Raw genomic sequence first — 143,155 nt, forward strand, 5'->3', positions numbered from 1 at the left:
TGGTTTGGAGACTCTTGCCTGGAGTATGTATAATTTTTGAATGTTAAAAGCTAATCACAAAATGACTGCCTTATAACTCAGTTACATATTTTAGGGAGTTCCATGTGGTCTATTTTTACCATAATCTTGAAATGCTGCTTTCAAGTGTCTCCAATGACAACAGAAAGGTATATCACAGGAGATCAAAAGCCACCCATAGAGAAAATCTATCAAGTTTTCATCTGGGAACAGGAGTTCTTGTTTCTCTACTGTCTGTACCAGCTTGGGTGCTAACCCAGGAGAGATGCTGGTTTGTTGCAGCAGCACACAATCACTGCTTGTTCCCAGGCTGACTCACTCCTCACCCATACACTGCAAAACACTATTTCACTGTCCCATTGCACACAGGAAAGTCCCTTGACCCAGGAAAAAATATTTTTGCCATAATGATGCCTAGAGATTACGGACTTAACTGTCACAGTGGTGAGCTTTGAATGAATATAAGTAGGCAGCTCAGGATTCTGAACAATAGTTTGCAGCAGATAAAAGAGCACTCAAGTTAAGGAGTTACTAATTTCCAGTGCCTCCTCTCTAGGACCTCCAAGCTCAGGGGTTCCTTAAAGGAAAGTGTCATTATGGGTGTCAGGAATTTCACATCTACCATCTGAACGTGTTCTGAAACACTTCCCATGAGATTCCTACAAAGAGAAACCCTTCCACATTACAAAAAAGGCTTATGCCGAATGGCTCACTGCCAGAACTCCATGAACTTCGTTCCCTCCAATCCATTAACGTATTCCTTCTGTCAGGAAAAGATGATATTTTCAAGTGTCATTCATACAATCTTGCATTTTTGTTCAGTGTCAGTCATGTCATCAATAATGTGCATGAGTCACTTCACCTCTCTGCTATGACGTTCTACACAGCAGGCTGGCTTCTGCACTGCTTTGCAGATCCAGGGGGCAGTGAGAGCTGAGTGGAACAGGCACAAAAAGCTGCTTTCTTGGTCCACATTCCCTCTGCATAGCAGATGATGTTTGTCTCATATGGAAAGCAGCACAGAAACATTCACTAATTTCACTTGGAAACTCAGCCAGAAGACTAACCAAGTTAGTTTTGAAGCTTGCTTGGTAACTGTCTGATCCAGCAAGTGTTTCATCTCCAGAACTGATCACACCCAGCTGCAAAACTAAGGTGATTATAACACACTGTTGAACTGCTAGCTTTAGGCAGACAGCAGGAGCGGTGGCTACCATGTGCCTCCACGAGGACAATTTCTGACTACAGGAAAAGGAAGCCACCTTGGTTAGGCGCTCTGGTTACATTTTTCTCTGAATTTTCTCAGCACTCAGTCCTTATCACACGTGTCATCAGAACAATGAGGAACTTCTAAAGGTTAGATATTCACAAGGGGAAGGAACTTTTCAAACAGACTGACGATAACCTTGGGAAAAATCCAGGGGAAAAGGGCACTGGATAAGTGATACAGTTTTCATATTGGCAGCTGACTTCCATATACACAGCCAGCTACTTTTTAAAATGTTTTTTTTTGTCTCTCTGTTACTATGAATCACTAATTATCTAGACCCTTTTTTATCGCCTATAGAATGTTTGACTCATAATTATAAACAAATACTTTTCATTTGCTATGACAGTTACACCAATTTAACTCTCACTTCTGAATGAAGCTTCTGCAAGGGGAGAGGAGACCACAGATCCTTTTCTGTTTCTAACCTGAGGTGCCACAATGTGAGTTTGAACAGTTTCCAACTCCTGAATGGCATTTGACTCATTGAGCTCTGCTTCCTCTGCTGGGTAATAATAAGAAAAGGTTTCTAGGAAAGACTTGTCACTTTCTAAACAAAACCTCTTTAGCCAATCAGCTTTTTACAGCACTGACCCAACAGCTGCTTGAAACTCTTGCTCCCCACAACCCACAAACCCCTCACCAACTTCCTTGTCAGATGATACAGTCCAGATTCCAGCCCTTCAGCTGTAGTATTGTACAAGACAAGATGAAAATCATAAAACACTATTTTAAAATATATATATATATATAAAGGCCAAACCCAAGCAGATTCCAAGAGATGTTCTTGTGATAAAGATAGGTGATCTGCCTGATTTTCCCCATGCTTACTGCACTATCTTGGCCCCTGCAATTCAGCCTCATTGTACACAGGGCACAAGCACCGAAAAACAGATTTATGCCCTCACCTTTCCCCCTGCTTCTCCAAGTGTGAATTCTGTCTCCATCATAAAGCCGTGATTACATACATATGCAGCTGGAGAGCTTTGCATACAATTCACCAATCAGTTCCCTCTAGCACAACCAGTTTTGAGGTGAGAAAGTGATCCACAGCATCAACTGCAGAATTTTGCAGAGCCCTGTATTCAGACGAGCACAGAACATTACATGACAAGATATACAGATACGTCTCTCCTAAAGGATAGAGATATAGCCAGAAAATCCAGCACTTGAGAAGTAATTGGGCATGTGAAAGAGAAGAGCATTCACTACTTCTCCTTAAGTGCTCAGGAAAGTTGGTCTTGAGATAAAGACTGGAGAATTGCAGTAAAGTTATTTGGTATCAGGGTCTGCATTTTCCATATGCCTCTTGCACAGCTTTGGACTGATGAGCAGGATGATCCTGCTCTGACTCCAAGAGATACGATAAAGGGCAATTCTTAAGATGAACAAACACAGAGGCTATAGTGAAGGGGCAACAGAAGCAGATCAGTCTTGTTTCTTACTCTGCAGGTTTAGTGCAGTTGAACAATTGCCCACAAGAGAGGGAGATAAAAATAAGGCAGAGCTTCCTGAGGTGAAAGGAAGACAACTGCAAATGCCCTGTCCGAGGAAGGTAAAAGAGGCTGGAGAGGGAGTAACAGCGCACAACTGACTTGAGTTTCAGTAGGAAGGTCACCAACAACTGATTTTCCAATTAGCAGTTTAATCAATGATAGTTTGAAACTGAGTGTGCTGTGCCTTGCTCCATTCTCTAAAATACTTTCTAACCCCCCCCTGATTTTTTCTAGACACTGAGTCCTAGGGTGGTATGGGGCAAGGATGCAAGCCCTGTAAGTTTGTCATACTGAAAAGCAAACTTGTGCAGGAATTTGAGGGAAAATGGTGCTCAGAGTCAGAGGTGACATGGTAGGGGAAACCAATATTGCTAATTTTGTCTTGAAATCATGAGTAACAAAGTCTTTTCTTGCCAAGCACTGGAGAAATTAAGGCCTTCAGAACTGGAATTTCATAGCCCTGCTTAGCCCCATGAGTTCAGGACTAAAGTCAGAAGGAAGCTGTTGTGCTACAGAAAAAAGGAAGTTTAACTATTTTGGCTTGAAGACATGAGGGATAGGATCTGCATGTTTTCCTTTTGACAACTGCAGATCAAGATTACCAACCCTGCTTAGAAAAATAGTAATCTCACCATTGGGATTCAAGTTTAGCTCCGGTAGGTTGGTGGTTGTTTTTTTTTCCTTCTATGTCTCTCACTTGTCAAAGTTTGCAAGCTGTTACATATTTTTATTAAAGCTAAGTATCTTACAGTCAGAACGAGGCCTATATGTAGATATTGGCTGTACATCACAGATGCATTAAACTTAGTGCCTACAAATATCAGCAAAGGCACCATCCAAGGGCTGTCAGTTACCAAGGACACAACACTGCTGGAGTATTGCTGATTCCCTCTGATCCTGTCACTGCAGCATGTCAAAAGCAGGTTTCACTGCACTTCTTCTAACTGCTCTCCAAGAGCATTGGAGCATGCTTATAACTGTGTTCTATATTTCTGCCAGACGTCTCAGGACATTGATTAGCAGCAGCATGATTCCAGGACTTTTGATGCCACCTCAAGCGCTTCCTTCCCTGAAGACTTCCAAAATCTGTCGAGATGAGGCCCTGATCATGCTGATCTATCTTTGAATTTGTCTCTGCTTAGGCAGGAGGGATACAGTAGAGACCTCCAGAGTCCTTTTCAGTCTGGATTGCTCTATGATTCTGTGATGTCCACATGAAGACAACGGCATTTTGGCATTTGCTAACATGCAAAGCAAGAGCCCTTTGCCTCTCCTGCAGAGTACTTCCAGTGCTTTTGCACTAACCTGTAAAAAACCCTAGGTTCTGGTTAGCTTTGTTAGTTATCCCAAATTTAAGGGCCACAGTGCTCTGGTTTGGCTGGACAGAGTTGCTCTCTCGTTATCTCTGTCCAAACACCAGCAAATATTGAAGATCTCCTCTCCCCTCCCTCCCTAGTGACACACCATATTCCTGGTCCCCTTGCACCTTGCAGGCCTCCTGTGTAGGAAACTCTCTCTGCTACCTGAAACCTATGGCTGTCTATAGGGAATTGTCCTGGAGTACCTACACCTGCCATAGCAGGTGCCTTCCAGCCTGAACTATTCTGTGATTCCATGATTCTATGACAGGGAGTATAGAGGTCATACCAAGGGCCCACCTCACCCTCCTATTTCCTACCATAGTACATCTTTGCGGTATCCAAATCCCACAACAGCTCCCCAGACGAACCGACCCTAGGTGTGCACACAGAGTACTGTAGGTTGCCTTTCAGGACATTAGTACTCCAGCCACCAACATGCGATCCAGTAGTCTTCTGATACCTTCCCCCCACCCCCCTGTTTTCGCTCCGTGCCGATCCCGCAGCCAGGTACAGGCACAGCCGCCAGCTCAGCCGGGCACCGCCCAGCCCCTTTGCGCCTTGCGAGCGGCGGACGGACGGCAGCGCCACCGCGCGGCCACCCCTCAGCACTGCCCGAGCCGGGCTAACGCCGCCACCGCAGCACCCCGCCTCGCCACCGCCACCGTTAGCGGCGCCCTCCTGCCCCGCGCATGCGCAGCGCGTTCCGCGCGTTGCCTGGAGACGGTTGCCTGGGCGCGTTACAGCCTCGCGGCTGTGGGAGTCGGAGCCCTCTGCGCCCACAGCCATGCTGCCCTCTCCGCGCCCGCCGGAGGCATCCGCCGTGCTCTATACTTACTGCAGCCCTCCCCGCGCCCTGCCCGCCCGCCCCAAGTATCGAGCGCCGCTGGCGGCCGACGAGCCGTGAGTTCTCCCTTCCGCGCTGCCCTTCCCGGGGAGGGGGGAGCCCCGGGACTTGGGGCTTTCGGGGCTGTAGCTTGAGGTTGTGCCGCCCTCACCGCAGCCTTGGTGTTGCAGGGAGAAGGAGCCCGCTCGCTGGGCCAACCTGATGTACGACAGGAGGGTGGTGCGCGGCAACACGTATGCCCGCCAGGCCATACCGACGGTAGGTTCTCGTTGGGCATCATACCACGGCTTCGTTGGGAAGTAGCGCCTGGGGAGGGAAGGCTGCTTCTGGTTATTAACTATTGACATTGCAGTCTAACTTAAATATTCCGTCCAGTCGCGGGCTTGTCATTAAAATTAGCATACAACAGCTTTTTTCGTAGAGGACTTAGTTTCTCATGCCAGGGAAGGTTCTGGCTGGGTAGTAGGGAATGTTTCTTCTCAAAAAGAGCATTGATGCATTGGGACGGGCTGCCCGGAGAGGTGGTGGGGTCACCGTCCCTGGAGGTGCGCAAGAACTGTGTAGATGTGGCGCTGAGGGACGTGGTCAGTGGGCATGGTGGGGAAGGGCTGGTGGTTGAACTAGGTGATCTTAGAGATCTTTTCCAGCCTTAAGGATTCAATGATTTTTAGAGATTTTTTCTACATGGATGCTTTGTTTTTGTAGGAGTTTAAGGCAGTCTTTTTAAAAGCAATTGCGTGGAAATAGCTTTGTGTTGTTTGTTAGTTGTTTCAAACAGCTAATTTCACGTGTTCTGTTTATGATGTTCAAAAGGTATTTTCCTTCCAGCCCATAAAGCACTGAATTTAGTAGTATGGATGTCTTCTGCTTCAACAGCAATAAAGTTTCTATATTTTTAAATCTAACAGTTCTGTTGGTATTGCAATAACTGGACTTAAGTCATAGAATCATAGAATGGCTTGGTTTGGAAGGAACTTCAAGGATCATCAGGTTCCAACTTCCCTAGCACAGGCAGGGTTGCCAGCCTCTTGATCAAGTGCTGGATCAGATTGCCTAGGGCCCCATCCAACCTGGCCTTGAACACCTCCAGGGATGGGGCATCCACAACCTCTCTGGGCAGCCCATTCCAGCACCTCGCCACACTCAGTAAAAAACTTCCCCCTGACATCAAATCTAAATCTCCCTTCCTTTAGTTCAAAACCATTCCTCCTTGTCCTGTCACTATCTACGCATGTAAAAAGTTGATTTCCCTCATGTTTATAAACTCCCTTTAAACATTGGAAGGTCACAATGAGGTCTCCCTGCAGCCTCCTCTTTTCCAGGCTGAACAAGCCCAGTTCCTTCAGCCCATCTTTGTACAGGAGGTGCTCCAGCCCTCTGATCATCTTCACAGCCCTCCTCTGGGCCCTCTCCAAAAGCTCCACATCTTTCCTGTGTTGGGGAAGTCCATTTCACTTTCTTAAAGCTTCACCTGACGGCTTATTATCTTGCTTTATCTTAGTGTGAGATGCCATTAAAGTATGCCTGTCGGTAGTCAGGAGATCTTATTGGTTTCATGCCCTAGTCCTTAAGGAAATAAGTTTAAACTGAATAAGTTTAAACTGAAAAGTAAATCTGAAATACTAGATTTGTCATGTTAAGAACAAACAACAGCCTTCATTTACAAGAGAAATTAGTAGTATTGCCAAGTACCAAGTGTATGGTGGTGTATTTCTTTATTTATTTTGTTGTTCACCCCTGTCCAGTGTATCCATCGTCCTAACGCATTTGAGATTCAAAGGCAGAGAGAAGCACGGAGAAAAGCATTGGCTAGAAAGAGAGCAAAAGAGCAAATACAGCTAAGAACACCAGAGCCTGTGGAAGGCAGAGAGCATGTTCATGTGCAGACAGGTAAAAGGATGATGTAAAAAAAAAAAATCATCTGAAAACAAAAACTTGCTATTCTAAATTTGGTTAATAAATTGATGATGCAATTGGCAGAATCACTTAGGGTTTACATTCTCTAACCCCTTCCACTATAAACCCCTTATTTTTAGTTCTGTTTAATTATTAATAAACGTGGCTAATTAGAGTGACTTTTTTTTTTACAGAATCTGTTTTTCTGTTCTCAGTGTAAATTCTTGAACACTAGTCAAGACAGCTTTATTTATTCTTTCCTTTTCCAGTATCATCAGAGATATTTGATGTATGCCTCAAATGGAGGTGTGTTCTTTTAGTAAGACTAGTATTAAAAATTACTGGGGGGAAGGGAAAGAAGAATGGGCAGTGGCCCTAATTTAGAATAGGAAACCACCCTATTTGTAAGCAAACTATTTGTAGCAAGTCCAATGTTTGGCAGTGGGTAATCATGGGGTGAGTGTAATGTATTGCTGTGCCCTTCTGAAAAGCATTTTAGATTGTCTTATAAACTGGGAAAACAGCTATGGTACATGCTAATCAGATGTGGGCCTTGGTTTTGTGGACGTTCCCTGCGCCACAGTGCAACTGAACACTCCTCCAATGTACAGCGACTTTTCACGACTGAAATTCTGTTGGACACAGAAGGAGGCAGTCTAGTGCGGTTATCGTGGTCTCTTATTCTTCCCATCTTTTAGTGCTGCTAATCTAAAGTATTCCCCAGACCTTCTTTTCTGTGGTAAACTGTAAATCTCTACAGTGGGAAACAGACAGATATAATTCAAGTCAAGCACATGGTGCTATAGATGTGTGGTTACCTCAAAGCTACTTCCAGTTGGCCCAGAAGGAGAGTGTCATTTTTTAAAACACCGACAGATCCAGTGTTCTGGAGATCCAGACTTCTCTATGCAATGAAGAAAAATGTATGTCTTTATTACTATTAATGGTTAGTAGATATATAATCATTGTCCATTTTTGAAATTGCCATATCCCATTACCTCTACCAAGAATAGTTTATTCTGCAAGGTGGACTGAAAATGGCCTAGACTCTCTTTAGAAACCAGGTGAATGGGTTTAGGAGTAATTTCCAAGAACTGTACCAGATGTTGCAGAAAGCGTGGCATCAAATGGCTTATGTAACAAACTGTTTTGAGGGCTCTTTTGGTTTAATTTGCATTTGGTTTTGGTTTCTTGGTAGCTTTATAGAAACAATTTTATATCATTCTTTGTATATAATTCACCCTGTACAGTAATCAGGAATAGTCAAGAATTAAAATAAAAAAGAATCCAATGTAGAGCATTACTTCTGTTTTATTTCTAGAGCTGTATTTGGAAGAGATAAGTGACCGGATAATAGAGGTTGATGTGGAGTGTCAAACAGATGCATTTTTGGACAGACCTCCCACTCCTTTCTTCGTGCCAGCCAAAACGGGAAGAGATGTGGCCACACAAATAGAAGAAGGAGAGGTATGAAGCAAAGTCACATCCACAAGTAGTGGTAAAGCATGTTTTCTATATCGAACAAATCTGAGACGAAACGAGAATGGAACTTCTCATAGAACATGCAAAAGAAACCACGCAAAACGGAAGAATGTACACAGGTTCTGCTGCATTCAGCTAAGAACCACAGTACTGAAAAATGCTCTCCTCTGTAGAAATAGTATCCAGCCTGAGAGGAGCTGGAAACACAGAAGGGAGCAGCAGTAAGATCCAGGTGAGTGCTCTGCTTCTCCCTGGCGGTGCCCTAAGTGGCTGCAGCTGAGTACCTGGCGTCTTATTCCATCTCACTCTTCACTTAGACCCTGGCAGCATTCATGCTTCCTGCCTTAGATGATACTGGATCCCTACCTCCACTTCTCATCACCTCCTTCTGCACAGGTGTTTTGATCATTTTTTTTCTCCTTGCCAAGATGTTGAGAAGTATTGTTGTAAGGGATCATTTATTTCTGTTTCACCGACTCTCGTCCCCAGCTCTTTGACTTTGACGTTGAAGTCAAGCCAATCCTGGAAGTGCTGGTTGGGAAAACCATTGAGCAAGCTTTACTGGAAGTCATGGAGGAAGAAGAGCTGGCCGATTTGTGGGCACATCAGCACGCCTATGCAGAACTGCGCAATGCAGAGCTGGCTGAGGTCCAGCGACTTGAAGAGCAGGACAGGCGATACAGAGAGGAGAAGGTAAGTCTTATTAGGAGTAAAACAGGCCTGTGTGAGTGCTCACCATGTCCAGTACTGAAAGATGAGCTCTGAAATGCTCTGGATGGGTGCAAAAGGGTATTGTCAAGTTTGATGTTCCTGAAAATGTTTTGGTGCCATACAGCTCCGCTCAGATACTTGCTCTCATGTGCCTGCTCTGTACTGTTCTGTTCCATTAGAGCAGTCATAGTCAAGTGACCTGGTGAACTCAGGCACCTGATCAGGAGGCCAAACCTGACAGTATTGTGCTGCTGTTACTCAAGCTTGTTCATTATGATAACACCTAAATGAGTAGTCAGAGTGCTTGAAAGTAGGAAGCACCTCATATTCTTTCACACTGAATGTGTGTGCTATTGTATATCATAATCATAGAATCATAGAATGGCTTGGGTTGAAAAGGACCTCAAAGATCATCGAGTCTCAACCCCCCTGCCAAGTGCAGGGTCGCCAACCACTAGACCAGGCCGCCCAGAGCCACGTCCAGTCTGGCCTTCAATGCCTCCAGGGACGGGGCATCCACAACCTCCCTGGGCAACCTGTTCCAGTGCGTCACCACCCTCTGTGTGAAAAACTTCCTCCTAATATCTAACCTAAATCTCCCCTGTCTCAGCTTAAAACCATTCCCCCTTGTCCTATCACTATCCACCCTCACAAACAATCGATCCCCCTCCTGTTTATACGCTCCCTTCAAGTATTGGAAGACCACAATGAGGTCTCCCCGGAGCCTTCTCTTCTCCAAACTGAACTAGCCCAGTTCCCTCAACCTTTCCTCATAGGAGAGGTGCTCCAGCCCTCTGATCATCTTGTGCGCATACCTCTCAAGATCTCCAAGTACAAAACTATGTTAGTAGTATCTAGCAAGTAGAAATAAATAGAAATGGCATGTCTTAATTTCTGTTTATTTGGGTTAATAATGTTAATGTTATTATTGTTTTCCTGGATCAATCTTTTAATTTTTTCTTATGTCAAATAGTATATAAAATTGGAAAGGTGAAAAGTTGAGAAAATTTTCACCCAACCTCAGCTTATTCCAAGGACAACAATCAGCTCTATCTGCAATAATCAAGCAGTTAAGATATCAATGCATGATAAGTATTGGAGAAGGATTTCATTTAGCCAGCCACAAGACCCTTATTTTACAGACTTCCCAAAATTAAAAAAAAGCTATACCAAAGGATTCCTCTAGTCCTTGTTGTACTCCATAGATTCAGGAAAGGCTTGCTTTCAAGGACTCTTTTACAAGGAGTTTTTGTGGAAGTTAGAGGCCACAAATGCTGGCATCTAGCTCAGAAGTCTTATGTATTGGTACTCTGATTATCTCTGCTATTCATGAGTTTCACACTGATGATTTTTCAAAATCTAGATCAAAAGAATAACAGCTAAGGGGCTGAACATTTAAGTGCAATATTGTTTTGACAGGAACGCTGCAAACAGCAGCAGATGCAAATGCTGCAGAAAGAGAAAGAGACCATAGAGAAAATTGCAGCTCAGGCATTTGCTAAGCGTTACTTGGCTGATCTCATTCCCTCAGTCTTCAACAATCTTCATGAGAGTGGGTTTTTCTACGATCCTATAGAAAGAGGTTTGTATTTTATTTTTTTTTTAATATGCAGAGTAATATAAAAGTCAAAACAGCCATAAACACACTTTATAGTCCTATTATTTAGAATAATGTAAAAAGACTTTATTCACTTACATTTCTGGTTGCACGGGTAGTTTTCAAACTCACATTTTTAATACGGACATTGGTCACCTGCACCAAGTATTCAAAAATATGTAAGAGCTGACAGTTTTATTTATAATGAGAAGAACTGCTTTTGAGTTGGCAAAAGCAAATGGCTGGTTAGGACTGGTAGAGAAAGAAAGAGAGAGGGATCCGAACTGTTTTAAGTGTATTTTGATAGGACAAGAAATATGAATGGCGAAGAAATATGTATGTCACTCTGAATCTTTGTTAATGATTGCCAGAGCAAAGGAAAAAATGGTTAGTAAGAATTAGGCTCTGCAAATAATTTTAGAGTTGTACATCAGCAACTTTCAAGCTTTCAGAGTCAGCAGCGTTTCTTATAGGCAACCTTGCTGCACCCCACTTATCCAGTTCCTGTACAGGTGCCCAGACTCCAATTTGGGAATGGGTACGCTCTCTCCAGAATGAGTCAGAAGGCAAATGCAGAAACTGAGTGTATTTTGCAAACTGAGCAGGGTTTGGGACTACTGCATGCAAAAAGCATGACTGGAGTAAGCAAGAGCTCTTTAGTCAGAGAGAACAAACGTTTTCAGCAGACCAGAAGCCAGATGTACTTGGAAAGCAGAGCAGGAAATGTTATTCTTCTGACTTGCTCAGGATAGTTATTTTCATCTAACTAGAACATTACTGTGCATCTCATGTGTGCTTGCCCTTTGGGGGTGCCAAGCCCCTTTGAAAATCAATGAAGTTGAGGGGACTCTGGTTCAGGTCCATAATGATGAGGAATCTCAGTAAAAGAGGCAGGAGACAAGATACCTAACAACTCCTGAGAGATTTGATCTGGCTCTTGCAAAGCAAGTATCTTCTGGCAAAGTTGTTCATCCCTTAATCATCACAGCAAATGAAAAACAGCCCAGAGATTCCATTGCTCATCCTTAATAAACAGATGCTTTTTCTTGCTTTCTTTCTGCCAAATTCCTACAGACATCGAGACGGAATTCCTGCCATGGCTGATGACAGAAGTGGAAGAAACACTGGAAAAGAAGACTCTGGGAAGGGTGATGCTTGACTGTAAGCTATCAGTTAATCTGGGCTTCTTGTTTGTAATTGTTTTTTCCCCAGACAGAACAAATGTAATGTTTGTATGGTCATTGTGAACTAAGGGAGCAGGTATCATTTTAACAAGAAGTCTGAGTGTCTGTGGTTTTGTACGTTTGCTTTTTGGTTTTGCATTTATTTGTTTATTTTTACATTTAAAAATGTTTTTAAAGTTGGGGAAATCACTACTGCAGCTGCTAAATGATTGGTTCTTACCTGAAGTACTAGAACTGTCAAAAATGCTGCACTACTTTCTCTCTCTGCTGATTTTATATTGTTTGATATGTTTTGCTGCTGGGAGATGCAGTACTTTTGGCATGACAGAAAGGTCAGGTGACCAGCACTTTTCATCAGAACAACAGCTTACTACTTCAGCAGTCAATAATCAAGTCTTGCTTTTGAAGCAGATTAAAATACCACCCTCTGCTTTCTTTTGGGCTGATTCGGGCTAAGCATGTCGGTTCTTTTATTGGTCAGTCTTCAGGGGCGGCACTGAAATACCTGGCCAATCTAAAACACTGTCTTTTGTAGAAGGACAAAATTATGATGAATGTGTGTCCACCAGGCCAAGCTCATTCTTATGCTTGCATTACATATTCATTCTTGCAGTTTTACCTCAAGCAGCGATTGTGGATTTGAGTTACAGTTGTGTTTGTTTCTTTTGGGTTAATTTTCTGCTTAACCAGGACCCAATATTTCCTTTGATGAGGTCCAATTCAGGTAACTACAGCTGTGCTGTTAGTATTTTTATCCTATGATGTATGTGTTGGTGTGTACTCTCAAGAACCACTTCCTAAAGGACTTCTTGAGGGAAGGAATTTTCTCTCCTTTTAAGTGGTGTTGTATGTGGCCACTGATTAAACAGCCCAAGGAAGACGTTGCTGTAGGATATACCATAGATGAGATCATCCATCCATTATATTCTTGTTAAATCTTTAATTTTTACTGCCAGATACCAGGGTTTTGCACCAATTTGTAGATGCACAGAATAACTGGAGCAGGCTAATAAGTAATATTGGCAGCCCTTATTTGTGCTATTTTACCCTCTGTGTATCCTGGCTTATAGCCAATCATATACTGTTGAATAAACCATTATCTCTGCAAAAGGAACTGTGGATTGCCTTCTCCAACAAGTTTTGTAAAGGCAGGCACAACCTCAGCTGAGGTTCTGGCTTCTTCTCCCACTTACGCAAAAGCATAGGAGAAATCTCTAAGGATATACTTTTAAACTATTTGAATATAAAAGCTATGTAAATGGCTAATTTTGTCACTATCCAATAAAAAAAAACTGTGAACTGCAAGGGAAGCATCCGCAGTCTAAGGTGGCTATGTTTGTCCTACCAAGAGATGCAAAACTCAACCCCAAAATTAGCAAGGAATCTTCTTTTGATATCTGTCCCATTTTCTACATTAAAGCCCTCTTCCTTCATTGTTGGCCTTTTTATTTACCATATTTAAATGATGTATTTCAAAGTGAGTGTTGAATTATTGTTGTTTTCATTGGTTTGGAAGAGGTACAATGTTTAGAAATACTTACAAAAGCAAAACAACAAAAATAATAAAGAACAGATGTTTTACAGCTGCTTTTCAGAAATAGAAAGTCTTTTTCATGACTCCCACAGTTCCGGTATTACCCTCTGCCAAAAACATCACACGATATGCAACCTGGCAAGTTCACTTTGTTGGGTGACCTGTTCCAAAAGCGACCAGATGACAATGAAGAGATGAACAAGGCAATCCATTTGAACCCCTTCAAATTACTGCTTTCTGTGCAAACTTCTGGTTGTAATTAGGATACAACAGCAGGGATGATTTTTCTTATTCACACATTCTTTCACTGTTACTATTATTTCCTTTTTTTTCCTCTGCCCAAGAATTCACAGGTCAGCAGTGTCTAAATCATTTCAAATTACAGGTTTTTTTTACTCTGTTAATGATAATTTTCTCTATTTCAGCGTTGATTCGTACAGTGACTGAAAAACGCCTAGATGTATTTAGCCAAAAGCCTCTGCCTGTTCAGATAGAGGCACCAGCTGAGGAGCCCAGGCCAATAGACAACGCACCGCAGGTGGCTGCTGGGACAGAAGATGCTGATCAACCAGTCAGAGCAGATAAAGAGACTGACCAACCTGCTGCTGAGGAACAGCCTTCACGTCACATTACTTTTCAGATAGAGGAAGCTGATCAAGAAACGGATGTCTCAGAAGCTGACTAGCAAGCAGGCAAGTCATCATCCTGTCTATTTACAGGTATTGTGCTGTAGGCATGCTGAAGGATGAATCTAGTCAACAGTACAGCATTAAAGCATGTTTTCCAAATATTGATGTTGCTGATCTCAGGTTGAAAGAGTCGAGAGTTTACTAGTGTCATGAATGGCAGTGAAATTCTATTCTCTTCTAGATAATTCAACTCATCAAAAACCAGAAATGTTTACAAGTGAAAAGTAATGCTGTCCCACATCCCATTCTAGAACTACATGAGAAAGTTACTGAAAGCATCCTGGTAACCTTTGCAAGTGCTTTGATCATGTTTTAAGAACAGAGATGTTCTTGCTTTGCTTATTTTGAAAGGTAACTGCTACAGCATTTAAATTTCTTTCCGTTCATGTTATTTGCTCCTCCCCTGATAGACTTGGATGGGCATCTCAGCAGGCAGTAGAGTAAAGGCTGTTGTTCCTGACACTCTTCAAGTTCTAAAGAGTTATCTGGGAACATCTGCTCATGCAAAATTCTCCTTAGCCTCCTGGTATGGGGCTAAGCCCAGCCTCAGTTTTCTTTCTCATCACTCTTCTTTGGTGCTTCACTGCACTGGTACCAGACATGACCTACAAAATGCACCTGCACTGCCTTCCTGGTTGTTCCTAGGCCAGCTCCTCAAGTGGGGCATTCTTACTTGTAAAACTGCATTGCTGCTCCATTGCAGCAATACCATTTCCTTGCTAGTTGTACTGGTGGAACCAGTCCCGGCTGCCTTATGTTACATCCTCTCTGCAGTACAGAGGAGATGTCTGCTAACCCAGCAGGCCAGAACCAAGTCTAAGAGAGATTTCAGGAATGACACCTGCAGAGATAAGTACCTGCTTCACATCTCATACTCTAAGGAGGGATGTTCAGACTTTTCTCTGAACCACTCACGCTTGTGGCTTCAAAGGCATACCCTGCCTGTCTTCCAGCCTGAGCTCTGACATCCAGAGCCAACTGTGCTGTACATGGAAGATTTCACTTGTCTCATGTATTTGCCTGTCACTGTAGATAGTTGAAAATTTGAAACAGTGAGGTATAACCAGCAACAAATCCACTAAGTGGTTTGAGGATCAGCAGATACGCCTGTGTTAAACTGTTTGTAATCATATAGTATAGATTGTAGATAGACCCACAGATGCTTTCTGAAGCTGGAATATTCCTTTCTTTGCTAAGTTGTCGGTATTTCAACATAGCGTGCTTGGCTTTTCATGTATCACTGATTCCTCTAACCATCCAGCAAAATGTGTTTTGTATGAAATTAAGGTAGTCATTACTCACTCTTTAAATATCTGAGAATAATTTGCTTTTATGACACGTGACTGGAATTGAAGGCTTGAAATGAAAATCTGGTTTAGGCATTGAAGTCAGTGGAAGGTTTACTTCAGTTTCAATAGGAACTATATTTTGCACTGATTTTGTTCCCATGATGTTGGAGATTTTTGTCATGACTTCTTCAAGGTAATTTTTTCTAGGTAATTAACTATAAAGTCTGTGTGACTCGCTGCATGAGAACTGTAAACGAAAATTTACTTAAGTGTTTAATTATTCTGTTTAAATAGATTATGGTACTGTTATATATTCTTAAATTATTGCAAAAGTTGTATGCCTTGCTTTTTTACTTCATTTGAATTTACGGTTACTATTCAAGGCTGTAAATTATTTTATAGTTTGATTACTGTATTTCTGGAAAAAAGGTTTTAAAATAGTTTTAATACAGTCCTTGTCTACCAGCTATGATCTGCTGTGCTTCATCCTAATCTCACACAATGACTAGGGACAAAAAGAAGGCCTTCATGCTGTACGTGGTCTTTGATGGGAACTCTACAGTCTTCAGGATCAGGGACCTGAGCTGAGGGGCAGGTATGAAAGGGCTGGCCTTCATGTTCCTGAAACCATTCTTCAGTGGCAACATGCTTTAAATTAGGGAGAGGAGGAAGAATAAGAGAATGAATGTGTTAAACTTTGTTATACATCTTCCTTCTCTGATGATAGCCACTGAAAAAGGAACTTAATATCCATGTGTTCTGTGTTGATAGCCAGGCCTGCAGCAGTAGGAATGAAGGAAAAAATTCTAATAAATGACACTTGCCAATACAAATTTGTATGGCTTCCCAGGGGTTTGGGAGTTGACTTCAGACAGTTCTTTATTTTTCAATACAAATAGCAGTTTCAAAAACAGCTGTTAAAAAAAAGTGATAGAAAAGAAACTCTTAGCATCCTACAACCACGAACATTTCAGTTATGCAAACCAAACTGCACAGAATCATAGCATCATAGAATGGCCTGGACTGAAAAGGACCTCAAAGATCATCGAGTTTCAACCCCGCTGCTGTGTGCAGGGTCGCCAACCACTAGACCAGGCTGCCCAGAGCCACGTCCAGCCTGGCCTTGAATGCCTCCAGGGATGGGGCATCCACAGCCTCCTTGGGCAACCTGTTCCAGTGTGTCACCACCCTCTGGGTGAAAAAATTCCTCCTAATATCTAACCTAAATCTCCTCTGTCTCAGTTTAAAACTATTCCCCCTTGTCCTATCACTATCCACCCTTGTGAACGATCGTTCCCCCTCCTTTTTATGTGCTCCCTTCAAGTATTGGAATGCCACAGTGAGGTCTCCCTGGAGCCTTCTCTTCTCCAAGCTAAACAAGCCCAGTTCCCTCAACCTTTCCTCATAGGAGAGGTGCTCCAGCCCTCTGATCATCTTGGTGGCCCTCCTCTGAACTCGTTCCAAGAGCTCTGCATCTTTCATGTGCTGGGGGCCCCAGGCCTGGATGCAGTAGTCCAGGTGAAGCCTTGCAGGAGCTGAGTAGAGGGGGACAATCACCTCCCTCTCCCTGCTGACCACTCCTCTTTTAATGCAGCCCAGAACATAGTTGGCCTTCCGGGCTGCCAGCGCACACTGCTGGCTCATGTCCAGCTTCTCGTCCACCAGGACCCCTGAGTCCTTCTCTGCAGGGCAAACTGCAGCGGTGTCCTCTGTATTGGGGCCAAAGACTGGTCCCTGATTTCCTGAGAAAGCTGTATACTCTCCCCTGCTATATGGCTAGATTGATTGCCCACTGTCCGTTTCTGTCCTGGGTCAGAAGGCAGGTCAGAAGCCTTCACACTCCCATTATTTGTTTTTCTGGGGGTTCTCTTCAGCATTTCTTTCCCCAAACCAAAGACTTGAAAGTTGCATCTCAAAGCACCAGAGAGGTGATGGGAGGAGAAACGCAGGCTGATGAAACTCTTCTGGTGAATGGGAAGATTTAAGATTTTGTGCTTTTGATTAAAACTACAAAGAGGGAGAGCCTCCCAATCTGTCCATTCTGCTGTCTTAGACTTTTTCTGACACCCCCAGTGGGAATGTGCCAGGAGGAGGCACCAGCTCCTGAAAGCCGTTGTGCCTAATTTCTGTGTGCTACAAGTGGTCCATTAGACATGACTGAATGCTAGAATGAGCTTTGTGCCTGGTTTCTGATGGGGCTGGAAGATTGCCCAGAAGCACCTTCCCTTCTGGGGAAAGCAGCTCTAATTTTACAGTGACGATTGTCATCTTTGTCCATGTTCAGGCTCCTGCACCCTCCTGGTGCTGTGGTTGGGGCTGAACATGCATGCTGAGGGCATGCAGCAACTGTGCGCTGCAAGCAGAGCTGGGGTTTGGGCTATCTGGGTCCCCCTGCAGCACTGCAGTTCCACAGCCACCATGGGGTGAGGGATTATATCAGAGGGATGGGAATTGTGGTCAGCTGGTCCCTTGGCAGGGGCCCTAAAGACAGATGATGAGATACTTTTCAGAGAGTAAGTTGTCATTAATGAAGTGTACTGTATTCTTTTCTTTTAAACATTCACTTTGCCTACAGAGAAATGCCATTTCTTGAGAAGAACTAACAGTCTGGCAGAATGGAGGAGCTTTGTTCACCAGCCTTTATTCTTGGATATCAACACCTGCTTTAAGTCTTCCCTTTTTGTCTTTTATTAGAAAGCAGTGCCTTTCATGTTAGGTATCTGTATCCATAAATATTTGCACTTACCCAGAATTCAGAAGTGAATGAGAACTGTAACACAGATATTACCATCTCCACAACTAACAGGTCTCTTGTCTCACCTGTCCCTTCCTTCATTCCTGAACAACCTTGCTTCACTGATCTTCCATGGCTACCTTGATTCTATCTACCAAAAGGCTATAAGTGCTTTTTGGGCTAAGGGAGGTGAGAAAAAGAGGAGAGCTGGCTATGTGAATACATGAGCCTTCTAGCTGTCATACACATTTCTTTATCAAACCCCAGGAGCTGGATCGTGCACAAATTCTTGAGCAAGATGCTCAGGATTGTTTCCTCTCAATCCCATTCTGGTAGTAGGGTTGCTGTAGAGGCTCCACCCATCCTTCTGTTGTAATTGTGGAGACCTAGTTCAGACATAAGTGTTTTTTGCCAGTATATTCTCATCTTATATTCTGCCTTTTTTCTGTTGTTCCGAGTTCCCTCTTCTAACAGTTTTTCAGAATTACTGTAGTATGCTCAATGTGCATGTCTTAAACCGAGTTCTGATTTTAATGTATAGTTACAATAGTTCTGTATCGTAGGCATGCTATTCTGGAGAGGAAATTGATAGTGCTAAGGACTTGGTGATGAATTCTACCTTGAATTACAAAGGGCGGAAGAGAACTTTGGGGTGCTGAGAACTTAAAAACCCTTACACAAGGTGGATGTAAAGTGGATGGGACTGATAGCAACCCTAGTCAGACTGATGATGGCTACTGGAAGGTGGGAAGAAGCTCAAGTTCTGGGATGGAGCTTCTCTTTTGGTGTTTACATTAAAAACAAACAGAGCAGGTATAATCACAGCTCTCAGGTAAGCTTCAAGCTGGTTTCCATAGGAATAGGAAGGTATCCAAATGTGATCAGGGAGAATCATGGTTAAGCCTGCTGCAATAGGTTATGTTTTTTACAGAACCATAAAGCCACAAAGCAGAAATTTCATAACACTTCTCCTGATGCTTCCCTTCCACATCCCTTCTCTCTTGATTGATGTACCCAGGAGCAGCTGTTGCAGCAGGTGAGGTGGCTAGCTCCGTATCAGGCAGCTTGGGGCCATTCCCAAGGTCTACAATCCCTCTCCTCACTCAAAACTCCAGCAGCACAATGCCAGGGGTGTGTGAGGGAGCCAGAAGGGGACAGAAGGGACAGCACTGCAGGCACTAGAAGGCAGGACAGGCTCCAGGATGTGTGGAAAGGCACCACTCTTACCTGCTCCAGGTTGTTGGTTGAACTATATTGACACCCACCTGGACTTCCCTCTGCACTAAACCCCAAAAGTGACAGCCTTTGCGAACGTTATCACTTGTATTTACAGTATGAGGAGCTAGCAGTTGAGGTCACCCAACAGAGTCCTCAGGGTGATGGTGGGATTCTGGGCTTTCTAATTGATAAGCAGCAAATCTGTGTGCTGGAGCCAGCATGGGAGCTTTCCCTAGGAACCATCAAGAACAGGACACAAAGTCCATTTGGGCTTTGAACTTTGTCCAAAGGAACATCTGTAGCTCAGAGGAGCTGAGCACAGTTGCTTTTGAGTGCTGGTTCCTCTTCTGGCTGTGCCCAGGCTGGGCACTTGTCAGAAAAAGCCCCAACCAGTAGTGTTCATGCCCAGAGAGGCTGTTCATTTTTGTGTGTTTTTACCAAAAGCTGCTGGTCCCAATAAGTCTGTATCCACGTGGTTTCCATCTACTGATTTCTCTGCAAAGAGCCAAAACATTGCTCCAACAACCAGCTCAGCAGTTTAGCTTCATGTTTACTTCAGCAACTGCTTGAGAAGTGGGAAAGATACGGAGTGTCCATTTGGAATTCCCCTTGAAATCCTCTTGATGCGGATGGACCAAACTAGACTACATTTCTCCTCTGCACAGTGACAGATTGGGAGCAGTCTGTTGAAACTAAAATTCACAGCTGTTTTGCTGCTGACAGAAATCACAGGTTTCAAAGAGCTGGGGAGAGAACAGATAAAAAATACAGCTGTGAAAGTGTTTGCTCGCTTGCTTATATGCACATGCTAAGCATGAACCTTACCTTACCCATCTTAAATGGCTGCAGCCTTGGGAGCCTGCTGAAGCTGTATTGCTTTAACAGCAGCAGGAAACAGCAATGTATAGCAATGGCTGTGTGGTGTTTACAAAGCTGTGATCTCTGTCCTGCCCCCCTGCAGCAGACACCTTTATGCTTGTGTGACAGTATCTGTTGCAGGGAAGTACTGAAACCATCCCAGTTCAGCTTCTCACGGCCAGGGCAGCTCTACTATTCTCTGAAATGCAATGCGCTGAGTCAAAGGGGAAGAGTGGAAGAGATTTCTGGAGATAGCCCCTGGTCCAGTCTTCTGTAGAAGCAAGGCGTTGGGTTAGGCTGGGCTCTGACTGCTTAGAGCAGCACTGCTGAAACATTCTGGAGGTGCTGGTGGCTCACATGCTGAATGCAGGCAATAAGGAAGGCAGGCCGTGTGCCAGGCTGCACCAGCAAAAGCATAGGCAATTAGATTGAGGGATACCACTATTCCCCTCTACTTGGCACATAGACCCGTAGAATCATTAAGGTTGGAAAAGGTCTTTATAATCATCTAGTCCAACTGTTGACCCATCACCACCATGCCGACTAAACCATGTTTCTCAGTGCCAGATCTCCATGTTTCATGAATACCTCCAGGGATGGTGACTCCACCACATCCCTGGGCAGCCTGTTCCAATGCATCACCTCTCCTGAGAAGAAATTTCTCCTAATATCCAACTTGAACCTATCCTGACGCAACTTGAGGCCATTACTGGGCTACAGAGGGAATCAAGTTTGGAGAACTTGCTGTGTGAAGTAAGGCTGAAGGATTTGGATGTGTTCAACCTGGAGAAGGCTCAGGTGGGTCTAATTGTGGTTTCCCGGTGCAGAATGGTGGTTATGGAACAGCAGGGAAAGCACTGCCCCAAGAAAGATGCCCTGTGACAGGGCCAGAAGCCAGGGCCACAAGTTGCACTGGGGGAAGTGCTCCCTGAACATGTACATGCACATGCTCTCTGCTCACTGAGTATTGTGCTCAACACCTCGGTTTGCTAAGGTGCAAGCCAGAAGCAGAGACCCAAGGTAACGGTACAAAATGGGAAATTTTAATGCCACGAAGTGCCTTCCTTTAAAGCAATAAACTATGACCAGTGAAAGTGGGGACATTTCTGAGGCTCCTGTGAAGTACTGACAACTCTTTACAGTCACAACAACAGTTTCTAAGGTTTAAAGCTGCGAGTTAGCAGACCGCACAGCGGCAAAACTAACACCCCCAGCCCAGCCCAGAGCCGCACCCGTCCCCCACCACTCCGTACCCCCTCCCTGGGGCGGCCGCGGCTGCCGGCGGGGCCGCAGGAGGCGGAGAGGGGAAGGAGGGAGGCGCGGCGGCCCGCCCGCCCCCGGCCCTGCGCGGCCCGGCCTCTCCCGCCCCGCAGCCAGGCGTCTCCCCGGGGCCGGGCACCGCCGCGGGGAAGGGAGCAGCTTTTGCCGCCGCCGCTGCGCTCCCCGGCCCGGCGCTGGGGCAGCGGCAGCGCGCACCGAGCCGAGCCATGAGGTGAGCAGGGCCGGGCCTCGGAGGGGCGGGCGGGGGAACCGTGCTGCCTGGGCGGCGGCTGGGGGCTCGGGGACGGGCGCGGCGGGGGGCACCTGCCGGGACGGGCGGGCGGCCCGCGGGAAGGCAGATGCGCCGCTGTGTGCGCCGTCGGAGGGAGAGTGGGGTTTTTCCCCTTTTTATTTTTTTATTTTTTTAAATTTAATTCTTTCTCTCCACTCCCCAACTTCTCACGAGCCGCAGCCTCCGCCCCCGCCCCCTCCCCCCCCCCGCAGCGCGAGCCCCCCGCCCGCCAGCTCGTCCCACTCGTCCGTCCGCCGCGCCTCTCGCAGAGTGCTCGGGATGGGCGCTTGGGCCCGGTCCAACCCGCTCTGACTTTGCGAACAAAAAGCCCTCAGAGCTGTGTGCGGGGCGGGGGGGGGACGCATCCCTCGGCCGTCGGTGTTGTGCCGCGCGGCGGCCGTGGGACCGCGGCTCAGCGCGGAACTGCTCGGGGAGCTGGTTTCCGTCTGGGGAACAGCTGCGGGCTCGCATCTGTGCCCGCCGCCCCGCGCTCAGCGCTAGCTCCTGCTGGCGTCCGCACCGCAGCGCCGTTCCCGTCGGTTTCTCACCCATCTCCAGCGGGACGGCAGTGCGCTGCGGTCAGCCGTTGGCTCCTGAGCGGACGTGCTTTCTTTTTTTCTGGGGGAGGAGGCATTTACCGGTACGACTTATTTTTTTTAAGTACCTGAGTCGGTTAAATTTTAACTTTCAGTTTTGTTTTCTTTTTTTTTTCTTTTTCTTTTTCTTTTTTTTTTTTCTTTTCTTTTGTCTTATTCTGTTGAAAGTCTGCATCTCACAACGAAATGGCACCTAGTGTTTCTGGAAGAGTGCATTTTGAACAGCCAAACTCTTCCCAAGGGCTGTTGCTTTCCGTGTGTGACATGGACACAAGCGTGGAGCTCCTTGCAAAAGGCGTTTGGAGAAGATATTTAAGTTATTTTGTGAAGGGAGCGGTGTAGTATCTGTCTTTACAACAGGAGTTCAAACTGAATATTCCATCCTCAGCTGATATTCTAAATCTCATAAAGGACTTTGTACGACAAAGTACAAGCTATGTTTTGAATACATCTTATATATATCATGCATCTTCATTATATTTACGTGTATATGTTTATCTCACCTTGGTGATAAGTGTCTTCAATAGGAAACACAAATAGCACACACATCCTCCTTCCAGGAAGTGGCAGGAAAGGATGTGTGTGGTATCACTGCCAGATGAGCAAATCCCGCTCTGACAGAATGAGGAAGGAAGAGGCGCCAGACGTGTATGGCCCCCAGGCCCTCAGTCCGTCAGCGCTGAGGCCATAGGATTGCCGCCAGCACGTGGGGCCTGGTGCTCAGTTCTACCAGCGGCTGACAGAGCACGTGTTCCAGGCCCCAGATGCCTAGTCATGTGTGGTGGCACCAAGTGTCAAGTGGTGCCTTGGTGACTTGGCAGCCACTCCTGCATGTTTGTGCTGAAAGCCCTGGGTGAGGTGGTGCTGATTTGGAACTGGTAGCATGGCATGGCACTGCAAAGCCTTTTGAATGAGAGGCCAGTAGGGCTTCAAAGAGGAGGTCTTGCCTTCTCCCTCACCTGCCCAGTCTTCAGTTGATCTCTTTGAGTGGCCGACCACTGGCCTGGGGGCAGGCTGCAGGCTGCAGCACTAGGGTGGAGGAAGAACATCTGTAGTGTTCGCTGAACGCAGGCCAACAGTGTGCCAGGTGGCCAAAAAGGCCAAGGGCATCCTGCCTTGTATCAGAAAGAGTGTCGCCAGCAGGAGCAGGGATGTGATCATCCCTGGGTACTTGGCACTGGTGAGGCTGCACCCGTGAGCATGGTGTTCAGTTTTGGGCCCATCACTACAAGAAAGTCATTGAGGTCATTGAGGCTCTGGTACATGTCCAGAGAAGGGCAACAATGCCGGTGAAGAATAGAGAGCACAAGTCTTGTGGGAAGTGGCTGAGGGAACTGAGGTCGCTTAGTCTGGAGAAGAGGAGGCTCGGTGGAGACCTGATCGCTATCTGTAACTACCAGAAAGGAGGTTGTAGTAAGTTTGGAGTCAGCCTCTTCTCGCAGGTAACAGCAATAGGATGAGAGGGAATGGCCTCACATTGTGCCAGGAGAGGTTCAAGTTGGATATTAGGAAGAATTCTTATCAGAGAGAGTGCTGAGGTATTGGCACAGGCTGCCCTGGGGGGTGATGGAGTTACCATCCTTGGAGGTGCTCAAGAGCTGTGTGGATGTGGCACTGAGGGACATGGTTAGTGGGCATGGTGGGGGAGGGTTGTCGGTTGGACTAGATGATCTTAGAGGTCTTTTCCAACCTTAATGATTCTGTGATTCTGTAATTTCTATGGTCTGTGGCCTGGAGGAGCTGAATGCTGCTCCTCCTTGCTGCCTGCACAGCGCTATGAATACACAGTGGGCTGCGCCAGGCCTGTAGCTGTGTATGGGATGAGAGTATGGTACAGTGACAGGGTCAGTGACAAATGGTGTAATTATTATTTGATATTGTGCGCACTTGCTGCCGAGGTGCAGCTATGCATTAGGTGTATTTTCCACCATTAGTGTGCACTTAATTGTCCTGCACTGTAAGTCAAAGCAGTCAAAGTCTCATTTGCAAACCTAATGGGAACTAGTACAGATCCTGGAGTAGTATGACTGCGTAAGAGACTGATTGCCGCGGTGTTCTCATTTTTACATGGTCTCAGTAAACATCTCTGAAGTTTGAACAGAAGCCGGTCATTCAGAATTTATGGCAAATACTGCACGTTGAGAAAATGGGACTATTTGTGTAAGAAGTAGAGGATGAGTTAAATGGGAATAAAAGCTAGAAGCAATGTGAGAACTGCCAGTTTCTGTGGAGCTACACATCATACTGAGACTGGCAGTGGGAGGCTTGGGGAGCTGTGCGCAGGAAAGCATCTAAGTGCAACAAGAATTACCTCTTAAGGCAGAAAGGGCTGTGGAATCAAGTGCTTACACCTCCAGGCTGAAGCCTTAGGTGGGCTTCTTCAAGATATATTAACATTGCTCTGCTTTTAAAATGAAATGAGTTAAAGAGCTTTGAGTCCATTGCTTCCAGGTAGGCTTTTTGTTTTTTAATGTGGTCACTTGTCTGCAAAATGAACGCTAAACACGTAAGCCAGTGGGTCACAGATTTATGCTCCCTAACTAAAGATGGTAACTTCTCTTTCCTTCCTGTTTGGTGTCTGCCCAGTAGAGAATCCCCTCCTTGTGAAGATCTGCTAGCACCCATTTCTTTCTCCCTTGGCTGCCGTGCCAGGGCTGTGTGGGAGGGAGCAGCGTAAGGTAATTCTCCCAGCTGCTGTGACATGGTTATTCCGCAGCGTGTTGCAGGAGACAGGACCTGGGCCTCTACCCTCCCTATTCTTTCCCTCGAGCACTTTGTGACTGATGATTAAAACCTGAAACTATCAGCCCTCACCCCGCCCATAAGAGAATGCACACTTTGCACTATGGGCAGACTGTGCTGATGTTGTTTTTTATGTTTCATTTGTTCAAGCACTTGACGTTACACCTGACTTTGTGGGCATAAATAATCCTCTTCATTAAAGGTAATCTTGCTCACAAGATGTTTGCAGAACTGGAGCGTATTTAAAGCATGCATTGCCAGCGAGTTCCCTCCTGGCTCCATTGAGGTTTTATTTTAAGATGTTCCTGCTTTCTAAGATAAGCGTGAATCAAACGAGACAGCTCCAAATGCTAAGGGAACAGTGGCCACATACTTCTGCTTAAGCATGTGCCGCCATACAACTGGCCACACCATTTAATTGTCACTAAACCCAGAAAAAAAACTCTTCTTCTTTTGCGTGTGTGTGTGGAAGCAGGTAGGAAATCTCTTTAGCTTGATGCCAAGGATACTGCTATTTTATGGTAACTAGCAGGAAATAACAAGAATTACAACAGAAAGAAGGTCAGTCTCCTTGAATTCTGCTTGGGAAAACCCTGCAAGTTGACCATAACATTTAACTCTGCACATCCCGAGGATAATCAGATATTTTGCTTTTGTTGTCCTTTGCACCGACTTCTATCTTTCTTCAGTGCGTCCTTTTAAATATGGGATATTTGGAATTTGTGTTGAAAGCATGTTTTGGTTTGCAGATATCTCCAACAGGAAAATCTAAAAGGGACAGTTCTTTCCATATGTCTTTATCTGCGTGCTTCTGCTATTTGCTCTTTTCGCTTGATTTTTCTGCCTGCCCTGTGCAGATTGATCCCTCTCTGTAAAATAGCAAGAGTTGCAGTGCTAAATCAAGATCGAGAATGCCGTGGTAAACCAATTCTGTCTTGGAGGACAGAGTAGATGTGCTTTTATCTTTCTCCTTCCTGTGCCTGGAACACTACTTAGGAGAAGCTGTTTCACAAACAGTGTGAGAGGTGGAAATGTATACTTCCCAAATACCATTACCTGCTTGTAATTCCAAACTGAAGTTATGATACCATACAGAGTGTATTTAAAGATGTTGATTCATAGTTCTATTGAGTTGGAAAGAGCACTTGATCACACAGATTACCTTGCAGTCTTTTCTCCCACTCAGAATCCATGACTTTCAAAGGGCATCCCTGGATCCGCTGACACCGTATTCTCTTGCTTAAACCTGTTAAAAACTCTGGTGAGAATGAAATAAATTTCCAGTCCTTGCTGTGGGTTGTAAAAGGGTTTGAAATAAGTTCAATCATGCTGGGCTGGTAACTCAAACTTTTTTGTTTTTGCCATTTTTTCCTCTGGAGAACCTCAATTTTCATGTATAAGAAGAAGATCTGGATCTTTGAGGTGATAATATAAACAAATATAAATGAAAACTGTAGTTCTTTTCTGTGTCAGTGAAGAGGCTGAAAGATTGCCCATGAAGAGGAGGATCTGTGTACATTTCCTCTTGTTCATCTTAACTTAAGGGCTGCAACTGGAGTCTAAAGGAGGGTGTAGGGATGACTCAACAGACCATGGTGGTAATCCTGCTAGCACCAGCACCTGGTCCTGATTCTCCAATGATTAAGTGCTGGAGAAGGCCTCCCAGCTCTGCCTGACCCACAGGGTCAGAGAGCAAGTGCTGACATGCAGCCCAGCCGGACTGCTGGGACTCAGTCCTCCTGTTGCAGTCATTTTCTCCTCCTTCCATTCTTTGAGGAAGCTGGGACTGGGTCTGTCCTAGGAAGACCTTTCTTCACTGCCTGTTAGATGTGTATATTCTGAGGAGCAGCAAAGTTGTCTCTTGTGTATATTGAGATATGGTAGGAGAGTGACCATCTGTTACAATACCTCAGTCTTGTCTAGGTTGGCACTGTTCTTTTTGCCTTAAGTGGGGCAGTGGGGCTCCTTCTGGGAAAACTTGTGCGCAGTTCAGCTGGTGTCTCTCCAGACAGCACATAGAGCTGTTTTAGTGCTAAATGTCAAATCCGTGTGCTGAGAGGTGTTGTGGCTGCCTGACCCATCCTATCGCAAGCACTGCCTACGATGTGGCTCACAGTGTTCACTGCACAGCTGGCACCGTGCATTATCTCTTTAGTGATGCCAACCGTGTTGGGGAAGGCTATATGCTGCTGATGTGGGAGCACTAACGATTCCTGAATAGCCAGGTTCATCCATGGATTAATAACTGGTCTGACTTCATCCTGTTGGGAAGCACTGTCCCATCCTACAGTGCTCTCAATCAACCATCTGAAGAACTGTGTCACCAGCATGGTCAGTCACGTGCTTTGGGCTTAAAAGTCACAAACATTGTACAGGTAGGCTAGAGGCTTGTGTAGGCACACAGGATATAGCAATGCCCGTGATGCCCCTGGGCAGTGTACAGAATACCTAGAACAAAGGCAGTACACAAAATCTCCTCCAACTGTTGTGACACAGTGCAGATAACGAAGTCAGTATGGATGTGCTTTGTTTTTCTTCAGTGAATGTGAGAGAATTGCACTTAGGAAAAAGAGTAGTGGTGTCTAATGTGGCATACCATATACAGTAGCGAGCAAATGGAGTGCATGGAGGAATAGTATTCTTTGCTTCTCTGCTCTGTCTCTTGTTTCCTGGTTCCTGTTGCTATGAATGGTGCTGAGGGACTGTTGAGGAATGGGCAAGGATGTCCTATGCAAGTGCATTGTGGACATGCTTCAGAGAGAATTGCAACAGCATAAGTCCCACATGCGTTTCTGGTTCATTAGCTGTCACAGCAACTGTGTTGGCTTAGTTTAGCCAGAGTGTTATTTCTATCTCTGCAGCTGTATGTGATCTACAGCACTTGTTTGTCCTGTCCAGTCCTATCCTACAGAAATAAGTAACTTCAGAACCAGTAGAGCTTTTTTAAAGATTAAAACGTGCTTTAAGGCTTAGCAATTAGCAAACGATTTATAAAGCACTAAAATTGTGTTTTGCCAGTGCCTTGATGGATTGACACCCAAGAAGGACATCAAGTATCTAAGCACTTTGTCCTGGAATACTAAACAATTGAAGGACCAGTGCAGTACACATTAAAAACATAGCTAAGTTAGTCTATAGTTTTGTCTTCCAAGAGGTGACTGTGTGTTCAGTGTCAGGTGGAATCATCTCCAGAGCCATCTCTGCACCTTTCTTGTGCTGAGTCTGTGTGCAGTCAGAGGGCAGTGATGCTGAACAAAGGTTTGGAAACAGACAGTAGGCAAAGGACAGAGAGTGACATACTGGAAAGTATTAGGTAAAAGAGTTTCTAAAAACATAACTGAAATTAGACTGAGGAAACAAAAAAGAAACTCTTAGACGGAAGAACGGATTTGGTTTTTTTGGTGAAAGAAGTTCGAATAGAGCTTAGTTTTCAGTAAGTTTTAGCTATCAGCTCAGCTTTCTGTGCCAAGAGGTCTCTGGAGACCTTTTTAATATTATGAACTCTGCACGGGCAGTGCAGGATGCTTTCTGCCCTTCGATGTTTTCCCTCTGTTTTTGTGGGAATCATGGCTCACCTGTGTTGTTGAGTAAAGAGAATGCATTGAACCCCTTCCAAGACTACTAACATTTCTAAGCAATTAAGTCGAGGAGCTGAGAAGAACCAACATAGCTCTTTTCTGCATCAACTGCTCTTACAAATATCAGCAATCACCCATACTAATTAAACAGGTGACTTAATACCTCTCACAGTGAAGCAGCAGCAGGTGATTTGCCCATTGAAACACTACCTCTTTGTATGCCCAGTGCTCATCCGGGAAAAGCCCAGTGTTGCAGGCCAGCATGAATCCAAGTGCACTCGAATAAAACCACTCCTCCCCATCGTTCTTTCAGAATGCTTTCCATGGAGGAGAAATTTTACAGTTGGTACACGATGTATCCAGACTGAATGCATCACTTGCTTCTTGCAGACCTGGCAGTCAGGACGGGCCTTCTCATTCTGGTGGTGCCAAGCGCTGACAAGAGATCGCTGTTTTCCCGCAGCCCTCGGGGTGGGTGCAATGGAGCTAGGAAAAACAGTGTCAGGTGAGGATTTCCAGTCGCTGAGGGCTGTCGTCTCCCAAGTGAAGGACAATGAGGCTAAGAATTTCGGCACAACATGACACAGCCTGTAGTGCTAGTTCACACAGTCAGTAGAACTGATACATTTCTGCAAAATGTTTTGGTTTCAGCAATGGAGCACGTTCGGGCAAAAATGAGTTTTACTGGAAATATTCTGTCTGGTTCGTGACTCATTTGTTTTTACAAACCTGTCACTCTTCACAACGCAAGTAAATAAGCGGGCAAAGCTAGCATGCCTTTACTATAAAATCTGTAGTTCTTAATCTTCTGTAGCTCTAAAGAGTGTTCTCTGCTTTCACCTCCGTCAGCTCAGTTCGGGGTGCGACGATGGTGAAATGCTTTCTACCGCTATAGTGGCACTCCTGTTTTGGAAACTCTTTGCTTTGGACTTTAAATTTTGTTTAGAACAAAAGATTGCAGAGGAATTTTCAGTATTTTGGAGGTTACAGATGGATCTTAATGATATTCTTATCACTGTTTGTGCCCAGCCAGACTTCTGGACCTCATTACTTCTCGCACAACAGCTGCCAGTGACAAGAATAATTTTCACGCTTGGAAATCATCTTTACTTGACCTGTGAACATTTACATGCTGTTCTTCACTCTGAAATATTCCTAGCCTGAGTGATAGAATCATCTCTCTTTTTAATGCATGAGTTTGCTCTACAGATTTTTCTACTAAGTCTGCTACCGTATGTGGAGCTTTTTGGTTAATAAAAATGTAGCCTAATTATAATGTGTTTATTGTCAAAAATGAAGAGAGGCTGCCCTAACCAAACCAGAGATACAGACAGGGAAGAAAAGAAGGATAAACAAGAGAATAAATTGATTTCCACTCTTTGTCTTATTCTCCAGTAAAAGAGAAGACTAACTCATTTTTCTTCTGTAAGTTGAGCTTAGAGCTTCTGTGATTTGTTAGCATTAAAGCCTGAATCGCAGAACACTGTGGTCTCTGCAGGCCTCAGCACCCATCCAGACAGATATTTACATAACATCATTTATTTCCATTTAAAATCAATTATATTTAATTAAAAATCTAAGGAATTTTAAAGTAGGACATTACAAAAATGACTATTGACTTCCTAAAATAAAATGGAGTGTAAAAATGAAGTTATTTCAAATATTTTGTGCTCGTCAATAAAGCAGGTCCCAAAATATTTGATGACAGTGCAGAGTGCATTTTTTATCTGCAAAAATATAAGCGGGATATATTACTTCGAAACTTTCTTTCTTGTCAGTTCTTGGGCTATGTAAGTTTCTGAATTGTCTTTATGGTCAGTCATTTGCACTGATTATTCCACTAATCTAATTTGATTTTTAAAATTATAACCTGACGATGGGTTTTTCTAAATTCCAAGCTGTTAGCAAAAAATGCTGTGGATCTGTTTAGGTTCTAAGGTTGCTGTCTTACTTCTAATCGCATATTTGGGTTTCAGAATCTGAAATTTTCAAATCATTTAGTTTGACAAGGATGATCTTAAAAATTTGAATCCATGGAGTTTACAGATAATGTAATCTGGATCGTTGTGAAGAATGTCAACTGGGCTTTCAGTTTGTTTCAGCAGAGCAATGACTCTTGAATCATAGTGATTCTCCCAGTGTTTTGTTTTCTTTAACGCTGTAGTGAAGTTGGAGATTGCAATGTCATGATGCAGTGAGTAAAGTACATTTCAAAGCTATCTAAGCATTGGATAGTGGGCACTTTTGGATAGCCCTAAGTTCTTCCACCTGCAGACCTTACATCCCGCATGAACATCTTGCAGGATATGTTCATACAGATTTTATAAACCACTGAAATGATCTTTTGATAACTTGAGGTGCAGATGTCAAGTGGATTTGGGTTTTTGTTAACTCACTGGACCATACTGAATAAATGTTTTAGATGTCAAAGTTGGAGTTGAAGAGGTCATGCAACTGAGTGAAGAAATAACAGCAAGTGACCCGTTGGTGAACTTTGAATGAAAGGTTAGAGATCACAGGATTTTTTCTAGATCATTGTTACAAGCTTTTTTATATCAGGATAACTTGTAACTGAGGAAATATTGTGTTCCTATACGTAGTATTTATCCATGGTGCACCAAATTTCATGTAGCTAATTTAGTAATGATATGGGAGTTGATGGTCACTTATTTTTAAGTGTTTTCTTTGTTCAGTGGAGATAGTGGCTGTGAAATTGTCCTTTACCAGCCTCTACAGGGCTCTTCAGCATTGGCCTTGTTGTTCTCATTTCCTAGTTCCTCTTGTATTCTCCAGCACTGAAAAAATAAGCTTGTATAGAAGAGAGCCAGTTGCCTTTCATTTATTTAAGTTTCATTTATTGCCAGAGAAAAGATCAAGACTACGTTACTGTACAGGATGAAGCCACAAGGCTTAAATTTTAAACAAGCACGAGTACTATGCATTTAATGCCACTTTATTTTTTTTGGACTACTTGAATGAAATGCAAGAAGTGGTGCAGGACCCCAAGGGGTTTTGTGTACTGTACAGTTTCTAAGAAAGCTTCCAATCCAGGCCTCTGAAAGAAGAAATCTAATTATAACTCTGTGCTACATGCTATCAGTCTGGGAAAACAAGAGCTTCAACTCATCTTTAGCTGACACTGGGGACCAGCTTTTTCTCTGTACTGTACCTGAGCAATAGGTTATTATGCTGAATATGAACGGTAATTAATTGTATTGAATTTGAATCTGTACCTACCTTTATTCAGTGGTGATCTCTGAGTCACAGATTGCTGATTTTTGGAATTGTCATATGGTTTCATAATCAAAGGAAAAAGGAAGGAAACAGGTAAAAAATATTTGGGGACATACAACTTTCATTAGTCAATTATGTATTCAGTCTTTGGAAGATTTGGACTTCCTTATAGTTCTGCTCCACAGGCGTTCCAAGTGTACTATGAAAATAGAATCTCTAAAGTTAATGTGCTCTTACCAATTAAAAAAAATACCAATATTCTCTACCTGGATTCCTTTTTCAAGTGAAAACTTTTGGTGGTCTCTGAATTAAATGATGCTTTCCTGGCGCTGAAATTTAAAGCTATTTAAAACTAAGAGCAAGACTCTGAAAGTGATATTTAACCAAGTAAGCTGAACATTAGTATTTACATAATTTGGCATCAATGCTGTACTGAAACAGAGGACACATCTGGATGATGATGAGGATATGTACAAAGTTTGTGAGTTTCTGAAACTAGGAGTTTTTAAATCACCGTAATCTAGTCAAGATGTGTAAGGTGTTGGCCTCCAGATAACAAATCCATTTTTATGTTTTCCTGAAGTTTACTACATACGTATCCGCCCTTTCACGTCACAGATGTGATTGTGGCAGTAGGTGGGAACATGTGGGCCTGCTGACTTGTTGGTCTGCTGGTAGGTTTCCTTCTTCATTTTTGGAAAGCTGGCAGCTTCTGATATATTTGTAGTGAGCTTATGAAAGACGATAGTGTTAAAGCCAAAACTTTCGTAAAACCTTTTTTAATTTGCAGGAATTGACTCTTTGAGGTAGGCTCCCCAAAGAGAATGCAGACAAGGAAATCTCCCTATCAGTCTGCCTGTCCGTCAGTGGCTGCCCTGCCCAAAAATGAGTGCCTATTCCTAAAGAGAAGATTGGAATTTGAGTTGAAAATGATGAGAGTAGTTTAGCCAGTGTGTAGAGAATGAAAGTCTCACAGGAAAAGTGCTTTTTCACATGACTTCATACAAGTGGGTTTTGTGTTTGTTTTGTGCCAGCTCAGTCCTGAGTTTCAGCTAGTAGATCAGAATCCTCTTCAGACTCATTGAAATGGAAATGTTTCTGCCCTCTGCTGTGGAATGCAAATTATTTTAGGAATGTTCCTGGGTCTTGAGGCTTTTTAAAACTCACACTTTAAAAACTTTTTTTAGCTTTTTAAAACTGATTCTCAGAAACAAAACAAGCATCCAGAAAGATAATTGGTTCCTTGATCTTGACCCAGCAAAATACAGAAGCAGAAGTGTAGGTTTATCTTCCCATGTACAAACAGTTCCCTGTAAGTCAGCGGCGGTTAGACATGGGAAATGCAAAAATCCTTTTCTGGATCATGGTCAAAAAGCTGAGGACTTTGCAAAGCCAAATGACACAGAAGCCCTCAGTATGGAAGACTAGCACAAGATACCATTTGGTATAATGTGTTGGCACCTTTTGTTGCTATGTCTGTTTAAAAACACTATCAAAGACCCGTACTTGCTTCGTTGTCTGCTGTGTATCTTTTGCTGACCAAAGTAGACCAGTATCAAGTGATAGAAGGTTAGGAAAATGATGAGAGACAGTGCCATATTTCAGAACAGGAAAAACTTGCTAAGGAACAAGGAGTGGAATTTTTTGATCTTTGTGTTTCTGGTTTCAGGACACAGGATATAAAGTGGGTTTGCTTTTAATGAAAATTCTGATTTTTTTCTTTTTTTTTAAACTGAAAATGGACTTGAGTAAGTTAGGCTCATATGTCGAACATATTTGATGGTGCTACATCTCAATGTCATCATAACCAGGTTGGAATATCAATTGGTTGGTGCAAGGAGTGGAAAGGTGGGACTTTTTTAATGTATTCTGTTGACATTTAACACTTGGTGTAACTTTTGCAAATAATAGCCAACTGATGAAAAAGTTATCAAAGTCAATAGCATGTTTCATTGCTCAGTCTCATGAAGTCACTGGATGCTGACAGTGCTCTTGGTTGCTTTTCATTAAAGAAACCATATCCTTGAGTGTGTTATTCTTTGCCCACTGTCTTCTTAAGATTTTGCTCACCGTTCTTTTACCTCTGCTTAGTCCTTTGTAAAAGACAGATGCTCCATATAGAGCTCCTGATTTTCATTATTTTTTACATTCACAAATAAGACTTCCATATGAAGTACTTCTGCAGTACCCATGAGCCAGATTTCTAGAGCTGGGACGCAAGTGTTTGTGTGTTGCTCAAGCGCTTAATCAGGAGAGGGTCAGTATCCTGTAGAACAAAGAAAAATATAGTAATATTGTAATGGTAGAAGAGTTATACTGCTTTTTAATTATAAAATAATTCCATGATTTGAAAAAAAATTTTTTTTGGTAAAATAAATATACAAGTATATGCTGTTTTACTTGATTATTATAAAGTGATTATAATTTCATGTTTAATGTTTTCTACAGTAAAGGATTCTGTATGTAGTAGATATGAAATGCACAGAATTTTACTGTGGGGTTTGTTTGAGTTGTAATTATCGTGAGCCAAATCCTGATTTTGAATACACGTCTGGGACTAATACTGACTTTGTCCCTGTGTATTATTTTCTCCCCTGTTAATACTCTGTTAATTCATTTTTGTATTGTTGTAATTTTCCTTCCTGTTCATGAGTTCAACAGAAAAGATATCAGCAGAAATGCCCAGCACTAGAGCTAGCGATAGCCAAAAGAGAACAAGTAGGAAGCACTAATGGGATTCTAATGCAGTGTAGCATGAGGTGTTTTCTTCTCATGAATACAACGTGAGGTATAAGGTATGCTGAAAGTTAAGCCTGGGCAACCAGTTTCTATTGGAGGGGAAGAAAGAGTCCTTCCCGATTTAATCTTGATATAAGTAGGTTAAGTGTGGTTTTCCTGTCACGTCTGTGCTTGTTTATTTTAGAGATATCTACAACTGTGTTACTTAGCTTAGATGTCTTGAAAAAATGCTTTTACTTGCATTTTACATTTACTCAGTTATAATGTGATAAAAGCTGGATAAGAATAAGGCGTTTATCTTGAGGCTGTTGTGGATCTATAACAGGCTGTACAGCACGTTCTTCAGAGTATCTGAATTGCAGCAGCATCTCCTTTTCATCTGCATGAGGAAGTGGACAGATGACTTAACAGCATCAGGAGAAGAGCCTTACAGCAACTGATGAACTAATGGCATGCGGCATGATGCTGAGGTGCGTTTTTGAGCCATATGATGTCAAATCATTATTTCTGATCATAGTTCAAAAGTTATCATCCAAGTCTTTGTCTGTGCATGACATGGTTGTCTCTTGCAGACAGCATGTTCTCTTGTCATCAGCAGATGACGCAAAGTCATGATGCAAACATACAGGTATCACCCACAGCATGTGTTAATATGACAGCTGTTCCCGTTGCAGCGGCTCCTACCTGGCTCATACACAAACGTACTCTGCAATGTATTCTTCTCCTCCATAGGCAGTGCAGAACACATCCTCATTTATTTTACCAGTGCATAAACCCTGCTTGCCACCACAAGGCATTGAACTCCTTTTCATCCAGTGTGCCTGTAACCCATGCTTTGCCCTCTGTAAACACTGTTAACTATCTATCATACCTTCAAGTCCTGCTTAGGATAAGCGCATAAGCCAGTTTCCTGATAATGAAAGAACGCAAGAACCTCAGAAGACTTTGCCTCAAATTAATTGTAAGGGCTGCAGTTTCCTTGTATGGGAAACATTCCCCACTCTGTTCCTCCTCCTTTTCTGCCCATCCACTGATGAAACACGACAGTATCTAAAAGCAGCCACAAACAACTTTTGGCTTTGTGATCAGCATGGCAAGTTTGGCTGATATACCTGAAACACTTTGTGTAAAGGCTGATGTGGTTTACAAGTAGTAAAACCACAGAAGATTGGCCAACAGGCATGTTAAACTATGGCCAGAGGCCAGCCACCTAAGTTTAGGTTGAGAAGTGGCCAACGTGGCCAGAAACCACCAGGCACTGTGCCTAGCTGGCACAGCAGAAGTGGCTGCTGTGACTCTACATGTGCCATTCTGTGTGTGTTGCAGTCCCCTTGGATGAGGGGCAGTACAGTGTGCAAGAGGTGCCCTCCTACACCTGAGGGCTGACCTTGAAGCAGAAGAGGTGGTGGTTTTCAGCAACTAGAAGGAGGAAAAGTTGTGAGTCTATGTTGAGGGTAAGTACAGGAAAGTTCTGGCACAGCTTGTGAAGGTGCTTTTAGTTCTGCTTACACTCACTCGCCTCTGCAAATACTCCTTGCTGCACTTATCTTCACCCCATCAGAGATACCACGACTGACTGCTGGAAGAGGAGCAGTTCCTTGTGTTGGTACACCCACTGCTCTGTTGCTCTGCGAGTGGCTTGTGTTGCTGCAACTGGGATGCCCTCAAGGAGGTGTTTGCTCTTGGTCTGCAAACTGTGTGCTCACCGAGTGCTGGGCTTGGGCACTCAGAGTTTGCTGCCACTAATACTTCGTCACAGGACTGTGCGGGGGAAAAAGGAGAAAGTTTCTCAAGTTTTGAGGGCTTATGGAGAAACGTACTCTGGTAATTTATGGTTATCTTCTTCATAGCACCCTCACTATCTGGGCTGAATCTTCTGCAGCAGTCTTGTACATTTGAGCTTATCCTGTGAGGGCTTTTAGGAGTAGAGTACAAAGTGACTTGTCTGTCCTGGTAAGCATCTTCAATATTGTGAGGGACAGCAGGTTGATAGCAACATCGTCATCCTTCGAGTCACAGACTGATTCCTTCCTGGTCGTCTGCAGGAGTAGGCAGCCCTGTCAGCAAGGGCAAAAGGGGTGGGAGAGTACGGTCTCATGTGGATGCCATTAAAGTCTACTGTTCCCGCTGCAAAGCCTGCATTCGTGGAAGTTAATACCATAGACAAGTGCCTCACCCTTAGCCAGAATGGAGTCCAACTACAAAGTTACTTGCAGAATTCAAGTATTTTATGGTTAGTAGAAATCAGGAAACTTGCTGCTTAGAAGCCCTATTCTCAGCATGACTGTTTTTATCTGGGAAAGAGGACTTGTTCATATCTCTTTAGCATCCAGGTCTCTTTACTGCTTCTGTCTCACATCTTTTGTCTTAGAGTAGGGCTGGATGTAGACAGGTCATACTAAACTATGTATTCACCAGAGACAGCTGTTTTGGCAGAAAACAGAGGTTACAGAGAAAAAGTTGATGTGCTGGCACTTCTGTTTCATGCCATGTCCTCAGTTCTCTTGATCTCAGACAGAAAGGATGCAGTGGCAGCCTGACTGCCAGTTCTCTACCTGGTTTCTTGTAAAATGAGAAATGGCAGTACTCTAGGACTTGATTCATTTGCTTAAACATAAGCTTCTAGTGCTATCTGAGATGCCCTGGGTAATCCTGCCCTCCTGCCTGTCCAGGAAGGGCTCGTTTTCCTGTGTATCCATCATTATGTCTACCAGCCTCATGTGGGTGCCTCAGATATCCTAGGGATCTCAGAGAGCTCAATGGGGATGCCTGTACGTGAACAACTGAATCATCTTCCCTTGTATTCCCTGCTAAAGGGAATGAACTGCTCCCTATCAGTATTATCTCCTCAATGTTAGGGAATATATGCATCCCAAAAGTGGGAGGAATCTCCTTGGTTTACGTTGAAAATTAGAACTTTTGAGAATAAAGACTCAGTATACCCATCAGCTACCCTTCACCCCTGTCCCCTTTAAAGAGCAATGCATGTCTTTGTCATCTATTTTGTGAAGGCAGCATAGGCTTGAAAGATGTGCCTAAGTATGTGGGAAGCAAAGACCAGGCAGCTCTGTATATTTCAAAGTTAGAACTCTTCCAGTTTCAGTGTGGAGCATCTAAAAGCTATATTTTCCTAGGCGTTACCTTTTACGCTAGAATTGACAATTTAAATCCATGGGAGTTTGATTATGTTGTGATGAGATGCATGGTAAGATAGCAACTCTGACTCACTTTGTTGTGAACTTAGGACCAGGTCTATAATCACTTACAAATGAGAATATGTACATTTACCAGTTGTTAATTTGATAATGTCATCAGCATAATTATTCTGTTGCTCAGTAACCATGATCTGCGCATACATTGTTGAGTAAATGATGGGGGGAATGCTCATTGTGGCTTCTTGTCTATCCAGGGACAAGTGGTCAAGGTCGGGTGGCAACTTAGATGCTTATAGCTGCTCATCAGAAAGGATTTCTATCTTCCCAGGCTTGAAAATATTACTACAGCGTGCTCCTAAATTGCAGCAGATAATTGGATAGCAGCTTCCTCATCCTGCTGACGGATACACCGGGCAAAGTCACGGCTTCTTTCTCAGCATGTTTTCCTTAGTGGGCCACTAGCTCCTCTCTTTCTCATTGTGCTGTGCATTTTTCCTATGTTACCTACCATTTCTGTATTCCACTTGAGCCTGTTTCCTCCTCAGTTCTCATTCTTTGTAGTCTGTTTTTCCTCTATTGTCTTTCTCCAGGCTCCTCTTCTCTGAGTTCTCCCATCCAGTTCCAATTAATTTGAAACTATCTGACTAGCGATCATTGTATCTTTGAGCCATTCCAGTCAGCAACAAAGTACCATTGTCTTCACCGGGGGGAAGTTTTCACCCTAAATCATACCTTTACCTTCAGTCCCTACCCAAAATTTGCATAAGGCAAAATGGCAAATACTGATGGGATTCTTACTGTTACTTGTGTTCCCCCTTTTTATTGCCTGCCTTATTATTTATGTTGCTTCAAGCAGCTTTATCCACACATTGAGAGCCCACAATGGTAGACGTTGCTGAGACAGCTACTAAAAAGGCAGGCTCTGCTCTTACTATAAACTCGCTGATTATAGCAAGATTTCAAGAAAAAAAACAGTAAACGAATGGGAAGGGAACAAGATGAGCAAAGTTCAGCAGGAAACTATAAGTCTGAAGAAGTCTTTCAAGAGTGCAAACAAATTGCCTTATCCTGTGTGTAGTTAATACTTGCTTTGACTTTGCTGCGAGGATACTTAAGATGAATACCAGAAACAGCAGGCTTTAACACAAAATGGCATGCAGTGGGGTAAAATACACAGTGCTTCAAAATTCTGCTTTTATAATAAATATTAATGAAGAAATTGGATATAGTGAATTGTTCCACCTTAATTAACGTGCATTACTTTAATGTTGTCAGTTCACATTGTTTATGAAATGAACTCATGTATTAAAGAGTTAATAATTGATGGATTTACTCTTTTTCTTTGCTAACTGAAATTTTTCCTTTTTAGATTTCCCTAGATATGTTCTCCCTGTTTCCTAGAGAATGAGAAAAGAGATGTGCATGGTAACTAGCATGAATTTTAAACAGGAACAGTGCTACTTCAGAAAACTGATCTTTCTTTTTCATTTTACTTTATGTAGGTTTCCTTTGCCTGATCTGTAAACATGTCCGCAGACCTGCTATGTAAGTACATTTCTGTCATCTCGCAGGGATTTTTTTGTACCATATGTTTTTATCAAATTCCCAGATGTGCTCATGATTGATGTCTTTTATCTTAAGTATAAAGTCTGCTTTTACATTCGTGTTTCTTCTGAGACATCTGTGGAACAATATTACCATTATAATCAATGGGATTATTCTTGGAGTAAGGCATGACTTAATATGAGTAAAATTGTAAAAATTTGGCCCTTGCATAAGAGCAGACTGATTCACTGAGACTTTAAAAATCACAATTCTGTTTAAAATGTTTCATCTCTCTTTGGCACAAATACCATCCCAGATTACTACCAAGTGATATGCTTGGGGTGTTTAATCTCTTTGTCATCTTAACTCTTGCATTTCAAAGACATCATTATCCAAGTCACATCCAAATCTCAGTCCTTATCTCTACTATCCATCATACTTTTCCAACAGCAAAGAATAAGCAAGTGGCGTATTCTTATATTTTGCTGTTATAACTACTGCAAAAAGATACCTCTTGGGTCTGCCTGATACTCATGCTTCTGTCACTGCAGCCTCTGCTATCTGCAGCATTAAGTGTATTTTCTATGCCTATTGCTCTGATTTAAAAACTTGATTCTGGAATCCTTCCAGTGCCTCCGCTGCCATTTTGGGAACCCATTTTGTCAGTCCCCAATCCCTCCTAATAAAGAGCAAGGAAAAAATATATTTTTATCAATAGCTGTAATCAGTTAATAAATATAAAAGCCGTGGCAGCTGACTGGCAAATAATAGTTATTTGTGGAGGTGATATATTTACTTCAAACTATTTCAGAAAGTGATATTTTTGAACTTTATCTGCCAGCTGGCAATTCTGCATCACGCTTGAGTCCTGTTTAGATACAGAAAGAACTCTAAAAGATTCATGAGGAATGTAGTATGGGTGACTGTTATACGACAGGCAGAACTGCTGTCAAGAGTGCAGTGTTAAAGAAAGGAGAGGGTGGGCTGACTGCACAGTAGTTCTAGTGTGAATCACATAAGACTCCTTGACTCTGCTCAGTCATTTAAGCTGGTTCATCCATTTTAGCTAATCTATACTCTAGCAGTTTCCTTTTTCTCCCTTCAGCTCAGTCTCAGCATCTCTCATGCTTTCCCTAATGATCACTGGGTTAAGGAACTTGCCATGTGAGGGGAGGTTGAAGGAGTTGGTTGTGCTTAACCTGGAGAAGATAAGGCTCAGGAGGAGCTGATCATTCCCTTCCAGTACAAAAATCATGGTTCTGAAGAAGAAAGTGGAAGCACTCTCTCCACAAGGATGCATCATGATGGTCGTGTGGACCACATGCCAAGTGGTCTCAGCACCAGGAAGCAGTCTGTGGTACTGCTGGTAGCAGTAGCCATGAGGCCTTAACACCCCAACCCTAAGCTTAACTACAGCGTCATCTGTCATTAATGCTTGGTTCAATAGAAGGTCAAAGCCTAGGATTAGCAATCTTGTTCCAGGTCACATTAGCAAAGAGTACATATGTAGTTAAAATACAAAATCTAACCAAATCAGAACAAACCCCCGTAGATTCCTAGGAAAAAAAATGCTGCAGTCTGGGGCAAATTACACAAAGAAAATGTCATGGCTACACAATGCAAGGGCTTCTGAGGCCAGACCTCAAATTCCGGTAGCTACGTCTTCAAGCCTGTGGAAATAATCCAAAAAAGTCAACATCCCAGTGAAGTTTCATTATGATGAATTGGAGATAGCAGTGTTTCTCTGTTTTAGATGGAGAAGCTAAGGGCAAAAAAGAGGAGAGTTTATAAAATGGCTGCAGCTATTGAGGCTCAACCAGTCAGGGAAGCAACGGACTTCCCTTGGAGCTTGTTTTCCTTTTTATCCTTGGATGAACTACCGTGCAGTACATTATGCTGCCTGAATGTAGGGGTTTGTCACGGTTGGCACTGGGGCTGTCCTGGGAGTGTAAGAAGGCGATGAGTGTGAATGAAGCACGCGGTGGTCGCTGGGGCTCCAGCCCCGTCTTCAGGAAACCTGTCGCTGCTCCTCTGAGAGCCATGCAGGAAAGGAGGTGGGTCTTTGATCCCTTTGTTGTAGCTGCTCCCTGGGAATTTGCTGAAATCAATGCCCTGTTTTCCTGAAAAAATGAATGGCTATGCCTAACTAGCTTTGTGAAGCTCTGGGGAATTCACTCCCTCTGTTTATTGACAGCTGAAAAGGAGCACATGGTGCTGAATGGGTCCTCTTGTGAAAACAAAACAGAGCAGAGCTAGACTTAGTTGAACGCAGGGGCATTTGGAAAACTCTGCTGGAGGAAGATGGCATGTTTACTGCCACCTTGCACTGGTACAGTGTGACTTCTTAATAAAAGTGCAATTTAAAATAAGGTAAGGTTTGTTTTGAATTCCTGCACATAGTACGATTATGAAATGTTTGCATTTGTATTCTTGAGTGCAAAAACAATGTTTGCATTGTATTGTGCCATGGGAAACACCTTAGCCTTGTGCTGTTTTTAGCTTCTGTGTATGTTCACTTATTCTTTGATTAATGATGATTAATGAATATGAATAGTATTAGGAAATAACTTGGCATCTGATTCTTGCCATCAGGCTCTTCGCATCAGTTTTTTATGTAGGCTATTATATACCACGCTTTATGTCTTTGAGAGTCAGATGAAATGCGTTAGATGATTTCTTGACCAGTACAGATCACTGTGTTAATGCTTTTGCGCATGGCAACTGAGTAATCGGTGGCTCTGTCTGGCCGAAAATCTGGGAGCCTTAAATCTCTTGAAATCTAAGTGTTTATTCCCAAACCTCTGTTTCTGTGAGTAAACTCAAAGACAAGAAATTGATCTATCTTTGTGCTTGCTGATTTTAGAGGTAGAGTTTTTTGTCTATGACAACAAAGGATAGCAAGAGGAGGATAACAAGGAAGCGGTGTTTTCTTCATGCAAGTACAGAAGTTTATCGGACCAAAGGAATTTGGTGTGTAATTCATATGTAAATTTCCTACTGAAAACAGGAGAACAGATCACCAGAGTTTGTATATTAGTTTCTGCAGTGACTGAAAAGTTTCTGAGCTCATGTAGCTACAGCTTTCAGGTGAGGGCAAGTTCTGAATGCAGGGAAACAGTTAAGTAATGTCATCTCGTCGTTTGTCTGCTCAAGTGTAAGGGCAAGCTCCCAGTGGAATAGTAGCTATTGTGCTGTCTTGTTCTTGCAGAGGAGTAGAAATTCCTTTTTGTGTGTGTGTGTCGCAGACCTGATCCAAAGTATTTCTGTTTGCGCAGTTGTATGAAAACTTTTGAGTAATCCCATAATTTCAGTAGAAGTGCTTGGGTGGTTTTGTGTTTATCAGAGTAGTTTGTGTTCCTCAGTCTGGCATTTTTTCTTTGACTGACTTTGAGCTAGCAGTCTTACAGGTTTTGTCTCATTTTGCTCTTCTCTGCAGCACATAACTTATCTGTTTTTCTTGGAAGCATTGAAGCTCCATATACAAACATACTTTCTTTAGAATAAATACTTTGTGATCCTGAAGATAAAAACATGTAGCCTAACTGTAGAAAATCAGTATTTTTTGCTTGTGGGTTCTGCCTTTAGATTTCCAAGTTTTTCCAAGGGAAAAGCAAAAAAAAAAAAAAAAAAAAAAAAAAAGCAAACGTATTTATGATTTTAAACAGGATATAAAAAACACTGATTAAGCAGGCTGATATTTGTTTGTGAGGTGTATTGTTGTTATACAAATGTAGCAGGAGGTTTTTTTTACATTTAAGTTTATTTATACATGATAGGCATTGGGAGGCACTAAAATTTGGAGCTAAAGCTGATTTAAAGTTAGCATTTAAGTTGGAAAGAAGGCATATCGAAGGTTCCTTTATTAACATGACCTAGATGTGTTATGAAAACATTGACCAGTGAGGGTTTTGATTTCTGGGTAATTGTAATGTTGTAAATAAAAAACAATCATGTCTTGGAAAGCTCAGTTGATCACAGCTTTTTCAGTGAGTATAAAGGAAGGGAAGTAGATGATTGACATGTGACACGGCAAGGTAGTATTTGTTTTCTGCTGATTGGATGATAAGGCAACGGAGAATCTCTTATATTTAACATACTGGACTAGAAAGTGTTTAGCCAGAGATGTGTAGGGAACTGAAAGAGGATGTTTTGGCAAGACAGCTGTACCTTTGCCTCATCTAAAACCAGGGATCTTTATGGAAAATAAATATTGTTGTGATCTGTTGGTGATGTTGAAGCACAGAGTGCATAAAATAATTGAATTCCAACCAACAGAAGAAAGTTTACAAAATACATTGTGGAGTATGTGACCATATACAGCCCCAGGTAAATATGGATGTTAAATATTAGGGTTATACAAATACATATCTGAGGAATGGTGCATTTCCCCTGAGACCATTAACACCTGTTGATCTTGCTATTTGAGCTAGGAAAGTATGAAAGCAAATTGCTGGCAATTTTGCCTTTTAAGGTTGCTTCTTAGATTATAGTATTAGAATTCTATAAGAATTAGATTGTAGTAGACTGTTGCTTAGATTCTAGTAGACTATTGCTTTTATTTTTCTGACTTCTGGAAATAGTTTAAAGAAACTAGGAATTCATTAGAAATAACTGCAGGTAGAATCTTTGGGTTTTCTTTAATCTCAAACTAAGGTGGCTGTCAACAGGAGGATAAATAGGGCTTTTTGGATATGCATTGTAATCTGAGTTTGGAGTACTTCCTCTGCAGAAAAAAATCTGTAGTCTTTTCTAAGCCCACAAATTTTTGCAACACTTCAATGTAGTTCTCCAACAACATTGTAGTCATGTGCAGTGTAATTCTGTATTTCGAAGAAGTAGGCTCAAGTCTGTCATTACGCCTATGGAGAATAGTTATTGTAAGAGAAATGTACTATACTGCTTCTCAATCTATTGACACTAATATTTTTTAATCCTTGCTTTGTCAGCATGTTAAAGAAGCACAGGTGGATATAATTTCTTTAGTACAGTCTCAGTCAAGACATTAGAAATTATCCTTTGGTTCCCATTGAAAGTCTTTAAGGTAGAAAAAATAAGTATCTATTATCTCAGGAAAAAGATAAATAGTGCAGCTAGGACACTTGTGAGTGTGAATATTCTTTTCACAGAAATACAGTTTTGTGTCTGTTGAGAAGAGCTTCCCAGTATCTGTTCTTCTTAAAGAAATCACACCATGCCTTAGAAGAGGAAAATAATGTAATGAGATCATAAGAGCTAAGGACGAGAATCTCCTGTTTTATTCCCAGAGAAGCTGGGGTCGAAGCATCCTGTGCATTCTGGAAATCAGGCAAGCAAGACACTTCTTGCTGTAGCAGAAATTGTTCTCCATGTCCTCTCTTCTTCAGGTGATGCAGAGTAAGTGTTAAAGCAGTTCTGATAAGCTATTAATGACCCTCTATTTAGTAAAACAATGCTTCTAAAAGAAGATACCTGTATTCCTCTGTTCTAAATATACATGGATTTTAGGATTCGTGAGCTCAAAGCAAAATTAATGATTTTGTTCTTTTCGGTGAATTGGAATGCCCATAGGCGGTTTGGAATGAGAAAGTTAACTGATTTCTCAGTTTTATTCACACATAGTTTCCCTAAAATATAGTGCAGATTGTGAGTATTCTTTCAGGTTTGGCCGTACAAGGTCACAACAGAACAGATGGTCCTAAGTATCCATATATTCACTTCCTTTATTCCTAATGTGGCTACTCATACATCAGAAGAGCTGAGTGTATGGACTCTTTTCTACAGAACTGAGTCCCATCCTTTTATTCCCAGTAGCAGTGATTTGCTTGATTTACTGAAAATTGCCCCTAAGACTCCTGCCTCTGCAGCTGCAGGATGAGTACAGCTTTTCTGTCATGCCAAGCTGCTTCTCTGTGTCCTGCAGTAAGCTCATATTTCCTTCTCCAAGGCATGTCTACCTGGAGTAAGCAGCTGGAAATGCGTTCCAGTTTCTGGCATCTTTGCTGGGAAAGTTCCTGGAAGTCCACATTGAAGGTTGTGTGACAAAAGTGACAGCAGTTATCGGTTTGGGATGGTTTCCTGGGGAGAGCCAGTTTTGTGACCATCTGTCAGTCTCCTCTGTGTGATATCTGAACTTGGCGGCCAGTAGCAACTAAGTTCAATGAAAAGTTTACTGACAACGTGTTCTGCACTAAGGAGAGACCTAGTCTAAGGTTCCCTTTTAAGGGAGTGTTGCAAGTGTTGGAAATATTTCAACTGATTAAGATGAAGCATTAGTCATTAGAATCTCTATACTTCATTTATCAGAACCGAAACCTTGGTGTTGACCAGCCATGAATAAAACTGTCAGCCGCATTAGCACTCTTGATATGGATCCGTGTGTTTATATGCACATACATTCAGGTGGACGTGTATTTACACAGATGTGCGTTCAGGAAAACAGGCCTAAGTTACAACAGTAGCATTAGCATTAGCTGCTAAAAGATCTGATACTAAAATAAATCAACCTGTCTGCCAAAATCTGCACCAAAGAGACATGCTTGAGTCCAATTAGAGCTGCTTCTGCTGTGGACAGTAAAACATCTGCTGGGGGGAGCACAGAGTAGGGGCCCAGAATGTGGCCCAGGAGCCATAGGGTGCTCACAAGCAGTTTGGCTATGGCTCTCTTGGTTGTTGCCTGAGTCTGTGTGGGTGATGGGGTTTTCCTTCTGCTGTCTGCAGTACTGAAGCAGTTTGAGCAGTGGTAGCAAGGACTGCTCTGCGTCAGCATGGCTGTGGCTGGCTGGTACAGGGAGACAGGCAGGCTGCAGCAGGAGCATTGGCTCTCAGGGAGCCTTTGCTGGGCATTTGGAAGGAGCAGACTGTGCTGACTGGGGCTGTTTCTTGTTTAAAAAAAAAAAAAAAAAAAGGAGTTTTTTCTGTGAATTTGCTGTTAACCTCCATCCCTGTTTCTGGATCTAATTTTGTATGTCTTTATGCCAAGCCAGTAGAGGGAGGAGAGAAGGAAAAAAAAAAACAACTGAAAAATCAAACTGCATTTTTCAATTTGATTTGAAATGCGTTTGAAATGCGTTCAGCTTTCAGCAGTGAGAAGAAGTCTCTTTGTTTGCACTGATTAGGAGCTATTACATGTAAGCTACAGGAAGTGACTTCATTTGAACCATACATTATGTGTATGGATTTTGATAGCAATGAAAACTCCGTGTGGTGTACCAGAGATGTGACATGTACATCTTAGCCTCAAGAGTAACCAGAAAAAAAATTGTTTTGTTTTTTTTTAACTTAGCTTTCAATCAGTGCTTTGATCTGAAGTCATTTTCAGATGAACGAACCTATCAAGAACTTTGATGAACTTGTTGTTCATCTGCAGCATGAAGTTACACTTGATAAACACACCTGCATGCTTTCCTTGCTGATTGTTTTTTTTTCTGTAAGTTTGCAGGAAAGTCCTATAAGATGCTGCCCTTTCAGGCATTCAGACAGTGAAGGTACTTTTTCACTTCTCCTCGCTGGGAAGGCTGTAAGGTGCAACAGTGCAGAGGTATCCTGCTGCACAGCGTTCTTGAGACCCTGCAGAAGCTGCTGTATACAGCCCCTTCTCTGAATTGCACAGCCCACCTGGCCTCCTTGTGTCACTCCAGTTATTTTGCTCCTAAGATTTGCTGGATGGAAGGAGCATGATAGAAAGCCTTGCAGGGTTGGTGGGAGGATGGCATTCTCTGGGGCTCTTTAAGTTCTTCCTGACAGTGCCAATGGTAGTCACCAGACAGAAACCTTACTACTCCTGCTAGTACTTGACTGTCATCACGATTACTCCCTTTTAGGAACTAATAATGTATCATAGTCACTGTTATCATTTATATGTTTGTGTAAGAAATAGTTTTGGAGTTCTGAAGAGTTTACATGCTTGAGCTCCTGTCAGCTGGGAAAATATGTGTGTGCTTTGCATTACAGTCAGATGGGAGGTAAGCCTTTCTGGGTCCCTTGTCAAGGCATACTTTTGCCACAACAGCTTTGTGGGACAGGATCATACCTGGGTGAGGCAGGAGGGGATGCCTGGGCTGGTTACCGCTGCTGGGGTACTCTGGGGCACTCCATACAAGCCAGTTTCCTTCTCATGGGTGATAGAAGTGATGTGATGAGAATGTTCCTCTGAACACGTGTTCGCACTTAAGAGCTGGGCTTACATGCACTGCTGGTCCTGGTTACAGGGAACTGACCTGACCTGCCAGCCTGACCGAACGTATGGGATGGCAATAAGGCATGGTACTGTTTTATTTCTATTTCCAAGTATAGTAACTCAGTTTTTAGGTTTTACATCGTAGTAGAATGAGGTCATGTTACTATAAATGTGCTTAATGCTAAGGATGATTGCCAGGATGTCTGCAAGCCACCCACCCATCGTTCTCTTCCCAGAGGAGCAGGGGCCCCAAATGGACACTCACGCTCCCAGTGCTGCTCATCCCTGCCAAGATCAGGACTACTCCTCCTCTGATTTTGCCAAATAATACAAATTAACGTGTGGGTGAATATGTAAGTTCACGGTCTTTGCTCAGGTGAGCACTTAGGATTACAAAGTCAGCCCTTAACTTTCCCCTCTCCTCCCCCTCTCTTTTTTTTGTGCGTAGCTGAGCAGTCATAGCTGTCTTTTAATAGAAGGTGTTCTTGTACAAGATAGAAGAGACAGAAACAAGAGAAAATGAAGTTCAGCTACTTTCACGCTGGCCTAAGGAGCAGTTATTACAGCTAAAGACTGTCAGCCAGTAGAAAATGTAGCATGACAAAATATCAGAAGTTAAAGAGATGAGAATAATTTTTTTTTATATTCTGAATTCTGGTAACTGTAACTGGAGTTCTATTTTAATATAAATTGGATGAACTATTAATCAGTTGTGAGCTTCAGCTCCTTTGTAAATGAATGCACTTTACGCATCAAACTTAGGACATGTAAGACTTCTTTCATAAACATTTTTTCCAGAGGAGATGTGTGGCAGTGGCCCACAATAATGGGAAAAGGACTTGAGATTGTTTGCTAATTGAGTACTTTGAATTTTTGCCAAATAAATAATATTGTGGAACAAGCTTTTCAAGCTTTTCCAGCAGTGGATGCTTCAGAACAAACCACAGAGCAGAAAAGCCTCGCATACTTTTATATCAGAAGGGAAAAACTCAAATACTGCAAATGCAACATATGCTAAGGGAGAAAATTTCAGTTATTTATGTGATGTCCATGTACATGAAAGTGGAGCAAGGGTAATGGAGCAGCAGAATTTTACTTTGGGGTAAATTACTGTTGTTTGCTATGCAAATCTTATGATTGTAATTAGACTTGGATTTGGAGTACTGTGTACACTGATCTTTGTTCCCTCTGTGCACGGGAGCTAATTCTAATGCTGCAAAACCGTGCAGCAAATTTTGAGCGCTGCTCAGCAGAACAGTCATTTCTTGCAGTGCATCTTTGCAAGAAATGGGCGTTGTGAAAGGAAGGAGCTACCTCTGTGCTCACAGTGCATGCAAGAAGTGCTGCAGACGTCTTCAGAGACACTGAATGAGGATTCAGGTACCGTAATGTCACTTAAGAGCAGAGATTGGGGAAGGTGCAGTAAGACTGTCTGATAGGGATCTGATTGTTAGCAAATGATTTTTTAAAAGTTGTGCTCTTCAGCTGATTGGCCAAGGAGCTGGTGGTATGTTGAGGCTCTTGTGGCAGTGATTGCGTTCCTGGTATAGCTATGTATAGCTCTGTTATCTCCACAACCGGACTTTGTGTAACCGCAGCCCGTGGCGCCGTGCCCACGCTAATGAGCTCTCCCCTGAGGCCGGGCTTGTGTCTGTGGGGGTGGCACTGCCCGGCGATCGGGCCACTGCTTTGGAAACCCGTGTTTGCTAATGTGCTGGAGTCCTGCCTGGCTGCCGCTACCTGCAGGAGCACTGCCCCGTGCAGGGCTGATGGCCCTGCGGTTGCCCTGGGGGAAAGGAGAGCGGGCCAGGCTGTAGACTGCAGCGTTGGCCAAGGAGAGCTGTCACCTGGACCAAGGGAAGCACCTCTGCACTGAGAATGGCTCAGGTATGGCAATCGGCCTGCTGCGGTCGGCCGGTGGGTGGAAGTGCGTCCTGTGGGCACTGTGGCTTCTGGCAGTGCCTCCTAACAGCCGGGCAGAAGCCAGCTATGCTGCACGCGGTAGAATAAAGCCATGCTGGTTACAGGATCTGCTAGCTTGTGCGGTTTTATCTGCAAGTAGATAAAGTGTTGCTTGGAACTCTGTAAGATTCTTTACAAAGATTGAACAAATACCCTGTAGGGGACCCTGTAGCATTGTTACTGTGAAGATAGAGTAATGGACATGATCTCCTTTTCACAGCTTGTAGTTCCCATGAATGTTTAATTTATTTTTGTTGCCTATAGATTAAAGGAGCAATTAAGCAGAGGTATGGAGGCAGTTTTATTATTTCCTTGTATGCTTGTGCATTATCACATATTTTTGTAAACTTGACGTGGAATCCGTTAATCTTGTTTGTGTAAATGTAAGTTAAGGGAGCAGGGAGACTGTAAAAGCATCAGGCAATATACTAATGTTCCTAAGAAAAGGCAGAAAAATTCTATTTCTTTCCTGCTGCTAATGCTTCCAAGTGTGTGTGATGCCCTTAATAGGATGCTCCTTATTTCAGAACACCTTAGAGTGTGTGAAAAAATATTACATTTTACTTAAGCAGCCAAGTTAAAATGGAGCCTGAAATACGTTTGAGTGTTGCAAACCGGTGCCACAGTGAAGTTCTAATGACATAGGCATTTCTTGCCCTGTAATTTAGCACTGAAGTACAAAGGATCGTGAGTTGGTCTGAAATTATCTCTGAAGAAGAATGTAATGTGACAATTTTGTGCTGTTATTTTTGGGGGAAGAAATCACAAAGACCCCTGCTTCCCAGGGGATTACCTAAGGCTATGGATACTCTCAGCAGTTACCATATTTACAGTGGCCCAATCTTGTGTTTCTGGTACACTCAGCCATTTTCGACATGCAATATATGTTCAGAGTCAGGGTACCAGGTGCATCAGTATGACATCAGAAATACTGTGAAGTAAATGTAATTCAAGGACTGGAAGTACAATTAAACTGCTAGATCAGCTAGCATTCTTCATATCCCACATCAGAAAATGCAGATGATCCTAGAGTAAACATTGGGTAGGTCTGGGTGTTTCATGGTGCTGCACAGGGACACCAGGCTGGAGTCCCCAGCGAGGTGCTTAATGAGCATATGAATCAAGAGGTACCAAGCTGCCAGAGTGCTGGCTGAAGTGGATGGGAAAGCCAGTTAGCTTAGAGCAGTGTCCTAATTTAGAGAGCTGCTTCCAGCTCTGGAGGCTGTTTTGTCACATTCTCCATGGCAGCACCCCAGTCTTCGCCAGGCACCTTTCTATCAGCTATTTATTTGTGCTAGCATTATTTTCGGTTTCAGGGAGCATCCTCCATGTACGTGTTCTGAAGTTCGATTTGAAAGTGTTATATTTCTGTTATTTTGAAACCTAATCCTCCTCCAGTGTGAATGGAGGCCCACTGGGAGGTTACTGCTGAGTTAGCGAGGGCACCTGCAGGTGGTAGCAAGCTCCCAAGTCAGGAGCAGGGATGTCACCATCAGTCACTGGGGCTGTACCAGCCGGCTGTCACAAGTAACAGCCAAAATGCCTTCGATGAGCTCATTTTGTGGTCACACTGTGGTCTCTGTGAGTATCTGATGGCAGGCCTTTCCAGTCAGGTCATCTTGCTTGGAAACTTCAAGCCAAATCAGCTGCTTTTGCTGCAGTGGGGTTTAACTGACAGAACAGTAGTGCTGATGTTGGAGGCCGGTTCATTTTCCCTGCTTTCTGCTCCTGGCCTGTCCGCTCCCTGCCCCAGGTCCTCTGCAGCAGCACTACCCCAGGAGGGCTGCAAGGTTTGCTCAGGAGCTGGGCTGCGATGAATCACAGAGGCATGGCATGGAGTGATAAGGTCGTGTACTTTACGATTAGATACATCCTCCCTCTAACAGCAGCTCTTTGTCTCCCTTTTGCTTTTGGTAATGTTTTTCAGCTGTTTGCGTAGAACAACTCTCCAAGCAGGAGCTGCGCAACTTGAAACAAAGTCGCTATTATTCTAGGTAAGCCCAGGAAGCCGGTAGAGGACCCCTAATAATTTGGTTGCCCTCAGAAGACATAGATTGTTAGTAATCTATTTAAAAGCCTATTAAGTTAAACCACCATGAAAAAATTTCTTTTCTTGCAGCCTAGCTGTAAAGGACCTTCAGATACGTAAAACAGTGTGTAACAAGAAAAATCTGTCCTGCAGCTGAATTTAGTTTTTTTTATGGTATGCATTTTCATTGATGCCTTTAGAGTGGCATGTTCTTCATCTGTAGCTCTAGCAGAAAAAAAAAAATCATGGATTTTCAGGTATTTGTAGTGGAGGCATGCAGTCTGGAAGCCATGACAAAAAAACTATTACGTGATCCCCAAAATACTGAAGAATATGGACTACTGCTGTGTCTTTAGCTTGACAAATACAGAATCATAGAATCATAGAATGGCCTAGGTTGAAAAGGACCTCAGACATCATCGAGTTTCAACCCCCCTGCTGAGTGCAGAGTCGCCAACCGCTAGACCAGGCTCCCCAGAGCCACATCCAGCCTGGCTTTGAACACCTCCAGGGACGGGGCATCCACAACCTCCCTGGGCAGTGCGTCCCTGTTCCAGTGCGTCACCACCCTCTGGGTGAAAAACTTCCTCCTAATATCTAACCTAAACCTCCCCTGTCTCAGTTTAAAACCATTCCCCCTTGTCCTGTTGCTATCCACCCTTGTGAACAATCGTTCCCCCTCTTGTTTATATGCTCCCTTCAAGTATTGGAAGGCCACAGTGAGGTCTCCCCGGAGCCTTCTCTTCTCCAAGCTAAACAAGCCCAGTTCCCTCAACCTTTCCTCATAGGAGAGGTGCTCCAGCCCTCTGATCATCTTGGTGGCCCTCCTCTGAACTCGTTCCAAGAGCTCTGCGTCTTTCATGTGCTGGGGTCTACCTCCTCATATACAGCTCTACCTTCTCATTTTCAGCTGATGGAAAGCCCGGAAAACTCAGTAGGAACACTTTGGAGTTATCTGGGGAGATTTGGACTAGACTCGTAAGGCATGTAATTCCATCTAGTGCCTACTTTAGTTAACAAATGGAAACCTTTCAGAGCTATGCTGAATATTGCATTTATGACACTAGTATCCTTTCTCAAGGATCATCCCTGATGCCTCTCCAGATGTTGTCTCCTGAGCCCTTATGCTTCTCTCTTTGTCTTCTGGCCCTAGCCTGTCGTGAAGACTCATCTCACCTGCCCCAGTCTTTGTTACAGCTTCCCCTAGCTCCCTCAAACTCTCTTGGCTGTTCTGGCTTCACTCTTCCATTGCTTACTGTCACTTACTTGAATAGACTTGCTCAACAGAATTTTCAGAAGTAAAACAAAGCAAGGTAGTCATGGATGATTTGTTGGTTCACTAGTTTGGTTTCTACTGTCTACAAAAAGGTTTTGTGCTATGTTTTTTCCGTCACTCTGTGTAACTCTAGTGCTTGGATGACTTCTGTTGAAGGGGATCATTGCCATGTTTTGTCGCTGTTCAGTACGAGTTTCCCTGGCAACCAGCCTGAGCTATGCTGAACCAAAAATACCTTAATGTGCTGGGAGAACGTCAGTATTTGCAGACGTGTCTTTCTCATTAGTGACTTCTCTGGATGGTTCATGTATTCTGCAAATGTGATTACTGTGAAACTATGCCTGGGAAATATGGCGTGCCTCTTGGCTTTCCATAGACAACACAATCTAGGAATGCTGCCTTTAGTGGTTGTCAACTGAGTTGTGGCTATAACACCTATTATACTAATTTTTCATGATACGCAAAGTGTCTCATCCTTTACTCAACAGGGCCTGTGCAAGATCACAAAGTCACAGTGATCTTTCTTGTACTCCTTGGATCTCTGCAAGTTCCCTTGTTCATTACTAGCAACCTTGCCATTCTCATCCATATATAAATGCATATACCTTGATTTAAAGGTGCACGTACTGTGAGCTCCAGTTTTGCTGCCATCCTAGTCTCCACAGTCACTGCTGACAACATATCCCAGTGAGCTGTGTATAAATCTTTGGAGGATGGGATCCGCCACTGTACAAAGAAGGGAACGCACAAACTGGAGGTCTTATTTCAAACCTTCCTATTTCAGTTTTGGCTTTCAGGTAGTCTTCTCTCTACTTCTACAGTAGAAAAGTGCTATAAATAAAAACATTGATAATGCAAGATGTGTTCTCAAGCAAGAAAATTAGTAGAGTAAATCGGAGAGAAATACAGCATTTTTAGTAATGAGTTCTCTTTTCTGGATTTGTAGGGTGTGAGGACTGCGGTAAAAGCCTAATAGGAGAATGCAAACTCCATGGACCACTCATCAGAGCTAAAGACAGGGTTATTCCTAGCCGAGCCCGTCTCACCCTACCTCATTACCTTACTTTGCGAGTGTTGGAGCTGCGAGCTGGAAACCAGCAGAGTAAGTATTGTAGCTCTTTTTCCCACATTTCTTAAAGAGAAGGCCTGTAGTACTAACACTAGCCTTTTTTCATGGATTACTTAAGACATAATCCTTGGGTATTATCTGCATGAAGCTAAGTGTAACTGAACCTCAGATTCAGCTACTGTTATTTATGACTGATTTCTAGTACCCTCAATGCATAGGCTGATGTTTGGATATCAGCTGGAGCTGGTGTGGCATTTAATAGTAAGCTATCTGTTAGCTCTGTTGAGTTGATACAAGTGTAATGAATGTTGAATTTGTAATGGTAAAAGCCATACACTATTGCATATCTTTTTCCCAAGCCATGCAAAAAACAAGAAAGAGTATTCAATAAAAGCCAAAAACAAAATGGTAAGTAACATCCCTTATCCGCCATGCAAACTCAAAAGAACATAGGGTGTTAAATCACTTTTTGTAGCATCTTCAACTCACATTATAGAAAGTTCGAATGCTCAGGCTTGAGCAAGTGAACTACATGCTCAGTGTGCTGTGTAGAATTAGTTCTGCCTAGATGACATTTCAGAAAGGGAATAGCAAGATGCCTGTTACACTGCACCATTGGTTATAGGTAGGAGGTAACAAGAATGAGTAAGACAGCTAGTTTTGTGTTTTTATGTATCCTCTTCTCTAATACTGGGAGATGACAACTTGAGAATATGATAACATCTTGTACATTGAAGACAGTCAGCACATTTGAGCATTGCATGTTAGTGTCCTGTTGTGGATTTTAAGCACTTTTGTCGATTGTATTCAATGTAAGTACAGTTTTTACAAAGCCTCTTAAAAGACTTGGATCCTTTTCAGACTCTTAATGCTTTGAATGGTTTACCTGGTTTATTTATCTTGAAGAAGAATTAATGCGTTTAGCACTATTGTGTTTAAATCCATTTTCATAACTGTACCTATACAAGAAATAGCTCATTATGTCTGTATTAATATTAGTCTGGTCTTTTTTATTTACAGTCCTTGGAGTATTTGCAAAGAAAGTAATACAGAAGAGAACACAGTTTGGTCCTTATGTTGGTCAACTGTCTACGAGATTGACCTGCTACGATGAGAGTAGGCTAGTTCTGCAGGTAAAAACCCTGTGCCTTAACATGAAGTGCAGATGTGTCTTTTAACATTTCACATGGGCAACTTGCCTTCTAATCTAGTTAATTAATTGTATTTCTGATCTCTGTGTATGAATTTAAGTCATACTATTGGATTGCACAGCGTAGCCTGAAGTAACAAGATGTTCCTGTATGCCAAGTTTACTTTCCTGCTTTCTTGTTTTATCATTTCTGGGGTGATTTATCTGTTGACCTAACTGTTCTTGATAAACTTTTTGTGGAGTTTGGCTACTGAAAGTATCCAAAGATAGTCCTGTCTTTCCAAGTAGGGCTGTATTCACTTAGTTTGTTCAGCCCAGAGCTGAAGAGGCTGAGGCAAGGCTTCATGGTGGCCTGCAGCTCCTCACAGGGAGAGGGGAAGGGACAGCGCTGAGCTCTGTTCTCTGGTGACAGTGACAGGACCCGAGGGAACAGCATGGAGCTGCGTCAGGGGAGGGTCAGGTTGGATGTGAGGAAAAGGTTCTTTAACAGAGGGTGATGGGCATGGAACAGACTCCCCAAGGCCATAGACACAGCCCCCAGCTGCTGGAGTTCAAGAAGCCTTTGGACAATGGTAGGGTATGAATTTTGGGTGGTTCTGTGTGGAGCCAGGAGTTGATCCTTGTGGGTCCATTCCAACAAGGGATAATGTGTGATTCTGTGAAATAAAACCAAGAGAATTTGGACTTTACACCTTTTCATTGGGAGGGTCATGTGTGTGTGCTGGCTTAGCAATAGTGGCAGAAATGTGCACTAAGACACCTGCTTAGTAGGAGGGAACAGTACAAGAATAAGGAAGCATTCCTTAATTATGTGACTGTATATAAACCTTGACAGGCAATGTAATAATTCAATTTATTCAGTCAAGTTTTTATTTTTGGGGTTGTTACTATCCTTTGCTGCATAAGCATGTGCTGTTCATCCCAGCTGGACCATTTACACCGTTGTTTGTACTTTTTCCACACATATAATGGCCTCAGTCAAGACCAGCCTAGCTTAGATATATCTGCATGCACATTTTTTCCCACATCAACTCCTTTGGAGCGATGGTTGATCATAGTCCTCTTATCCCAGGTTTCTGCATTTTGCTGCATGGGGTCACACCTGCACAGGTGTCTCTATCATACAGCACATCTGTGTTCCAGCCACAGCCTCTGTCAGGACTCCCTGACAAGTCTTGGTTCTTCCAAAGCCTGCATTTAACATCAGGCCCTCTCACCCTCCTAGAGGCCAGCAGTAGCTGTCCCATTATATGCTGTATGTCTTCATTTGAGTTTTCTTCCCCAGAAGCTTGGGACTGGAAAACAGACTGCTGTGGAGAAACGCATAGATACAGATACTCCTGCAGTTTCATTTGAGAATGAAAATAATAGCTCCAGTAATTGCTGTAGACTTCATTTGCTCGTTGAAGTCACATGAATGGTCTGCCAGGAAGGTAACACTGTCCTTCTGTGGCATTTTTGTGGCAGAGCATCAGAGTTCTTCCACTGAATTAGACTTCTTCTGTCCTTACGCAACACTTCAATTCTTACAAATGCAGAAAAGGTAAGGTACATATCTAGCAAGTTTGCAAGCATGGATGAGCTAAGCACCCAGTTCCTTCCTCTCCACCAAGCCATTGTAAACCGCACCCTATCCTCTATCAGTGGGCCCAGTTTGCTTCAAAGTGTACTGTGATAAGCACAGCTCTGATTGATGAAAGGACTATTTCTTCACAAGAAGAAAGTGGACTCTCATTTCATACACAACAACAGTAGTTGGTTGCCTTGGCATTTCTCTAGCAGCATTCTGAATGTGATCAAACTGGGACTTGTCCAGTAGGCAAGTGTTTCCATTGGAAAAGTGACAAAGTTGGGTAAAATAGTCCACAGAAGCAGTGGAAGTGAAACTTATTTTGCAATTAATTGATAGCTGAGGTGGTTATTAGAACTGATAGATGCAGTGCTGGCATATATGCAGCTTCAAATGTCCACATTCCAGAGTGTGTGGCAGAAAAGCAACTGTCCTGTATGAGGTTGGAAGTGTTTACTCGTAGAGGCATTCTCTTGAAAAGGAATCTAGGAAGAATGAAGTAAAGCAAAAAGAATGAGGTCTTTCTGGCACGATTGTTCATTTGTATTTAATTTTATATTGTTAAAAAGAGATGACGGTTAAAAAGTCTCTTTGGAATCATTACACAACTTGTATGATTGTTCCGTGCAAAACATAGCATTAATGCAGCACTGAAGTTTGAGATTATCAGCTACTCAGGAAGTACATTAAGGCACAAAGCTTATCTTCCTACCTCCTTGCACTTAGTTCTTGTTCTTATAATACTATCTTTATATAACATAAAAAATGAGAAATATAAACTGGAAATACATACAAAGGCCTTACAGCTATGTTACTAGTTGGGTGCCTCGGAGGGTATTCATTCTTCACTTGCTTTCGCATTTGGTGTTCTCTAAGAGTGATCTGTTTCGAAACAAACATGATTTCAAAGAATTTATCACCACAAGAAGGTAAATAACTGGTAGCCCCGATTCCAAGTCAAAGAAAATTAATGCGTCTCTGTGCAGGACTTAGTTTTTACTGTGTTATGTCTCCCATCCTCCCCCTTTATTTCAGGTGCTGAAAGATGGAGGGAAGTACTTTCTGGACACTCCCAATGAAGACTGTGGAAACTGGATGATGTTTGTTCGGCTAGCCCGGAACCAAGAAGAACAGACCCTTGTGGCTTATCAGCACTGTGGAGAAGTCTACTTTACAACTGTTAAGGTAGTTAAACCCACACTGCTTCACCTGTCGTTCAAATGGCAATTTATCGACAAAGATTCTGAAAGACCAACCCTTTTACAGATGAAAGATTGATTATATTCATGCAACTGGCACTTTCTTACATACCACCTTTTATATCACTTAATCCATAGTAAAGCAGGTAGTGTATGGGGTTTTCCAGTAAAAGGTAATGTGTACATATGCTGTGGGTATTGAAGAAACTGAGCAGAGAAATAAAGAAATATTGTTCGTGGTGGCAGTGTTCAAACAAGATCACTGTGAAGTGTTACCATTCCAGTTCGAAATAGGCATGTGGTGAGATTATCCCGCACCATTACTTTTGACAATATTTCTTCATGGAAATAAGTACTTTTCTTTATTGCACTTTTGGACACAGTGTTCTGAGCACATTAGAGGATACTGAGTGGCTTCTTTAAATATTATTTTCTAGTTTGATTAGATTTGAAGACTTAATTGCAGAACTTACAATACTATAATGTTGCCATGAAATGGACAATTTTTGCTAGGGATTTTGGACTGTGTCTGTGTTTTAGAAGAGAAAATACAGATCTCTGTATTTGTAAATTACATGGGAATATACGGTCTTGGTTTTTGTTGTTTTGGCTGCTTTGTCAGAGTTTTTTTCTTTAATCAGAACTTAACTCTTACGCGTCTAGGAAGCTATAGTCTTCATGCTGAACATTCCTTGTTTTCTCTTCTTTTATTCTTAAGTAAATGCCTGCATAGCATTGTGAGTAACATAAGAATGAGAAAATACTAGTCATATTGACCACACAGTGATGGTGTGAGAATAAGTTAATGGTGATAACACTTTGCATCTTCAACGTCTTTTATAACAATATTTGTCTTTGGATTAATAGTAAAGCAATTTAAAAATCAGTATATAACAGTATATACCAATCTGTGACTATGTTTAGGCTGTGTTTGGAATTCTGATTCAGTCAATTTAAATATATGTTATATGTGTAGAACTGACAGGATTAATAATGCTCTATTTGGGAAGCATGAACAAATGTTTTTCTAAGAAGTTGTAGTTGCAAAACTGATAACTTGAAATTTCTGATAGAATTTAAATACTGTATTGAGACAGCTCACTGCTGCTTTCAGCAGAACTGCTCATGAGCATTAATGGAGAGCTGCATCCTTCTCATCATTAAAATGAAGTGTATCTTGGGATGAGTAGTGGAACCCTTACTATGCACTGTGGGGAGTTAACCTGCTTTTCTCACTCCTAAGTCCTGGTATCATTCATGGTACTGTGGCATTCTGCAGATTGTGTCCAGGTCAGTAAGGTAACAGGCTTTTGCTACACCGAGGCACACCCTGCTGGTCACCTTGTGAGGCTGCCTTAGGGCTGGTTATGAAAATGTTTTCTCAAGAGAGTTTGAATGATTTGTGTTAAGTTGGGAGCGGAAGTATTGGCTCCACTGTTTTTACAGAGAGGTGGGATATCAGTTTAGAATAAAGGCAGAAAAATTTTAGTGACTTGAAATTACAGGTACATAAACATATGTGTATGGATACATGTGTACTTTTCTCCATCTAGAGTACATGCAGGAGTTCAGTGTGTGGCTGGTCTACTAGATGGCGTTTCTGCCTCTCATCCTTTGTTAAGTGGAAAGTTCACTGCATGCCATTTCTGTTTAGGCCAGGTGTTATCAGAACATACAGCTAACCCATGCTAGTTGTACTAAGCAAGCAGGCTTGTGATTCAGAAGTTCAGTTTTTGGACATTATACACACAATTATCTGTCACTTTTCAGCGTTCTCAGTCTAAATTATCTTTCACCTACCATGCTTATGCAGCACTGATGTTGTAAGTGCGTTTTAAGATGTGATGTTTTGTGGAACAAGTCACAGCTCCTGTCTTTCCAGGCTAGTTTGTTCTTTCTAGTGGCATAAACTTAGTTTAGTTGAAACAAAACTACAGGTACAATGCAGTTTGGCTGTGCATCTATTGAAAGAATGTTAGTTTTGGTTATACATGAATAAAATGGCTTACAGGGCCAGGAAGTCATATAAATAAAGACCCCAAAGTTACTTTCCTTCTTTCCTTCTAAATACGTAATAAATATTCAGCATCTATTAAATAAAACTAAAATATTCAGAATCTAATCTATTAAGTAAAACTAAATATTCAGAATCTAATCACTCATCTTTCTTTTTCTGTCTGCTGCCATATTGACTGAAAATACTTGTATGATGAGGTGATAGTTCAGTCCAAGATGTGTTGTCCTCATGACTGGATGGGAGACCGCAGATTATGGACTCCCTTAATCCTGTACAGGAAGGCTTCAGTGAAAGGGCAGGAGGTACAGTATAGCATGTGCATTGAATCATTGAATCGTTAAGGTTGGAAAAGACCTCTGAGATCATCCAGTCCAGCCATCAGCCCATCACCACCATTCATAATGAGCCTCACCCATTAGAGCCAGTGCAAGGAAATGTGCAAGTTTGATTTGAAGTCCACGTATTGATCAACTCTGTATCTATGCATCCAAGAGGTGTTCAAGCTGTTACATATTCATCATGCAATTTTCTTTTGCCTATACCCTGTGGTTAAGTGTCATGTCCAGTGGGATTCAAGAACATCAAGGATATTGCTTGGAGAGACTGCTGGACATCTGGACATCATAGACAAATAAATCTCACTGAACAAAGTTGTGAGGGCTGAGGCATGTGTCCTACTACCATCCCCCAAAATCTCTGTTCATACAGGTCTGCTTTTAGAAACTCTTGAAAGTTTCAGACCTTTCAGAGTGGATAGTAATGCTCAGTGTTTGAATCTTGAAACTAAGTTACCAATAATCTAAATAGATTCAAAGAATGCGACATGGGTAATGATAACAAATTGCATCCCCCTCCCGCCAGTCTTCAACATAATATTGTTTGATGTAGCTTAACTGGCATAAGTAAATGTGAACTGTTTTCTTCCTTTCACAGCCAATTGAGCCCCACACGGAATTGAAAGTATGGTATGCTGCAGATTATGCCAAATTTATGGAAACTTCTGCAGTCTTCATTAAAGAAGAATCTGATGTCAGTCCTTTGCCTGTAGTAGCAGTAAGTACCCCTAATCTACATTCAAGCTGTCAGCATGTAGTAAATTACAGCTATTTACATGCTTTGTGTGGTAATGCTAGAGCAAGTCATAGAATCGTTGGCTAACACAAAACCAGGAACAATTTTAAAGAAACAACTATCCACAGAGAGGCTGCTCTTTATATCCTGTGTTTGTAATCTAATGGAGACATCACATGTATCCAGAAGTAGTGATTCCAGTGGGATGTGTTGGAATGACTTAAGTTTGTTATTGCTTTTTACGTAGCCAAGCTGTCCAACCTTAGATGTGTCTCCACAATTCCCATTTGTTACGCTTTGACCCGTTGGTCAGATAATGCACTGATTGCTTCAGTCTTTCCTGTGTAATAACCCTTCTCTTTGCCTTTCCCTTTGTATGATAGTTAGAATCCTTAAAAAGACAGGAAAGGTTTCTAAATATTGAAAATGTAACTGTGAAGATTGATACCTAAGCTAGAAGGAAATGTTAATCAGAGAATACAATTGAACTCGGAATTCAAAGGTGCTCCAGGTGCTCCCCATTGCTTCACTTGCACAGAGGATTTTAGAGTATAGTCCAGAAAGAGGGCACAGGAGGGCCATAGCATAAGACACAGAATGGGGGGAGTAGGGCTCTCTGTCTCTGAATAAAGACAGAGTGGACATAGCTTCACCATGTTCTCCAAAGCAGGCTAACCTAAGAACAAGGGAAAATAAAGTCACTTAGTGAGAAGTAATACACAGGCAGCTAAGGAAATACAGGGTTGTACATCTGGAAATGTATTTTGTCAGGAACTGTTCTTTGTTTTGGACTTCGGTTTTTTTGCAACATTGTTTTTCATTTGAATGTTTTGAATCTCAGTATTTAAAGTATGTTCAAATAAATCCAGTAGAGTTTTATTTTCACAGAAATAATAATTCCAAATAATACAATGCTTGCAAAAAAAATAAAAAAGCTTTAATGTCTTTAAGAATAGGTTTGATATCCCCAAAACTAAGTTGTTTCGTTTTGAATTTAATAAAGTCTAATGTCTGGCGCGAAGCTAAGTGCAAAAGTCTCTCCTGGAGGCATTGACTACTGCCTTCTGGTATAGAGGCATGGAGTCAGCCAAGAACAGAAGGAAATCCTGTGTAGCATTTATGTGCAGAAGCCTACCCAATTAGACGGCCCCCAGTTCTGGGATTTTTGTACAGTTGCAGTAGCAGATAAATGATGTCAGTCCAAGGTTAAAGTACAATTCTCAACTGCTTTTATAAGTAATTCCATAATAAGAACAAATAGACTTTGAAACTCAGTACACAGAGATGAGCAAAGGTGAAGGACTCAGTCCTGCTACAGTAAATGCTAAACACAAATGTGGAAATGGGTATTTAGTCAGTCATTTTTTTTTTCCTTTTTGGTTTGTAGACTCCTAGAGAGAATCCATTTCCCACTGAAGTATTGTAGTATTGTAGTACACTGCTGTAAATACCACCAAGGACAACAGGTCTTGGGAAAACCCAGAGACGATGTAGTGTCAGTGAGAAGAATATGACCTTTCCTTAGAATGCCTAATAAGAAAGACCTGCTTCTGTTCTCGTTGCAGAAAGAGCCTGTAGACCCTTGGATATGCTCCAGCTGTAGAAGTACTTTTGCAACTTTTGCTCTGCTGGAATCTCACCAGTGCATCAATAAAGACCGAGTCCTTACCACCAGGCTCAGACCACCAAATAAATTAGGATCCTTAAAAGCAAAAAGCAAATTCAAAGGGAAACTGAGAGGATCGGCATTAGGCAAAAGCATTGCTCAGTGCTATGGGACCATTTCCTGTTCCTCTGCTGCGAAGCTTAGCTGTGCCAGCTCAGGAAACACTTGTGATGCTCTTGTGAGGTTTATACCTAAATGGAGAAATGGCCGGTCTTCACTGTTGAAGGGAAGAGAAGTGAAGCAGCCAGACAGTTACCCTTGCCGACTCTGTGGGAAGATATTTGATTCCATTGAAAAGCTCACAGTCCACACTTATGTGCACAAAGCGGAGCGCCCCTACAAGTGTTCGCAGCACGGATGCACAAAAGCCTTCATTTCCAAATATAAACTGCTCAGGTACAGCTCTGAAGGCACTCCTTTTCTTATGTGGGAAAAACAAGGACATGTTTTGCTTCTTGAGTGTCCCAGTGACAGTTAATCCCCAAGTTCAGTTTTCGTATTCCTGTGTTTGGAAGAATTGAGAAAAGTAGTCTCCCTCAATTGCTATTCAGGAAGACTGTGTTGAGCAATTTGAACCTACTCTATGCTTCATGATTAACAACCTCCTCTAAAAAAAAAAAAGTTAGGCTTTTACTAATAGTCTGAGAACTTGTGAAAATGCCTTCCTTCAAGAGGGCCAGTGTTTTCAGGTCTTGAAGCTGCATTGTGTACTAGAGTAAATGTAAATGCTGATTATGCTTTCTTTTTTGTTTTAGGCACTCAGCTACTCACTCTCCACAGAAATCTCACCAGTGTGGCTATTGTGAAAAGACGTTTCATCGGAAAGACCATCTAAAGAATCACCTTCAGACTCATGACCCAAACAAGATGGCCTTCAAGTGTGAAGAGTGTGGCAAAAAGTACAACACCAAGCTAGGTTATAAGAGACACTTGGCTCTTCATTCAGCCACCAGTGGGGACCTTACCTGTAGGGTATGTGCTCAGGAGTTCGGTGGTACTGAAGCTTTGTTGGAACACCTCAAAAGTCATGCAGGGAAACCAACTGGCAATACCAAGGAAAAGAAACATAAGTGTGACCATTGTGAGCGTCACTTCTATACCCGTAAAGATGTGCGGCGTCACATGGTGGTTCACACAGGTTGCAAAGACTTTCTATGCCAGTTCTGTGCCCAAAGGTTTGGGCGGAAGGACCACTTGACTCGTCATACAAGGAAGACTCATCCACAAGAACTGCTCAAGAGCAGGTTGCAGAATGGTGACTCAGTAGGTCTCCTTGACCAGCTTTTTCCATTCAGACTGAAGGAAGATGCTGGCGTATTGTCCCCTTTTCCTGAAAGGGTCTCGGTGCAGAATGGAATTTTGAATAATTCAGAACCAAAGGAATACAACTGTTCACACCTTCATCCCCAGCCAAGCCTACAAACTGCTCTGCCTATTGAACCTCCTCCTCTTTTGCAAAGAATGGGCTGTGCAGATAGCCTTACAGGTGTCCATCCCACACCGTGCTCAACAGCCATCCCTGCCAACCTGAACCTTCATCAGTCTAATAAATATGACCTTAGCTCTACCTCATTTGCAGCAGGCTCCCTCAAGAATCTTCCGATCAAAGTGGATGTTAAAGGTTACAATGTCCATCTTCTAGAGGACCTGCCATTACCAGAACCTCAGTCTCTCCACAAAATCTGTCTGGAAGAAGCTTCCTCAGGGCCCGTAGGTGATACTAACAAGTACCCAGTGCACAAGGAGTCAGAGACAGCAGCTGAAACTACCAGCATGCCTTTCATGGATCTCACTCATGTGATGAGTTTCTGGCAACTCCCACCAGGTGACAACCAGAACACTGCTGGGGATATCACAATGGCATTTGGTCCAGAGGAGCCATCACAGAGGCTGAATGGCCTCAGCCAACAGCAAGGTCTACAGCTTGCAACTGGTGGCATGGCCATAAACCAGCTGCATCATCTTCCTCGCTCCTTTCCATCCACTACAAATTCTGTAACATTGCCTCATTTTCATCATGCCTTCAAATAACTATGATTTTTGTTAAAAAACAAAACAAAACAAAAAAAAACTGTGCTTCTTACTTAAATCTGTTAGGAAGGGTATTTTTTGTTTTTCTTCTTTTCTGTTTCAAGAAAAACTGTCCCAATTTTTTTTTTAAGCATGTTATGGACATGGTAGCTCAATTCAAAATGTTAATAAACAAGAAGCTCTATTTTTCATACTATTAATAATTTTTAGCATATGACAGTAGTAGGACTAACATATTTCCCTCAATACCCTTGATATTTTTGTTTCTTATCTTTTAAACAAACAGCTGAATTAATGTCTTCAACAATACTAAAGCCTCGTAATAGGCACAATGAAACTATGTTTGCCACAGCAGGAGAAATAGGGTTAGGGTGAATGGGAAGAAGGGGGAAAAAACAGAAATATAATTTTAATGAGCCATAAATCACAGGAGACGTATACACATGGCAAACTTAAGGTGAACAATCTATCAGTGTGATACAGATTTCTTCTAAGCATTTACTTAATCACCAAATTTTATGAATCTTTAAATCAAAATAATTCCAAGAATAAATCTTATCTTCTTGTTTCACTCTTTTAAAACAAAGAAAATCACTGTTGTGATTACATCTAAGTAGACTTTCTTTTCTTCTGAAGTGCACTTCGGCTGTGTGCATCTCCTGCATTATTCCAAAGGCTGGAAATAACTGCCGCTGCTTCACGACTACACCAAAGCAGATGTCTTCTATGGGTACAGTTTTCAGAATGGGAAGTGAATTGTCTCAAAGATTGGAGTAGAATGTTAATTTTTGCCTAGAACATGATAATGGCATCCTGGCTTTTATTAGGAATGGTGTGGTGAGCAGGACTAGGGACTGCCCCTGTACTCGGCATTGGTGAAGCCTCACCTTGAGTACTGTGTTCACTTTTGGGCACCTCAGTACAAAAAGGACATGGAGGTGCTGGAGCAGGTCCAAAGAAGGGCAACAAGGCTGGTGAAGGGCTTGGAGAATATGCCCTACGAGGAGCGACTAAAGAAACTGGAGCTGTTTAGTCTGGGGAAGAGGAGACTGAGGGAAGACCTCATTGCTCTCTTCAAATACCTGAAAGGTGATTGCAGTGAGAGCGGGGCTGGTCTCTTCTCACTGGTGACAGGACAGGGGGAAATGGCCTCAAGTTGCGCCAGGGGAGGTTTAGGTTGGATATCAGGAAAAACTTATTTACAGAAAGGGTTGTTAAGCACTGGAACAGGCTCCCGAGGGAGGTGGTTTAGTCACCATCCCTGAATGTGTTTAAAAACCATTTGGATGTGGTGCTCGGGGGCATGATTTAGCGGTGGGTTGTTAGAGTTAGAGCAGTATGGTTAAGTTGTGGTTGGACTTGATCTTGAAGGTCCCTTCCAACCTGAGCAGTTCTGTGATTCTGTGCAGGAACCTGGTCTTGCTCTAGTAAAGCACTTAAGAGTCTGCTTAAATTTAAGCACATGTGATCTCATTGGGTCAGCAGCTTGTGTGATTTAACACCCAATAAAAAATAGTGCTTCTTACCTAAGGGGCCTTTATTCAACTTCTGTTGATTAAAAAAATGGCTTTTGTTTTGTCTGGGAAATGATTCTTAATTATAGCCATCTGAGACATGAGCAGCTTGCCCAGGGGAGCCTCCAGCCTTTGTTGAAGCTGTGGTAGGTCCCTATGCAGAAGGGCTTGTGGTGGTTACCTCAGGATGGGCCCTCTTCAAAACCACGGGTTGTGAACCTGCCTCAAAAGCGTCGTATGAAATTAGCAAGTATGGTAATGGTCAGATGATCTTAATCCTGTGGGTTTTGCTCAATGGTATTGTGGTAGTTTCTCCCAACCCAGAATCACAGGGACTTACTTTTGCTTCCTACATTAAGTTGTTGCATGTTTCCAGCTGATGTAGGTGTTACAGCCCTGTCCCCTACAACTAGCAGAAATTGCAAAAAATCACATCTCGCAGTAGATAACATTTAAACAAACAAACGACTTCCGAATTTACTTGCTGCCTTGCATAACCCATACTTAAATAAAAACAAAACACCATTTTAGTGTATGATGCCATTACTAGTGGGTTCTGTTGCAGCTGAAACAGATGCAGAATTTCTGAATCAGAATACGCAATCTCTTCTATTAAATTCACTTAGAGTTAATAGTACCTAATGATGATTACAGATATACCATGAAGCAAGCTTGTTCTCTTCTCCCCCATTAATCACACAACTATTTCCAGGCAACTTCAAATAAAAAACAATATTTGTAAATCATTGATTGCTGTTTTGCTGTTGATGAACTGTAATTATGTATGAATATTTTTACAAGTTTATCATTATTTTGATTAAGGAAAGGTGGGATTATTGCGGTTTGTGCAGGAATATGTTATTTCAGATACACTATAGAAATTTTAAAAATAAGAAAAATTTTGGCATAGGGCAAAACAAATTTTAAGATCATCATAACAAGAATAGGAGTAGGAAGAGTGGGCAGCTGCACATTCACGTCCAGTGAGTGGTTATTCAAATTATAGGTTAGTGAACAGTGAAAAGGCTGGAAACAATGGTCCATGCACGTTTTACAATTCATCTCATAATTCTGTTCAGACTTGGAGAGAGATGTATATATTTGTTTACTCTGTTGTTTTCCTTGTTCATGCAAATTGTATTCACTTGGCTTCCTTCAAGCTTATGTACTTGTAAAAACAAAAACAACACATTCTCCTACATGACTGTTCATATATTATTAGTAGGCTCTTTGGGTTGTGCTTTTCTAAGAGGTTTAATAAGTTATAAAATACTTGTCTTTGAATTAAATTATGATGTTAAGAAGGAAACACGATGCAACATTGCACTAGCCTGACACGCTCACTCTGAGCTGCTCGTTGCAATGGGAGCAGAGCTCTGGGCTGCCAAGAGACACAGTGGGCCCTGGTCACAATCTCTTATGAAATGTAGTATCTCATTAAGGCAGCGTTAGTGAGAGATGCTCATCATACTGAACTGCAAATTAAAGGCCAAGTCTTAATCAAGTAAAAGGTCATAGAATGTCTTGGGTCGGAAGGGACCTCAGAGATCATCTACTTCCAACTGCTCTGCCATGGGCAAGGCTGCCACCCCCTAAATCAGGGACTAGATCAGGCTGCCCAGGAGAGAACAACCACTTTAGCATTAAAACTTGTACGAGGCACGCTGCAACGTCTACATGTAGAACACAGCACACTGTAGTGGTAACCTGCAAGTACAACACAGAAGTAGACCTTAAATAGGTGCTGCTGCTGCTCTAACTCTTCAGTCTATTCAAAATTGTTTTTCTAGATTCTTGACATTGTAAATACAGACAGGGCTAGCCGCACTCCATATATAGTATGTAGTAGAAATACCCTAGTACACAGCAAATGAAAATAAAGAACTATTTTTGCCTGCAGATTAGCTGTCACCACTTCACTGTAAGATCTTATTTATGCCTTACAAAATGATAAGTCTGCTTTAGCACACGGCTTCTATGCTGACATGAAAATGCGCATAGCCAAACTGCAGAAGTCAAACATATCTGTGCTTAATTTTGCACAACCGTAGCTCTGAGTACATATAATATGCTATTCATACACCTCTTCCCTAAACCAGGATAACCATCTTACATCCCAGCACCATCACTGTCATCTTGTGTTTGCCTGCAGCGCTGCATGCTCCACACATGGGTGTGCTCATACTGAGCTCAGCAAAGTTGTGTGGCTGAAGCCAACAGAATACGGCCATCTGCTCCGGCTCACATGCAAGGCACAGAGCATATAGTATCTTGGTCTTATTTCTCTCCTGGAAAAGCATTACTGACTTGAAATGAGCTCTTAAAAACCACCACATTCTGTGCACAGTTTTGGAAGAAAAAGAGGGACACGTGGCCACTGATGGACAGAGCAGGGAGACCCAATCCAGGTCAGGCACTGACACTCCATGATACCTCAGGCTTTTACCTCACATCATATTAGACATAAGAACAGCCTGCCTATCTATCTGCTTGGACACATTCGCAGCTAAACAACAGAATTACTTTAATCAAGAGAGGCTGTGAAATTGAGAAACTCAGTGAACATCTGCTCTCATACAGAAAAAGCACTCATTTGAAAAAGAGAAGACGGAAGCCCTGTAAATGTGCTGAGATAACATTGGATAATAAGCTTTAGAGTTGGTGGAAAAAAAGGATCTTCAACCTATGTGTACGCACAACTGTTTCTAGTGTTCATTTCCCAACCCACCACTGGGGAACACATTCATTGCTTTTTAACTTCATTTCTTAGTTGGTCCTGTTCAGACTCTCCCTTTTCTTAACCAGTGGGTTGCTGTTAAGCATTTATTTTTTTTCTATTTTTACAGACAGTCCAAAATGGAAGTTTCATATACTGATGATTGGGCGACACATTTGCTGCTAGCGGAATTTCTAAGTGTTGTTCTTCATTACAACATTCTTGCCCCTGTAGTTCGGTTTTCTGTAAGATGCTGGAAAGCAATCTGTGGAATCAACACCAAAAAGTTCTAAACATATGCACAGGAGAAAATGAAGAGAGACTAAAAAGGGCAAAGAAGCACTGCTTTAATACACCTGGGCTAACTTCATGCCTGTTGTGTGTGTCTTAAGACCGTCTAGCTAAGGAAGTTGCACTTGTTTCAGCGTCACCCTTTTTATAGTTACCTATCATATTAGCTAGAGTGTAAGGTCTCATATTTATTACTGCTGTGTCCAACTGCTTTTCATCTTCCTTTATAAACACCTAATAAACAAGAAAACTCCTCATGATTTTAACTGAAAGCCTTTTTGGGAATTGGGCTGAAAAAAACCCCAACAACACTAAGCGAGGTGGTTTAAGGCTCCTAATGAATAAGTTGGTCAAAATACGTGCCCCCACCATCTTTCTGACTTAGTAATCAACTTCTATTAGCAACTGAACTTTATAAAGTGTCAAATTTTTCATTTTGTTCTATGTATCAAAGCAAGGTAATACAGAAATAATCACATGACACAGGATCTTCCTACATTTTGGTGGAACCATCACAGAACCGTAGGGGTTCAAAGGGTCATCTCCAGAGGTCCAAGTCCCACCTTCTGCTAAAGCAGGTTCCCTAGAGCACGTTACACAGCAGAGCATCCAGCTGGGTCTTGAGTATCTCCAGAGGAGGAGACTCCACAGCCTCTGTAGGCAGAGGTGCTCTGTCGCCCTCACAGGAAAGAAGTTCTTTCTCATTGAATGGACCACCCCCTTTCAGGTGATGATATAATTAAATTTTGGCAATTGGTACGGGTAATCTCATAGCTTTAAAAATGAGAACCTAATAAGCTTTGTGGCCTATGGAAAAATAAAGGAGGACAATGAACTTCCTTTTTTATTTTTTTTAATGGGAGGTGGTACCTGTTGTGTTATTACCACTGCATCACAGCATACTGAGCTGCCGCATGTGAAGTGGAAGAGGTGCTGGAGGGTCGCACTGTTAAGGCCCATAGTGTTTCTGCAAAACACCTTAACACGTCCCTGGCAGGCAGCTGCTCTATCTTCTGGTCTGTGACTGCTGTCTGAAAGCAGCAACAAGCCACATACTGGTTACTTACAGTGAAACACCTAACTCCCTTTTAGCTAAGATGATTAAACCAAAGCAATAACATATAAAAAGCCTCACTTTTGAATATTACCTTGGATGGCTAATCTCTTTCAATATCTTTTGTAAACATTTGGCATTTAACCTTTTAAGAATAACCCTACATTTCTCTCTCTAGAGGTTTTCTTGCCCCTTCTCAGGTGTTTGCTGCACATTTTCCTTCCAAACCACCACACAGAGATTAAATTCATAATGTTTTTAAGTGAGTGAAGTCAACTTTAGGAAATGGAATTTTTCAGTTAGCTCAAGGACGGTCTGCAAGTGTCACACAGGTCAAGGAACTGCTTGCTTTTGTCATTACCTTTCAAATTAAATCATTCTTAGAGAGATTTGCAGCACCCTCAGCCATTCTTCTGATGCCTGCTTCCTCAGCACTGAAAACACGCTCAGGATCTGCCACCTGTCAGCAAGGAGCACTTCCTAACCTCTGTTTTGCTGATTAATCCATCCACCTCCTGTTCTGTCTAGTCTGTGCATAGGCTGCACCGTCTGCAGTGCAGATGGTGCCTGGACTCAGCCGTGCCGCTACAAAAAGATGCCTTCTCCCCAGGCCTTCCCGCCCAGAGGGTCAGGGCTAAACCCTGAGAATGGTGGTGGAATCAATAGATCTCCGCCGATGGCCTGTGAGCCCTGCATGGTAACCCTAAGGATTCATACACTGCTCATAGAGGAACTTTATGTTGAGCACAAGAGAGCGTGAGACTTGCTAAAGAAATCTGTTGAAATAAAAAAAGAAGATTCCTTACCCAAATTCTCCTGAAGATTTTTTTCCGGGAGACGCACCCAAAGGTTTTTTGGTTTTTTGCAGTGTTCCATGAGGGGTCTCTGCAGATAATAATTTAAAATTTTTATCGGGTGTAAAAAATTCTAACATACATGAACATAAATTCCAGAAATGCAAGGATAGAAGATATACAAATATATTGAATTGCACTGATATACAAAAAGCAATCTCACAGAATCCTTAAGACTGGAGAAGACCTCTAAGACCACTGAGTCCAATAGCCAACCCACACCCACCATGCCCATGGACCACACCCCTCAGTGCCACATCCACACGGCTCTTGAGCACCTCCAGGAGCGGTGACTCCAACACCTCCCTGGGCAGCCCGTGCCAATGCATCGCCGCCACTCTCTCTGAAAAGAAACCTTTCCTAATAACCAACCTGAACCTCCTCTGGAGCAACTTGAAGCCATTACCTCTCGTACTACTGCTGTTACCTGGGAGAAGAGGCTGACCCCCACCTCACCACAACCTCCTTCAGGACAGTTGTAGAGAGCAGTAAGGTCTCCCCTGAGCTTCCTGTACATATGATCACTCACAGATGACACCACAATAACTTTATAAAGCATCTTTTAAACAGACTGAATGTTGGTTATGATTGCTGTTAGCAGTGAATGCTAGCAAGCATATTTTACTGAATCCTGGTTAGAGGGAACCATTTTAGGGATGTGGCGGTGTAATTTTTAAGGCTCAATCAGCAAGTGAGAGTCATATCAAATGAACAACATGCAAAGCCTGATGCTTCATCTAAATTGACCTAAAAGGTAAAGAATGTGATATTATGGAATTATTTATGGGAAAGAGGGAACTTGTCCCCCAGACAGCGCATTTTGTGTTTACGTAGAAGCTCAGGGACATGATTTAGCAGTGGGTTGTTAGAGTTAAGGTGGTATGGTTAGGTTGCGGTTGGACTTGATGATCTTTAAGGTCTTTTCCAACCTGAGCAATTCTGTGATTCTATGATTCTGTTCTAGAACGTCTAACTGAAAAGTCCAAGTCCCTTCTTAGAACCTACTTGAAAACCTCTGTGCATACAACCGGCGCAATGGATCAGGATAATGATTTGTATTGCCATTTGATATCAGCAACATCCATTTGGAGCTGGTAGAGTCTGTTATAAGGCAAACATAAATATGGCTGACTGAACTCCTTACTCAGAGTAGGTTCTTCTGCATTATCAGCTGTTTGTACGCTCTTCTGAAGAGAAGTTGAGACAGTTGGCTTTTTTCTCTGAGTCACCGGTTGCTTGCCCTGGAGTAAGAGTATAAGATGCACAATGTACGCCCAACTCTAGCAAGAAGTTCACAGAGCCCTGCAACAATTCTCCAAATTGCTGAAGCAGTGCTAGAAAGGAACAAGAAAAAGCGCACTTGCTCCCATTGGGATGCTGCTTTTAAGTCTAAAATAGACAACAACATTTACAGCAATCTTTTTAAAAAAAATCACTACCCTCACAAAAGAGTTGTTTGCATTGTTATTCTTTTTAATAAAATAAAAGATGAGCTCACTTCAAGACACTGCCAATTAGCTCTGCTTTTGTTTCCCCAAAGGTGCTCAGACATTTGGCCTTGTATCTTTCATTCAGGAAGCTTTCCAACTTCCCTGGAACCTTAAGTTAAATATTAATACAGGTTTTACTCAACGTAAAGTATAATTTGGCAAATCTGTCTCAAGAACAACACAAGTGTGAACATGTTTGCTTACCATAGGTTGTTTGGTGGCCTTGGCAGCAAAGGCACGGCGAGTAGCTTGTTCTTCACAAAACTTGATGTGCTTCACTGCTGCAGCCTCGTTGAATCTTCTCAAGCAGAATGGACACTGAACATAGTCTGATCAAAGGAAAGGAACAGCTACTGTCACAGCTGCTATAGCACAAGAAAGGAATTGCCCTACTTTGCTGGAGTACCCAAGATGGCTCCATCAGCTGATGATCACAATGAGCTCCCATCAGCTCTTCATGTTTCAAAAAACCCAAATTAGAAAGTTAGGAGAATTACAAGAAAAGCACTTGGGATCCTAAAACACGTGCTTATGGTATTAACACAGCAAATTGCTATCAGAAGGAAATCCTTGGGCATTAACAAAAGCAAATTAAAATATCTTTGACATAGACCCTCTGTCTCAAAATCTCACATTAAAAATATCTGCAGTTTAAGCAATCTTTAGAAATTACTTGAAGAGTCAAAAAATATTTCAAGACTAATTTGTAACCGTGGCCTTCAACATTTTTATTTATTTTGGTGAAATGCATTTCCTTTGGACACTGCTTAAAATACTGCTTAAGAGGCTGTCCCAGTCAGCTAAGGGACACCAAAGAGCCAGGTTTCTAGGTGTGAAGTAGTACTGTAAAGAACACACAGCAGTGTATATAAGACAGCTTCTGTTGGTGTTATAGCTCTGATTCCCCAGAAAGCTGTTCAGCTGCATTTATCGCTGGTGCAGCCCTACTCCTTTCAAAGAATGGTTGGTGCTCAGGGTCAGCGTTCTTTCAACTCAACACAGTCACGCTCTGCACTAGCACACCACTTGTCAATCTCAGACTCTTCCTTCCTGTCCAACACCTTTTACAAAAGCATCCCAGGTGTTCTTATCTTGATCTTCCAGGCACAGCGTCTTTACAATTGGCTCCTCTATCAAACAGCCCACCAAAGGTGGTCCAAGCAGCCACATCAAAAGCCAGCTCCGGATCAGCAGTGTAAGCAAAATGCTCCTGGAAACGGAGGAGGGATAGTGCGGCTGTGTGACTTGAGGGGTTCCAGCAGTGGGTACCAGCACAACAGGGTTTGGGATCTATCGGGAGGAGGAAGAGAGGGAATGGGAACCTCTCTCCTCTTCCCAGTATGCGCTCTTTCTCTTCAGCCCTGAGCTACTGGGTATACATCCCCTCCATGCCCCTCAGCAATTTGCCTTTCCTAAAAAGCAGCTCCCTAGTTCCTTTCTCCACAACTCCCTCAGCTCTTGCACAACTCTAGTTACCCAAAGAGAGAGAAGGAAAAGAAGGGGTTCACTCTTCAAGTTGGTGGAGTCAGACAAGAAATAACAGTAATTAAGTTATTAAACGGTGGAAGTTCAGAGAGGAGCTTGACCCCAATCAGGGAGGGAAAACGTGTCCTGCTGCTTATACTGCATTGCTGACATCTAGAAGAGGAGGAAGACTGGAATCCTCACAGCTGGTTTTGGTATCAGTCACGAACTCCTACTCTGTAGGGGAGCTGAGAGAGCCCTCCCTCTTCCTTTATGGCTCAGGAGGGACTCCACAGAGACCCTTTCCAAGATTGCTCCCACATTTCATTAACCATTTATCATGAGGAATATTGGCTGTATGTTTCTGGATTTGTAACTTCTAACACAGTGAGCTCTGTGTAGAGACCACACCTACAGTGTGGTAAAAAGGAGTAAAAGCAATCACATTTTCTAAATGAATTCCCCTAATGGCACAGCCGGGGTGGGGAAGTGGATAGTGGAAAAGCTATCAGATGGCAGCAGGAAGCCTGTGCGCACTACATTCGGTCTGAGTGGTGAGGAGACACGTTTCACACTTTGTCACACAGCGGTACCATTTGCGCTACACAGGCATCCCAGCTCTCTTCCCAAAGCACTAACACCAGGATCCAAACTTGCCACCTTTACAAGCCTAGAAGGGACAATTATCTTTCTCTTCCTCCCCGCTCCCTCTTCACTGCACTCCTCCTCAAGCCAAGAAACATGGCTAAAAAAAAAAAAAAAGAGAGGATGGAAGGAATCAGTGTTCACATGGTGTTGTGCAGAGAGGTGCAAAGCTGAAGTCCAGCTGTGGACTCACAGCTCACTGCTTTGCTAGAAATCAGTACAAGATGAAGAATAGGATAAACTGAGCCACAAACCTGGATTGATGCTCGGTGGGGGAGGAGGGGGAAGAGGACGGCCTTCTTGCATAGCTTTTGTGACTTCTTTGGCTGATTGAATGGCATTTATAAAATCCTCATGGTGCTGTCTCCAGTTAGATTTCTTCACTGGCTGATTCTGTAAAGGAAATTAAGGAAGACACCAACTATATTTACGTCCTGTGAAGGATAGAGAAATGTCTTAAAGTGAGGGTTCTCCTTTTCCAAGAGAAAGGATGAAATGTTACCAGCGAAATAAACTTTTTTTTTTTTTTTTGAAAGGCACAGAAAAGCTGAAGTAGCCCTTTGACACCTATTAACAGCAGCAGCAGATGAATGAAAGAACAAAACACTCCAACAAAAAACACTCTGGTCCTGGCAGACCAAAGGGTGCGTAAGAGGGAATAGAAAAGATTCTATGATCAACGTCATCTGCAGTGATTTGGTACATCTGGGTAAAACTATATACGTATGCATGTCTTCCCCTCCTCCTCACCGTCATTACATGAAGAAAACCTTCAAAAGGAGGCTGTCAGACGGTCCTTAAAATACATAAAGGGACATTTCCTAGAAAAGCAGAGGCACTTGGTGCCCAGAGCAGTCATGGTGCCTGCTGGTTTGGCATCCAGACTGAGAAATATTCCCCAACACCAGCAGCACAGAGAAGGGGAGGAAAGAATTTGGCACTGTGTCAAGAACATACGTGAGAGTCAACCACAACATCCAGGCTTTGTCCTGGGAGGAAACAATCGCCTTACCAAATGAAAGGCTTCATATGGAGATAACACGTGCTTCAACGTTAACCGTACCTTTTGTGGGGGCTGCCTCTTCACAGTTCCGATATCTGTTCCCTGCAGTCTCTGTTTAAACGAATTGAAGGGCTTGCGCTTCTTGTTGAAGACTTTCTTGCAAATGGGCTCATGTCTCATCTGGGATGCAAAGAAAAATCATCATTTGTGGGCTAAGTCATTTTTGTTAATGATGCTTCTTTACTCTGTAGCATTCTTTGTATTCAGGCTTTAATATCACTTGTAATCAGGAGTAGGGAGTAAAGCAGTACTTTTTTCCAGGTTTTTCCTCCTGAAGGAGTTCATCAGAACTTTAAAAAACTGAGTACAGCTGCAGTTTCACATGCTCAGAGACATGCTGGGGGACAGCCGGAAAAAACACTCGCAGAGAATCACAGGTTGGGACTGCTCACAGTCCCAGACTCATACTGGACTCCCTCCCTGGCCCCGCCACATTCAGTTTTCTTTCTTTCTTGGTTTAGAGGGAGAACAGACTGCTCCTGTTCAAAGGGCTGATGTTTACATTATTAGTCCACTGAGTGTAGATAAGTAGTCCAGACTCAGTGCTCCTCTGGCAAACAACAGCCCTGTTCATCCCATCGGCGCTGCCAGAGCAGTGAAAGGGAGCAGCTGTGGAACAGCACGCAGCAACCTGACAGCTCGGAGCGGAGAGCATCATATGCGGCTGAACGCACACGGAGCTCCTAAGCAGAGACATCCAGGGCTCAGTGCACGGGAGAGTTGCACCACACAACAGAGGAGGATTTAAGATTCAGAAGTGGCACTGCTTTTTAGTAACAACCTCACCCATCTGCAGCAGCATGTCCAATTTTCTCTCTTTCTGAGGAATACAGTGAGAGTGAGGACACAACTACATCCTTACTGCAGTGCTGTGGATTACACCCATTTGAGCCATCTGCAGCTAGCCCATTAAGGACCCCATTCCTACCTTCCTTTAAGACTCTCCTTTCCCAGCTCTCAGTTATTCTTCCTGATCATCTCACTAATTTCCCTACACTGTCCTCTCACCCATTTTTCCCTCTGTTGAGTTATGCCACTGTCTGACCAGGGTGTGTCAGTACCAGCTCTGGTGGGCCAGGAGTTGCCTCTTTTTTACCCTAATGCAGCTTTCTACATTCTCATTTCCCGTTGAATCTTTCTACTCACCTGCTTCAAGTCCTTCTCTTCTGTTTCTAGCAATGTTTGTCAGCAAACCCAAGAGAAGCAATCCTCTGCAGGGCACACGGGATGGCAGATACACGGGCCTTGCTCACTGATGAGCAAACACCATCCCAAATCACCAAGGATCGAGAGGCACTGCAGGGCTTGTACCACACGCTAGACCTAGTGATGAGAAACCTCCTCCCTTCCCAACCCCAAAACAGAGATAGTTGTCTCATCAAAAAAATTTCACAGAACCCCAGAACTGTAGGGGTTGGAAGAGACATCTGAAGATCAAGTCCAACAAAGCAGGTTCCCTAGACCATCACGTTGGTCACACATCTGATCTAAGATACCAAATGTTGAACCGCCGATCCCACGTTTGTCTCAGCACTCACAATTGCTCCATTTTGCCATTTCCCACCCCCCTCTTTTTTTTTTTTCCCCTTTTGCTAGATCAGTTTTCAGTTATATCACAGTGTTGGACTGAGAGGAGGAGGGCTGCAGGCAGGGCCAGCCCTTTCAGAAAAACCCTGTGGTTGTGTTGTTTTAGGCCAAGGGCGAAGCCACCCCTTTAGTCTGTAACCCAGGGATCAGTGGGAATGTTCTTGTTCACTTCAGCGGGCTTTAGAACTGAGCCTGCTGCCTGCATTAGGTTGTCAAAGGGAGCGCTTAGCGGATGGTTTATCGGTCTGTTTCTTCCAGGAAGCCTGAAATAACTAATCCTGTCTTGAAACCTGGAGCACGAAGGAGGCGTCAGGTTGCAGGATGTGACACAGGTCAGTGATTTATATCTCAGCAAGAGAGAATACATTATTTCAAGCATGACATAGAGCAAGAATCGGCTTTTGGAGAAGTAGATAAATTAACGTAATCCGTAATCTTGTGCTAAGTCATAGTATTTTTATGAGCATTCACTTATTCTCTAATCAGGTTTACTAAGGAAAGCAGTTATTCGATCACTTGCTCTGTTAAACACATCTTCAACTCATCTCTCCTCCTTCCCCAGTGCCCCCCCTCTTGGCTAAATGCGCTGACATTCCCATTTAAAAGAAAAGCATAGTTTTACCAGAACATCTTGTGCAAAGTGTCTTCCACAGGTTCCACAAGGAACGAGATCTTGACTCCCGGAAGCTGTATAAAAATTCAAACCAACAGTCTCAGTTACATGGTGCAGGAGCGCTGGACTACGCTACAGCCAACGGTGAGAGTGAGCCCTTCATCTGCTGAAACCCATTATTTCATTGTCAGGAAAGGACCTCTGCTGTCATGAGCCTTCTCGCAGAACCACTTTATTTCTCCCGCTCCCACAAAGCACAAGTTTCCCTTTACTCCAAGCGACACTTTTTGTTCTCCACATGCCTGCTAATAAGGCAGCTCCTTTCATGATCACATCGCAAGTGGAAGAGGGGATGAAGGGAAAGCACTCATTAACTCACCACTGCACGAATTCTGGGAGGAACATCAAGCGCAGGTGATTTGCACCCGGCTTCTTTCTTTCATTTTCTAAATCACCAAGTAATAGCAGCATAAGGTTTCTCCATTCCAGAAGCCAGAAGGCATCACACTGAGTGTAACACCGCCTTCCTGCTTAAGACAGAATGTTTCCACGAGGCGCTTAGCAGCGCTCCAAGATGATCTCACTTTGGAGACGCAGATTGCTAGGGGGTTTTGCTTTCAAGTCAGTCACTTTCTCTCCAAAATAAATAAATAAATAAATAATCCAAGTTACACGGAAGACAGTCCTATGACCCAGTACTACTTAACATACTCTCATTTCAGTGCAGGGATGTTTCTCGCATTAAGCAAAAACAGCTTTCAGAAATATCTGAACACAACAAAGAGCCCTTTTCTCAAGACTCGTAATCTACAGAGGAAAAGACTTCTGCATGTAAGCATTCCTTACCTGCTTTGGCTGAAACAAAAGGAATCTTTGTATTACTGAGCAGGAACAGATGTGTAACTGCTTTTGTTACCTCTTCATTCAGATATTAGCATGCTCCAAGGCACAGAGAAAGGTTGCTACAGTATTTCACTGATTAGAGAGGAACAAAAGCAACTCTCTAATTTCTGACCCTTATTCTATTGACTGTTTAAATTACACTCCACTTGTTTCCAAGAAACTCCTTCCCGTGTGTCTGTGCTTCCTCTAGACTACACTCTTTCAAGTGTCATTCTCTTCCTGTCCCATCTCTCTTATGGTTTGCCTCCCCTCAAATTCTGGTAATCTTTGAGAGAAGTTGTATCAGTCATTCAATCGGCAGTGAAAAGTCAGGACAGATGACAGCGTACTACGCAGGACTGGTGGCTTTAGACATATACAGTGACAGGTAAGGACTAGTAAAGAACACAAGCGCTGCCTTCAGTAATTATTTATAGTACATCATAAAATTGCATTCCACTCAAACCACTGTAGCACCCGTTACTCACTTGTTCCATTTAGCTCCTGTGCCGGTATCTGACTCATCTTAATATGATGGTTTCTCAAATTTACTCTTCAGGAGTCATGAGCACTAGGTGGTCAGCCTTCATCACTCAGAAGGCCCAAGTTTACAGCAGCACAAGTTACCATGCATCACAGTTAACAATTATGACACAAGCAGACCCCGCTTAAGCACGTGAAACACATGAAAAACAGTCCAGACACAAGCTAAACTAAAACCTCAACATCTTTTCTAACGTGTCCGCTGATTTCTACTTGTTTAACATAAAACTTGAGCACAACTATAACATGTTTAATCTTGATGTGAATACTGTATTCACACTTCAGCTTTCTAAGCAGCGATGAAGAAACTTGTGGACATATCTGTTCATTCAGTTATCCAAAACCCCATTACTTTATCAACTAAAATACAATGCAAAAGCTTTTCCTCCAAATATAAGCAAGTATTAAGCCCTCCTGTTATCTTGTCTCCACCTAGTGTTCATATAAAAGAGGAATATTCCAGATACTGTGAATTTCGTAGCAGTGGTCAGTCTGCTCTACTGCTTTGGTTCCTGTTCCTTGCCAGTAAAACAGGTCACCTTCTTACCCAAAGGCAAACGCTCAGCTCTAAAAATCTGGGCTGACGTATTCACATGAGTATAGGAAGTTTCAGAAGGACTGACCGCAGATCACTTGTACAGACTGGTCACCAGAATGATTCCTATGTAGAGTACAGTAACTTAAGATCATGCTAAGTCTGCAATAAAGGCTTCCTGCTCACCATCAGAAAGTCTTTGCAACAGCTGTGTTGGGCCGTAAGTCTGTATTTTCGTGAAACCAAACTCAATGCAAGACAAAGAATAATATTTCAGGAAAAAAATCAAGACAATGGCTATCTGCAACATCGTTTTCTGAACATCTGTCCTTTGTTACACACTGACTGCCGTGCTACTTTGACTGCTTGCGGCAAAACTGCTTTAAACAGCAACAATAAGAGTCACTGACTACTTTCATTGCAATACTTGTTGCAACAAGTTTTATTTGCCAAACGTGTAAAACTCATCTTAGGTATCAGGGATGTTCAGCTACACGATAGCTTTTTAGACACCTCTGCTTACAAAAAGTTATTTTAGATCTTTCATAATATTTATCCAAACAATAAATAACCAACCCATGAAAGAACTAAGGAGTGGGTGAAAACTCATGAATATTTCCAACATTGAGCTATATCAAGGCACTATATTTAATGGCCAACGTAAGAGAGAGGTAAGTAGATACATTGCTCTGTACAAACTCAAATAATTTAATAGAAGAATCAGATCAAATTTGCATGATTCTGCTGAAGTGCTGAATGAATTCAACACATATGACACCTTCTGCTCAATGACAATTTATATGAAAAATATACTTTAAAATTTTAATACATTTCTAAGGTAACATACGTTTGCAACAGTTGCCATGACGGTCATGACAAAAGAGACATGAATTCATTATTCAAGGTATATCTTCCGAAGGAATGACAAGTCAGTGGGACTTGGTACAGTAAGATCTGAATGCACGACTGGCAAGTCTGATCAGTTAGCAGATCCCTTCTCAGTACAGATGAAATCCATGTTTCCACAATGAAAGTCCCTGAATTTCAAGACAGCTTCAGTCCTTGCATGTTCTGTTTCAGATTGAGCAGCTCTTTTTCTTGCCTTGTTTTCTCCAATTTGAAGGCTAACTTGTTTGCTTTCTTCTCCATTCTGCGCTCCTGTGCATATGAATAATTACAAATGTATGAAATAGAAACCATTGTAACTAGTGGTTATGGGTCATGAAAAAAAGAATTCATAATCATCTTGCTTACAGTATTAATTCTTGTACTAATTAATACTCAAACAAATCTGATTTCCTCCAGCATTATTATCTTTAATTAGCTGAAGCTTCTAACATGCTGACAATTTCTGGTGCTAGAGGAAACCACTAAATAATGCTAAATAAAAGCGTGGCCAATTAACTTTTCCATGTTTATTCTGGAGACTTCTTACCTTGTATAATTTGAAATACCGTTGTATAATTTGAAATACCGTTACTGTTGGTTTTTTTTTTTTTTTTTTTTTTTTTTTGCTTCCCTACATAACACTGAAATACAAAGGCTCCTTCAAGTTACCCATGTGACAGTGCCCACAATAACACCCAGAATTTCCATACAGGAAATCAGGAATGCAGAATCATAATGCTAACTATTTTTTATTATTATTATTATTTTTTTAAGTAATAATAATTATTCCTTTCAGATGAGAAAGCTTTGCCCATTAGTTTCTAGCCCCCACATTAAAAGGGTTTTAAAAACGTTCATACGATAGATAATAGAATTCAGAGGGTAGAAAGTTTTTGCAGGGCTTTATTTCAAATGAGGCATACCACACCTTTCGCTCCTCTTTTATTGCCTGCTTCCTGGCTTTGCGGTCCTCTTTGCTCTCATGTTTGGAACGGGGCTGTGTCGATGCTCTTGGCAGGTCACTGTCATTAATCATTTGCATGCGTTCAATCTGCTTAGCAGTAAGGCCTTTCTGAGGCAAGACGTGCAGAGGAATTCCAGTCTTCGAGGAAATTTTTATTGGTTTTGGCTAAAACAGACAGCGCATATGTATTAATGGTCCCTAGCTTCCTCTCCAGGAAGTGCAGATTGCAGTGCCTTATCTGCACAGAATAAAAATGGTAGATTCAGATTAGACAGTAATAAACACCCTTATATATTCTTCCCTCAGAAAATGCACGTTAATCTCAATGTAAAATCAAACACCTGTAAGCAGAATACGTCCCCTGCAACAACAACAATGTTTTCTCTCCCTTTATTTAATATTACTGAAAAATGGACTTAAGCAGGCTCCTAATATTGCCTTCGTAAGGCTTCAAGAAAAAGGTTTCCTTTAAAAACCACGTGTGCCTGGCACATCGAGCCCTGCTCTACTTCTCATGAGGAACGTCTAGAAGGCCAAAGAACTACTACCTCGCCTCAAACTGCAAAATGTGAATATAAATCTATTTCCAAGAAAAATCTCTAGTATGAGGTTACAAGACATAGACTACTAAAGCTGTATCAAGAGAAGAGAGCAAGGAATTTATTTTCTTGTTAAGTTTCTGCTTAGCTAGTATAGAAATTCTGAGCATCTAGTGATTTAATCAATCAGGTCTTACTCAATTTCCCTTCTAATACGAATACACACATTTTTATTTATGTTTTATAAATATCTCTATCTATATACCCCAACCCTTCTCTGGCGAATTTGTAGTACTGGAGGCTAATACCCTTCCCAACTCTTTTTTTCTGCTCACATCTACGTTTAAATAGTCATCCACTGAGAAAATAATCACTTCTCTCTCAAGTTCTAAGTCACATTGTTACTTTGAATAACATTAATGATTTTACCTTTGATGGCTCCTCAATAAGCTTTGGGTGATTATATAAGTTTGAATATGTACCTAGGTCACACAGATAAGAAAAATAGTGAAGAAAAGTTTGCAAATAAAAATTAGATACATTCATTATGAATTGTAGTACTAGTCTTTGAATATAGAAAATTGCCAAAAATTAAGTAATCTACACAAAGGCAGTAGTTTAATCTTGCAGTAATTCCTGCTGTTATGCTTCAGAAGCATAAGCTTAGAAGTACTGTTAGAAAAGTGCCAAAATCACCTCTCATTTACTTTGAAATCCTAGGAATGAGTAAGAGAACCCCAAACACTTACTCAAAATGGATTCGCAATCCCACTTTTCTTTTGGCTCCTCAATCACTAGAGCTACCATTTCTTCTTTTTCTTCATCACTGTCTTCATTCGCAGGAGCGTCTTCAAACGGTTCAAGAGTATCCAACTTCACACAACTTTGAAGAAAAAAATAAGGTTCATCTTTGCTTGGAAATGCTTGATTACGTAAATCAAGTCTCCCCTCACTAAAATCCTAAACGAGAAGAAAGCTGCTCCCATTACAACCTGCAACAAGCATTGCCACTATAAACTAAAGCATGAGTCCCAGAGATAGATGACAAAGTAATTATTTCTGTGTCTCAAAAGCATGTGGCACATAATATTTGTGACTGAAGGGCAGGAAGAGAATATAGCCTGTAAGCACTAGAGGTGATTATACATTCTCCTACCGACCATTCATACTTCACTACAAGGGACACATTACCATATCTTTCAACCAGGAACCAAAAGGCTGATGTGTGGGCATCCAGACACTTAACTTTGAGATAATATCACTTGTTTTAAGAGGAAGAGAATACACTCTATAAATTCGGTACATTGGCGTGGGGGTGCTTCCTAAGCTCTGATTTTGGCCATGCTCCAGTTGCACAGTGGCAACAGTTGCCTTTGAGTTTATAATCAGGTAACTAGGTATACAGTGTTTCACTGCTGGTACACAGCTGATTCCAATTTCCTTGGCTCCAGAATCTGTTAAAAACAAATTTAAATTACACAGAGAAATTTAAGTTGCACTAAAAAGGGAAACGAAGAACACCTCTGGGCATTACTTACACTAGATGTAGTAAAATTATTAAAAAAAAGCATAATATAATATAAAGCAGCAAAATCCCTCCACTTAATTTTAATCATGTCCTAACTCAAGGCTGACTGTCAGTCACACAAAGAAGGGATATAATACTTGAATCAAACCCTTCTTATTGTGAGATGTAATCTTCAAGTCCATGAACTGAAAATAACATACTCAAACTTCTGGCATAAAGGCATGGTGTCATAACTATGGATGTGTAACAGCGTATCTGAGAGTACGTACTTCTTTGCTTTCTCTTTGTAGTAATCACTCAAGACTTCTTCCAAGCGAGTGTTGTCTGTATTAATATACCCTTCTAATTCCGCATTATCCAAGGCTCCAATTTCATCTTCATCAAACTGTTCAAAAAACTAAATGAAGAAGTGGATATCTTAATTAGATCACATTTGTTGTGAAACTCCGTGACAGCTTAAAGCTTTACACATCTCTTTCTATTCACCCCTCTTTCCTCTCCCTTCTCATTCGCTGAAGAAGTGCAAAGCACACCTGTGGTAGGATTTCCTCCTTACTGACAATATACTTTCACCACAGGAGTACCAAAGTTACTGCAAGATAATACATATTACTGAAAGATAATATGTAAAAACCAGATTTTTGCAGAAGCTGGTTTTTTTTTTTTTTTTTTTTTAATATTGAATCCCAATTTCAATCGGTACATTAAAAAGCTTGTCACTGCTCAGGACAAAAGTTCCACCACGTTTCCACTGCTCTGACGGAGTTTTGTCCACGTATACTTGGCACAGTGTGGAGAAAGGGTGAAAGGATCAAGCCTGTATAAGAAAGCTTTACATGATTTACTGCGTAGAACAGAGCTTCTCAGAGAAAAGCGTAACACCAACTGTGAATGTTCATTATAGTCACTGGAATAATTTAACCGTATCAACGTTAGAACTTTCCATGATCAGTTAACACTGCAGCCTATGTAATACAACATGCTTAGTGCACACAACACCAAATGCTGAGTGTGTGCAGGTAACAGCTGTTTGGTGCCCTAACCACCAAAGGCAAGAAGCATTTGCACAGACATACAGGACACCACCTCATGAGATGAACCAAAGGACAAAGAAGCATTTGGCACCCTTCTGTGGGAGGGTCACATTCTTGAGCTGCCTTACCTTCTCAAATCTGTCATCCAAGAGGGTTAACTGCTCGTTCCTTCTCATTACTGAAGATGTCATAGAATACTCTGTGAAACGACTCCTGGTTTCTTCCTGCATAAAAAGAAATTCTTTTCCCTGGCCATTAACCCCATCATCTGACAAAGGGCCTTCTGAATCATAATCTTCATCGTTACTACAACTATCCTTTCCATCACTATCATCGTCCACATCTTCCCATTCATCTTCATCCTCAGCATCCGATCCCCTAAACAGAATTACAAAACAGTTTAGAACAACGCACGGATACTTCCACAGCTCTGCTCAATGCCACATTCTCTTCTGACACAACAGCCTAAAAGCTGAAAACGATCCTGATAACCGTTAGATCACATATCTGTACGCTGACAGCAAGGTTACGCTTACATTCAGCTGTATTTGTCAAAGTGGAAAAAACACCAGACTCTTAAACACTAAACATGGTAAAATTTATCACTGCTTGTTATCACTGCTTGTTATCCCTCCTATCATTTTAGGAAATAGAAATAAATAATATGCAGTGTGGAAACATGCATTTCCAAGACCTGTAGAAATGCTTCACAAGTAGTGACACCAATCACCACTAAGCTGTAGGCTCAAGGTAACGAATGAAACCCATCTCTTGTCTTGGATAATCCAGGAAATCTGGATTTTTTTTAAGCTACCACCCACATAACACATGGTGATACTTACTTCCTTTGACATAAATGTATTTAATTTGAAACGTGAAACCACTCTTGCTTCCTACAACAACATATGAAATAACAAACAGAAACATTACTATTCATTTGTGACATAAGCAGTTCCACAAAGCTTTATGTACCCTTCCTTTGGTTCGTTTGCTTGTAGAACAAAATCATCTTCCAGAATGTTTTCTGGATTGTCAAAGTCAAAATCATCATCAAGAGCTGCAACGATATCGGGGTCAAAGTCTAGCCGTGGTCCTAAAGGGTGGAAAAGAAAAAACTTAAGTATGTAGGTTGCTTCAGGACATCCTGAAGCTCCCTTCCTTGATAAAAAGCAATTCAAATTGACTATTAAATTGCACTAGCAAAAGATTAAGAGTCACAAGTTCCCTCCAATATGTTTGATACAAACTGATCAGTAAGTCATCAGCCTCTTGTCCATTTTCCTCATACAGAAAAGAACATTCCTGAGATGTCTTAAGCATCCAAAAATGTATTTTAATCTGTTTTAACATGTTACTTAGAACACTATAGAATAGAAATGATCCAAGTTACAGTACTGTATGACCAACTACAAACCCTAGCTCCCAGTCCTGAAATCTTCCACATCACCAAAATGCTTCCCTGCTGTAATTAGCAGAAGTGTCTCTAACACCCTGCTGTCAGGACACAGAACTGCCAACATTAATTACTATTACAAAAAAAAAAAAAAAAAAAAACCCAAACCACTAAGACGGCTTGAAAGTGAATGTTCAGTACAAACACAGGTACATAAAAAGCAAACTTCAAGTCTGTAACACTGAAATTAAACTGATGAAGGAAAGTAAACATATTTCAGTATCTGAAAGGAGAAATTTTGAGAGTGAAAATCCAGTTACACATTTGCATTCAAACTGATGGAGTCATAAATCAATAGCATTATCTACAGAATATTGTTAGTACTGCAAGACAGCTTTTCCCTATTATTTGTTCATATTTGGTAGATAATAGTAGTAACTCATGGCCTTTCACCCCCCTCCCCATGCAATGCTTAAAAGCAATTATTACTGACTGATAGAAGCAGGTCTCAAATGGAAACACAGGTCTGGTATAGATCATCCTTTATATTTGCTGTTGAGCCTGTTCTAAAAACAAAACTGCTCTGATTACAGTGTCAGTAGTTACTGAGTACTACCTACATGGCAACTCCTGTTACAGAAAGGTACAAGACTTTATGATACCTGAAACAGGAGCTGCTTTATTTAGCAGGCCCACATCCTCTTCAAATTCAGTGGCAAATACTGAGGAAGGCAACTTAATAGATGGAGCCTAAAACAAACAAACACAAAGACAAAATGTTAGAAGTGACTGACAGGTGACTGCATATTTTATTGCTTGAAGCTACTCAATGATTTTCCATCGCAACATGATCGAGAGTCATGAAATTCCACAAGTTATGCGAGCAACTAGAAACATCTGTATCTCTGTACTAGCAAAAATACTACTTACTGCAATTCGTTGAATTTCATCCTCTATGTGACCCTCACTGGTGATGACAATTCTGCTTTGCTGTCCACGGACAGAAGGGACAAGCTCAGAGGGGCCAGATGCTTCTTTCAAATGCTGCAAATAGTCATAGTCATCATCAAAGAAGACCCCATATTTCCGCTGCTCTTCCCTCCTCTGCTCCTCGTGACCCTTGGAATTGTAAGAAAAAATACAAGTAGTTATTCAAGTCCATTTAAAAGTTAGCAAAAATAAAAGTAACATATCCATTGACAATACCCAAACTCATAAAAACAAGCAAACAAAAAACCCCAACCGCCTGCTATCCCCCTGCTGAAAACAGCTTTCGGAAAAAAATATATTAAGAGGGAGTAATAAAATTAGGCTTAATGTACGGATGAATGCATACTGAGAAAGAAACCCTTAAGAAAACACTAGTTCACTTAGATTAAAAAAAAATAATAATAATAGGAGCAACAACTAGTACTTTAATTAACTGGACCACTAACAAAGCCCTCCACATTTTGCAATGGGTTTTTAAAATTCTCAACATTAAACAGAAGCGTACACAATCAGAAGCAATACTCTTCTTTAGTGTGGATCAGATTACACCAACTCTACAGCAAATCCTACAGTCTTCTCCCCACTCATTATTCTAAGGCACTGCAAACTACAACGTTGTAACCATTAGGTTGCTTTCTGAGTAGGAACTTAAAGACCTTTTTCCATGAACAGCAAAACTAACAAAGCCTGTTTTTTTCTCAGGATGGCTCACAGAATGGCTTAAATTTGAAGAGATCTTAAAGATCATCCAGTTCCAAGCCCCTGCTGTGGGCAGGGCTGCCTCCCACCAGCTCAGGCTGCCTAGGGCCCATCCAACCTGGCCTTGGGCACCTCCAGGGATGAGGCACCCATATCTATTCTGGGCAGCCTGTGCCAGCACCTCACCACCCTGTGAGTACAGAATTTCCTAATGCCTAAGCTAAATCTCTCCTCTTTTAAACTATTCTCCTTTGCCTTATCACTACTGACATGTGCAAAAACTCAGTCCCTCTCCTGTTTACAAGTTGCCTTCAAGTACTGGAAGTTCACAATGAGGTCTCCCCAGAGCCTTCTCTCCTCCAAGCTCAAGAAACCCAGCACCCTTAGCCTTTGTTCATAAGAGGTGCTCTGGTCCTCTGGCAGATCTTGTGGCCCTCCCCTGGCTCCACTCCAACAGCCCCACATCTTTCTTGTGCTGGGTGCCCCAGGCCTGGACACAGTAGTCCCGATGGTGCCTCACAAGACCACAGCAGAGGAGGCAAAATGTAGGTCAGTCTCTGTTTTCCTTCTTTTTAAAGTTTATTTGTACCCACACGCCCATCTAGTCATCCTCAACTCATCAAGCAGTAACTCACAGCTACCGAGTCCCCTACAATACCTCTGTCTTTTAAATAACTGTGCCTAAACGCAATCTTTCCTCAGGTTCTATTCTGGAATTGTCCAGTTGTGTGCCACTTTTCTCCCCGCAGCTTCCCTCATCTGCACGGACCCCGTGTTACAAGCGGCGCTTACTCTCTGGGCAGGCAGCAGGACCCTCTGCGGTGCGGTGTCATCAGCAGCCAGGGGATCCCTCTGACTTCTGTGCACCAAGTGAAACGTTACCGCCTTCTTCTTCTCTATGAAGGGCTTCTTCTTCTTGTGAGGCTGCAAGAGGACAATTGGCGAATCATTAAAAAGAAACGAAAGATTAAACGCATCTGGAAAGACCCTTTTCCCCGGGCTCTGCTGCCGTACCCCGCGCACCCGCCCCACACGGCCGCTGCCGCACGCCCGAGCCTCCCCCAGCCCATATGGGACGGACGCTACGGAGCCGCCGCCTCCCGCCCCACGGCGACCACCGCTCACCATGGCGCAAACACGGCCCCCAAACCTCCGCCTCCACGCACGCTCACGCGGCCTAGCCCTGCACGGGAGAGCAGCGGCGTGCGTGCGGGGAGCAACCACTGGCCGCAGGGGAACACCAAGGAGCCATCGCTCCAAAGGGTTCTTTTATCCTTCAGCAACAATAACGACGAGCTTTCCCGCCGAACGACAGCAGTGAAATCGAGAGGCGGGTTCTATGAACTCATGTAGGGTATTTCCCCGCCACCCCGCGGGACACATCTTCCTCTTCGTCCCCCACACAGCGGAGAATGGTCCCTCCCGCCGGCAATGGCGGAGAGCGGCGGGGCGGCCACAGTTCGCGGCGCACGCGCAGTGGCGGGCTGCCCTGGCCGGACGGGACGGGACGGGGCGTGGAGAGGTGCTCCGCGGGCTGGGTTAGCGCTTGTGTTTGCGTTAGAAACAAACGGGAAAGCCGTTATTGGAAATTGAGACAGAATTGTTTTTAAAACAACCGTTTCACCTAGCATGTGTGCGACTGCATGCGTTTAAATATGTCTGTGTATACCTGACAACCGCCTCGGCTCCCGTTGGTGCGCGGCTCCCCGCACGTCGCTAGGTGTCCCCAGCGCCCCGCGCCCTGCTTGCCCGGCCCCGGGAAAAGGAGCCGGGTCGCGGAGCGCTTACCTTGTGCTTATGGCAGAAGCGTTGCCCGTGTTGGCATCGGCTCGCTGTAGAGGTGGCTGCCTGAAAAACACAGTGCCTGAAGCATGTGCTTCTGTAACGCAGTCAGCAATTCTTCTTCCCTGTCAGGATATCCGTGCTACCAACTTTTGTCTTAGCTCTTGCAAAGCACGTGTGTTTGAAAGACACAGCAGAACGCCCCGCAGGCGCTCAGGGCCGGGTTGGATGGGCCCTGGGCAGCTTGAACTGGTGGGGCAGCCCTGCCCACGGTGGCGGGGTTGGAGCTGGGTGGGCTTTGAGGTCCCTTCCAACCCCATCCTTTCTGTGATTAAATGACTCAATTTGAAGGAAGGTTCCAGAAACTTTCCTTCATTTCATTCTCATTCAACCTCTGTAGACTGCTTTCCAACAAGAAATTGCTCTCTTAACTCCACTACACACGCCCATTTACTTGCTAGGGAGTCAAGAACAGAATATTATCTGTAAAGATTTTCTGAACGGTTTTATTGAGGTTATTTCCTTCATTTTGTATTTAAATATATTTATATATACATTCACATATATCTGTAGTGGAAAGAGCTAAACATTTGTCTAAGGCACTTGGAACTGTGCACAGCAGAATATCCTACAGTACTGTACAACTAAGCAGCACACTTTTTTTTTTTTTTTGCTTGTTAAGTAAAAACACCATAAAATAAGCATAATATATGACCTGTGTGGAAAAAAACAAAACAAAACAAAACAAAACAACATAATACCTGTTCTGTTTTTTCAGATGACAATGTTAGAATAAATTTGTGTGAGTGTACAGGTATATGCTACAGTACAGAAGCTGTAATTAATTCATAGCTCTTCCAGTTATTTGCAATCGCAGATATCCATACACCTGTGCAAAATCAGACATTTCTAGCCATGTCTTTATAGTTATCACATTCGATCACTCTAAGTCACACTGCTAAATTACAAGAAAACACATTTGTTTTTTAATTATGTAAAATACTCACTGCGTAAGCGAAAAAGTTATGGGCATCGATTCCCCATATCCTGAGATCTTTTGCAAGCATTGAACATGTGAAAAGTACGTTTCAAACTGCCAGTAGTTCTAATCTGACAACATTTCGGTTTTATTTTCTTATAGTTATGAATTAACTATCCAGCATGATGGGCAGTGGGGAATCAAGTCATGAATTTCGTTTGCTCTGTTTTACTTGTAAATGAAACACCTACTCAAAATCAACCAAGTTACTTTGAGCACAGTTTTTAAAATCTATTTTTAATCAAATTAATGAAAACACTGAAGTCTAAGGACTGGCTTGGTGCCTGTTCATAGGTGACACTCTCCATTACATGCTGCAAAAGTTTAGTTCCAATGAATTCTCATAAGAAGGCAGTAATAATAAAATTTAATTTTAGGCAATTGTAGCCACAATACTGCTCACGGTCAGTGTGTAAGAACCTGCTGGCTTTGCTGGACCCTACTAAGACCCTGCTGGAGCTCAACTCCCCTTACCACCAGCACCTGCAGTGGAAGGTGCAGCCAGCCCTCCAATCTCATCACCTCTCAGAGGTGCACTTGCAGACTGAAATGGAAGAGTCATATGTGCAAAGATGCTCAGTACTGAGCGGTGCCCTGTCCCTAGCCAACCTCAGCTCTGCCACAGAAAACAGTCTTGAAAGTCTTGTGTCTGAAACACAGTTGGGTCTATGAAACAGGGCATATTAATACTGCCATGATTTATTCAGAGTAAAAGCAGTTGGACACAATGTTCTTTATAGGCCCAATCCAACTGAACCCTTTCCATTCCATTCCGTTCTTTGAGCGACTGCTCTATAAAAAACTGGAAAGGAACAGCAACTTGCTCCATCTCCACACCCTTCCCACCCCTACTCACATAAAAGTCCACTGAAACTATCTATTGATATCTTTTTGTTTTGTTTAAAATCATACCAGCTAAAACAATCGTCCAAAACACAGTATTTCTTTAATTCCAAAACTTATACAAGTTTACAAATCAGTATACCACCACACAAAGTAGTGAAAGGAAGAGAAGATATGTTCAGCATCATTTTACTATATTGTAACAATGTTCAAATATGGTTAAATTTGACATAGTATTGCAAGACCTTTTATATAAAGAATTAATGATTGAACAAGAAGATACAGAGAATACAATTAATTTCGTTGTTCCTATCCAATGCAATATTTAGCTTCTAGAAAACAATGAAATACTGGTGAAATGCCGTATCCAGTTCATACAAGCTCTGTTCCCAATAAAATCCTGAAACAAGATGGGAGCACTGACAAAATGAATCAAGATGTTATTAATCATTAAAGTTAATAACTAGAAACCTGTCCAAATATTACAGTGAAATATGTTTTTATTCAATTCCTCTCTTTTTCTATATAGATTCATTTTTTTTTTTCAGATTTCTTTTAAACAGAAACTTTGACCTGTTCTGGGGAATTGACTTTTTATTTAATCCTCAAATCTAGATAATGTACTTCTCTTTTTATTTGATCCTCGGAATATCTTAATATCAACCAAACAAAAACTTTCAGTTGTAATTTTTTTTTTTTTTTTTTTTTTTTTTTGTCCATCAAAAGCTAGGTCCCAGCAGTGGATATTGCACTGAGCTTTGTACAATAAAAATAAAGATAGTCACAATAATGGAGCTAAATGTAGGAACTCCTAAAGGCAGGAGGCAAGTTTATTTTGCTTTTCACCCTGAGTACATCTTTATTTCAGTTCACAGCAGCAGCATAGGCCTTGACTCCTTGAGATGCAAAAAGAAAAGATGATGTAAAAGCAGTAAATGACACAGTTCTGGTACACTCAACAATGCAGACGTAGGCTTTGAGCTTGGTTTACATTCCTATGAAAGCACTAGCAGGCACATTAGGAGAAGGGTTCACACTCATCCCTGCTGCTCACCAGCAAGGCCCAAACAGAGCAGTGCTGGAGTGCAGGCCTTGGGACACGACGACCATCATCACATCCTGTCAGGCCTTTCCCTTTAGCCCCCGCCTGGGCTCTGGGTGACTCCCCAGCAGCTGGGTTGGACACACAGTTTTAATCTTCTGTTCTTATAAGGATACAAACTGGGGGCTCAGACCATGTTTATAACCAGGCACAAAGCTACTGAAAATGCTGTCCCACAGCACAGGGGCAGGCGGTGAAAGCCACTGCAGCGAGGGGCATGCAGAGCCATGAGCAAAAGTCCAGCCAATAAATGCAGCCTTGCAGACCTGCAAGAGGCTGTGAACATGTGCAATCATTCGAAGACATGGCTCCTGGTCCTACATTGTTTCAAACCACTGCTTGTGAAATGTTTTTTGGTTTAAATAATCACTGCCATTTAGCTCTTTTTTTTTTTCTTTTCTAGTTTTTGATTCTACACACTTATCACATTTTGAGGAATTTCTCATTTGAAACTGTAAGGACTAATATATATTGCCTGAAAGCAGAGAGATATTCTAGAACCATTTCAATTGGTTTTGTGAAGAATAAATTAGGATTTGCTTAAGCATCTGCACCCCTACCCATCCAGCAACACACTGTCATGCGATAAACGTGGCCCAGGGGGTCAGTTCAGAAACCACCACTTCAGGCCACTCATTTTCTCCTGTGTGGATGTAGACATCTGAGTTCATGTCTGACATCGTGGAACATAGCTATGCATGTAAGGCTTCTCACAAGCTCTAGATGATATTAAAATGAAGTGTCCAACCTGACAGAAATTTACACATTGATCCCTTTTAGTCAGCTGCCCTGTTCTATGTATTGTATGGGAAGTGTTACTCTTTTCTTTGCCATTTTTACATCTTCTTTTAATTTTTTTCCACCAGGATTGCTCATTCAGGAGTTTCTCAGGACTTATCCTGTTCTTTTTTCATGCTGACAGCATGCAGCATCATGGAGTGTTAGGTACACAACTTTCCAACAGGCTGTTGTAGCAACTTGAAGGTGCTTGACATCATCAATACAGAGGACCAGGAGATGATCAGTAATTCTGCTGTAGGCAGCTCAATAAGGTAAAGCAAACTTGCTTCACAGAGACATACCAAAATCTCTTTTTTTATTGCGTGGATAACACTTTACAGCTGTTGCTGTCCTGCCAGTTGATATTTAGAATATAAAAATAATATATACAATTCTAAGTCTGTGCATGAGTACAATACACAATGGATAGTTTATAGTTCTGTTTCTCCAAATATACTACATTTTTACATAAGTCCCAATAAAGACAACTCTTTTTGTCCAGTTACATACATTTGCTGAAGTAGTTTGCCGAACTGCAGGCAAGAGAATGCATCTGATTATTCATCATGGAAGTATTAAGAAATGAAAGAACAGCTCAGCATCTCCACCCAGGCTAGTATCTTGTCTCCAGCAATGGTTCATAGTGAATACTTTAAAAAACAAACAAAAAAACCCAACAAACAAAAGCCAGGAGGAGAATAGCGAAAGCCTAAGAGATACCTCACCTACATATCCTCATGCCTTATGGCAAAATGCAGTTTGAGGAAGCCTGAGCCAGAAGTTGCATTCTCATCTTTATGCCTTAGCTCTGAAGTGAGAAGGCAGCATGTTTCTTGCCATTCATGTTCTCAGCCTGGTCTGGAAGAATGTCCTGTTGCAGAGTCACTTGGTTCTCTTCATCCTAAGAGCCTAATAAGTGTTAGTTCACTTCCACAATCCTTGCATACCCTGGCATGTCAATGGAACTGCTGTCTTGTCTAAAGTTTACATGGTCTGACCTGACCTTGGCCAAAGCTATTACTCTGTCTGTACCCCAGCTATCTTTCTGCCTTGAGTATCTTGTCTATTTCCAACAGTTTGAAAGTGATTAAGGCAGCACTGAGGTCTAGTTAATTGTTCCACTTGTTTCCTTTGAAGTGAAATATTGTGTTTTATACTTCAAAGTCAACAGAGTAAACCTTTATAGGATTTTGGACATACATTTCCAAGTTTGGCAAAAAGAAAAAAAAAAGCCTCATACAGAATATTTATTAAGTGCTAGTATAGGTTTTTAAGTTTGGTCTTCAAATTCTAAAAATAAAAATTAGGATTGTACCAGAATTGCTGACAAACCTTCACTCTAACGGCCTGATCATTTCTGTATGATTTGGTGCCAAAGAATACATTTTCACTGCTTCCTTGATGTCAGTGGTGTTTCTATATTTATAAAATGATGGGCCTTGCAGAAGCTGAACTGTTTCCTGCAAATGGAATCTTAATGCCTCTTATTGATTCCATTAAAAAAGGAAGGTGCTTGTTCTTTTCTTTGCTACAAGCATGTAGATGGCTATCTTATTTGATTGTTGATATTTTGGGTCATACTTCATTGGATTTTTACTAAAATACAAATGATTCTAACAGTCATTTAAATCTATTTTCTTAAAAAAAAAAAGCTTGTCAACTCATCTAACATAATAGGATGCCATCTGTTGGAAGGCACTCTCCTGTTACTTCAAGTGCTCTTTGCTAAAATAATCCACCACATTTATGCAAACCTGATCTTGCTGTAAATATTAGTAAAGAGGGAGATCTAATTTAAGCCACTAAATTGCCTTCCTGCCTTTAGGCTGACATCTAAAACAACTACCTTCAAGTTTAGAAAATAAAAATATTCCACAAGAATCTATTGCAGGTTTTAAGGTAAGAATCACATCTACGCAGACCTTTTATTGCCTGAAAAAGAAATACTTACACTTCATAATTAAAAACTAAACAGGACACATAAAAGACAAAAATAAATTGTAGTATGTACACACATTAGAAAGGATAAATAGCGTATATATTGTAATACTGCATTACATGTATGCATATGTGAATTCCAGACCCCCCCCAAATGTTGTGTACATAATCCAAAGGATAAATAAGTGCTAATATATGACAGAGAATTCCTTAGTGTAAACAACGCCACAGGCTTTTTAATAGGTTTTGGGCCAACTTACAAAAAGCTTGTCTTGCCTTTCACACTCCATACCATTTAATTTGAATAGCAGTCCTCACATATACAATTCCAAGACAGTATAAAAATTTATGGATCTAATAAGCATTCTTCACACTCAACAAAAACAGGCTGCAAGGCTGCAGATGCTCTAAGGATTTTCTATTAACTTTCACAAGACCACAGACTGAAGACACATTGATTCACGTGTGAGTCCTTCCCATAAGCAGTGCAAGGGTTCTCACATGTAAATGTCATATTAGCAATCACTGCACAAACCTGACGGTAAGGATTTTTGTGCCCCATTTCAATTCTGAATTTGGATTCACACTAACACGATGTCAAAGCTGTCACTACTGCCTGGCATAGGTGAGGAAGATAGTGATCCCTCTGGTTTGAATGGCAGGTGACAGGTAGAAAGGAGTGTTTTTAAGCACAAATAATTTCACTGCATTCATAGTGTCAGGTGTCGTTTCCTCTCCGAGTCCTGTTTACCTATTTTCGAGGATCCAGAGAATGTCAACATTAAAAAATGAAAAATATATTACTTGTTCTGTATGAATGTTCAATGTGTTTTCTTGAAGCATGCTCGACAGGATTTTTAAAAAAGATGTCTGAGTTATAATAGGACTAATTTCTGGCAACTGTATTTACTGGCACCAGAGAAAATTACAGTTCTTCACTAAAGTACTGATGACATGACGACTTGTGGCTTTCTGTCTTTCTCAGACAGGCTGCAGCCACTAGAATCTACATGCACAGCTGCTCACACTTTGTTTTTAAAAAAAATAATTCTTCCCACTGGCCAAGTGCATCCCTATACAGTGCCACCCATCCCACCATTCTCTTCTGGCTGACAAGGGAAGTCCCTCTCCCCCTGCTCTCAGTCCTCCTCACGGTCCCCTCCTCAGTCACTCCCAGTCACAATGCTATAAGGTCTGAGGAGTTCCTGGCCGTAGGCTCTCAAGTGATTGTCTTCTGCTCTTCCCAACGCGTCAAACTCTGATGAAGAAGACCATCAGCTTGTCTCTGTGGGCTGGCCACAGCACCGTGCTCTGTCTTAGCATCGAGATATATCTTTGTTAAAACACTTCATACGGCTTCTCCTCCTAGTCAATTCGTTTGTTCATTGATAAAGACAAGGGCCACATCCTTCATTAACCTCAGGGTAAGCTGCAAGATTCGCTCACACTCAGTAAAGTTCCAGTGCAATCTCGGGTCTTCAGGACACAATGATTTCCCCAAAGAAAACTGTTACATAAAACATGGGATGTGGTCATACAGCTATGGACGATGAAACCTGAAATGATAAATCATTTAGAATTATATTACTGCAACTGACACACAGCTATGGTGTGGCTAAGGCACTGACAGGTGTCTGTCCACATCATTAACCTGCTATGCTATGGCCCCTAGTACAGCCCCTTTGCTTGGGCCAACCACTGCTCTTCCAGCCACTGCCTGGACACAGCGGGGTTAGCACAGGCCAACAGGAGGACTGGGCACAACCAGGGACAGCAAGACACCCTGACTTGGTGGTGGTAGGGAAGAGGTTAGCTGTAGGAATCCAAGCTGTGCCATGCCTGCTGGCCTCAGGGCTGGACAACAGCCTCCAGAATGCTTTGTTTAACAGCACAGATTGAGCCACATTGCATCTGCTATTTGGAGAGACACTGATGGTAAATCAGAAAAGCTTTGCTGAGCCATAAAAATTAACTTTCTGTTTTTCAACCATTCTGCAAAAATGAGGCTACAAAAAAAAAAAAAAGGATTTAAAGGATTTTTTTCTTAAAGTAACCCAACAAATTTTTTAGCACTGCAGAAGCTTTCTTTGCCAGCTGTGGCAAATGAAGGCCCAAATACACCTCACTGTATACAATGGGCCCAGAGAAGAGAAACAAAAGGAAGCCTGACATTACCTCAGTAATGTGGTACAGAACAGGAAAGCATTTTTCAAATACAGGAGGTGTACACAAAAGGTGACATGCACAAGTATGCAGCTCATCTGCTAAGAGTGGGTACTGTGCATTGCAAAAAAAGACAGTTTTTTTAATTTGTGAAAAATAACAATATATTGGACTATATATAGCATTTCCATTAGAAGGGCTTTATAAACATCTACTAATATCCTCTTCCCAAGATTTTATTTATTTCTTATTTTTAGAAACTCCATTTCTTGGATTCTGTTACAGAACAACAGAAGGAATCAATCTAAATTAGTAGTAGAAGAACCATTCAACTGACAGTTATTGCAGTAAATAACGAGCAACGGAAAACAGTGGCTTTTCTTTCCCAAGTTTAACATCAGATTTGAACAATTCAAAGATAATGTAAATACTGAGTATAATAATAGAACTTTTTATAATGTGAAATAATACAATTAACTGTATGTTGTAAGATTTTTTTGTTTATTAAGTAGCTTCCTTGTTGTCTCATTCTATCACAAAACTTCACAAATAAACCTTTGTTAACCAACTACCAGTGCAAGTTAGTACTCTCTCAGTGATCATCCTGCAAACAAAAATTTTTTAGAAGAACTCCTTCTCTGGACAATGACTTTTGTCTATGGTCTTCATAAAACAAATCACATTCTTGCTGTATCAATCCAAATGTAATGGGGAACTACATAATTTTAAACAAAAGGTCCAGGAGGAAACGGAATCTCTTTGTGTTCAAAAATGCAATTGACTTAAAACATCTGCATTAATTTTGTTACTTAATAGGCTTCTTCTAGTGTTGCTCTGTTCAGAGTTCTTGCAGTGGCTTCACAACACATTCAGTGAAAATAAAGGGCGTCGAGGGAGCAAAGAGAATCATGTATCCCTTGAGATTAAATTCCTCCAGGTCTCTGTAGTATCACTGACTGTATTAGCCATAATTTGGCCATGTCTATTTTTGACTGTATTTTCCAAGAACCATCTAAAAAAATGTTTTCACTTTTTAACTGATTTGTCACTCCACTGGATAGTTTGTTCAGCTTTCAAGAATCCAACTGTAATCAGTCTCAACTGTTTTCAATTCCAGTGAAAAAATATCTAATTCTTTTTGTATGACTCATGCATATTCGTACTTATGCTTCTATAATGCAATGCAACTCAGAAAATAAAACAACTTAAGCAAGGGGTGGCACTCCATCTCTTTCACCCAAATTTCTATTCCTAAACATTTTCCTTCTCTCCGCTGTGAAGCCCTTTTTAAAAAAATGTTTTTATAGTTCTGAATAAGATATGCTAATTTAAGAGAAAATTACAAAAGAAGCCAAATGAAAAGATACAGAACTGTATCTGAAAAGGACATTTTCTAATTGTCAGAATGTGATTTGAATTTTTATTGTGACATTCTTAATTATAGGATTCATGCTCACCTGCTAGGATCTTAAGTTTAATTGAAATAGTGGGGCAATTGTTTATATCTGGCAACTCTGTGTGAAAGTGAAGGCAATAACACTACGCATGCAGAGTTGGCTGATCCCAACAGCAAGCTCTGCTTCTGGTGGCAGTTTTCAGCCTTCAGAATTTCCAAAGATACAAACAGATGCCATGGGGATGGCAGAAAGCACCTCTCCCCTCCTAGGAATATGTCTGCCAAATTTGAAGTCCCACTGAAAACTAGACGCTTTAGAATTCTCTAAGCAATAGTGTCTCAAACAAAATCTTTGTGTTATCCAATACAGAGAATAAAACAAGTTTGGATGAAAATATCACAAGTAGCAAACAAGGAATATTAGGTTCCGCCTCATTCCCTAGAAACCAGAAACTGCTATCAGGAGTTTAGGTGACTCCCCATAATATTGATGGAGACTTTTCTGAAGTTCAACACATCATCACTAACCAAACACATTTACAAAAGTGTCTACTTCCATGAGCAAGGGTGTGCTGCTGGAGGACAACCCTTTTTTGTGCTGGAGGACTGTTAAATTCACCTGGAAGGAAGGTTTAGTCCTTCCAAAGGATTATGGTTTAGATTTCCCAAACAATCCTTCTCCACTTAGCAACTGATCCACTGCAGTCACTTTCACTGCCCTGTCAGCTTCAGGGGTCCATCAGCAACACTGAGAAACCCCCCAGAATCAGCAATGGGATCCAGGTGGGATTCAAGGGAACTAAAGACAGGAGTCTATTTAGTTATGAGACAGTTGCAGAGGACCTGTAGAAAGGCAGAGGGTAGCTGTCATAGTCCTCTCTCTGACTTACACGAAAAGATGGATTCACCCACCTGGTAAACTGCCGACTTTCCTCATGTACTTCCATTTCTGTGCTTTTAAATTCATTCAGTTCTTTCCGTATTGCCGCCTAACAAACAATAAGGATATATGCAACCATAAGAAACATGAAGAAAAAAGTCCAAGAGGAATCTGGCCCTGCTCTTACAAGTTCACAGTTCTCACACATTTCTGATCATAAATATGAATGACTTCTTTTCACATACAGCTATTTGTAGCAATAACACATTAGAAAGAAGATCAAAGTATCAAATAACAACAAATAAAGAAAGATAATATCTACTGCAGCAGGCAAGCCAATCCCCCAGTGCAATATGGCACTTGCTACACACGTTAAAAGGATAAGGGACTCGGTCATGTCAACAGTCACCTGTTGAGTATGCATCTGCAAGGGAATTGTATCTCCATGCACAGCCCCAGAGGAGCTGATAAGTGACGCCCACTGCACAGTAATTGTACAAACAGCAGGATCCTTGCATCTCTCCCTGGAGACAGGACTTCAAGGATGCAAGATGAATAGCACTTTTTAAGTGTGAATTAGTCACTCAGTTTGATTAATTCTACATAAAATTGCACAAAATATTTGGACATTTCATGCTTTTAGTTGGCAGATACTAAAGAACAACATAAATTCAGTGCACTTTATAAATGTCAGTCCTTGCTGCTTAAGTTAAAAGAACAATAAGCAATTTATATTCATCAAATAAACTCATCAGGTAATACATATTATTTCTGAAAAATTCTCATGTATACATTACACGTGGGACAACCAAGGGATCAGATCTAGCCAGTATGTCTTCATGAAAGGCAGTTCCTGCTTAACCAACCTGATCGCCTTTGATGACCAGGTGACCTGCCTATTGGATGAGGGAAAGGCCGTGGATGCAGTCTCTACTTAGACTTCAGCAAGGCCTTTGACTCTGTCTCCCACAGCATTCTTCTGCAGAAGTCCATGGCTTGGACAGGTGTACTCTTCTCTGGGGAAAAGAACTGGCTGGAGGGCCACGCCCAGAGAGTGGTGGTAAATGGAGTTAAATCCAGCTGGTGACCAGTCATGAGTGGTGTTGCCATGGGTCAGTAATGAGGCTGGCCCTGTTTAATGTCTTTATTGATGACCTGGATGAGGAGATTGAGTGCACGCTCAGTAAGTTCGCAGGTGACAAGAGCGGATCTGCCAGAGGACAGGAAGGTCCTACAGAAGGATCTGGATAGGCTAGATTGATGGGTTGAGGCCAATAGGATGAAGTTCAACAAGACGAAGTGTCGGGTCCTGCACTTTGGTCATAACAATTCCATGCAATGCTAGTTTTGAGGGGTTAGGGGCAGAATGTGGGGGACAGAGTGTAGTAGAAAAGGATAAGGGGGTGCTGGCTGATAGCCAGCTGAGCATGAGTCAGCAGCGTGCCCAGGTGGCCAATAAAACCAATGGCATCCTGGCTTGTAGTGTGGTCAGGACTAGGGAGGTGATTGTCCCCATGTGCTCAGCACTGGGGAGGCCACACCTCAAGTACTGTTGCCCTCTAGGGTGTCAGTCTTAAGATGAGCAGCTGAGAGAACTGAGGTTATTTAGTCTGGAAAAGAGGAGGCCCAGGGGAAACCTTATCGCTCTCTACAACTGCCTGAAGGGAGGTTGTGGCGAGGTGGGGGTTCTCCTACGTAACTAGGAATAGGATGAGACGTCATGGTCTTAAGTTGTGCCGGGGGAGGTTCAGACTGGATATTTGGAAAAATCTCTTCACAGAGTGGGTTTTGATGCATTAGAACATGCTACCAGTGGAGGTCGTGGAGTCACCATACCTGGAGATACTCAAGAAACGTGTAGATCTGGCACTGAGTGACATGGTTAGTGGGCATGGTGGTGATGGGTCAACAGTTGGACTCAATGATCTTAGAGGTCTTTTCCAAACTTTATGATTCTATGATACTAGAAAGGCTTTTGTTTCTGTGACAAATGATTTCCTACCTTCACTGTTAAATGAAATGCCAGTTCATTCTTGCTTTCCCTTTTCCCTATTTTAAATAAAAAGCAGTATCATTTCATTAATCCCCAAAGAAATCTCATCTGGTATGCATGCCTTCCAATGAAGAACAGACATACAGCATGATAAAATTACAGCATCACCAGACTGAGGTTTTGTAAATGAAAAACTTCATTTTAAACAGGGTATGGTTCCACTTAGCCACGGCAGCATGCTTATACGAGGTTGCTGCAATAAGGAAAGAGAGAGAGTAATTTCTGAGCACCAAATCAGTAGCAAAGACACCAGAGCTGCAGCTCCATAATATTTTTACAGTACTATCTTCTGTTCCCACTGGAATTAGAAAAATGACTTCCTTGGGAGAAAAGGGCAGGGAGTTTCCAGACCCAGAGCCTTTGCCTTTCTGCTGAGGCCAGTGAACATGAGGATCACGGAAGCAACCTTCGACATCTGTTCATTACAAAATGAACTGAGATTACAAGAACATCCTAAATTAGAGAGGAAATGCACTGCTTGTTCTAGGAAGCTCACCCAGGTTTTCTGGGAAGATGGGCTTCAGTGAAAATGGAGATGCTGGGTGCCTTATTCTCCCACAAGTAGTCTTCAAGACTACTTGAAGACTAGAGAGGGCTCAGCCCCTCCCAGAATCAACATCTAGAAACATATCTGGGAACATTTTCAATGTCTCCACCTTGTCAACATGAGATGCTCTCCTTGATTGTCAGATGAACTGACATCAGTACTACAATACCAGATGAAATAAATTCAGTGCTTCATGCTCCTCAGCTAGAAAACAATGGATTCTTGTACAAATCACTTTTCATGCCAAGCACAAGTCAGGATTTCCATGAAAGTTGGTTTCATCCAACTAAAAGTGCTAAAAGGACCAGAACTTTTTGATATGTAAATCCTGCTGCTTTCCTCTTATGAAGTGGTACAGGAAGAAAACTGAAGAGTTTGATTTGTCTTTTAAAATAGAATCACAAAAAAATTTGTCTTATTCATTGTAGTTATGCAGAGAAACTGTTAATTGATGTATGTCTGGGGTAAACTTCCCAAGAAGGGCTGCTGCACACATAAATTTAACTCCAAGAATGACAGCTCTAAGGACACAGGAGTCCTTAGAAAGAAGGAATAGCTCTTACCCTTTTCAACTGAATGAATTGCAAAAGTGAATCTCAGTGATCCTAACGCAGGATTCTGCCTGCAGAGACCTTGCCTGAACTACAAGGATCATGCCTGTAATTGCCAACACTGTGTACCTGGCTTAGCAAGGATTTAAAAGTGCAAAGAATTTTGGCCTGAACTGCCATAACAGCACTAGCAAACGCACTCTTAATAGGCACCCGAGTGAGTTTACCTAGCTGCAAGCAGTAAATGCACAGCACCATGACAATATCACTGCCTCCAGCAGATGTCATTCATGATGCTGGCACCAAGAAATTGCAGATCAGAGGAACTAACCAAAAGGAAAGATGAAATCATTTTCTTATAATCTACATTTGCCTCTTGCCTTGTCTGCGGGAGTTAACCTGGCCCACGGCTTGTCAGCACGACGGTCATAATCCGGAGAATCCGTAACCTCCACGTACTCATTAAACCGTAGGATTCGTCTTGCTTGAAGTTCAGCCACGGTAGGCCTCAGGCTGAGCTGCACGCGGGAGGCAGAAAATAGCATGCTTAATAAGACAAAATAAAAGAAAAGCCGAGAGTATGATGTCGTCTCTGGAGAACTTTAATGGTGTTTCTAAATAGGGTCACTTTCAGGTGTCTAAAAAAAGGCCCTACCCTGGGAGCACTGGATGGGAATGGGGGAGCAGCACAACCTAATTTCTTCAATTATAAAAATAGTCTTTGTCAGGCAGGTCACAGAGAATCTTGACAGTTATCCCTGGAATATTAATTGTGACTTTGTAACTGTCACTCTGTTTACTCCACTAAATGAGAGGTCCCTCTGCATCAACAATTAGACGGTCTGCTGTTTTCAGCTATAATACAGAAAATAAGCAGTTTATGGAGGGACCTGCCTAACTAAAAATATATATATATTTTTAACATCTGGGGGTCAGATGTTCTATGTTGGTCATTATGATGCCCAGGCATTGTTCCAGTTATCTCAAACATTCACTTTAATTGACTAAGGATAATCACACTCACGAAACAAAACACTGCCAAGCGTATTTTGGAAGGGTAGGGGCTGATGAGGGAGATGTACAGAAATCTTCCCCATTCTCCTCCAGAATGAGATCCCAGAAGTAGAACAGCACATCCACTACTTTATTATTTTATTTTGCAGGGACAATGAGCAGAATTCCACCTGAAGTAGCCACGACTGCTGATGCAGCCTGGAGAAGAGTGAAGGGATGGGCCCCCACACAGCTATATTGCCCTCTCTGCTGCACTAGGGAGCTCTTGAATGTATTGGACAGCAGTGGTCATGCTTGCAGAGGAAATCCCCAGATAATTTCTTTTCCTTGATTACATGGACAAATATTAAACATGGCCAGACTGTATGCTTTCCCAAGGTATGAAAAATTGGAATGAATGAGGTTTCCTCCTAAAAGGATATTGGCTTGTATCGCCCTTTATGCAGATTTCTAATGTGGAGGCATGACTATTTGCAGTAATGTATGTTCACTGATTATTCAAGTCTTACAAAAAAAAAAAAAAAATCCTACGTACACAAATGCACAGTACAAAACCCCACATCATTACCTTTCTACTGAGCCTACGTTTTATTTCCCTTTTGGCTTCCTGTTCCTCTTCTTCATTCTTCTCTGTTTTTAAAAGATAAAAAGCAGTGAATATTTAAGCATTATATCTGCACGTTTATTTCTCTTGTTGAAAGCTTCAGGACTTCAAGTCTTGGCTCAAATTTCCTCATATTTTATGGTGATCCTACATGCGTTCTCTGCTTTTTGATTCTGAGTGCTCTCATTTCTTTTTCATAGCCTAATTTCCCGTCAATTCTGTAGACATCTTGAGTCACCATGATGGGTCAGGAACATAACAAAGAAGGGACTTTTGATGTTTCCTTTGTGCATAACAGCAAGCAAAAAGTACCCTGAAAGAGCTGTCTAATGTTTCAATTACTTGAATGGGAACAGAAGAAAATTGCATGTGCATTTTCAGAAAGTATTTGGGCATGAAAATGAAATGAACTAGTAATACATTTCTGAACAAACCAAACCCGATTTGTTAAGGCCAGTGACAAGAACATTAATAAGGGCATGTTCAGATGGACTCAGCATTTTTTAAAATTGATCTATGTTCGGAAGAACATTATTTGCATTATTGGTCCATGTCACGATTACACGCAAGCTTAACTTTGTTGTGGCTGAAATACACCACCTAGTAATATTTGCAGCATTCTGATTCTGGTTTATTAGTTAGGAGCTGTGGATTCCAAGTTGTGGTTCCAAGTTAACTACTGACTTAAAGTTCATTTGACTATTGTGGACACAGCCAACCAGTATAGACAAAAAGGCACTTTTAAATCCCGGTGTGGTTCAGCTATGGCCAATCTGCTATGTTTAGTATCGGCAACCTGGCTGCAAAGAGGTTTCCATGTTGTGGCTGGTATACTGGAGGTAACACCACGACAGGTCACCTCTTGCACATTGTTCTTTGCTGACTCAAAGGCACTCATATAAGAAGAAACAAGAGAAAGGGGAAGAGGGAAAAATGATAAAAAGGCAAAAAGAAGAAAGTGAAGACAGTAAGTAAAAGGCAATGCCAGCCCAAGAACTGCTTTAGGAGAAGATCCCAACCCTAGATTTCCATCAGCAAGATGCAGTCGTACAGGCTGGTGGCCAAGATTAGGCTCTTGTTGATGGTGATTTTATTAAAATACTGAAATGCAAATATAGCTTATGGTTTATCTATAGCTTTTCTCTTAAACTACAAATAAATGGATGGCCTGTTTCCACTGAGGAGATGTAAACTGACTAAAACTGAAGAATAGAGAGTTAAACATTAACATACTGTTATCTGTAGGCTTTTGTTTAAACATAGTGTCTAATTAAACATACTGTTTAATTTGTAATTAAACACAAATTATGATTTTAGGGTTCCATTCAGCTGGGATTTGCTTGACATATAAATTTTTGTCCCTTCATGAGTCGCTTTAATCCTACCTCTTAGAAATTCTCCTGAATTTCTCTACAGAAAATGCAACTGTGCATGTGCATCACTAGATACACATACGCAGTTATATATTCAAGTTTTTTACTTCTAGAAAGAAAACTCAGGAGCTAAAGGACTGAAATCTGGTGGCTGCTGTTAATATTTTGAATCCACTGTTTCTCAGCAGGCCCTGATTCACGGCACTGAGCACTCTCCCTCATACCTGCAAAACCTGGAATTGCACCTCTCCAGACTGCTGAGTACAAGAGTGCTGCAGAAACACTATCTTGATACAAATTCTTACTAACATTTAAAATGTGGTTTGGTCTTTTAAAGTAAAAGTTTTGCTGCAATGATACAAGAAAATGCACTGCACCAAAATATGAGTAGAAACTGGAAAAAGAACTCATTGAGAGCAGTCCTCTGGAGAAGGACTTAGAGGTTTTTTGAGCTGTTTTTGCAGCCCAGAAGGCCAACTGTATCCTGGGCTGCATCAGACAACAGGGGGTAGCAGGGAGAGGGAGGTGATTGTCCCTCTCTGCTCTGCCCTTGTGATCCCCCACATGCAGTACTGTGTCCAGTGCAGCACAAGAAGGATCTGGAGCTGTTGGAGCAGGAGAAAGGCTGAGGAAGCTGAGATTGTTAAGCCTGGAAAAGAGAAGGCTCTGGGGAGACCTCATTGTGGCCTACCAGTACTTGAAGGAAGCTTGTAAACAGGAAAGAGATTGACTTTTTACACAGTTTTATAGTGACAGGACAAGGGGGAATGGCTTTAAACTAAAGGAGAGGAAATTTAGATTAGATGTTAGGAAGACATTCTTTTCCCAGAAGGTGGTGAGGCACTGGAACAAGTTGCTCAGAGAAGTTGTGGATGCTCCATCCCTGGAGGCATTTAAGGCCAGGCTGGGTGGGGCCCTGGGCAGCCTGAGCTCGTGGGTGGCAGCCCTGCCTACAGCAGGGTGGGTTAGAACTGGATGGTCTTTAAGGCCCCTTACAACGTATGCCATTCTAAGACTCTATGAATGTGCTAAAAATAATGGGGCTTGTGCTCTTTCAGATATTGCAGAAAATCCCACTCGGACATCAAGAGACAGCTACAGGTATAAACTGACTCACTCATCCAAACAGGAACACATTAACACATAGAAGCACCCTTCTGACTGGTTTCAGTCAGTTTTAAAAGCAGATCTGAACTGTATGAAGTGAAGAAAGAAAGTATAAACATAGTGCTCCCAGCTGCAAGTCCCCTCAAATGCTCTGCTGCTGAACTGGCAAAGCACCAGCTGAGCAATTGCCTTTCTCTTGCAGTAATGTCTGATCAGGTCCCAGCAAGCTGGGGCTTCCCTCCTACCCTGCCTGCAGCTCCTAGGAGATGCACAGGCACGCAGGTCAAATGGGGATTTGACTCTGCAGTGAAACCATTTTATTTAGTATCATGGTCTCTGAGTTAAAAAAAACCAATGATCGACTTAGAAGAGCATCCCTGGCATCTGTACATTATTGTTTCTGCAACCTCTGCCATATTAAATCCAGTCACCTTGCTCTTCTGTGGGACATCTGCTTCATAGCAGAAGGGGAGAAGAGAAGAGACGAATTACTCTGCCTGAGGACTGTCCTGGTCTTGACCAGAGAGCACTCCAGGAGCATGAAACCAAATTTTCCACTGTGTCCCTGAGGGGATTAGCTATGTTTAGACTTCTCTGTGGGCTCACTAAGGAAAGAAAAAGAAAAGACAAACAAAGTGCTTGCCTCTTGAAATGCTGTGCAATGCAAGAAGCAGCTTCTCTTTCCTGGTTTTAAAAACAAAGATAATCATTAATATTCCCTAACCAGCACCGAGGGCTAAACCCTGCTTTTTACAAAGCCAGCACTGGCAAGAGTGCAGGTGCACAGAACAAGAACTTCACTGTCCTTTATAGATACAGGAAAAAATACCATTATCTTAATCCAAAACTTCTGGAAGAATAAAAAGCTTCTTTGCCATAATACTATAAAAGCTACTAGCTCAGAGCTGTCTGAGTTAAAAATACAAGGCTTTATCTATTCCTTCAAGTGGACTCTTGAGTTATCATAACTTTGTTTTAGTGCGGGAAGACTCAGAAGCCTGGATAGTTTCATCCAAATTGTTTTTACAGAAATCAGCCTGCAATGTCTTGCCATTATATCCACAAGATTTTTAGTAACTGGTTTATCTGGTAATATTATCAAAACAAAACTTCTTGCAACACCGATTCCTTCGCTTTAACTGGAAATACAAAAAAAAGAAAAAAACACTGACTTTTCCTGAACCTCTTGAAAGATCTGGCTTGAACTTAAGCCTGAAATAAACACCTGGATCTTTACCTCTTAATATAATCTCTAGTTCTGATAAATGTAACTCAAAACAATAGTTTCCTTTAGTTGCAGTTTACATACGTGCAATAATCTAACCCATTTTCCCCATGCACTGCTTAAAAATAGGAGGAAGGAAGCTTTATGAAAGAAACCCCCACTTACTCACAAAAGTTACTTACAACAACAAAGGCATCTAAGACATGTAAACATTTTCAAATGATCTTCTGGAAAGGAACATAATCGTTTTAATAAATAATATGAAAGTTGCAGAGCTGAGAAAGAACTTGCACTCTCAAAGGGCTCTGGCCAGGCTGCCATCACAAACACTGGCTTTTCTTGTATTTCGTTTTGCTTTTTAAAGATTAACTTGAAATATTTTATATTTCTACGATGAGCAAAAAGCAGATTCAGTGGCTCAGCTTTTTTTTTTTTTTTTTTCATTTATCTGCATTCATAGAATCATAGAATGGCTTGGGCTCCAGCATTTATTCTTGCTCTCCCTTGCCCCTTTAAGCCAGGCTCAGGGAAGACAAGAGGGAATGATGGCATGCTACTGAGGAAAAGAACAGTGAAGAGGCACTGAGTGCAAAGCGCTGTACTCTGCCAAAAACATCAAGTAAACAAGCTGAAACGGGAGTAGAAATCTATTAACTGCTCTCCAGTCTTAAGGTTCTTATTGCAAAATCAGTGATCAGGACAAATAATGGTAAAAGCGATGTTAAATACACTAAGGGTATGCTGGTAGTTCAGTCATTTATAGATTAGCTGGACAGAGAAGCCCAGCTAGTGTTCCCAGCTCAGTGGCTGTATCCTGGACCACCAAAGATGTTTTGGAATTACTTTTCTCACATAGTTTAGCAGGAGCTGCTTTTTACTTAAAATACTTTTGTATTTCACCATTTATCTTTATTATGACTATGTGATCAACATGTTAAGAAATTATGCTCTTAGAAAGTCCGTTCACATTATGTATTGGACTGGAGTCCCTTAAGCCCTCTTCTGTGCACCATAATGCATAAACAGTAGCTTCCACTTTTCAGCAAGAGACTTTTACTTTAGAGAGCTTGCACAGCAGCATAGGGTTTTATTACCACAAACAGTTGCCTGAAAGCCAATAATTCTTACTCCTCCTTGATTTGTTGGCCTGAGCAGGTGACAGCCGTCACTCCATGAACTTTGTCCACTTTCCAAACTCTGCCCTTATATCCCACCTCCAGCTCCTACTGATACTCCCTCTCCCTCCTCAGAAAAATTAGGTGGAAGTTTAACCAGCCTAGAAATACTCATAAGGAGCATCTCATTCATTCCAGAGCTTTGGGACCAGCTTCAAGAAGTGGGATCATGACAAGCAAAATTCAGCATCTTGAATGTATGCAATTTTCACAGCTACCATTACAGATTAGTATACAAGTCTAGCGTTGACGTATTATTTTCAAGAACACTAGTTCTTTCCAGTTACGGATCTAGCGTGAGAGTAACAATGATCAGGCTTCCATACAAATCCAACATATGCTGTTCTCACTTTCTAAGTAAATACTAACTTAAAGCTGAATACAATACTTACGCTTCAGGATATTTCTTTGCTCTAGCTCTTCAGTCGTAGGCCTCTGGCTAAGTCTCCTGTAAGAGCAAAGTAAGTGGCTCATTTAAAACCAGATCCAAATCACAACTTATGATTTGAAAGGCTGCTTATAATGTCCTTCTCATACAGCCATTCTTATAAAGCTATGTGGAGGTATTCAACAGGCAATTTCCATACACAGTTATAATAGCTGTGCATGTAACTTCCACAATGAGTAGGCATTTAACATTTATATTCTCACCACTCGAACACAGAAGTGATACTTGTACAATACTACAGAAATTGCACAAACAAATTTAAATTTCTCATTTACAGGTATAATTTTATGAAAGAGTACATAAACGGGTTTTGTCCCTGGGCATCCTAATTATGATAAGTTGTGCAGTCATAAGATTGTTCTTGGGTATTTTGAATGCAAAGCCTATTCTGTTTCTCAGCAGTAAAATTGCATGTTGCAGATGTCTTAAAAGTCAGAAGTCCCAAAAGGCAGTCCTTCTGCCCCGCAAACCCCACAGAGCTCACTACAGACCATCCATGGCTTCATAAAAACCATCCCATTCAAAGAACCCTTAGCACATCTGCAACACCTGGAGACAAAGAAGAAGACGTGAGGGATGCTCGTCACCATCAAATGAGAACTCCACACTGCAGGAGGTTCCTGACCCAACACTGGATGGACTGTGGGAACATGGCTTCCACTGCTTTCTGCCACCTTTCCACCAGATATCTGCTGTCAGGTGTTGATCACAACATTAGGAATTTAAAAAGGGCATACTATAATCTTGGCTGTGACCACAGACCTGAGCGCAGCCCTAGTATTGCAATGCACACCGTAAGCTTTGCATGCCTATTATCGCCTGCCACTGAGTAGGGCTATGTGGTAAAGTTCCCAGCTGGGCAGAACTGGCAATGCCAAGCAAGACAGTTCAGGGTAGAAATCAAAGAGAAGCTTGCTCAGCATCAGCCCCATGGGAAATACAGATAAGTGGGATGTGATTACCAGAGCTGGAATCTGGTTAGGAAAGCAGTGATAACTACCAGGCTTCTTTATTAGCAGAAGAAAAATGACCCTTGGGCCCTACAAAGATGTATCCCTCTCATAACTATGAAATGAAATAAAATTAGTTGGCCATCCAGTTCACAGAGCACTTCAGCCATGTGCTAAGTGCTGGGGCTGGGCTGCTGTGCTTCTGTACTGGAGGAGCACTGGTTGCACTGCCCAATATCTGGAAATCTCTAACAAACACAGGACATCCTCAAGTCTGTCTGGATAACATTTCTGAGCACAAGAGAAACAACACGCCTGGGAAAATGTAGACATATTGCAGTCTCTTCTCAGAGAACTATAAAAAACAGAATTAACACTTCAGAGGATTTTTCTTAAGTTTGTAAAAACAGGTGAATTTTTTTCTTTTTTTTTTTCATGCAGTTATCTCAAGTCCTATAGGAGTTAAAAGTAGAAGGATACTCCTCAGAGGTGAGGTGAGCAGAGTACTAATCTACAAAGTCAGTCAACGTTAATTTCTTTTGTTGGAATCAGTACTCAAATAATCAAACACTTAGAGAACAGGAGAGTGGGAAGGGACAGAAAGGAGGAACATGCATAGGCATACTCTGTGTGTCCAAAACCACAGCTCTGACTGAGAAGGGGATATGTAAGCTCAAGTCCCTGCTAATCATACAGCCTTTTGAGTTGGAAGGTACACTCAATGGTCATCTAGTCCAACTCCCCTCCAATGAACAGAGACATCTACAGCTACATCAAGTTGTTCAGAATCCTGTCCAGCCTGAGAGCCCTGTGCAGCCTGAAGAGCCCCATCCAGCCTGAAAGGCCCTGTCCAGCCTGAGAGCCCTGTCCAGCCTGAGATGAGAATGACGGAAAGCTTGAACTATGGCATTGATTGCTCTGGAGTCATTTTTATTCCTCTTTGAGAAACAAACAAACCAAAAAAACAAACTCAAATCCTCAGGTTTGTTTTTTGCAGAACAGAAGTCCATTACTGACATTTTAAAGTGATGAGAGAAATTAAAATACATTTTTCCTGACAATTGTACCATGAGGACCCTGCACTGCATATTGGATTGAATTTGCAATGTGAAGCCAATGTTCTTGATCCTCCTCCACTCGGTAAAGCCACATTTACTCTGCAAGTGATACCTCACGAGCTTCGTTCCGATCTGATGTCTGATTTCCTGCCTCTCCTCTTCAGATGTACACTGCAGGATGTTTTTGTCTTCTAATTCTTTCTTAGATGGTCTGTTGCCAAGTTTGATAGCAAGAGTATCCCTACGACGAATTTTACTTGCCAAAGAGCCTGAGGAAAGCAAGAGGAGGGTGGATTTAGTTCATTCATGCTTAGGTTACAGACACAAACCAAGTAAGGACTTTAATACTTCCCCAAAGCAGTCTTGTTCCCACATGCAGGAAAGGAATTTTAATTAACATCAAAAGGAAAATAGTTTCAACTCAGCTCACAACAATAAAAAGTTGGAAGACTTGGTTGAAAGAGCTAACAGCCAGAACAATAGAGGAATTTTAGAAGGATCACTCATCATCTGTGAAATGATAGGGCAAAAATGACAAATCTACATTTACATGTCTTTGAAGTATGATACATTACAGGTTGATTTATTTACCTACACAGTACAGTTTGCAAAACGCTGCTCTTTTTCTTAAGCTTTAAATTGTTTAGCCTCATTCTCTCATCTTGTCCCTCTTCCTTTTTTCTCACTCTTATGCCAGTTAGTTCTTGCATAGTGCTTCCTATCTTTAACTGATTTGTTAACTAAAATGAAAAATGCAGTTTAGAAAAATGCTCTGAGTGCTTGCAAAGTATTCTAGGCAGCAGCCCCGAGGCACTGAAGCAATCTCTTTGCCAGTAGGACAGATATAGTAGGGACAACAGTCACACGCAATTCCACTAGCATTAGCATCAGCCAGCTCTGGAAGCAGTTCTGTTGTCTCCTGACATTCTGACCGAGGTGGCTACATACATCCAATAATGGCAGGCCTTGTCACACCATCTTCTTTTCCTGAACTTGCTCCTCCCATCTCCACTCCTTTCCACGCAATGCTTAAACTGGTACCACTGGTACCACCACTGCATGGACCCCAGCAAGTTTTTGATCACAACTGTCTGGGAGTGGAGAAGCAGGACACTCATTTACCAGCAGTGGTAAAACTTCACCATCTAAAATCATTCCGTGCAGCCAAATGCTCCTCTCTTTACTTTGCACTAACAGGTGTCAAGCATGCTCATATGCAATATGTAAAAGGTAGGGAGCAACCGCTTGGTAAGATGCCCTGCAGCAGCACCACATCCTGGAACAGAATCACCTACAGAACAATGCGCTTGCTAAAAGCTCTGCCCTAGTCTTTGCTCTCCTGCAGATCATAACTAAACAGGGTCAGCTACACTAAACTCACTTGGACGTAGGTGCCTTTGGTCTGTGTGCAAGCTTAGCAATCTAGCAATCGCAGACACTTAGCAGGCCCTCTGAGCCAGCCAAGGACAAATGTAACACCCTGAGGTGGCCACCCCTTCCCAGTACACTTCTCTTGTTAAGGGCTCACTTTCAGCACTCGCATTATCATCATCGTCGTCGTCGTCATCATCATCCGTGTAAAGTATGGGCCCATCAGAGTCAGAGTCACTGCTGTGGCTCTCTCTGCTGCTTTCACTCTCAGCAGCGGCAGCACCATCAGAAGCCTCCTCTGCTGGTTCAGAGTGGGTCTGACCAGCTGCCTTCGCATCTTGGTTGTCTTTGCTAGCCAAGCTGTTAATTCACAAACAGACACGGTGCTACGTTAATGCAAGCAGCACAGAACACAAATGGGAGACAGACTGTAAAAGCAAAAATGAAAATAAAAGTTCGATCAAACTAACTTCTCTCTTTCTAAAATCGTACGTACGTACAAGATATGCAATGTATGTGTATGCACACGGGTGTAAATATGTGTATATGTGTCAGCATGTCAAGAAGAAAGATGCAGTCTGAAATGATAAGCTGCGAAGTCTGTATAAAGAAACATCATTGTTCTTGTTTATTTCTTGTGTGATGGGACCAATAGTAAATAAGGGGTAATGAGAAGAGAAAAGCAGCTCATAAAGTTGAGGGTAAGAGGAGTGAGTCAGAGACCAGGCAGGATTGCAAAGCTTCCTGTTCTGCATGAGCGACTGTATTTACTGCAAATATAGTTTTATGACTGATGAGAGCAAAATGTTCATTTCCATCACTGATGAACGTGGAAATGAGCAGCAGAGTGTCCGTCTGCCCTGGGAAAATCCTTTTTGTAAATGAATGTGTGATCAAGGGGAGACGCAGCACAGTAATGTAACATTGGTGCAGATGTACCAGCAAGACTTCCTCTATCTAAAGGAAATCCTCTAGGCCGCTGGCATCTTTGACTAAATCCTCTTGGGTTGTTATGAAAGACACTGGTTCTTTTGGCAGGGAAAATAAAGATTAACGTCAGTCATTTTTTTGCTGCCAACTATTTTGCTTAAAAAATGCAATTATGAACTTGCTCTTGACTAGATTTTATAGTATCTGAGACTTAGATAAGGTATTAGGCAGTGACAGACCAAACATTTTACTAACCAAAGTCTAAAACTGTCGTTAAGCCTGCAAGTAAATTCAGCTGAATTGAGAAGCTTTAGCAATGAGATATTTAATGATATCTACAAAAAAGTAAAACAAAATCAAAACAAACCACCTCGTAATTCAGCATCCTTTCTTGTTTGCTTCTATGAGAGAGAAATGAAAGTATTATCTGAGACTAGCTGAGCAGCTGAACAGAGGGGTCTTATCCACAGAATCACAGAATGGCTTGGGTTGGAAGGGACCTTAAAGCCCACTCAGCCCCAGCTCCATGCCGTGGGCAGGGCTGCCACCAGATCAGGCTGCCCAGGGCTCCAACCTGACCTTGAACACCTTCAGGGATGAGGCACCCAGAGATTCCCAGAGATTCCGTGGACCACCTGTGCAAGTGCAGCAAGGCAAGCTGTATTAAGCCAGGCAATAATGTACTTGGCACATAATGAGAAATGACATCCTGGGGAATCCTTCGGTACTATAGGAGAATGGCTCTAAGATGCAAGGAACAAATTGTGCTGGCATGCAATGTAACACTAGAAATGTGGCTCCCTCAGCCGTAGGCTTTGCTGTTTACTAATAACAGCAATGACTTACCAATGACCATCTCACCTTTTTGTGTCTTCACCACTAGCATCTGGACCGCTGTCTGGGGTAGTACTGCTCAAGCCCTCATCTGCGCCTTGCTCAGCCTGGAAAAGAGGTTTACTATCTGGTCCGGGAATGGATGGATCTTGGGCATCTGAGGACACAATGAGTTGACCAGCTGCAGAAGTAAAAGGAGGTGGAGGTGGAGGTGGGGGTGGGGGTGGGGGTGGAGGAGGAGCAGTGGTGGGAGGAGGGGGGACAACCAGCTTGCTCGATTGGTCTATATCCTCTGTTTCAGAAATTACACTGGAAGGTTGCTCAGGTTCAGATTTTTCTGCCTTCATTTCCAACTTGTTGGCTGTGGCACCTGAAGGGGAAGAGGCAGCCCCATCTGGTGCCGTTCGTGGAGCTGTCTGTTTCCCAGGTCTTTTCTTGCCCCTAGGAGTTCCTGATGTGCCTGATTTGCTGGAAGTCTCCTTGGAGGCTTTGGGATGAGATGACGTGGACGAAGTAGATGGCGATGAAGAGGACTTGGAGACTGGTGTTTTTTTAGCATGTGAAGCACTAGCTAAAATAAGAAAAGAAAAAGCATTATGCAGTCTTGTAACTGTACAACTTTTGCATCTTTTTGCATTAGTTGACTTTTGTGCTGATACTTTAAAGAAATGAAAAAACACAGATGATATTTCTATAATCCTTCATCTATATGCTTGAGATGAGTAAATACTGAACACTATGATTTTACATACATCTTTCAGTGAACAAATAGGGACCCTCGTGGGCATCAGTTAATCACATTTCACAATGTTCTTTCAAGTTGTGTGCTTGATGTGCTGGCTAGTTAATGGCAAGCGGCAGACAGACATTAAAACAAGATGTACTTTTGACTCCAGCTGGGTACGTCCATTAAACAGAGGCAGAAATCACTGATCTCATTCTGAACAAATGATCTCCTGAAGCAAAGAGGCACTGAAGGCCTCCTGTATGTACTGGAGCTCTTTATCTTGCCAGCGACCAACTCAGCACTGAAAACGTGGTGACACAAGACTGTGACACTAGTTGGCGACTAGTAAGTAAAGTTGCTGTCTGTTTTTGTGATACTTACTATATTGAAACACACATGGTCATTGTGCAAGACTGCAAGAGAGATCAGCTAGTCTAGTATTCCCATTTGCATTCCAGTCACACTTCTGACTGCTGTGTTGAAACAGCCATCATCTGGACTGGGAGCTTCAGACTTCAAACTTACATTTAAAAAGCAATAAAAATGACAACCATCTTACAATTTGGTCCTTTTCATCAAAATGCATCCAACTCAAACTCTTCTGCTGTAGTAAAAACGCATTAACCTCAAGAGCACAAGTGAAAGCATTATAAAGTTGCACGGCAACCTTGAAGCTAAGCTTACAGAGCAGAACAGAAAGCTGTAGAAGAAATCTGCTGAAAGGCCTATAAGCATTTAAATAAAAACAAAACCCCAGCAGATTAGGATAGAACCAAAATTCAGACACTGGCCACAATAAGCTCATGGTACAAAAATAGCTTTCACGGTGATGCTGCTCTCAGCCTCAAAGAAGATGGAAAATAATTCAAGACACATTATACCATTCTCTTCTGTAGGAGAATGTTATGGTTTATAAACATTTAGAGAGCTGTGCGGCTTTCAGTACATCTGGAAAAATCTGCAGAAACTCATCGCTTCAGGCAAAGCATCGTCCTCCTGTGCTGCGAGGTTACTCTACAGGGCACAGCGCAGGACCTATTGATACTGCTCTCATCAGCCACATCCACTACAAATCACTGACTTCACTTACCACAAATCAAAAGTAAACAAAGAAACGTTATAAGCAATAGTTCTAAATTGCAGTGGAAATAAATAGAGGCTCCAGCCTGCATATTACTGAGCAGAAGCCTTACTGAGTAAATGGATGGTACTAACAAATGGCTCTGGTTCTGATTCAGCAAAGCACTTAAACACAGGCTCCAGTCAATGAAACCAGTTGCGCGCTTAACCTCAAGAACTCCAGCATAATACAAATATATAGCCGCACTGTGATTATTACTGGGAAAAGTGAAAAAGATGTTTCCATTGAATGAAGCCATACACTGTTCTCGGAACCTTCCTGAATTTGCAATCAGAGACAGAAACTTGAAAGAATTATCCCAGAGAAATTCTCCCATACTTTCACTCAAGTCAGTAGTGCTACTGCTTCTGTTGCTTTAAACTGGGCTGGCTGACAATTTCCTACCAAGTCCCTTTTTCAGTAGAAAACTTAGATTTTGATTACACAAAAAAGCTGATGAACATCATTCAACTTTCGGCAAATATTCATGCTTATGTTCACACTCCTCCAAACTCCTCTATTTCAGTTTGGAAATCTGTTGAGTAACCTCAGTTCCTCATATTCCTGTTCTCCTTCAAGGGACTGGAACACTGGCTGCATCATGTATTCATTTTCATGGGGATCTGATAAACCTCAAGTATAAAATATTGCTCCCAATCAGTTCTGTTTATTATGTACTGCAGATGAAAACAATATACCTAATGCTGAAGGAAATTACTGGAAGAATATGTGCTATTTTGTACAAGGGGCACATTGATATATTTTATACCTATATGGTCTCAAGTACTGCCTGAAATTTCAGCAAGGCTACTAAAAGACAGGTCTGGAATTTGAACGTATTTTAATTTATGAACTGAGATATCTGAGAGCTTGTTACCAGCCATGAGCCTAAGCACTTCTCTATCCACTGGGTTGCTCTGTTTCTGAAAGGTCTGCTGTTATACGGTTCCTTTAGCTGAGAGGAACAGTTTTCCAGTTGAAAATGAAATACAAGCAGCAAATTCTGGGTTTTCAAAATGTTTATTCTTGTGGCCTATTGATGTAGTAGGGACAGTTAATACCAAGTTAATAGGCATTTTATGGCAAAGTTATTATTGTAACTTTAGCATTCTTGCAGTGTTTTCAAACAGTCCTCTTCTGTATGCTTCAAATACAAAACTTGCCAAAATGTACACGTTATGAAGAAGTATACTTGGAGAGAAAACTGGAGGGACTGAAGGGCTTTGAAAGACTGAAAGAGGATTGAGAACACAAGGTTTGTATAAGTTGGCCAATGCATATACACAGTCAATTCATCATAACATTGCTTGCACTCAAATTATATTTGGATGATTTCATTTTGGTCATTGTCTAAATCACAACCACTCAAACTCAAGATCAATACCTTAGAACAGCTACATAAAATCTAGCATAATTGCAGAATTTTGGTTAAAAAGTGCAGTGATAAACACAACTGCTGTGTGCCTGATGACTGGCATTTTCCATTTTCAGTGTATATTTAGTATCACAGGAAGTCATCAACAAGCTCAGGGAAGCCTGGCGATTTCTAAGGAGCCTTCTTTTTTTCAGGTAAAGCAACAGCTACTCAACAGTTGTTAAGGATATCTTCATGTTTTTGTCCTTTATCACTTTGAAAACTTGTAATCTTGGTGTAGTAGATATTTCCAGCAGGTTACTGAAAAATCAAAATAGATTTACTTTGGGGCAGTTCAGATGTATTTGTTTTCAAAAGTCACCTTTTTCCTTGCTGATTCTTTGGCAGTTCTCTGAGTCATTTTATTGCCAGCACTTGCACATCAACTGGGAATTCAGTATAGTCCCTGTGCTTGGTGTTGTGCATACATTTGTTAGACAGCAAAATGATTCATCTGTTTGCAGACAGCAGAACCAGAGCTCAGTGAGATGTTAGCTAAAAACATCAGTGGCATGCTCTTCAGTAGCACAGCTATTTACAAAAGCAGAAGTCCTGGCAGGACCAAGCCCTCATGCACATGCACCCACCGTAACTGGCACTGCCTGTGCAGTACTCACCAGCTTCTCGATTTGCACTGTGGCTTGTTGGCTTGGGAGGCGGGAGAGGAGGCTGCTTAGCAGGAGCCTTTCCCTTTTTTTTAGCATGAGGTGCTTCATTACTCTTATGGCTGGTGGTGGTAGAAGCAGCAAGAGCATTTTTTGGTGGTAGCGGAGCTTTTTTAGATTTAGGCTTAGACTTGGGTAGTGGTGGAGCATGGGATGCAGTTATTTCTGGGCAGTGATCAGTAGTGTTCTCTATGGATAAGAAAGTGAACAGAAGCCAACTGACACAAACAGACATCAGAAACATTCAACAGCAAGCTAGACAATGACTACTTTTTACTGCTTGAGCTCTTGGGAATCAGGAGAGACTTCTCCACCTTTTCTCTCTTATTGAATTACTACTTCAGAAAAAAAAAATACCATCTGTCTCAATTCAAGTCCTTCTCATTGAAGACTTTTGACCGGCGCTTCTCTCAGTCCTATCTACTCCAGACTTCCAAGGATCCTCTTTAACTCTCAGTGTCCCCAACTAAACTGCTGGCTGCAAACTAAGCAAGGCAAATGCCATTTGCTAACAAATCCCCTTAGATTTTTTTCTAGTCCTCTGAGATCAATAGGCTATATAAATCAGATTCATGTGAATCTGAATGTGATCAAGGCTATTCTCTCAGCCACAGGTTCAAATATGGCTATGCAAGCTGAAATTTTCCCCTGAAGCAACACATTCTCCCATGCTGCAGCCTGCTTGTTCACAGAAACAGCACCTTTATTTTGGGTATCTTCCCCAGGGTATTTCTACTCTTTAACTAAATTAAATAGGATGTCACTTGGCATGGGAACACTCTTCCCTCCTGCAAGTTCTTTAGGTATTCGTATAAGACTGCAGTTTCGAGAATCAGCAGTTACTCAGCAGAAATCTGGACTTTACCCACATTGCATAGCCCAGTGGGAATGGCTCTGTAGAGTGAAACAAGTAACATAGGGGATCCAATGTCCCTATCCTGTGCATTTCACAAGATTTTACTTTGGAGTAGCTTCAGGCTAGTTCTGTGGGCTGCAGGTCCGGATGTGCAGGGAACACAACAAGTTCTTGAATACAACTTTGTATTTAGTTTCATCCAAAGGAAACTTCGTTTGTGTGCTCTGCAAATTAAAGACAGGTAAGGGAATGACCTGGAAATTCACTTCAAAGCTGCAAAGCCAATGTAGTCGAGCCATTTACATACAACACAAAATTCCGCAACTCAATCTCTATGGTTTTTAAACTGTAGCTGGTAGCCAGATGGGAATCTTTCTTCATTCTTTCACACCAGCTCTGTGTCCATTTGGTCTCAAGACAGTCTTTCCACACCTTGCAGAAAAAGGATTTTATAGAAGTAATAGCATACCATCAAAATCTTAAGGGCTTTACTTACATGTTACTATAAACAACAGTGGTCAGGGAATGAAGGAGTCAAGCACATATCAAAAGGAATTCTAACGACCTCTTTTTTATCACTTGAAAGGAAACCAATTCACTTCTTTCACTATGTTCCCACAAGAGCCTCACTCTAACACACATTAAATGGTGGTTCCTGGATCTCCTGGCCATTCCCTGTCCTATTCCTTCCTATGTAAAAGATTCCCAAGAGATAAGCAGTATCTTTTCACTGCAAGATTAGTAGATGAAAAACAAATAACAACAACAAAAAAGCATGTTGGACAACAACAACATTCCTGATCTCAGAAACAAAGCCTTTTCAATCTCTAGTTTAAGGCTTGTTAACATGAACCCAATGCATCACCTGCAATTACTGAAAGCAACATGCACACATAACTCTTTAACAACCAACAGAACTAATGGTAAATAGTGTTTTCCTCCTTTATTTCCAGCCCATATACTCATAGGATAAACTGGTTTTGCTAATGTTATGCGAGAACCATTGTTTTAGAGCTAGCAAGCAGATTCTTTCAAGCACAGATCCTTGCACGATATCTTTGTTTTCCTACCTCTTTCTCCTGGACCAGAGAAAGACTTTGGAAGAAGAAAAAAACATATTTGTTACAATTTGTTTTCCTCTTTTGGTATCTCCTTGTTAAAGGTAATGGTATCTCCTTGTTAAACTCTACCTACCTTCATTCAAACCTGAAAAATTGATTCTGAGAAAGCAAGACATTGTAACATTTTAATTCCATTATGACAAACATGGCAAGAAAAGATAAAATTTATATTTTGAAGATCTTGAAGGACATGATCAGAAAGAATTTTAAGTGTATACTGTTCTTTTTCCTTACGGATCCAGTATCCTAAAACTATATTTTCTAATAAGAATCTCGTGAAAACCCGTGCATTTATACATTGTCACCGTGTTTTCCTTTAAGTCATATTAATACAGAAAGTGTTAAGAAGAGAACAATAACCTAATACTCCATTCTCCATATTCTAAAGAAATGCAGGAGAATTATTTAGAATCTTAGTTGGTTTACATTCAACTGTTTACCTGATTAAATAACGTGTCACAATATATCTTATGTATTAGTAAAAATGTACAAAATACGAGGATAAATCTTTTCTTAGTTGCAAATAAGCATATCTTATTACTCAATAATTTTCAATTCATCTATAGAAAAATAAAAAATATTAATGAAAAACAAATTTTGAACATTTATTTCAAATCCATGTCTCTGCTTTCAGATTTCATTTGTGATTAAACTGAACAATTTATATAATATCAATTTTAGCTGAAATACTTCACAAACACTGGGATATCATCTTTATCTAGGGCACTTCTTTCCATACTGTTACGTACAATATACCAAGGTCTGGCAGACTCTTTTTGCACAGCAGAACTCTATCTGTTGGATAGTTACGGCTCCCTTTGAGCCTTGACTGCACCTTGATTACATACATCCCCTATTCTTTACCTTGATCAATGAGTTTTCTTGCTCATATCTATGAGGAAGTCTGTGATGAAGATGGTTGCTCTTGCCCATTGCTTCGACCATATCATTCCTACTGGCATCACGTTACCCTTGTACTTTCTAGCTGTGTTAGCTTCACTTTTTTTTTATCTCACCAGATAAATTTGATGACTTTCAATGCCAGTTTTATCTTGCCTAAACTGCTGTTTCTCATTTACTCTTGAGATACCGATTCCCACCTGACCAGCCCATTATACCAGCTTTTGTCACTAATAAGCCAAATTTTGAAGCAGACACGTTTAACTGCTTTTCCCTTGCTGCTTCTCAGGCTTGGAAGACTCTCCCTGTAAACACTCACAAAGATACCTGTCTTCCTTCACATTACACTCTTTTATGTTACCAAAACTGACGTTTTTTAGGCTGTTGGTATTGTACTCATTATCCCGGTCTAGTCTTCTTTTGTTTTTCAGCACCCAGCCACAGTGTCCTCTCTTCTACTACAAGCCCACTGGGACGTTTTTGTCGGGTTTTTTTGTACTCATGTAAGACACTATACAATAAATTCCTTGCCTGTGCATGAGTATCACAGCAATACAAGTAGCAGCTAATAATGGCACCCCTGGAATACTCTTGGAGAGGGAGAGAATTGGTCTGATGTCTGTAAATGCTTCTGAGATAAAATTATGCTACAACTGTACCTCTCTAGCATGACTCTGCTTGCACATGGGCCCTTGTTTTTCATGCATCTTCTTTCTCATCGGGGTTGTGACCGCCAAATCATGGAGCCACCTGAATCAGCTCAATCCACCTATTCGTGCAAGCCCATTCCCTCAGTGCCTCAGTGCCAGCTTTGAGGTATTTTTATTGCTATTGCTCTTCTTAATCTAGAAATCTGTTCATCACGAACTGGACTTTTTTTAACCAAAGGTCTCCAAATGACCATTGGATAAGAACGTATTTTATACACTTCCCCAAGACATCTTCTGTAAAAGCAATCTGCCATATTTCTAATAGGAAAGCAAAGCAAATGTCAATGTCTTCTTTAAGCATTTAGATCAATAATATGTGTATGCCTGGAACAAATTTTCCAAAGACCAGATTTTCAAGAAAGCTCACTTTGAGATGGGATTTTCTTGTTACCAGAAATGGTGATTGAGGCCAGACTTTTAAGAAAGTTGTCTTTTTACATAAACATCTAAATGATGACCAGGATTACAAAATACTCAGTGTGCAGCAGCTCTTGTGGAAACTCTCAAAGATTTTCAGGGAGATTCCAGTATGCTGTATTCACTGGAAAATCAAATGACTTATTTTGGAAGCTAAATGCGTCACTGTTTGTAAACTGTGGACTAAATGGTGGTTCTGAAGAACTACAAAAATCCTTGACATAGTCTCAGAAAACATGCACAACTGGCTTGTATAATACATGCATTTTTTCTTTACTTTTGCAAATTTTTGAGTCCAAGTTTTTACACTACAGGATTTTGTCATACAGTACCATTGTTTTTTGGTTTCTACAGCTAGAGCTGTGATATGAATCTAGCTCATGGAGAACCAGTAGTCCTGCAATACAAGCACGTAATCTGTATCAGCTGCAAAGCACCCTTCTCCTGGAAGGTGAGCACAATTTAGTGGAGTGACACTATGTAAAATGGAAGGTGGAAATAAGGTATGATTTGTTGTCTACTGCAGGATAAATCCCACCAAAATGAAATTAAATAAGAGTTTTGAGAATCAAGAGTTTCCAGCTTATGCAGAGAGCCGTGTTGTGATTAACCAAAATCCAGGAAACTGTCATTCAGAAACATGGGACACCACACAACACAAGGTGTCTTTTGTCTCATTTTCGGACTCACTGACTGTGCTGGTGCAGGTGGTCAACTCAGACAAATCCTTTCAGAAATTTTAGATTCAATCAGCTCTATTTTTTGTTCATGCTATTGCTACTGAAGTTCTGTTCAAGAAAACACCTACTGCAATACAACTATTTTAATTGTTAGAAAGCTTCCTTTAATTTCCAGTCCAAACGTATTTCAAGCCTCTGTTTATGCCTTTCTACTTGTGCCAGCATTGTCCTTCAGCCATAGTCTCTCCTGGCTGTACACCAATTTGTTACATTCATCAAATGCACTCAAGACTCAGGCTCTGTTTTGCTAGGCTGAGCAAGAACATCTGTCTCATAAACCTCTCTGCATTAACTCCAGTTTTGAATTCACCCTTCTTGAGGCCAGATGAACAGATCTGTATATCTGCAGACTTCCAGCTTTTTCTTACTGAATAATGTCAACAGTACCGTATGCAAAAGACCTTGTAACAGAGGAAGGGTAGAAACCTGAAGGAGGGAGGAGAAAGAAGCTGGTGTAACATCTGACCTAAAGTAACCACATTTAAATATCTCTTTTTGTTTCCAAGATAAAAAAGGAAAGAAAACAATACAAAACAAAACAAACACAGGCTGATTGCTTAACTGTTGCATAAGATGTAAACAGTTAAATCAAGACAGAATATCTATAACATCTTCACTGTTAGCTGCATACTTCTACATTTTCTTGGTCTATAAGATACTTGGAAAGCTAACAGGCATGTAAATTTCTACATTCCCTTATACTATCTGTATAGATATTTTCAAACAATTCAATGATTAGTCTGCTAAAACCATGTCTACAATCTTATTCCTGGAGCCGCATTAGGCTATTTTTTTCTATAAAAGAAAAAAACAAAAACAAAAACAAACAGCAGCTTTACAAATTAGGAGCTTTCCTCTACCACTGCTATTATGTGGGTGAAAGCCTGCACCTCTCATGTCAGCCTACTGGCAGGAGCCTGCCTGGCTGACTTAGTGGATGGCTTCTGCCCAAACAAAGTTTTATCTAAAGTACCTTTCCTTTTTAGAAAACTTGGATTCAGTCTCATTTACATAGTTCAGGTGACGAATAGAAGATATACTATTCTTAGAATAACTAGTTGTAGGCCAGCAAATAACTCAGCTAGACTGAGACCTACAAGTAGATTCTTTGGGAGTCAGGCAAAAAAAACACCAATAAACTTTTACATATGGTGCACATAACAATGATCTACAGAGCTGAGGGGTGTAGGAAACCAGCTTACAACATAAGAGAGAGGAAAGTTTGTCTTGTCTCTCACAGTGAGTGGTTCGCAGAATTGATCTGCTGAGAGGCTCCTGTATAAGGTGCTGGAAGATGAGGGACACTACTTTGAATTCAACAGTTGTTGGTTATTTGGTTTGTTGTTTTTTTTTCCACTTAGGGGAAATAAAGCAAAGGCCTCTGAGAAAAGAAATTCAGAAAATGTGAGTTTAAGAACATTCCCTTGTATGCAAATTAGAGTGTTGGTCAGCAAATATGCATACTCGTAAGATCAGAGCTTGTGACGCCAGCTGTCTTCTGTTTGTCCATGAGAAAAACAGAAGATCAAATTTAAAGGTACATATAAGAGACAGTGACAAAATGTACAGGAAAGAACTTCTCAACTCAACATTCTAAAACATTTGCCAGCTCTCAGATCAGTTATGCTATGGGGGAAAAGCACTATACAGATGGATCCTATTAATTCATTTGGAAACAGGACTACAAATTGTTTCCTTCACTGAAATACATGAGAAAACCTAAGAGGACCTCAGGTCTGCTATAAATGTATAGGAACATTTCAGAAGCTTATATTCCGTATCACTCAAGAACACCCACTGCACCCACAAGAGAGCTCCAGCTTCCTGCAGTGCAGTTATTTATCACTCATACCTGACTGATAGTAGTCAGAATGAAACTTCTTATCACTTTTTTTCCAGGTAGTATCTCACTAATGGTTACTGAACCTTTCACTTCTTCAACTTAAGCTAACAATGAAATTATCTACCAGAATCACAAAAAGACTTATCTTGCCATGTCAGAAATGAGTAAGATCAAAGTTTACAAACAACTCAGATGCAAACCCAGGGCTCTCTGTGTGTCTGAATGTCAGAGACATCCTGGGAAGGTGTGAAGGAGAAAAGGAGCTCTGACACAGTACCAGGAGGTTTTACAACGTGCAGCAAGCATGCTGTGCCATCATGCTACGTCCCTATGCTTACAGTGGGAAACAGCTACAATTTTGCTATCTATTCTACCCATGCTGCTTTTGCCCTTCTCCAACACTCTTGTAAGGTACAAGAAAAAGAAAGAAGGGGATCCATGGATCCCCTATGCAAGGTTCATACCTCATTGGGAGCCAGGAGTGCTGGGGTCCACAGGGGCTCCTTCAGACAAGTGCCACTGATCAGGAGTCATGGCATGCCAGTACAGCCCAGCCTGCTGGCCAGACAGCTGGCACGTACTCTGGCATGCTGCCTGCCCACGTGCTGCTCTGTATCCCTTCCAGCATGCTCAGAGAGAATGGCTGCAGTTGAGCTCTGTGTTTTCAGCAAAAGATGCTAGTAACTTGTAGTCAAAACAAAACAAACTAAGGAAAAAAAGTATTCAGAACTCAACCCAGTACACGTATAATGTGAATAAACAATGTGAGAAAAAGATCCAGGGCTCTGCTTTCCCATCTGCAAAGCTTAATCACCCAATCACCTGTATCACCAGCTTCTTATTATGCTGCCATAAAGGAGAAATTTCCTTTTAAACACCCTGTTTGGATGATTGACATATCATTGCTACAAAGAGTAATGGTCACACTACGAAATTTCAAAAGAGTTTTTTCCCAAATATGAAAGACACCCACAAGCAGAGGGTGCAAAATTTGCAAGGATGTCTGGCAGCACAGGCAGCCGCTTTCAGGCTGCTGCTTCACTCACTTTTGCTTAACTCATTTCTACATTATGTGGCTGAGCTGACTGTTTTTGCCCTGTTGATACTGCATTTCTGTGGCTCATGCTAAAACATTTTTCCCGTGACTTCTTTTAACTCCAGACACGTTCCCTGCTCCATGATGCATTGCTGCCAACTCTTACCACTTGACCACTGTGCCTGCCCCACTTGGTCTTTTTAAACTTCCAGCATCAACAGTAATCATCATACTTATACAGGAAGCTCATTTTCAAGACCAATTTGAACCAGAAAGCAAGTAAAAGCTAATACCATTTCATAAAGGAGTTTTAAAATAACCTGGTAACTTCCAGGGGCTGAGCTGCATTTTTTGTAACACTTCGATTTGGCAGCAGTTTGCAGCATACCATGCTGCTAAACAGCAGGAATTATTCCTGTCTTCAGGTCTTACAAACATGGAAAGTGCAAAGAACTTCCTGTAAGATATACACATAAGAGTTTGTGACTCTAAACAGCCTAACATCAACCTCTATAAAAACCATCTTGAATCCACTGCTCGTGACAGTCCAGCTAGTATTCACTCCACCTATCTCAACTCTTCTGACAGAGGCTGTGATCTAGAACAGCAGCATGTTTTATGGTCCGAGCAGAGGACACTGCCAGGTATACCCACAGTCCTGCCACAGCTCTGATATTGATGCTCTGTGAGCATTAGCAAACCATCACATCAGCAGCTCATTTCTCCCTCTGCCAGTGGGTGTGGGTGCATCTGCAGGCCTTATTCTTTAACAGATTGACTCACCTTCTTGCTTAATTTGTGATAAAGTGATAGCTATATAAGCCTTGGCACTGAGCCTACTCTTGTACAGCAATCATTTCAAATTTCTTTAAGGTCAGCACAATCTACAGAGAGAGCTGAATGAAATAACGTGTTTGAAATAGATACTGAACCTTCCCCTTTTCAATACAGTTCTGTATTCTGCAGCGTCAGCTAGATGGGATTTCAGTAGTTAGAACTGTGTATCTCTAAAAAAAAATGCACCTTAGGAAAACTTCCATGATCTGACAGGTCCAGAAGGCTGTATTTAGGGATGCATAAAATAACAAGTGATCTGATCTAACCCCAAAGTTAACCTGAATCATTTTAAAGGAGGTTTCCACAGCTTTAGCAAATCTTTTTTCCTGACCCAATACACATCTGGTTCTAGTTGACATAAAAAGATATACATACTTAAATGTCATGAAAAAAAGCTAATTATGTATTTTGGACTTGTTGGGAGACGGTAAATACTAGAAATCTCATAAGAAGGGCAGTTCTCCTTGGAAATCGAGCCACTTTTTACACAGTCAAGCGATTTACATAGTTCAGAGAAGAATTCAAATTATTGTGTCAGCTGAACTGACCCTCTCAACCTCCAGAGGCTCATTCATCACTAGGTAGAGGTTACTAGGAAACATTGGAAAGACTGCTCTAACAGCCAGCCACAAAGTTCTTGGTCTTTTGTATCCTTGCTCTTTCCTGTAGAAAATCCAATAGATGGAGCAGCATTTAAGAACACCCACTTTTTCTTTTTTCTTTTTTTTTTTTGACAGGGAAAAGAAGTGGTCCAGTGTTCAAGATGCTAGAGAAAAACGTTAAATGCAGTTCAAGCCCTTGTGATTTCACTTTAGTTTTTAACTTCTCCTTATTCAGTCAAACTTTGTCACCAAAGTGAATCTGAATAAAGGTAACAAAATTAACATGGACCTTGAGATTTGGGGCACAGTGAAATGGGCACAGAGGATTTAGTGCATTTTATCTATAGAAAATCATATAGACATAAAGGACATTTTCCATAAAGGAGCTGGACTCAGTTTATAGTAGTAATATATTCCCTTGAATATTTCTGAAGAGCTGGAATATAATTGTTTAAGAGGTAATGAAAACCAATGGGAACGAGCTGCAGTAGTTATTTTCAAAATGACACATAGTTTTCCAGTAGCTTAAACACTTGAGCATTTAACCTATGAGCTGCTTCTGCAATGGTATTGCAAGGTGATGCATAAGCACTTTGTGTTTTCTTTCACAAAAGGAAAACCTGAAACCAAAGCTTGCCCACATCTACAACAAAAGGTTCACGCTGAATTCAGAAACATCTCTGCACATATTTTCATGCTCAGACCATGCTTCTCTTTGTTACCTTACTACATCCATAGTAAAATGCATCCCTACCCATGATGAAATACTGGTGTTTTCGTATCTTCTTGGCAGGTTCTGCTGGCATCCTTGTTGCAGAATAGAACTTACAGCATGTATTGGTGCTAATGGAAGAACATGTTAATGCTTTAAGTAGGGGAAAAACAATTTGTGATAAATGTGTTCATTTACCTTTTTGATCTTCTTTTTTCCCTTCCAATGCAGATGGTTTCTCTGATAAAGTGCCATTATCTCCGCTGGCTTTTACTGCATTTTCTTCCTGTATGGTTTCTTCTCCAAGAGCTATGGTGTGTCCATTTGAAGTTTCAAAATTTACTGTTACATCACCATCTGAAATAAAAATTAAAAAGCCATCGTCCAAATTAACTGCTTGCTTTGCACTTACTAACAATACAACTCTCTGCTTTCAAGTTACCATGGAAGCAAAGCAGAAAGACTTACTGAAGTGTATAATGGGCTCTGAAAAGTAACTCTAAATGATCTCCATAGGCTGCCAGGTCTTTGAGTGGATATCTCTGCAGTAGTGGGCCTACTTTCCAGGTGCACCTTCAAGGCTCCATCTTCTGATTGTGAACTCCGTACACATTAGCATCCCATACTCTTCCTCCCCACATCTTGGTTTACATAGCTGAGAGACAACCATGTGGAACACCATGTATCTATAATGTGTTTCCAAAGGTCCCAGATCTGGACCTGCACAGAGCTGCAGAACTACTGTGTTGCATCCCAGTGGCATATCAGCCAGGAATCAGGCAGGAATTTTCAGAATATATGTGATCAATTCCCAAATGTGATGATAATTAACGATAACAAGTCATTATCCAATCTTAAGAATCACGGTGAAGCTTCCTTGTAACATATTACATACTGTTTCTGCATTTTCAAGTCCAATTATTTCCCAAATCTGATGACTGACTTATCCAAACTGTCTCAGCTATGTTTTCTTTTTCCTCCTGAAAAAAAAATTTCTTTTTCTTCCTTATTTGTGTCTATATTCCTGAAAAATGCTGCGTACTCTTGCTCGCTCACAGCTTTCTCTATTGGCTAGTATCTGTTCTCTATTCTATGCATTTTAAAATCACCGCTGATTTTCTTCTCTGGTTATTTCCAAGTCTTGTTATCTGTAGGTTGCTCACACCACACCTGCAGTTCTCAGAGATGATAGCCCACCTCCTACAGGATGCTCGTGCTATCCAAAATTTATGCAACTTTACCTGTAATGTCTTCTTTTTCCTCCTGTTGCTTCTTCATTAATTGTGGTAATTCCACTCTCTTCTTCTCCTTGTTAGGTGCTGTGAGATCTGGATGTTGGCAGTTCCCTCATTTCAATACAATTATGCAGCCTCTCTCTTACTCCCTTAGGTTGCTCTGTGGATTAAGCTGATGGTTTCATTCTCACCCACAGAACTAACTTTCACTTGATGTGTAAAAACGATGTGTAAAATCTAAGTTCTGCCTTCTTAACCTTGTCTCATTCACTATAGCTGATATTTGCACACGGCTTTCTTCTTGTTTGACTGCAACATTCAACTTCTTCAGCTTCTTCCTTCCAGATGCATGTAAATGCACTTCCCTTTCTGCCTCCACATGTAAGATTCCCACCTTACTTATGTTCTGCTAACATCTCATCTACACCCTTGCCACTTCCCAACTCTTTCTTCTCCATTCCTTGTGAAAAACTGTCACTTCTTCACATTTCTTACCTCTTACAACACTCCATGCCATTTCTTCATCTAGCTTTCAGCTCTGTTGTCATTCCTTCTAACTAGCTTCACAAGGCTCAACCACTGTCTTCCCTGTGTTTCTGTTTTCGGACCATTCAAAACAATCCTATATTGTTTATTCTTCCAAACTGCTCCTTAAAGATTATAATTTTCATCAGACAAGAAACACAGAGTGATGAGGGCAGCACAGACTGGACTGATGGTCTTCTTAAGAGGGGAGAAAATTTTTCACCATTACATCCTTTTCCCCCTTTTAAGAGTGGAATAGCAGGTCAAGGACATAAAAGACCAAGGCAAACACATTTTCAGAACAAATGATACTCCTTACATTCAAACTGTTTTTGACCTGAAATGTTAACACCTTTCATTAACTGAGCCAACAGTCTAAATGCAATTTGCAACCATCAATCAATAAGGTCACGCAGCTGCCCAAAAAAGCACATAGCAAAAAATGTACAAAATCACATATGGGCAAATTGAGGCGTGGAGATTTCACGTTTCTTGTTTTAAGTCACAGATAGTGGCAGAAACAAGCTAAGAAGCCAGCTATGCTGGATGTCACATTTTAGTAATTGGACAACACTGTAAAGACAAGTGATGTTACATGTTAACGAATAAGCCCTCTACTTCCAAATATCAACGTGTGCAGTTCTTCAGCTCAGGTAGACCAGCACAATTTCTAGGATAGATCTGTTTTTGGAAATAATGGAGTTCTCAGACTTCTTGATAAAGTGATGAACGGTTTAATTTTAAGCTACTGAAAATTATTTTAATCACTTGATTATTTTCCCATCTAGATTTATAGATACTTTGGATATTATTATATCCAAAAGAATACTACTAGAGGCATTTCAGAAACATAACCAGAGGTGGGGCAGAGGTGCTAATCACGGTTTACCCATACATTTCCAGGCATAATTTTTGGGTTGTTAACTCTAAATTCTTTCCAAACAATGAGTGTTTTCCCCGCAGACTTTAATATTCCTGCCATTTGTGAATATAGCATGTGTGATAGCGGTGAGATCTGTATGATCCCAGCACTGGTTCTTTTTGATACTGAAATGGCAGCTATCCCTGTTTACAGGAAGCATAAAAATATTTGAAGATACGGCCAGAAGTGAGGTGGCGTTTCTTGGCAGAAGCAGCTCCAGAACACGTATCTTTTCACTCCAACTTTGTTTCATTCAGCTGGCTCAAATTATTTCTCACATTCCTCAGCTTTATCTCCTTATAACTGGTTATACTACACAGAAACAATGCAATAGGGATTTTCCCATCCATGTTTAGCACTTAGGAGCTAAATTCTAGGTAATGTGTTATCACCTTGCTCAGGCATTTCCTTCAGCACTCCCCTTCTTATGAGCTCCTCTCTGCTTTGTCTTGTCGAAATCTTCCTTTCCAACACTAAAGAAAAAGCACAGTTAAGAACAGATTTATTCTCATACTGAAAATACTTGTGAAAAATGGAGAAAAGGATTAAGAACCCCTGATAAGTCTTGTTTCCTTCTGCTCTACAGGAGAAGAGGTCTGGGTTTTCAGGGACACTCTCCCACAACTTCAGCCACAAAAGGTGGGATTCATCTGATCCAGTGTCTTCAGCTGAGCTAGGTTCAATGAGGCTTCCTTCACAGTCAAAGGGAAAATGTACTTCCAGAGTGAAATTGAACTCATCCAAGCACTGACATTTAATACTTAAAAGCACCTCTTTATCACTGACTGGAATGACCACGCCAGCTCAAAATACCTTCACCCACTCTTACAGATGTTTTGAGAGACAAATCCTGCTCACAGCAAGCAATATTTTTGGTCAAGTCATTAAACTGCTCACAGAGTAAACTTTGCATAACTATTCTAAATAAAAGAATAAAAATAAATCTTTAAAAGAAGTTAGAAAGTTCTGTTCTAAAAGGGAATAACATCTTCACCCAGGCTGGTTGGCTGTCATGGAAATAAATGAAGCATCTTGTTTTTAGATTAAAAAATTGTATCCATAGAACACACACACAAAAGATTGTGACATCAAACATTTTAATTATTGTTTATTTCCCATGGGAAAAATGTAGAACAGTTTTATAGGGAAAAGTATTTACAGATGGCAAAATAGAGTAATTCCCCACTCCACCCTACCCCTACACCCACACAATTTGGTCAGTCATCTGGGAAGCCACTGTAATCATTTATGGAACTCTGGTGCACGGTTCAGAAAACGTGAACATCGCTGTTGTAAAGTCCTCTCTTCGCTGCATTGTTAGCAGAAGTTAATCACCTATCCCAATTCTGTTCGCATATGAGCATCAAAACCCAAGTGATGTTTGCAGCTCAAGCTGAGGTCATGCAGAGAAGCTTCAGCAGCGCTGGACTTCATCCTATTAATGATGTGGGATAGGGTGATTTATCTCATCAACTAATTCAAACATTCTGGTAATCCAATTACTCTCTAGTGCAAGTCTAATTGCTGTATGCAGATTAAATACTGCAAGAAGTATTTTCAATCTCACTTGAGCTGGACTAGTTTGAGTGAAGTCACATGGTGAAGTGAGTGCTACAGTGCGGACAGAGAAAGTCCTCATGCACGATTCAGGAATTTACCCTGCATGGTAGCAGCTGACAAACATCTTTCCCAGCAGCAGACAGCTCTGGCTGCTGACTCACAACTAGGCTGGCTGAATTCGGACACCTGAAGGAATTGCTACTTTCAGCTTTCCACCCCCCTGCTCTGCCATGGAAAGGGACTGTTGCACAGAACATGGAGCAGATTCTGTGCTCTCAGCTTTACAGCACTGATTTTATTTCTTGTTCTGCAAAGCATGCGGATTCATCCACTGCTCCACATGGGACATGTTTCCCTACCAAGAAAGCAACAGCTTCTGGCACAAGAACCAGTGGTAGTAACCTTTGCAACTGTGCTAGGCTAAGCTACTCGCATCTGTAAGGAGCCCATGAGCTCATTACAGCTGCCCACTCCCCTGTCCTTCCCAATGACACCCCCGTGACCTGACCACATAGGCAGCCACCTCAATGAGCTCTCCATTTAGCTAATACACAGGGAGTGATTTTCTGCCAGTCTGACTTCCAAAACTGGCTCCTAGCACAATTGGTTGAACAATACGAGGCACTGGAGAGGCAGAAGCATAGCACTGCCAGCTTCATTTGGCTTCATTTATGCTGGAAGTTGATCCCAACCCTGTTAAGCAGCTGCTTGGACTGAATTCCTCACAAAAATTACTGCTGGTGCAAAAGTCAGGGCAGAAAGGCATAGCTGGGAACAGGGGTGAGCATGGCTGCCTGAATGCAGATCAGTTGAGACTGCATTCCCAAGTTACATTCTTAAACAGCTCTTTCAATTTTTCCCCTTTGCTTTTTAAAGTATATACCTTCCAACTGCATGCCACACAAGTTATTTACACAGCAAGCAAAGCACAGGAATGTGCGATATTCTAGCAAGTTTTTCTTCATGTAGGTGAACATTTACCCCCACAAAGACCTCTGGAGAAGAGAACATGGACAGTGAGGCCAGAGGACTACGCAAGCAGCCACTGACCAAGGGCTGTAATCTTCCCAGAAAGTAAGTATATTTATTAGCAGAGCGAAATCTCCTTTGATATGGAACCAACGGATGAACTCTTTGTGCAGATAGCTTATACCTGTTTTAGAATCAATCATTAAGGTTGGAAAAGACCACTTAAGATCATCTAATCCAACTGGCAACCCATTACCATCCATGCCCAACAACCACGTCCCTCAGTGCCTATCCTTTTGTTGCTGGCAATACAAATACTCGCTTATTATTTCAGTTATTGGAAGTATAATTTACTTCCTACCTTTTTTTTCCCCTCTGATTTTTTGCTCCTGTTTTACTGGCTACAGTGAAAGCAGATGCTCTCTCATATATTTCTTTTTGAAATTTAATCTAATACCTCTTGAAAATAATTATATTCTTTCCATTAAATTCAATAACATTGAATCTGACTGGCTACCTATGTCTTTTTTGAAGTTTTCAGGATGATGTATTTTTTCAGTTCCGCAACACTGTATTACACTTAATGAAGAGTCATAGAAAACACCGTTTGGCATTAAAATACACTGACACCTTACACTTCCACTTGAAGAACTCAAAGATCTGTATTGACATTACATAGATTTCATTATGTCCTTTAGATTATCTCCATTTTACAGATTAGAATATTTATGAACAGATAAGAAGCTTAAGCCCAAATCCTTAATCATCTAAAATGCTAGCTATAAGTGTTGTTTTTATTTAAACTGATTAAACTCAGTTAATTCAGCTTAAAATGATAATTTATTTAAAATATTATTTGACTCACGGAAAGAACATTAGAAAGTATGTTAGCGTTCACTGTAAGTGTCTCAATTTTAATTCCTACAAAAAGGCAGAATTTTAATTTAAATAAAAGTGATCAAAAATATGCACCCTTGTGTAAGAGGAATGAGTATACTGTCATACTGTCTACTCACGAGCCTGCACTGGGTGCTATTTAGCCAAGGTGGACTCATCATTTTAATTTATTGCTTATTAAGACTTTTCACTATGTAATACATTTCACATTTACACAGCCAACTATCTAGAGCATAACAGCTCGGTTGCACTAAGCTTAAGGGTCTCAAATATTTAGCTGAGCAAATCACATTAGACTGCTGTTATGTTTCAATAAGCTCTCTTAAAATAACGTTCTTTTTGCAAAGTCAAGCATTTGGAATTTAAGAAATGTTTGAATGTGGGTTGACAAGTTTGGAGATGGTACAGCTTTTATTTGCTTGTTATGTGTTTTACCTTTACAACCCCTGGCTCACTTAGAATACAAACTGCACTGGTGTCTCCACTAACTTCAGTTGTAACTAAGAGAAAGCAAGTCAATTTATCACACTGCACGTAGCCTTGAACTGCAGCCCTCATTTACTTGAGTAAATCTTACTTGTCCAAGGGATCCCACAAACGTGTATTTTTAGCCCAACATAAATAACAGCAAAACCAATCAAAATAACTGCCTACCTCAAAAAGCAGTTCCCATCCCTACCTACCTGCTCCCTCAAAAAGAAGACTTACCAACATTCAGCAGCTACAAACCTCAAATAGTCTTAGGAACCCATTATTTCATTTAAAGAGTAATGTGAGATTCTGGATACTCTCCAGTCTTTAGTTTTGCTCATCCAAGAGAAGCTCAGGAGAATTCCAAATTTTAATTTTTCTCTGACCCAGTAAGAGCTAAACTTGCCTCCTGCTTCCTGCCTGCACACACTCTCACAGGGCAGCTTTGAAGTGGCATCTACTTCATGTCAAGACTTTAACTGCTGCCTTCTTTGCCTTCTGAGTAAAACACTGAGGTGGGGATGAAAGCCCTTAAGATTATGCCATCTTCTATTTGTTTTTACTTATGAAAAAGTATACAATTAGTGCCCAGCAAACAGATTTTCTGAGACACAGCATGGAAAATATGTTGCTAAAGGGAAAAATTCCAGCTATCATTCCCAGATCGGCCCAAATACTTCCCCATCTAGTTGTCCATATTTTTTTGTTGTTTGTGGTATTTGCTATTTATGAATATCTCACAGTCGCTAGTGTAATGCAGTGACATGAGATTTTGTCAACACACTGCATACTACAGCCCTGTCAAATCTGTAAGAAGAACCTACTCCAAAAAGCTGACTGAAATCCCAGTTGCAGCAACAGAAGTTCTTTCCAATACCCCATACTCTGTCTCAGAAGAAACTTTCTTCAGCTGCATGCATACTTACCAAGTTGTGGCCCCTGTTGTTAAGAGAATAACCAATACGTGTGATGATCGTCATATCATCTCCCTTGGTCTCAGACCAGGAGATTGGCCACCTGCACGTGAGATACACACACACACATCCCGTTCTGTAATGCAAATACATCTCTGACTGAGCTGTCTGAGGAAGAGGATTTCCTGCAGGAAATTTATTTTGTGCGGATGTTTTCCCCTTTCTCATGTCAGATAAGCGAGTTTCTTCTGCTGCGTCAATTAGCAAGCAACAGGGGGCAACTGGCCAAGGAAATGCATCTTTTCAATCTCTGTTAGACTCAGGTCTGTTTCCTCAAGAAGTACAAGGGGAACTTTTTCTTTTTTTTTTTTCCCCCTGAAACAACCATCTGAGGCAGGATGAACGCAGCCCAATCTGGTTTTCATTTCTGACTCCAGCCTCACAGGAAGCACGTATACAAATTTAAGCGGTTCCATATATTTCCTATGTAGAGCTTAAAAACAAATGACTATGTCCCTACAGCTCTGGGGTTTCCTAATAGCAAAATAACACTCAGGCATGTTAAGATATGCTTTCATTTCAAACTAACCTGATTTGCACCGAATATACAATTTGTTCATGGTGTAGCTGAGGTTGGCACCCTGTCTGTTTCTAGAACTTCTAAGGACACAATACCTTACTGCTGCAAAAACATAATGACTTATCTGTGTTTTTTCTCTGTATGGAATTATGAGGGGAGGTAATCTGTATTTCTGGCCAAGACAGAGGAGGAACTGCAGGAGGATGCTCAAAGTCAGCGCAAGTGACTTGCTGCACTCCTACCAGCACTACTGGTACTATTAGTAGGCAATCATCACGGATTAAAGGTGTATCTAGCCTCAAACAGGCTGCTAGCATAGGATCAGTACAGCCAGACTTGGAAAAAAAAGCTTTGATGGTTGACAGGAAAGTGAACGACACCTAAGCAAGACTATGAACCAAATGTTCACTATGCTGGTATTAGTTAATATTTAGACACCTCTTCCTCTCTCAGCATAAAAACTCTGGGAACCGTAATCGTGCCTCCTTCATCTGGCTAAAGGTTACACCTTAGAGAGTCACAAGGGATACATTCCTGTAAAACACGTAGCAGAAAATAACTGGGAAATGTTTAATTTACTTTTAAAACTTACAATCTAATTTAATCAAGATTTACTTTCTCTTCATCTCCGCATCTTAGAGAACTGTTATTGCTACTTCTTAGATGAAAGATGAGATCTTCAGATATTATGTAAGTCCCAACATTGCACTTTAAGGGAAAAAAACCAAAACAACTAAATACTGTGATGGCTGGCAGAATGCGTGTGATCTGGGATTTATGAATACAAGCTGATATACTAAATGTACAAAAGAATGCAAAAGTTTTCAAAATCTGAAATTATTTCCCTCTATCACTATATTTGTACAATCCCACCCAAATTAATGAAATTTTATAGTGTAGTGGGATGGATGATTAAGGTCTTACTAAAAATAAAACATATGGACTCCTTAGAAAGAAAATAAATTTACTGAAAAATGAAAAAATATCAGAAGTTTCCAGACCTCCATAAAAAGCATAAGTTTTGTTCATCAAGACATGCATTGAATTTTGTATGTTTACACTTCACTATACAGGCACTGAAATACCCTAGTTTATATAATTTAGATTACTAGAACGGTTTTGTTTTTTGTTAGCTGCATTTTACAGCACTAGTTTTACACTACTATATGTTACTAAATACAATAGCAGCCGTTAGTGTACACAGTGTGGATACACATATGGATATCTAGCACAATGTTATTTAAACACATTACAGTGGTTTTCTGGGATAATTTAAAAGTCTATGCAGAAGATGATACTTAACACAAGATACTTTAGGCACCAAGTAAATCAGTTAGGCTAGTTGATTTTTGGGGTAATAAGAACTATTAAAGTTCTGTGACTATTCCCTCCCTCTGCATTAACTTTTCCCATGCTCTGTAACATTTATAGACATACTTCATTTGTGCAGACAATTAACTTCTACTTTTCAATACAAATTATATACAGTCACAGATTCAGTTGACCAAAAGAGCTCCCAGTTACATGATCTACGCACTATATTAACCTGTCATCACTGACTCTACTATTATTCTGCTGATTCATAGCGCAAATTCTCCTAACTCTTATGGACTTCTGTTTGCACTCTGGTGCTCTCCATTTTGAAGAAATGATTTATCACAAAAAAAATCTCTAACCTTGGAAAAAAGACAAGGAAATCTACATTCATTTTTTAACTTCCAGGTCTGAAAGGCAGTGATGCAAAAATGCAGTTGAAATTAAAAAAAAAGCCAGCTTTTCTAAATGTTAAAAAATTCAAACAGAGGCTCTATACTTCCTCTCTGATTCAGTGTGCTGTATTGACAGCAATCACAAAGCTAGACCACAAGTTCAAGTGGTAACCTTTGCAGAAAAGTAAAAACTACTTCTTGTTATGTTTCACTGTATTAGCTTTCTGCTGGATCAGGTTTGTGATCCAGCTCACCACAGAACAGGTGCCAGTACCCAGGAGGCAGTGGAACTAAACAGACACAGCTGAGATAATTGAGAAGACATAATTATCACTGGAAAATTAGCTCTAAGGTCATTGAGATAGACACTGCTTTTTATTAAGAGTTCTTTGCTGCAATATCTAGGGGTTCCTGGGTTTAAAATGTAAATCAGCGTACTCCCAAATGTTCTGAATGGGGACATTTTGGGAGATTGGTTTTATAGCCTAGAGGTATGGAAGACACTCAACAGAGAACTTGCACTGTGGTAATGAATCTGAAAAGCCACGGACTCCAATTGGGCTGAAGTTGACAAAAGCATAGCGTCAGATGTCTGAATCCCAAAACAGAAGTTTGGGATTTTTCTGGAGAAAACTTGGCCAGAGCTGTGACACAGAGACACTCACATATGCAGGGTGGGTTAAGATTCCTAACAGCATGAGTGACTACAGCCACTTGAGATGCTCCAAGGTTTTGGAGGTGTCTGCACAGGGATGGCAAACACGATGCAAAACCTTCTGGGAGAGCAGCCAGGACAGCCAGAGCATCTCAGGTGGTACCAAGCACCTCTGGTTAGGCAAATGAATCCCAGCCTTCATTCTTGCTCATTTTCAGAAGGAACATTATTCAGTCACAGCATTTTATTTCACACTTGCTCTTCAAGTCTGTCCAGCTGGGGAGTGAAGGGCTGAGCAGCCTGTACGAAGGCAGTGGTTGCAAAGCTGATCTTCATTTTTCTTCTGTGCATGATCATATCTGCTTCTCCTCTCTGAACAGACCAAACTTCTGTTCCCATGAAGGAAAGGTTTGTTTCATAATCCAAACCACTGGCTACTAGGAGAACACAGAGATATTCCCAACATGCCTGATGATATGCAGCATACAGCCTCGTGTTTCTTAGTTAAAAAAATAGTGTTATCAACATCAAAAGAATATCATATGTAACAAATGTTAAGTTAATAAACTGCACACTTTGGTAACAGGTTCAGGACAGAAGCAGAATAAGGTTTTCCCTCGCCAAAGATCAAACAGTTTTTGTGTATACCAAATACTATGCCCAAATAATCCCTGACATATCACAACACCTTTTCAGCTATTACCCTGCAAAGCCATTAAGTGTTTCCTGCTATTTGCCACCAAAGGGCCGCATGCATACCTGCTGATGTTTCTCTGAATTTGTCACTGGTCTTCTTCTTCCTCCATTTCCAAGGTTTAAAAATTTTGCCAATGGTAGAAAGTTTGCCCTTTCTCTTGAAGGGAGGAGTTTGGGATCCTGGCGCTGGTCCATCCGAGTTAGCGATTGAAGCTTTATCCAAGCCATCAACTGCATAAATAAACAAGGAAAGAAAAGGTCACTAAAAGATAGAAACCAAAACGGTAGCTAACAGCTGAACTGCTCCACTACCAGATTGCAAAAGGCTGTGTGGTGGTCCCCATTTTTCTGTTTCAGAAGGCTGACAATGGGCATTTTATAGCACCCTGCACCACAAGCCAGTCCTCACCTTCGCTAGCCTCACACTTCCCTTCACTCAGCATCCCCACTACAGCCAGAACAGCTGCTCACAGCACCTCTACTATGTGCACTTCTGTGGTCTCTCCTCTCTACTGAAGAATTCCTTTCAACACATTTAAGTGATGTTTTTTCCCTATCTTTGGTAAAGCTGAATAACTAGCTATCATCACACAGAAGACAAAACCCATACAATGTAAAAACATAACCTGTTTCTTTTGAGTAAAAATATATATATATATATCTTCTTAAAAAAGCTCTACTGATAGCTGTTCTGGCTGTGGAACGGAATAGTTCAGTTTGATATTCCTGGTAATCAGTCATTCACAGAGGAGTCTGCCTCCAGTCAAGTTTCATACTAACAAAACATATTTAACAATAAGCTTTTGGACTGTATCCAAAATTTAAAGACAGATTACTTTTCTGCAAAAAAAAATACTGAGTGATATTAAAGCCAATATTTATCATCGATGGCTGTAACTCGGAGTTTCTGTGAACAAAATCAGCAGTTATTTCACAACAGGCAGTTAAGTGTAGCATAAAGTTAAAATAAATTTTCTGGAAATTTCCCTGAGAAGCCCACTATTATATATTTCTATATAAGAACTATGGTTTCTTAGAACCTTCCACGCCTGAACCTGCAAATACTTCAAACATGCTTAACTTTATTCACGTGAGAAGCTTCACTGAAGTAACTACGATTACTTATGTACATAAAATTAATCACAAGCTTAAATGTTTGCAGCATAAGGGCTCTGTAATTGCTTTCATTCATCTAAACATTCCAATTATAACCAATTCGGAACAGAGTTGATGCCACTGTCAACAGAAATAATGATAATCCTAGATCATTAAATCAGAAAGTGCTGTTCAAAGAAGGAAATATCACTGTTCCCATTTTACAGATGGAAAATATGAGGCACAGAACAGTTAAGTGTTTAATTTCATGTTTGCCAAATGGCTTCCCGAATCCTAGTCCTCTGTCCTAGCTGTTAAAAAGATGCATATTCATACATATATCATCACGGTACAATCTTACTATTCTGTTTCTCAGAAAAATGGCATTTAATGAATACTATATTTGTCCCAGACTTTAGATTGATCTAGGATGCTATAAAAAAATCTTTACTGTGAGAAAGCTGATGTAATGCAATCAGAGTCCAAGAAACTTTATTCCTTAATGCTTTGAAATGAAGTACTGGGACAAAAAGATCCATTGCATAACTTCACTGAAATCTACAGTTAAAACCAGAGATACATTTGTGGGAAAATGATTACATTCAAATCAATAAATCTGAGTTATGCCGTAGGATACAACAAATCCTATACTGTTAGAGACGGAACAGACAGCTTAAGAAAACTTTGCCAGCAAAAATTACCATTATTCAGAAGCATGAGGATTTAAATTTTTTTTTTCAAGTGTTTTCCTTGGGTACCCTCTGGCCTTTAACAAAGAGATAAAATGGAAGGATGGCATTGAAATGTGTAAAGCCAAGGTTTCGGTAAGGAGGAGGCTAGGCCTATCCCTTGCATGAGCAAGCTTCCTGGCTTGCACATCCTGGAAAATGTAACAAAGTAGTTTAGGAGGTTTAGAATGAGACTCCCATACAATGGATGGGTCTGAGAGGCTGGCAAGAGATGGGGATCAGAAGGACACCAACACAAGCCAGCACGCAACTCTGCAGGAAGAGAGAGGCATGGGGCAGCAGCAGGACCTCTGCAGGGTTGCCCTGCCTGGAACTAGGGACTGCACTTCTCTCTAGGTTGGCAGTCAGTGTCTGTGGAGTGAAAGGAGAAGTACAATTACTTGAAGGGTAGTTACAAAGTTAAGACAGATGAATTGTTCTTGGCAATTCCAGATGGCACAAGAAGGGGTGAGGGCCACAGGTAGTGACTCCAGAGAGCCAGGTTAGACATAAGGAACACGCTTCCAGGAGGAGGGCACAGCACTGGAGCAGGTTGGGGAATCTCTGCCCTTGGGGGTTTTCAGGGCTTGGCCAGGTCTGACCTGATCTGCTGTCAGCAGCCATCCTGCTTGGAGTGAGAGACTGGACTGCATCACCTCCCAGTCAACGTTTCTGCAGTGCTGGGGGATGTGGAAAGGCATGGTTGCTTGTGAAATCTGCGCTAGGAAATCTAAAGAATCAGAGGAGAGGTGCTGAAGAAAAAAGACCAGGATCTGGTGGCTGAAGAGTTTTGTGCTGGGACAGGAGCCAAGAATTATCTCACTGGCAGAGGCAGCCCATGAGTTCATTAGTGAAAGGCTACCCGCTCCTTGGTGGCAGCAGGACAAAGCCCACGTTCTTGTCTTCACTGGCTTAGAAAGGCTGGGTCACTGATGTGAAGAGCCTGCACCCTGGTGATAGACAGCACAGTCTCTATAAGCACTGGAACATAGATCTTTTCAAATCCTCCTGGGTCATGGAGCCCAGCCTACTGCAAGCAACCACTTCCACAAAAGCCTTGTTTAAATTTTTTCTCCTGTGCCTGCCAGAGGGAATGGAGGAGGATTACAGCTCCAACAGTTCCCCGCTGAGAAACATGCATTTGGATCGCTCGCTGCTCTGCCCTCTGCTGAAATTATTTAACTCTGAAACAGTGATAGTCATCCCAGCTAAAGAAATCCATCTGCTTCCAATTAGCCAATACATGAAGAAAGGGATCAATTTAGTGGTGAGTGATTCTGTTGAGGAAGACTGCAACTCTTGAAAACGGGATTCTACATTCACTCCTTCTAACTAAAAAAGATGAGTTTATTTATCAAGTGAGTTCCATGAGAGCTCACAATTAGGAATTTGCTTATCCCTCGACCTTGTACCACTTCCTTCATTTGGGAAAAAAAAAAAAAAAGATGCAAATATGTATCCGAAAAGAATGAATAGGCACGGTCAAACATCACTGTTTGGTTTTAGAAATAATCTAAGATAAAGTAAAACTTCTAG

The 143,155-nt window shown here is 41.6% G+C and overlaps 5 protein-coding genes across 15 annotated transcripts in view; 2 read left to right on the top strand and 3 right to left on the bottom strand.

Annotated features, from left to right (window-relative positions):
* On the top strand, nt 4,563–15,837 carry RSPH3 (radial spoke head 3 homolog). 2 transcript variants are annotated; one of them, XM_021392406.1, is made up of 8 exons: nt 4,856–5,042; nt 5,157–5,244; nt 6,732–6,876; nt 8,204–8,349; nt 8,854–9,057; nt 10,495–10,657; nt 11,747–11,833; nt 13,816–15,837. In XM_021392406.1, exons 1-8 carry the CDS (start codon nt 4,927–4,929, stop codon nt 14,073–14,075), a joined length of 1,209 nt encoding a protein of 402 aa, XP_021248081.1. In that variant the 5' UTR covers nt 4,856–4,926; the 3' UTR covers nt 14,076–15,837. The 2 variants fall into 2 exon arrangements, with proteins under 2 accessions (XP_021248080.1, XP_021248081.1); XM_021392405.1 differs by lacking the exon at nt 6,732–6,876 and having other exon boundaries at nt 4,563–5,042.
* PLAGL1 (PLAG1 like zinc finger 1) lies at nt 21,531–65,127 on the top strand. 6 transcript variants are annotated; one of them, XM_021391431.1, is made up of 10 exons: nt 21,536–21,670; nt 29,037–29,151; nt 34,945–35,089; nt 39,277–39,319; nt 53,688–53,843; nt 54,831–54,943; nt 57,566–57,715; nt 60,680–60,799; nt 62,383–62,879; nt 63,239–65,127. In XM_021391431.1, the coding sequence occupies exons 4-10, from the start codon at nt 39,301–39,303 to the stop codon at nt 64,512–64,514; spliced, it is 2,331 nt and encodes a 776-aa protein (XP_021247106.1). In that variant the 5' UTR covers nt 21,536–21,670; nt 29,037–29,151; nt 34,945–35,089; nt 39,277–39,300; the 3' UTR covers nt 64,515–65,127. The 6 variants fall into 6 exon arrangements, with proteins under 6 accessions (XP_021247104.1, XP_021247105.1, XP_021247106.1 ...); XM_021391430.1 differs by lacking the exon at nt 29,037–29,151 and having other exon boundaries at nt 21,533–21,670; XM_021391434.1 differs by lacking the exon at nt 34,945–35,089.
* ZC2HC1B (zinc finger C2HC-type containing 1B) lies at nt 69,872–80,025 on the bottom strand. Of its 2 annotated transcripts, XM_021391983.1 has the most exons (8): nt 79,176–80,025; nt 77,815–77,879; nt 75,606–75,725; nt 74,797–74,935; nt 72,638–72,762; nt 72,088–72,184; nt 70,896–70,974; nt 69,872–70,066 (listed from the first exon to the last, which is right to left on the bottom strand). In XM_021391983.1, the coding sequence occupies exons 1-8, from the start codon at nt 79,210–79,212 to the stop codon at nt 70,042–70,044; spliced, it is 687 nt and encodes a 228-aa protein (XP_021247658.1). In that variant the 5' UTR covers nt 79,213–80,025; the 3' UTR covers nt 69,872–70,041. The 2 variants fall into 2 exon arrangements, with proteins under 2 accessions (XP_021247658.1, XP_021247659.1); XM_021391984.1 differs by lacking the exons at nt 69,872–70,066; nt 70,896–70,974; nt 72,088–72,184 and adding an exon at nt 72,411–72,542.
* Nucleotides 80,184–89,185, bottom strand: LTV1 (LTV1 ribosome biogenesis factor). Of its 2 annotated transcripts, XM_021391981.1 has the most exons (11): nt 88,926–89,176; nt 88,593–88,724; nt 87,042–87,230; nt 86,774–86,861; nt 85,691–85,811; nt 84,847–85,096; nt 83,954–84,081; nt 82,906–83,039; nt 82,586–82,638; nt 81,582–81,782; nt 80,184–80,923 (listed from the first exon to the last, which is right to left on the bottom strand). In XM_021391981.1, the coding sequence occupies exons 1-11, from the start codon at nt 88,926–88,928 to the stop codon at nt 80,810–80,812; spliced, it is 1,413 nt and encodes a 470-aa protein (XP_021247656.1). In that variant the 5' UTR covers nt 88,929–89,176; the 3' UTR covers nt 80,184–80,809. The 2 variants fall into 2 exon arrangements, with proteins under 2 accessions (XP_021247656.1, XP_021247657.1); XM_021391982.1 differs by lacking the exon at nt 80,184–80,923 and having other exon boundaries at nt 81,582–81,855; nt 88,926–89,185.
* PHACTR2 (phosphatase and actin regulator 2) overlaps nt 91,549–143,155 on the bottom strand; it is a 125,749-nt gene continuing 74,142 nt past the window's right edge. For 2 of the 3 annotated variants that reach the window (XM_021390563.1, XM_021390565.1), the window contains exons 2-13: nt 139,860–140,027; nt 131,738–131,818; nt 128,862–129,020; nt 118,842–119,078; nt 114,991–115,534; nt 113,357–113,559; nt 111,941–112,097; nt 109,765–109,820; nt 104,457–104,518; nt 103,255–103,392; nt 99,756–99,832; nt 91,549–96,840 (exon numbers count right to left, since the gene is read on the bottom strand). In XM_021390563.1, coding sequence (XP_021246238.1) covers nt 96,825–96,840; nt 99,756–99,832; nt 103,255–103,392; nt 104,457–104,518; nt 109,765–109,820; nt 111,941–112,097; nt 113,357–113,559; nt 114,991–115,534; nt 118,842–119,078; nt 128,862–129,020; nt 131,738–131,818; nt 139,860–140,027 — 1,898 coding nt within the window. In that variant the 3' untranslated portion in view covers nt 91,549–96,824. The remainder of the gene's footprint in view (nt 96,841–99,755; nt 99,833–103,254; nt 103,393–104,456; nt 104,519–109,764; nt 109,821–111,940; nt 112,098–113,356; nt 113,560–114,990; nt 115,535–118,841; nt 119,079–128,861; nt 129,021–131,737; nt 131,819–139,859; nt 140,028–143,155) is intronic. The other variant, XM_021390564.1, reaches the window with a different exon arrangement.

Source organism: Numida meleagris, chromosome 3, assembly GCF_002078875.1.
Source record: "Numida meleagris isolate 19003 breed g44 Domestic line chromosome 3, NumMel1.0, whole genome shotgun sequence".
NCBI classification, from domain to species: Eukaryota; Metazoa; Chordata; class Aves; order Galliformes; family Numididae; genus Numida; species Numida meleagris.

What these genes read in the sequence shown, in the direction of transcription:
- LTV1 (XM_021391981.1), bottom strand. An exon ending in TAAAGCAGCTCCTGTTTCAG is followed by an intron (nt 85,812 to 86,773) that starts GTATCATAAAGT and finishes TCCACCCTTTAG; the next exon opens with GACCACGGCTAGACTTTGAC. An exon ending in CAATAAAAGAGGAGCGAAAG is followed by an intron (nt 80,924 to 81,581) that starts GTGTGGTATGCC and finishes TCATATGCACAG; the next exon opens with GAGCGCAGAATGGAGAAGAA.
- RSPH3 (XM_021392405.1), top strand. Translation starts at nt 4,578, where the DNA reads ATGCGATCCAGTAGTCTTCTGATACCTTCCCCCCACCCCCCTGTTTTC. An exon ending in CCCGCCAGGCCATACCGACG is followed by an intron (nt 5,245 to 8,203) that starts GTAGGTTCTCGT and finishes TTTTATTTCTAG; the next exon opens with AGCTGTATTTGGAAGAGATA. An exon ending in GGGAAGGGTGATGCTTGACT is followed by an intron (nt 11,834 to 13,815) that starts GTAAGCTATCAG and finishes TCTCTATTTCAG; the next exon opens with CGTTGATTCGTACAGTGACT.
- ZC2HC1B (XM_021391983.1), bottom strand. Translation starts at nt 79,212, where the DNA reads ATGAGTCAGATACCGGCACAGGAGCTAAATGGAACAA. An exon ending in CCCACCGAGCATCAATCCAG is followed by an intron (nt 72,763 to 74,796) that starts GTTTGTGGCTCA and finishes TCCTTTGATCAG; the next exon opens with ACTATGTTCAGTGTCCATTC. An exon ending in TGCAGAAGAACCTACTCTGA is followed by an intron (nt 70,975 to 72,087) that starts GTAAGGAGTTCA and finishes TATTATCTGCAG; the next exon opens with AGACCCCTCATGGAACACTG.
- PLAGL1 (XM_021391429.1), top strand. An exon ending in GCGAGCTGGAAACCAGCAGA is followed by an intron (nt 53,844 to 54,830) that starts GTAAGTATTGTA and finishes TTTTATTTACAG; the next exon opens with TCCTTGGAGTATTTGCAAAG. An exon ending in GTCCTTTGCCTGTAGTAGCA is followed by an intron (nt 60,800 to 62,382) that starts GTAAGTACCCCT and finishes TTCTCGTTGCAG; the next exon opens with AAAGAGCCTGTAGACCCTTG.